General features: G+C 42.3%; 1 protein-coding gene across 1 annotated transcript; it reads right to left on the bottom strand.

Moving 5' to 3' along the window:
• Positions 1-7,636: 7,636 nt before the first annotated feature.
• myom3 (myomesin 3) lies at positions 7,637-111,590 on the bottom strand. Its single transcript, XM_080211194.1, has 36 exons — positions 111,469-111,590; positions 103,960-104,104; positions 100,519-100,669; positions 97,565-97,722; positions 96,524-96,616; positions 94,534-94,622; positions 87,102-87,146; positions 83,563-83,703; positions 80,922-81,083; positions 72,193-72,334; positions 70,756-70,955; positions 66,227-66,277; positions 65,156-65,283; positions 59,101-59,284; positions 56,678-56,852; positions 55,579-55,700; positions 51,132-51,316; positions 49,899-50,025; positions 49,132-49,310; positions 45,328-45,442; positions 43,869-44,025; positions 41,902-42,008; positions 41,775-41,819; positions 39,019-39,155; positions 36,948-37,092; positions 32,781-32,840; positions 30,220-30,287; positions 29,974-30,084; positions 28,764-28,851; positions 23,767-23,805; positions 17,794-17,899; positions 15,752-15,915; positions 15,600-15,636; positions 13,441-13,463; positions 11,715-11,770; positions 7,637-8,706 (listed from the first exon to the last, which is right to left on the bottom strand). Exons 2-36 carry the CDS (start codon positions 104,067-104,069, stop codon positions 8,452-8,454), a joined length of 4,155 nt encoding a protein of 1,384 aa, XP_080067320.1. The 5' UTR covers positions 104,070-104,104; positions 111,469-111,590; the 3' UTR covers positions 7,637-8,451.
• Between the last annotated feature and the right edge of the window lie 3,862 nt (positions 111,591-115,452).

The following is a 115,452-nucleotide window of genomic DNA, read 5'->3' as shown; positions in this document are numbered from 1 at the left end:
ATGTAGTCAAAATGAATTAATTGTTACCAGGCCAAACACACAATGCAGCCAAGTTTGTTTAATAGGAACATAGGAGTTGGGAGCAGGAGTAGGTCATTTAACCTTTCGAACCTGATCTACTATTCAATAAGATTGTAGCTGATCTGGCTGTGGTCTCAACTTTGCTTTGCTGTATGTCCCCTATAACCCTTGATCCCTTGTCTATTAAAAATCTGTCTAACTCTCCGTCCATGCTGATGCTATAGTTAAGAAAGCCCACCAATGTCTCTACTTTCCCAGGAAGCTTAGGAAATTTGGCATGTCTGCTGCAACTCTCACCAACTTTCACAGGTGTGGAGATGCCGGCGTTGGACTGGGGTAGGCACAGTAAGGAGTCGCACAACACCAGGTTAAAATCCAACAGGTTTATTTGGTAGCACAAGCTTTCGGAGCGCTGCCTCTTCATTAGGTGAGTGGAGAGTTCTTCACTCACCTGATGAAGGGACAGTGGTCTGAAAGCTCATACTACCAAATAAACCTGTTTGACTTTAAACTGGTGTTGTGCGACTTCTTACTGCAACTGTCTCAGATGCACTATAGAAAGCTTTCTTTCTGGTTGTTTGACAGCTTGGTACGGCTCCTGCTCTGCCCAAGACTATAAGAAACTACAAAGGGTTATGAATGAGGCCCAGTCCATCACGCAAATCAGCCTCTCATCCATTGACTCTGTCTACACTTCCTGCTGCCTCAGCAAAGCAGCCAGCATAATCAAAAACCCCACTCACCCTGGACATTCTCTCTTCTGCCTTCTTCCGTTGGAAAAAAGATACAAAAGTCTAGGGTCACGTACCAACCATTTCAAGAATGACTTCTTCCCTGCTGCCCTCAGACATTTGAATGGACCTACCTTGCATTAAGCTGATGTTTCTCTGCACCTTAGCTATGACTGTAACACTACACTCTGCACTGTCTCGTTTCCGTCTGTATAAACAGTATGCTTTGTCTGTATAGAGGGCAAGAAACAATACTTTTCACTATATACTAATATATGACAATAATAGAAACGTAGAAACATAGAACAATACAGCACAGGCCCTTCGGCCCTCGATGTTGTGCCGAGCTATGTCCAAACCCAAGATCAAGCTATCCTACTCCCTATCATTCTGGTGTGCTCCATGTGCCTATCCTATGAATAAATCAAATCAAATCAATTTCACACTTGCTCTGATTTGAAAGCCCCCTGGCAGAGGGTAAGGGGGAGCGTACATTCTGACCATAGACCAATGAAGAACTACCCTTAACTTTGCACCATGGCTTCTCGCTTGGGACTGGCACAGTATCTCTCCCCAAGGCATCTAGAAACCACATTCTAAACTTACTGTTCCTTCAACAGCAGAGCAAGGATATGCATTCCCTAAATTCAGCTTCCAGGAGCACCTCTGCTAAACTGACCAATTTACTGAGTCCTATTACTGATTATTCAGTGAACTGTTGTCCCAATAGGCCTTGTCACTTTCTGCTCAGATAGCTTCAAATCCCTGTCTCCTCTTCCTGACTGAAAGCCTCTCCTCTCCTCTCTTGTCTTTTTCTGTGTCACTGAATCACTGTCACCAGACAACAGTTTTCTACTTTATGTTTTTTTGCCAAATCACTGAATCTCTTTTAACTGATCTATTTAATTTCAGGAGTTGTACACATCATTAAAATGTATACACTCAAGATCTCAAAAACCTTTTAGTGAAAAGTCTATCCAGACTCCCAGGCACCAAAGTTCATAAATAAATGAAATCAAAATCATTTTTATCTTTCTTAACACACAGACATATATATAAATATATTTATATACACATGATTTCACAAGTTCATAAGGTATAGAAGCTGAATTAGGCCATTCAGCCCATCGAGTTCGCTCCGCCATTCGATCATGGCCGATATGTTCCTCATTCCCATTTTCCTGCCTTCTCCCTATAACCTTTCAACCCATTACCAATTAAAAATCTGTCTAACTCCTCCTTAAATTTAATCACTGTCCCAGAATCCATCACACTTGGAGTAACAAATTCCACAGATTCACAACTTTTTGGGAAAAGTAGTTTCTCCTCAACTCTATTTTAAGTTTGCTATCTCTTATCCTAAGACTTTGACTTCTCATTCTAGAATGTCCCACAAGAGGAAGCATCTGCTCCATGTCTACTTTATCCATACCTTTCATCATCTTGTATACCTCAATCTGATCTCCCCTTATTCTCTAAATTCCAGACAGCGTAGGCCTAAACTGTTCGATCTCTCTTCAAACACCTTCTCTCTGGAATCAGTCCGGTGAGCCTCCTCTGAATGGCCTCCAATGTCACTACATCTTTCCTCAAATAAGGGGACCAAAACTGTGCATAATACTCCAGGTACGGCCTCACCAATGCTTTGTGTAGTTACAACAATACTTCCTTACCTTTATATTCTATTCCTTTAGCTATACATGCTAACATTCCACTTGTTTTATTTATTATCTGCTGTACCTGCATGCTACTTTTCTGTGACTCAGGAATGAGGACACCCAGATTCCTCTGCACTGTAACACCCCAAAGTTTCTCCCTGTTTAGATAACAAGTCAAATTCCCATTTTTCTGACCAAAATGAACGACCTCACACTTACCCACATTAAACTCCATCTACCACATTTTAGCCCACGCTCCTAACCTATCTATATTCATTTGTAAGGTATATACCTAACCTTTTAAAGTTTTGCTTACCCACCAGCTCTGTGCTTACTGACTAACACTATGATTTAAAAATAGTTCATGTCCCTCCATGGTCTCAGCTCACCATATCTTTGTAACTTCCTCCAGCCACACAATCCTCCAGGAGCTCTACATTCTTTCAAAACTGGCCCTTGGAGCATTGCCCACTCATTTAGTTCCACTATTTATGGTGAAGCCTTCACATATCTAAGCTCTAGGCTCTGAAATTCCCCACCAAGACCCCTCTGCCTTTCCACCACTTTCTCCCAGTTAAATAAAGTATCTCTTTGACTAGGCTTTTGGTCCTCCATCCTGAAGTATCATCATCTTCACCTTAGGGTCAATTTATGTCTGACTAACCTCCTGTGAATGGCTTTGGAATTCTTTCCTAATGAATGCAAATTGTTGGATTGTATTTTTGAATTGAACACAATTAACCTATAAATGGTTCCAACAATAAGACACACATCAAAGAAACCTTCGAAGGCTCATTAATGTGTATTTGGTCCAGAGTTTCTCATAGTTTGAACTGGAATTAACAGAATTGAATCCCAGAGAGTTAATGATGGAAATAAAGTATTTGTAGCTGGAGTATTAAACATTTCTTACAAAGGATCATTTTGTGATGTTTAATATTTATTTTTCAAGGTAAGTACAGAAAGTAGCACTTAATCAATTAGGTTCCTTAACATTGAAGTTCATTTGCTAATGAAGTTGGCAGGCAACAGTAAAAGGCCTTTTACCTGCTACTGGATCCAAGTTTAAGTAAATGGTCTGCTCTGAAAGTCTTTGTTTGCTTTACATCATCTGTATTCTGGGTGAATAACCCTTATGAGTCAAAACCCTACGGTTAAAATGTTGAAAGAAATGGGGTCACCTTCCACTACAGCTAAAGATACAGTCAGTCACTGAAAGCCATGAGTGATTGAACATTGAGTTGATAGTGAAATCTTTATTAAATGTTTGCCTTTAGTCTTTTTAAAAATCTAATTTCCCCTGTTTTTACTTCTTTGGTTTCGTCTTATTCTTCCCTTTGCCCAGGACTGATGCTAACAGAAAGAGTAGGCCTACAGATAGGCTCAACAGAAAACCATGGACAGATTCCTGATTGTCTAAGTCCATTATCCTTCCATTCTAACTCTAATCCCCTTTCTTCCCAGTTTCCAGCCTACACTTAGCATTGACACTCAACGAGAAGCTTCTATCCATTAGCCTTTCGGGGAATTACGTTGCGTAGTGATTACGTTTTGGGACTGACACTTCAGAACATGCAAGTTCAAATCCCACGCTGGAGGAATTTAAATTTTGTTTAAAAACATCTGGAATATAAAAGAGCTTGTATTGACCTGAGCCTTCTCAAGGGCAATAATCCTTGGTCTTGCAGTGACGCCCAGGCCTCATGCACAATTAAAAAAGTAATGGTGACCTGATTGCCATAAAAACCACCTGGTTCACTAATATCCTTGAGTAAAGGAAATCTGCCAGCTATATCTGGTCTGGCCTACATGTGATTCCAAATCCATGATAATGTAATTGACTCTTAACTGCCTTCTGAAATAACCTAGCTATTAATTCACTTGTATTGGGATGGGACATAATTGTTGATGGTCCTTACATCCCATGAATGAATGAAAAAAGAACCATTCAGGTCACTGTCCAGAAGTACATTGATATTCTTGATATTGCAGTAAAGACATACCCGATTGGATAACTTTGGCATTACATCAGTGAAAGTCTGCAACGTCCTTGGTAGGAATTAAATCATCTTTAGTCTGTTCAATTTTCCCTTGGCAATAAAATATTTTCAGTGGAAGTTCACTGTTCACATTCCTGTTCTGATTCACTCAAGCTTGCAAATTTACAATCATATTTTCTACTCAACAAAACTCCTTTTGTATGTTTTAAATCTAAAATATTTAGCGCTGCCTTTTAGTGCAACACTCTGCTGAAGTGCTTTTTGAAGCATTTGAGGATTTAAATCCTTATAGCCTGCGAGGGCTGTTGGATTAAAGGTTTGGTAATGTGCCAGGATAAAATTTATGGGTCTGTTCTCTGAAAGGCTGGGCTAGTCGGCCAACATAGATCTCCATAATTCAGATTATTGTTGATTTATGAAGCATGCGACATTTAATAACTGGGGCAAGAAACTAAACAAATGTTATTCCTGCAATAGAATTGTCGTGTTTTACTCAAACATGGATTTAAATTAACTTTGGACATTGTGCCTTGAATCAACACTCTTAAATTTTTGAGTTAAGGCAATAAACACAAAAAGGTGCATCTGAATCTGAGTGTGCCGTGCATTCTTTAACATAACTTATGTGACTGATCTGATTTTTCATTCATTTTCTTGTGGGTTTAGCTGAAGGTTATTGCTGCAACGAGGGAGACAGTTGACACTCCCCCATCGTGTGTTCAGTCACATGGGGTGTGTGGGGGGGGGGTGGTGTGCTGCTGCTCACCACCATTCCATCTTTATTGACTTCCAAATGAACTGGGGTTCCCATTACAGGCAGGGTGGGATTTCAAAGCTGCCATCACGTGATTGTAATGCTCAGTCAGAGAGAATCCTGCACAAGCTGGAACTCGATTGCTTGAGACATTGGCCAGAAGTATTAACATTTTATAAAGGCCAGAACTCCTGAGTTAGAAGGAATGGAGCACTCTGCCAGCCCCACAGGATATTGATGCCCCCCCTTCCCTTCCCCCCACCACTCCACCCCCCCATCCCCCAAATGCCTTTGCAATAAAACCACATTCCCCAATTCCCTCTGCAACAACCCAGTCACAATTGCCCAGACTTTCTTCCCATCGACTACAGGGGGGTCTCTGCCCCAGAGCCTCTCTCCCTGCCCACTGGACAGTTAGTTTTTATTCGTTCAGGGGTAATGGGCTTCATTGGCTGGACCAATATTTATTGTCCATCCCTAATTGCCCTTGAACTGAGTGGCTTGTTTGGACATTTCAGAGGCCATTTAAGAGTCAACCACATTGCTGTGGGTCTGGAGTCACATGTAGGCCTTCTGTCTGTCACATTCTCCCTGTGTCTGTATGGGTTTCCTCTGGGTGCTCCAGTTTCCTCCTACAGTCCAAAGGTGTGCAGGTCAGGTGGATTGGCCCATGCTAAATTGCCCCTTACAGGGTTGGGCCTGTGGATATTGTGGTTGGATGGACTGCAGATTTGGTTTTCTGCACTGTAGGCGTTCTATGATTCTAGGCCAGACCAGGCAGGGACAGCAGATTTCCTTCCCTAAAGGTAGGAGCTGGACTCCAGTCATTAAGATCAGTTGTACCCTATGTCCTCAGATTTCCCAGGGGCAGGGAGTAGGGAGAAGGGATGAGCACAATGATGTGGGGGGCACTTACTTTGCGACTCCTGCACACTGTGCCCCTCCAACAATAGACAATGAAAGAAACTTTACTCTAAAATATCTGGAAAATTACAGATATAATTTCTCTTTTAATTAGCAATCAGCAATGTCAAAAATAAGCGCAGGAAGATTCTGTGAACACATCATTAGATGGGTACTTAACACAATCTTATTAATAATATGTCATTAGTAACAGAGCAGAAATCATCTCCAACTTTATGACTGTGATTTATAACAAATCAGCAATAATCATAGCTGAATAATGACAAATTAAATCACTGCTGTACTAAAACCTCTTCATTCATAAAATGAGTCAGTAGCAGAAATTGGGAGTGCTGTAATTATGGTACAAAGTCACTATTGGATTATATCTCTAATTATACAATATCTATCTTTAAATTGTCCAATAAATATCTTGTGTGATTTGGCTATTTCTAGATGTTTGAAGTTGAATACTTGTCCAGAGAGAAAGGTCTTTGTTTAAAATTTGTTTGCAAATGAGAGTGTGGCTGTCTTTAACCACTGAACAGCCACAAGGTTTCATTCCGTATTAAGTTGTGCCCATCACTGTGATCTTTAACATTGTTCGTAATTTGAAGATTTTTAATGCTTTCATCATGTTTAATGCGAGTTATTTAATGAGTTATTGAAGGATTCTAGTGTTGCAGAATGAAGTACATTCTGTGCGGTTTCCACCTTCAGTATTTATACCAGGGTTGGACAGAACTTCCTCCTTTCTGGCCAGCAATGAGCCTCAGCCCTCAGCTCTGATCAATACCAGGCACTACATTAATGTAATCTTGTTCCAGTCCCCAAGTCAGTGCTCTCTACAGATTGATGACATGGGGTCATTGTGTTTAGGCCCATGCACATTAGGAATTGGATTGAAACCATTCAAACATCTTTGCTGCTGGAATCGAGCTGGTAGCTGACAAAGGAAAGTTTCACCCCATCAAGTATTCTAACCTAGATCCCAGAGACAAAGTTTTGTGTATAACCCACCCTGTCAATATTTGTGATACTTATAATTTATGTAGCACACAATGTATTCCCTATTTTGAATGCCATAAATTTAGATAATAGAGATGAGCTGGCTTGTTGAAAGAAACAAATACAGCAGTTAATGCAAGCTTAGACAGGCCACAAACATTTAAACTTGAGGTACATTAGAGACAAGGTCAGTAATCTCCCAACTTAGCACCCACACTCAGCATTTCCACCAAGGTTTCCCGACTTGTAACTGAGAGCAAAGATTGTGGCCCATTCCCAGCTCTTGAGTTTGGGAACACTGTTCCACTCTTGCTCCATTCTCTGCTTCTTTCTTTGGCTGTAATATTGCCCCTCCATTGTCACTTCACTTTCACAATAACACATACAGGAGGAACTAGGAGAAAATTCCAACAAGTACTTAAGCAGCATGTGATCCTTTCCATCAGATTCACTTTTCTGAGCTTTGGCCAAGTGATTCATAGTCTTCAGGTTGTAAAGATGAAGTGATAGTTTGGATAAAAGGGGAGGGCAGATAGGAGTGTATAAATTTTTAACAACATGAACTACTCAAGAAGGCAGCTCACCACTACCTTCTGAAGGGCAATTGAATTTGGGTAATAAATGCTGGACTAGCCAGTGACAGCCACATTCTTCTAATATTTTTCAAGTCTTTCAATTCAAAATTCCTATTTGGCACAGTTCCCCCTCGCCTCTCCAATCCTCACTGAATCGCTCTGTGTCTTCTCTCTTCTGCAATATATCCAATTGTGCTTTGCACCAGGTTCTATGATTTCCCTCAATACCTTTTACTCCAGGGTTATATTGTTATGCCCCAGATCCCTGTGCTTCCTCCTAATTTCCTAGATTTTCCTAATTGTTATCTCCTATCACCTTCTTTAAGATGCAGATTTCCATTTCCTCTTCGAAATGATTATTATTTCACTCAGAGTGTGGCAGCACTGTGGCACAGTGGTTGGCATGGGTTCAATTCCCAGCACACGGTCTGTGTGGAGTTTGTACATTCTCCCCATGCCTGTGTGGGTTTCCTTTGGGGACTGTAGTTTTCTCCCACAGTGTGAAAAACATGTTGGTTAGCTGCATTAACCCAAACAGGCGCCGGGCTGTGGTGACTAGGGGAATTTCACAATAACTTTATTGCAGCGTTAATGTAAGCCTTACTTGGATCTAGTAAATAAAATTAACTTAACAGAGGCTGAGCTGTAAATTTCCATACTGCTTTTAAACTAAAGTACGATTAGCGCCACTAACTACAAAATTGTTTCTGGAACTCCGAATATTTCACAAAACAAAGGTTTGCTCATGAACTTTTTCTCCACAGTGTAAACCCTGGGTGCGGAGGCTGTTCCACTGAGAAATTATTTTTTCTCTGACTCTTCTCCATGTTTATAGACACCAACTGTTATAGTAGCTGTTTCTGAACCATATTTGTTCTTTACAAACACACTATATCTTCCAGAATCTTCTGAATTGAGCTGTTGGATGCTGAAACTAACAGCAGTCTTGTCTACAACGATCTGATAATGTTCGTCAGAAGTGAGTTCTCTTTCATTCTTTAGCCAGGATACCTCTGGAATGGGATCTCCGGAAATGGTACAAGCCAAGCACAGGCTCTGTTGAAGACAACAAAATATTAATTTTACTTTTTGGCTGCCTGTAGCATAATTCAATTGTACATCAGTTTTTGTTACCAGAAAGAGAGTCATAGAGTCATAGAGATGTTTACAGGCCCTTCGGCCCAACTTGTCCATGCTGCTGTTTTTTAAACCCCAAAGCTACTCCCAATTGCCTGCTTTTGACCCATATCCCTCTATACCTATCTTATCCATGTAACTTTCTAAAAGCTTCTTAAAAGACAAAATTGTACCGCTTCTACTACTACCTCTGCCAGTTTGTTCCATTCACCGCCCTCTATATAAAACAATTGCCCCTCTGGACACTTTTGTATCTCTCTCCTCTCAGCTTAAACCTATGCCCTCTAGTTTTAGGCTTCCCTACCTTTGGGAAAAGATATTGACTATCTAGCTGATCCAAGCCCGTCATTATTTTATAGACCTCTATACAATCATCCCTCAGCCTCCTACAGTCCGGAGAAAAAAGTCCCAGTCTAGCCAGCTTCTCCTTATAATTCAAACCATCAAGTCCCGGTAGCATCCTAGTAAATCTTTTCTGCACTCTTTCTAGTTTAATAAAATCCTTTCTATAATAGGGTGACCAGAACTGTACACAGTACACAAGTTTGGGATTATTTTAGTCATCACCTTGTTTAAGGTTTTGTCACATCGCAGTCGGTATTTTATCTGTGAACTCAAGTCAATCATGAACGAAGGATTGCTTTTTTTTAATTCATTTGTTAGACATGGGCATCGCTGGCTGGCATTTATTGCCCATCCTTAGTTGCCCAAAGGCAGTTGAGAGTCAACCACATTGCTGTGGCTCCAGAGTCACATGTAAGCCAGACCAGGTAAAGGTGGCAGATTTCCTTCCCTAAAGGGCATTATTGAACCAGATGGGTTTTTCTAACAATTTGACAATGGTTTCATGGTCATCAGTACATTCGTAATTCCAAATATTTTTTATTGAATTCAAATTCCACCATTTGCCATGGGCGGGATTTGAACCCAGGTCCCCAGAACATTAGCTGAGTTTCTGAATTAATGGTCTAGCGATAATACCACTGGGCCATCACCTCCCCATGAGAGATTTACAATCTATTTACCCAAATATAGGTGACCCGGTTGCGCTGGCAGATAAATGACAGCAATTGTGTCATTTGATAATGAGGGTTCTGTGCCTCTGGTATTCTGGGTTTATGGAATAATTTAAACAATGAAAGGGCTGCCTTGGCCTGTGCAGTTTTGTGTTTGCTATTGTATTGCATAAATAAAAGAATTATTTAAAAACAAAATGTCAATTGTTTGTTGTTGGACCTTGGGGACAATTCTAAAGCTTCTGGCCAAGTTGCTGCTATTCTTTGCATAGTTCACCTTAAATATACAAAATAAGCTGGCCCCTAAAAATCACTGGGCCCCCTGTTATGATGCACTCAGATCATGTTAAAGTGGAAAATCCAGAGTTTAACTGTAGGTAAACAGTTTACAAAGACAGGCTGGAAAGTTTGTTACAATCACTGTACAGGTTAGTAGAATATCAGTAAAATTAGATAGCGATCCAGGAAGCAGAAACGCAAACTGCATTCAAACCATCCCCCCGCTGTCCACTCCAAATTCCTCTACTCCAATCAAACGTGGTTAGAGAGAAAACAATCTGGAATTTTATTTCACTTTTGAAGGTGGGAGTGGGCACTGTTTGCCTGGGGTCTCCTCTGTTCAAATATCATTGTGATGGTGCTGCTGGAATGACATCACCTCCTGGGATTCCCACTCACTCTGTCTTTCTCATCCTCTCATTGGATCAAGCCCAGGATGGGTGCAGTGCCTTTTCTTGTCAGCTTGGGTTTTGTTTGTCTCTTTTGTGGGGATCATTATTTGGACTTTGGAGCAAGCAAGGAATGGATTGGGGTTTGCCCAGTCCACTCTGAGCATTGGCTTTGTAACTTTAAGACTGGAGTAAAAATCTTTTTTTAAAATCTGGCAGTTGACAATGTACAGCGTGATTTTACCAGCCGTTCATGCCCAGCTACCACTGCAAGCAAGGATGAAGAATTTGGTGCTCAGTCGATTCCCTGTTCACTGCAGCAGGAGCAGAAAATCCCACTGGCCTGAACAGCTGGGAGATTTCGCCTCTAATTTAAAGACCCAAATCTGGCAAAATTGGGACCAGTTGTAATTTCAGAGGAACTGGCTGTCACTGGGGATGAGTAGATTGGAATTTGATGCTATTAATTTGAAACTGTTGAGAAAACTTTTGGCTAACATAGGTAACAAAATCACCCTTGGGAAATTGCAGTGTGCACAGCCTTGCCTCTGAAACAAGGACACAAACATGGAGCGGTTAGACATTTTGCTCACCTCCTGAGGCTACGACAGTATTTCTCAGAATTAACAGATCACCAGCAAAACCAAATCTACAAACTCTTTAGACACAACTGTGTCACCAAGACAATAGCCATCTAACTTGCCAGCCAATCAGATGCATGGACCAAATGAGACAGAAATGATACAATTCCAGTCTCACTGCATATTTTTACCCAACATCAAGATTGGAAAAGGTGCTGGGTACTACGTTGATTGGAGATCTGTGTAGCAATTTCCATTCCTGTAGCTGCCACTGTTCCCCTGATCTGTACTCCAGTGTTAAATAAATACTAACACTAATGAAGATTATGCATTCTAATAATTAGTGAATAATGTGTTAAATTGATTACTTTTAATCAATAATCAATGCATCAGCATTTACAGTCGTGAAAATGGAGTGATTAGTTTGAAACACAAGCATAGAAAATATCTCAAAACATGTCTTTAAATACATACAATGGAATGACAGTTTTTGATAACAACTACAAATTAAAGTAACATTAATTGACAATAGATACTGCACTAAAATAATGTAATAATGCTTAATAAATTTTAAAAAAAGCATTAAAAATAGTGGCTGTGATAAACAGTACAAAATACTCCATGAATTCTGACCCTTATGAATTAATGTTTTCATTCTTTACCTTGCCTTCCATGATGTTAACAACATCAGGTAGACCCTTGACCACTTTAGCTCTGTCTGAAGGAAAAGTAATAAAATATTATGTTGGTTGTCTGACAGGGTGGACTGTATTAAAATGCTATTGTACACACTTAACTCTTGAAACATGAGCCACTTTGTGATGCCAATATCATGTTATTGAAAAGTGCAGAAATCTTAGGTGAATGGCTCTTTCCATCAGATATCTGCCCATGTGTAAAACAGCAGACAGAGGAAGGGTGCATACTTGTTTCATTCCTCCTCTCAGTCCTGTCATTAGAGTAAGAAGTGAGATTAATGGGGGGGGAGACTAATGGGAGAAGTATTACCAACCAGATTCATCCAGCCCCACAAAGTGAGGGGCCTGCATAATCAAGAATAAATCTTGTATAACTGCGCGACCTGGGCCCTGTAATGCTTTTTCCTAGAAGTTCCAAGTAGAGTGGAAGTCTGTTCTTTGATTCAAGTGACAAGCAAGGTATTGCTTCAAAAGGACACCCCGGGAGAGAAATGGAGGCTTGAGCAATGAAATAGACAAATAGGCAGAGGTTCCACCCATCTCCATGCCTGATGCATCAGCACCATTGGAATGTTCACATCTCAATTTGGATACTCCCCATTGGGACAACCCATTGAAATGAAAGCTTCCGTGTCATTGAGCGAAACTATGATTACAAAGCTTAGTCTGTACTAAACTAAAGGGCAATTTTAACTTCTTTCATCTAGAAGAAAGAAGTAAAAACTCTAGCACGCAATTATAGTTTGGTTCACTTCTTAATGCTTTCAGGGAGCTGACGCAACCAGGAACTTAAAGTAAAAATAATGCACCCAGATGTAATGTTAGCTACTGAGTGAGGTGATGCCCCACCTGTCTGAACACAATACCCCTAAAATTAAATGTAAAATTCACCCTCTCAGTGAAACAGGGGTGCACCCTTGATTCAGGATCTTCCTATCCACAAATCCCAATTAACCCATGACTACCTGACAGATTCTGAGCCATTTATGATAGGGCCAAAGCCAGCAAGTTACCTCTAATTGCCCGTTTTGTGTAGGTGGCTTACAAGTGGAAAGGTTATGAGGACTGACCCTCTCACTGCAGCTCCTGAACCTTCTGCCCAGGAGTTAACATTCTCCCTTACGTGTTGTATGGCGAGAGGCTTCCAATGATTTGTACAGTACATTTCATTGCTCCTTAAGAACGAAACAATTGTTTAGTTGTTCCTCCTAAACTGCAGCTATGCCAACCTTGACATTGTTCCTTGTTAAACGCAAAACATATTAAAATATCTCCTACTCTAACATTCCTTCTCAGATCCTGAGAATCGTACAAATCCTCAGCTCCCTCACTCACCAGCTGCATTTACAAATGTTGAGGGTCCACAGCTTGACTTATCACTAAGTGACCTCCTTTGCTCTATCTTCTACACTTGTCGATATTTGTACGAGGGAAATCAATAGCCCTGCCTCTCTCGGGCATGTTGTAACCTTTGACCTCTCCACCCCCAGCTCATGACCTCGGATTTTTAAACCCCGCGAGCTCAGGGTAGTTAATATTCACTGGGAGAAAGAAGCTCGAGCGGAAACAACATAAAATAGTGAGAATCATGCAACAGCAATTAGCTCAGAGAAGGAAAATTTCATTTTGAACTTGCTTTGTGATAGAAAATGATTTTAAATCTACACTTTATTTGGTCAAAGTAACTTACTTCTTTCTGCAAACGCTTCCTGCCTGAAAAAATAAATGCAACAAAATCAGGAGACTCTTAACGACTCATTATTGTACACACAGATGTGGTAAGGAAAGGAACAATCAGTAATATCAAGTCACAGGCCTCAGCTGTGGTTCAGTTGGCAGCATTCAAATCTCAGAGTCAGCAGGTTATGGGTTCACATCCCACTCCTGAGATGTGAGCACAAAATATATGTTAACTCTCCGAATACATTGCTGGGGGAGTACTGCACTGTTGGAGGCTTTGGCCTTTGGGTACAATGTTAAGCCAAAGCCCTGTCTGCTCTCTGTGAGAGACCCCAAAGCTGCCTTCTTGAAACAGAGCAGGGGAGTTTTCTCCAGTGTCTTGGCCAATATTTATTTCACTTTAATATCACTAAAATAGATTGTGGCAGTTCGCTGTGCGCAAATTAGATGCTGCTTTTTCCACATTGCAATAGTGATCCCCGCTCAGAAAGGACAGTAGGACTAGGGGGCACAGCCTCAAGATAAAGGGGGGGCGGTTTAGAACAGAGTTGAGGAGGAACTTCTTCACTCAAAGGGTGGTGAATCTCTGGAATTCTCTGCCCGTTGAAGTGGTGGAGGCTGCCTCGCTAAATATTTTTGAGATGCGGGTTGATGGGTTTTTGATAAGAGAGGGGATTAAGGGTTATGGGGAGAGGGCGGGAATGTGGAACTGAGCCACGACAGATCAGCCATGATCTTATTGAATGGCGGGGCAGGCTCGAAGGGCTAGATGGCCTACTCCTGCTCCTATTTCTTATGTTCTTATGTTCTTATGACACTTTAAAAAAAACTTTAATAACCATAAAGTGCTTTGGGACATTCTCAAGTTGTGAAAGATGCTATAGAAATCCAAGCCCTTTAACACAGAATAGGTACTCTTATTGCCTTGTGTTTCAAATCGATGGCATGGGACATAAATATCAAATCTTTATTAAAGACTATCGGCCAGAATTTTTCAGCCGTTAATGCCTCTGTGAGCAAGGACAGGGAATTTGGCACTCAGTCAAACCTCAGTTCACTGCAGAGGGATCAAATATCCTCATGGTTTGAATGTTTGGAAAATTCCACCCATCATGTATTGTAATCCAGGAGAAGTTAGTGACTTGATGAATTGTGTTCTTAGAAATCCTTTGTTTCAAAGCCATGGTCTAGAAATTCAGACTGTACATTGCATGTTTTACCAGCAGAAAGCTTGTGGCAGGTGGTATGTACCAGTGTCATTACCCATTATATTGGGAAAGGCTCTTGTAAAAATGTCCCAGGTGACTGAAAATAGATGTCCTGGTGGGAAACAGGGGGCTTAGTATTCTTTAAATTGCCCTTTATAAAATTTGCTCACAAGGCAATAGGGATTGTGCAGGCTGTAATCCAGTAGTCTCAGGACCGTGCCAAAAAAACGGAGCTGTCGGAGGTTATCAGCAGAAAGATTTATTTTGTTCTACTTTTCGGCACAGTGGTTAGCACGGCTCTCAGCACCAGTGACCTAAGTTCAATTCTGGCCTTGGGTGACTGTGCAGAGTTTGTATACTCTCTCCATGTCTGTGTGGGTTTACTTTGGGTGCTCTGGTTTCCTCCCACGGTCCAAAGATGTGTAGGATTGGCCATGCTAAATTGCTCCTTAGTGTCCCAAGATGTGAGGTAAGATGGATTAGCCATGCTAAATGTGTGGGGTTACGGGGATAGAGAGGGGGAGACGGCCTGGGTAAGATACTCTGTCTGAGAGTTGGTGCAGACTTGATGAACCAAGTGGCCTCCTTGTGCACTGTACGGATTCTACAATTCTAATGCAGATCCAGGCAATATAAAGGTTTAGTTACTGTGGTATGAATAATGGGTTTTAAGATACATTGATTGCATTGACTATATATGCAGTAATATTCAGGTAACCTTACATTCATACATGGAATGATTTATTCGAACTTCATTATATTTGTATTGTAAAAATAAATACCTTAGAAATACACGCAGGTGGACCTGTATCATTTACTAGACAAGATCAGAATGTTGTTGTCTACCAACTACATGCAATGGGGAGAAGATTGGATTATATTGAGAAGCCATTGCCCCCCCATAGTGGGAATTACTATACAGTCCAAATACATGAAATTAAATTGATCAAAGTAAACCTACTTCAATCTTTGATATTCAGCTATTGCTTCATTAAAAACTGGAAAAAAAATCCAAAAATAATATCAGCATTTATATATTGAATAATAAAGGCAGAATTTGTCTAAGGAATTTTAAAGGAATTTTGGAATGTAATTAAAAGCACAATTTCTTACCTTGTTGTGTTAATGTAAGGACCCGTTTATGTGTCTGTTTACCGTCAAACATTTCCAAGGTATATTTCCCCTTGTCTGTTTCAGTTGGGTTGGAGATCTGCAGCCAAACCTGTTCATCATCACATCCCATCCTCCGTCTTTCTTGAGACTCCAGGCTTTTCTCACTAAAAAGATTGACTGCTTTTTAGTTGTTCCTAAAGAATTTCATAATCTTAAATTAATTTGAAATGATGGCGAGCCTCTCATTACTGCGAAAATAGCGGAAGAGGCTGGAAATCGAAAGCCCTGCCTCCAAACACTGCACCCACTGATTTTGCAGAGTTGGGGTGTTGGGAGGGTGAGGGGTTAAGATCTGTGAATGTGCATTTTGTGGAGGCAGCAGCCCATATAAATCATCGTCTGCCTCTGTCCGTCTAATTTTGGTGATCCAGGTGTGTGAAACACGTGTGCAGGTTACGCCTGGTAAGAGTAGGTTTGAACTTGGTGGAGACCATGGAGAGATGGGGTATCACTTTGGATATGTTCTCACGACACCTTTGGAGGAGATGGTTTCCTTGGAGAGAGGTCAGGTGCCCTCTGCACGAGGACATGTGTCTCTTTGGAGAGGGAAGTTATTCATTAGCATTGTTAAATGTAGGTATGAATGTGTGTAAAGAAAACATGAACTCATTAACTATCAAGCCCATTGGAACTGTTAAAATGTCAAAATGAAATATCATAAACAACTGTCAAAATATCAAAATGAACAATAAAATGCAACATCAAGCCTGCCCTTTTAATCTTCAAAATATAATGTCGGGAGAGTTTGAAAATCATTGCTTGCTGTTTTACCTTGTTAATATAACCCTGAGAGCTACCATTGTTGAATTAGTGCTGCATGACTGATTTTATAACCTTTTATTATCACAGTAGGATGACTTTGATTTCACAGTTTGATTAACAGCGCCAAGTGATTATAGATCTTTTGAAGTGGGACTATGAAATCCAATGTTTGTGTTTACAAGGGATCATTGCACTTGAATGATAATATTTGTTTTATAAAGAACTAAGAACATGAAAGAAATAATTGTGGCTATACAGATATAATTGAAGGAATATAAGTGTAATGGATGGGTTTTTATGATGAGACATTTCTTAAATGGAGTCTGCAATAGACATTTACAACTTAATTTTATTTAATCATTCACCACATGGTAGAAATTGGGTGAGTTTGCATGGTAGGCAGAAGACCAAGGTGACCATGTGATGTTGAGGGCATGAATTGGCATGGGCTGGTGCCAAGTTGATATAGAGGCTATACAGGGGCTGGATAGAGTGGCATAAGTTGGCATGGAGAGTGTGGAGGTGCAGAACATGGCGCAGAAGGAAAAACATGTAAAATAAGGATTCTGGTCTGAACTGGTCTTTTATACTTTAAAATGGAACACCAGTAAAATGGGGAAACAAGAATACTGGCCCAAACTGCTTTTACCCTCAGGGGACGTGTCATGGCCTAACATGGAGAGTGTGTGGGCTGTAAGGGGTGGGGTCAGTTTTCTTTTATTGCTTTTTAGATCCAGTACCAAAGCACTGAGACAAGTCTTCGCCTACCCCGGTCCTAGACCCTGTCCAGGGTTGGGGACCCAGCTTCCAGAGAGACCTTCCCACCACCACAGAATGATGATCCCAACTTCCAGGGCACTTTCTCCTGGACCGGGTTTGCGGAGCCGGGAAATGCTGCATTCCTGACTCAGGAGCGAAAATTGAGGTTGCTAAGTTTCAATGCAGCAAAGCTGAGCGGTGGCACAATTTAGTGTAAGAGAGTCAGGGGTTCACAAGGCAGAAATCAGGTACCTGTATTCAGTGAACTGATATTTATATTGATTATCTCACTCTGTACTCAGCACAAAAAAACATATCCAACATTCTGCTGAAATCCTTCTATATTTCACATCGACAAATCATTTTTGACCAAACAGCCATAACCAGCTGATAATGTTTAACCTTCTAATTTTCAAACATTTTTTATTGTTTCTTCAATCTATTTAAGGCATTTCACTTACTTTAAATACCAAGTTTTTTTTATATACTCCATGTTGCACTTTGTTAACGAATAAAGCTTTATTCCATCGGCTGTGGCCTGTACTTTTAGTTCAGAAGCAGAACCGCCTGTGGGATAGTAGAAAGTGTCATTAAACAAAACTTTGATGGAGTGTAGCAGAGGGAAATCTCAGTGCAACTGGGACCATCAGGTTGTAACAGATATCTAAGTATAGTAAACAAATCAGCAGTAAAATAGTATTTCAGCTTCTTTGACACGGTTTCATTAGCCTGAATTTTGGGGTAATAATACCACATCAATCTTCTGAAACTGAGTCTGCACGTGTGCATAAAGGCAAAAACCCAATATGAAGAAATCACTGAAGTGATGAAATCTTGCCCTTACGTGCTACTGGGAATTCTTCTGTAGAGCAATAGAATTTTAAAGCAAAGAAGTTATGTTAAACATGAGAACAAGGAGCAGAAGTAGGCCATGATCAGTCATTATTGTATTGACTGATGGAGCAGGATCAATGGGCCGAATGGTTTCTTCTTGCTCCTTTTTATTATGTTCTTACATTCAGACAAGATGAATTTAAGGCGAATATTGATGAACACGAGGGAAAACAGATAGAAAGAAGTGAAAAAGGTGAGAGAGTTCATGTGGAGTATGACCTGCAGTTCAGACCTATTGTATTGGTGTATTGGTGTGACCCTATGTAGAATGTAAATGGCCTGTACCAAACAAATTCACCAAGAGAAGCAGGGCATACAGTTTGATCCAGGTCTGAAATGATTTGTATATTATCATAGTGGTTCTCTGCAACAGGTTAACATGATGTTGTGTTACAGTAAGAAGTCTCACAACACCAGATTAAATTCCAACAGGTTTATTTGGTACCTGTTGGACTTTAAGCTGGTGTTGTAAGACTACTCACTGTGCCCACCCCATTCAGCGCTAAACAGATGTATATATATTCTGAAAGACTTTGAAGAAGTAGAAGATGCTGTGGATAGTGGGGAACCAGTGGATGTTCCATACTTAAGGCTTACAGAAGGTATTTGATAAGGTGTTATGTTAAAGGTTATTGCTGAAACTAAAGGCTCATGGTGCAGCGGCTAATATATTGGCTTAGATAAAGATCAGCTGGCTAACAGAAGACTGAGGGTAAGCATAAATAGGTCTTTTTTGAGTTGGCAGGATGTGATGACTGGTTTAAAGTTTATTTATTAGTGTCTGAAGTAGGCTTACATTAACACTGCAATGAAGTTAGTAGGAAAATCCTCTGATCACCACACTCTGGCACCTATTTGGGTACACTGAGGAAGAATTTAGCATGGCAAATGCACCTAACCACCATGTCTTTTGGACTGTGGGAGGAAATTGGAGCACCTGAAGGAAACCCACACAGACGTGGAGAGAACATGCAGATTCCACACAGACAGTGACCCAAGCTGGGAACTGACCCAAGCCTGTGAGGCAGAAGTGCTAACCACTGTGCCACCATGCCATAGAGATCAGTGCCGAAGCTTCAATATTTAACAAATAATATAAATACTTTGGGTGAAGGAACCAATGAGCTGATTGCAAAAGTTGCTGTTGATACAAAGATAGAAACATCGAAACTAGAAGCAGGAGTAGGCCATTTGGCCCTTCGAGCCTGCTCCACCATTCATTTTGATCATGGCTGATCATCAACTTCAATATTCTGATGCCTCTTCCCCCTCTATATCCTTTGATTCCTTTACTTCCAAGAGCGATATTTAATATTTTCTTGAAATCACATATGTAGGAAAGTAAGTTGTGAAAGGGACATAAGAAGACTATGATAAGATATAGACAGGTTAGGTAAGTGAACAAAGATCTGGCAAATGGAATATATTGTGGCAAGAAGAATAAAAGAGGAGTTTATTATCTAAATGGTGAGAGATTGCAGAATTCTGAGATGCTGAGGGATCTGGGTATCCTAGGGCATGAATTGGAAAAGGTTACTATGCAGATGCAAGATGAAATTGCGAAAGAAATTGACTATCAGGGTCGGGTGATATGCTTTAGTTGTAAAGACCACATCTGTAGTACTGTGCACAGTATCAGTCTCCTTATTCAAGGAAGGATGTAAATATATTGGAAGCAATTCAGAGAAGGATTAATATCTGTAATGGACCGGTTGTTTTATGAAGAAAGGTTAGACTGGCTAAATTCACATCCTCTGGAGTTTAGAAGGGTAAGGGGTGACTTGATTGAAACATCAAAGTTCCTGAGGGGCGTTGACAGGCTGGATGTGGAGAGGACGTTTCCACTTGTGGCAAAACCTAGAACTAGGGGTCATTGTTTAAAAATAAGTGGCTGCACATTTAAAATAGAGACGAGGAGAATTTTTTTTCCTCTAGAGAGTTGAGAAAGAGAAACTCTCTTTCTCAAAAAGCAGCGGAAGCAGAGTCTTTGAATACTTTTAAGGCAGAGCGAGATAGATTCTTGATAAACAAGAGGGTGAAAGGTTAATGGGGATAGAAGGAATGTGGAGTTGAAGTTATGGTCAGGTCAGCCATGATCTTATTGAATGGTGGAGCAGGCTCAAGGGGCCAAATGGCCTACTCCTGCTCCTAACTCATGTGTTTGCCTGACTTCTGATAGCTGAATCATAACTGGCCTTGCAATATTACAACTTTGTCATCTAAAAATATCCTTCAAACTACCTTGAAACAAAATGGTTTAAAGGTAGCAAGATTGTTTGGATTATTCATAGGCAGCCAGGAGTTCTGCCATTTTCTGTATCAGATAACTAATTCGCTTTTCACAGCAGCAGAGTTGCCAGAGTTAATGTCAGAAACGTGTGATGTTTGCTTCATGAGTTAGCGTTTAGTAATATCATCACACAACAGGAAACAATGTGCTACAAATGGGCTTTGTTCTGGAATTGAATCATTTTCATTCAGCAAAGAAATTTAATCTGAATAAGTTGGCTAACCGGATGAACAAGGCTTCAGGTTCGAAGCGGAGACATGCATTGCTTTCATCTCAGGTCTATACTGAATTATCTATGGTTCCCAACCCTCCAGAATAATTCTGGAGACTCCAAGGATTAAAGTTTAATCTCCTGAACATAGCTGCAAGCAACCTGAGAGAAAAGTAACAGGGGCATTAAACAAAATATATTCAAGGCTTTATTCTTTTTTGTTCTGTGGTTATTGTGAGCAATAGGTAAAGATGTTGTTAACACATATATTTGTAGAGCATAGAGAAATAGCTTGAAGTCAAATAGATTGGATATTGTTAGGCATATTGATAACCCACTTTATGGAAACAACTGTGAGTTTAGTCACAAACATAGGACATAAGGTTCGATGCTGCTAACACAGCAATAATTAGGGATAATAAAAAGACTGCCTGTAATGTAGAGATAACATCAGAGATGTGATGTGCAGTGAAGCATACACCACATCCTGCAGGAATGTAAGAGGCCCACGTTATAAAAAGCAAATGGTCTGCAAGATGTGTTGTTTATACAACTAAGCATAAAAGGGGGAAGGGGTCACTGAGATGGTTGGGACAGCAGTGATTAAGTTGGCAAAGGATTGATTACCGCCAATCTGAACTGGACATGTAACAGTATTGGATAAGATGGATGAGTTTGCTAATGCACTCTTGTGATAACAGGAGACATTGTTAGATGGGATAGGAACTTAGGGCACCTCGAGCCAATAGGAGAATGTCAACACATAGATGGGACAGGGACCACCAATTAGGAGAGAACATCACGTTGCAAAGCCATTACAATGCTTGTAAAAAAGGTATAAAATGTGCTGTAAATCTATGTGAGGTGTGCCTATTTCGCTAGACACCCGGTCTTGCAAGAACGTCAAATAAAATCTTGCTCCTTCAGAACTTGACTTGACTAAATTGTTTAACTGTGAGCTGTGTTTCTCACAGTTATTACAGTATTGAAGACTCTTTGGTCGGGTGAGGTAATTAAAGACAAGGGGTGTGTAATAATACCTTCAGGCTACATTTAATTAGAGTTGGCATCCTTGGAATTGGCTGATCTTTACTGGTGTGAGGTCAGATTAGGGAGAAGGCGGCTAAGTGGAGATTAGATAGAGACATTCAAAGTCATGAGAGGGCTGTACAGAGTAGATCGGGAGAAACTGTTCCCACTCACAAAGGGATCAGGAATGAGAGGGAACAAACTTAAAGTGATTTGCAAAGGAAGCAAATGTAATGTGAGAGAAACTTTCACCCAGCGAGTGGTTTGGGTCTGGAATCCGCTGCCTGCTGGAGGCAGATTCAATGGAGGCATTCAAGAGGACATTGGATGATTATTTGAAGAGAAAAAATATGCAGGGATACGGGGAGAACGTAGAGGAATGGCACTAAGTCATGATGCTCATTTGGAGAGCTGGTGCAGACATGATGGGCCAAATGGCCTCTTTCTGCACAGTAACAATTTTGTGATTTGGTGATTCTGTCTAGCTGTTGAGTTGCTACAATCGGCCTCAGTGTTCTTGGGTTAGAGAGAGAGAGGAACCTGCTTCTGAATTTCATTCAGTATCAGAGAGAACAGAACCAGGCTTCACTAGAAATTGCGCCCTCCAGAAATGTGTGAGATATACTTGATACCCCTCCAACCCATTTCAATACCAGGAGAAACTTTCATTGTGGGCATCCCAGCGGAAAAGAACATTGTGCCAATCGACTGTTCTAATCTGTATCCTTCACATAGAATTTTGTATCTATTTGATTTTGACATATAGAAACAGTGAGCTGCAGGTCTAAAGAAGCCAGCAGCTGTGGCTGAAACATTAATTATTCCATAACTAAGATTCTTTGACAGAATTCTAACCACTCAGTGATTCAAAAGCACCAAATCAATGCACGCACAGGTGTGTGTGTGTGTGTGTGTGTGTGTGTGTGTGTGTGTGTGTGTGTGTGTGTGTGTGTGTGTGTGTGTGTACAATGACTGAAATATCTCGACCAAACAGCAGAACATTTAAATTGAAGAATCAACTTCTCGCCAGAAGAAGTTAACTATAATAGAATCAATTCACCACACTACAACACTTCATCATCTGCTCCTCACCACATAGGGACCCAATCATAGAACCTTTTATTTACAATTAGTCTCAATGTTTACTTCTAACCTATATGAACGTAGATGCATCAGTTTTCCCATTTTTCCTTACCTTTTTGGTAATTAATAAACTTACTCCATCTTAACTCTAGGAAACCTGGTTAAATTGGCTCCTTCTAAACATAGCTATTGGGTTTGGAAGAAGCATCTAAGGCAAAGGGAACTTGTTAGATTAAACCTTGTTGCAGAGGGTGAGTTGAATAAAAATGTGGAGTCTGTCATCCCTCCTCACCTGGGTTTGTAACTATTTAGAACATAGAACCCTACAGGTTCTATTTGGGAATATCCCAGCCTGATGGTGAGAAATCGCGGAGTCTTGCCTGGATCAACAACTTCTGGGAAACCTCACCTGGGGCTGTTGAATAACTTTACACCTGGAATTTCTAAGAGGGTTCTCTCACCGTAACCTCAGCTGGGGACATGTACAGTAAGAAGTCTCACAGCACCAGGTTAAAGTCCAACAGATTAATTTGGAATCATCAGCTTTTGGAGTGCTGCTCATTTTCCTGATGAGGGAGCAGCGCTCCAAAAGCTCGTGATTCCAAATAAACCTATTGGTCTTTAACGTGGCGTTGTGAGGCTTTTTACTGTGCCCACCCCAGTCCAACACCGGCATCTCCACACATCGGGGATATGTAGACACCTAAAGTGATAATGGAGATGACTTTGATGATGTTCCACAATGACCTGTTGAAAGATGGGAGATTGGAAAACTCCCACAGACCCACTGCCCCAATGTTAAACACTATAAAACTGAACAAGGTTAATTACGTTTACACTACTTTTGAAGGCTGTGGATATTTTAAAGCTTCTGTGCAATAGCCATTTAAGCAGGAAACGAATGTATCACTGTATCAATCTACTCACCAGCAACCCTGCAGATTTCCTTGAGAATATCTTCAAATGCTGCAACAATATAATCACACAATGAAAACAAAGCAATAAATCAGCTGGTCTGATCATCACAGCAGATTAGAATACAGCACATTCCATCATATTTATACCACTCTGGGGATAAGGTTATATAAACAATAATGCTGATAGTTTCAAAAGGAATTCATTCTTAAATGTTGCCTGTACTCATCGGAATTTTTCTGAGAACTGTCAGTGGAATTATTAATGCTTTTTCCACAACTCCTATTTTCCAAAGTGGTCACAACAGTCTACTCTTGACCTACTCCGAGTAACTACTGGTCCCACCCCGAGCCCACTATCATGTCTAAAGCTCAGAAAAATGCTGAAGCATTGTTCCCTCTTTTCCAATCATCCCCTCTTCCTTCAGTCGGTCTACAGTTCACCAAGAATACTGAAACACTCCTGGATTATTCCGTTTGATACTAACTCTGTCATGCTGACCCTTCCTGACCCCTCTGAAGGATCAGCCTCCTCCCCTGTTTCCCTTCACACTAACACCCTGTCAGATTGCCACTGAATGCAGGAATCCTGCTGCTATTGATAGTTTCTGCTCTCGGGCTCACTTTCAGTGTATCCAGGGTTCCTCCTCTGCATTATTTATTCAACCTTGGATGAAATTCTTGCTGGGCATGAGGTCACATTTTGTTTGTAAGCTAATGTCACAATTTTAAAAAGCAAGAGTTAAAGTTTATTTATTAGTCACAAGTAAGGCTTACATTAACACCGCAATGAAGTTACTGTGTGCAATTTGCCTAGACGCTATACTCCGGCACCTGTCAGGTCAATGCACCTAATCAGCCTGTCTTTCAGACTGTGGGAGGAGCATCTGGAGGAAACCCATGCAGACACAGGGAGAATGTGCAAACTCCAAACAGACAGTAACCCAAGCCGGGAATCAAATCTGGGTCCCCGGGAGGCAGCAATGCTAACTACTGTGCCACTGTGGCACCCACAATTCTACACTTACATCAGCACCCTCCACTCTGTCCCTCCCAGCTGGCCTGTCATCATATTGTGGATAAACCAGAACTTCTTGTAGTTTGAAATTAACAAAATTGAAACTATTCTGCTGAGTAAATTCACGGTTTCGTACTTTCTGATCCCATTCCCTTTCCTGAACTTCAGCAGACTTCATGTGCACAGGATCGGTGTCCAGTTTGACCTGGAAGTGAATGGCACAGCTGATCTTATCACTAAGAACTGAATCATTAGAAAAACTGTTCTTCCCCATCCTATCTTATCTGCCCTGGTGCTGAGATTGTCTTTCTTACTAATTGCCTAAACACCATCCTCAATAAACGCCAACTGATCCAAAGTCCCATTATCACGACCCTATACTTTTAAAACTAATCTTATTCATTCAGGGATGAAGGCACTCACAGGCAAGGCTAGCATTTATTGCCTATCCGAACTGAACTTGAGCTGCCTTCTGAATACATCTGAGATCCCACCCTGCAGGCTTCAATAAACCTCTCACCCCTTCTTTGTGAGTGGAATCGGCTGCCGTCGGTGGTGGTAGAGGCGAACTCGCTGGGGTCTTTTAAACGACTTCTGGATGAGTATATGGGATCTAATGGGATTGGGAGTTACAGATAGTAACTGGTAGGTATAGATGTGATCGGCGCAACTTGTGGGCTGTTTGTGCTGTAGTGTTCTATGTTCTGTGTTGATCTTTATTGTCTCCACATTGAACTGAAAATTCAAGTCTTTGTCTCCAAACCTGCCTCACCCACACTTATAGTCGCTTTGATCAATGTTTACAATCATTTTAATACTTTTACAATCTCTTTGCTTTCTCTCTGCTCCAGTATCAGTGGAAGGCCCATCCTCAATGTGACTCATTTGGGGAGTGTTTTCTCTTTGTGATGCAGAACGATGCCAACAGCACCAGTTCAATTCCCATACCAGCTGGAGGTTACTTGTGAAGGCCCTGCCTTCTCAGCATTGCCCCTCACCCGAGGTGTGATGATCCTCAGGTTTGGTGACCACCAGTCAGCTCTCGAGTTGTGGTGGTGTGCTGTGAGAGCAGGGGTGGGGATTACTTGAACTGCAGGGTTTTTAAGATAAAAAACAGCCACCTTTTCATTGATTTTTTAGCAACAGGAATCAGGCATCCAAACCCAATAAGATGGTGTCACCATTCAAAAAACTGCGAGGATCTAAAGTTACCATTCAGTTGCAGCTCCATTGCAACTATTGCTGCCTCAAACCTTGCAACCCTTGCAACCCCCAAAATATTGTCTCACAATCCCACTGGAGATTACAACCTACAGAACTGAAAGTCCTGCTGCAGCAATTTGCCTTGGCTCCTTTGAAGGATGAGGGGGGATCTTACAGAGACTTACAAGATAATGAAGGGGATAGATAGGGTAGAGGTAGAGAGATTCTTTCCACTTGGAAAGGAAACCAGAACTAGAGGGCACAGCCTCAAAATAAGGGAGGGTGTAGTTTAGAACGGAGTTGAGGAGGAACTTCTTCACTCAAAGGGTGGTGAATCTCTGGAATTCTCTGCCCGTTGAAGTGGTGGAGGCTACCTTGCTGAATATATTTAAGTCACGGGTAGATAGATTTCTGATAGACAAGGGAATTAAGGGTTATGGGGAGAAAGCGGGAAAGTGGAACTGATCCACTTCAGATCAGCCATGTTCTTATTGAATGGCGGGGCAGGCTCAAAGGGCTAGATGGCCTACTCCTGCTCCTATTTCTTATGTTCTTATGTTCCCAAACCCACAACCTCTACCATGTATAAAGACAAACACAGTAGAAACAGCATCCTTTGCAAGTTTCCCTCCAAGCCACATATCTTGACTTGGAAATATATCACTGTTCTTTTACTATCACTGTGTCCGAACCCTATAACTCCCACCCTAACAGCAGTGTGGGTGAACCTACTCCTCATGGACTGGTGGAACTCAGCACCAGCTTTTCAGGGACAATTAAGATTAAGCAATAAATGCTGATGTTGCCAATGACACCAACATCCCATGAATGAATAAAAAAACACATTTGAGCATTACACACGTTACCATTGCTTTTATCTCTGCAGTCATAGTGATGCAGAAATAAATGGAATGACAAATGAAATGTTGAACTTTAAAAAAGACTTGAATTTTTTTTTAAATAGACACAAACTCTGAATGTGGTTGAGAATGTACAGTTAGCCACTGACAGGGACGGCTGCATGGAACCCCTCCCTGTTTCCAGACAAGATACTTCTAAAAGTATCCAAAGGTGGACTACCATCTTTAGTAAAGATAAAGGGACATTAATAGCTATTTCATCTCAAAAGATCCAGCATGTAATGCCCTAGTGGACTAGTGGATTCTGGTTTCCACTTGGAATATACAAAAAATGGGTTAAATACTGGTTGAAAATACTGCCCAGTGTCTGTGTCTACTCCGTGAGGATAAGCAGCTGTAAGTTTCACTCTGTATGATGAAGTAACAGAGGCAGACAGCGGCTGCAATTTTTTGCTGGTATATCTGAAATCTCTCTTTGCGACCGAAGAAGTCAGTCCAGCCAACAAAATAATCACAGCCATAAAGAGAACCCAAATTTCTCTGCCAAACCACAGAGCGCTGGAATCAAAGAACCAACTATTCACCTGCTGAAGTCAACTGTACTGGAACCTCAAAACTGACTATCCACATATTAAAGTCAAATCTACTGGAATCAAATCATAATGCCCGCAGGCTTCATCATCTGCTCCTCAGAGCCAAGGACTACTTCCTTTATATAAAATAAATGAAAGGCCATATTCCCAGATGACCTTTGAGGGGGAGAGCTGACTGGTGGTGATTTAACCCAAGGGTCACCACACCTCAGGCAAAGGGCAGGGATGAGAAGACGGAGCCTTCATGAATAACCTCAGCCAGTATGAGAATTGAACCCACAATGCTGGCGTCACTCTGCATCACAAACCAACTGTCAAGCCAACTGAGCTAAACGATTGCCCGTGGTCCTGTAGGGGTCGATTGTTAATATGGAGACCAGCACCAAAAAAACACAGAAGCATTTACCCCTAGTTACTTTAATTCACCAAATGCCTATTACCATAGGCATGGGTTTATGCCGGTCCATTGGTTTGTATTGTGGACTACAGCCAATAATGGGAGAAATGCAGACCAGTTGTGTAGAATTTTGGGCTCCTTAGTTCAGGAATGATCTAAATGCATTGGAAGGAATTCAGAGAAGGTTTACTGGATTAGTACCTGGAATGGATGGGTTGTCTTACAAAGGAAAGGTTAGACTGTCTAGATTTCAAACACTAAAGCTCAGAAGAATAAGAGGTGATTGAAAGATATAAGATCCTGAGGGTATTGACTGGGTCAACGATGAGAGGATGTTTCCTTATGGAAGAATCTCGAACTAGGGTCGCTGCTTTAAAATAAGGGATCCTCTATTTAAGACAGAGATGAGGAAATTACTTTCTCTCAAAAGGTGATGGACGCAGAGTCTTCAAATATTTTTAAGGCAGAGCTAGATAGATTCTTGATAAGCAAGGGGGTGGAAGGTTAACAGGGGTGGGCAGGAATGTGGGGTTGAGGTTACAGTCAGGTCAGCCATGCTCTTATTGAATGGCAAAGCAGCTTCGAGGGGCCGAGTGGCCTTCTCCTGCTTCTAATTCATTTCTTCATATGTTTATATCAGTTGTCTGTGTTAAAACACAAAGCAATAATGAGTTGATGGCCGGATTCTCCAGCTGTTCACGCCCCACTGCTGTTGCAAATGAGGATGGAGAATTTGCTCTCAGCAAATCTCCATTCACTGCAGCGGGACTGGAGAATCCTGCCGGCATGAACAGAAAAAACTTCAGCCAATGTTTTAATTCTTTCATAGGATTTGATGTCATTGGCAAGACCAGCATTAGCTGCTCACCCCTAGTTGCCTTTGAGAAGGTGGTACTTTGTCGCCAAAAACTTAAGAATTTTAATTACAAAACTTTATACCTTGGTTGAGCATCTCAAAAACACTAGAATCTTGCCCCCTTTCATCCGTCACTGCTGCTTTGTAAACTCCTTCATCCTTCTTAGACACCTGGAGAGAAAAAAAATCTGTAAAAATCAAAAAAAGTGCAATGGGAGAAACACTCTGGGATTTTCCTCCTTGGAATGGGATACTAATGGGATTTCTGCTTGCTTCTGTGGATCTGCCCCAATCTGTATGCATTTTCCAGGGTAAGTTTCATTCTGAAGACTTGGTCATTCCTGGTAGGATTACTACCAACGACAATGGAAAATCTCGGTGGTGCAGTACTGGGAATATTCCTGCAGCCCTTGACGATAATAAGAAATCTCACAACACCAGGTTAAAGTCCAACAGGTTTATGTGGAATCACAAGCTATTGGAGCGCTGCTCCTTCCTCAGGAGAGCAGCCAGTGCTCAGGAAGGAGCAGTACTCTGAAAGCTCGTGATTCCACATAAACCTGTTGGACTTTAACCTGGTGTTGTGAGATTTCTTACCATACCCACCCCAGTCCAAGGCTGACATCTCCACACTGTAGCACCTGAAGAGGTAGTAAGAGGCCTCAGAAGGTCAGGAGAGGCTGGGTGAAAGGTGAGGAGGCTGCCACAGGGCAGTCTGTGACTCCTGGGATCTTTCTTCAGCTGCCAAGTGGGAGCCCAGAGACAGTTAATGTCATTATGAAATGTCATCCATCTGAAACTTTAACTGTTTTCTGCTCCACAGATGCTACCAGACCCACTGAACATTTCTTTCATTTTCTGTTTCTATTTTTGGTACAGTATTTTCCATTTCTGTATTAGAATTGAGGAGGTGAAAATATCTTGAATAAAACTTACAAAGATTTTTCTATATTGGCACAGAGCTGGGCAACTGCTTCTACTTTCTCAGTATTAACGTTCATTGGAACATGTTTTTATCGCATCATTAGACAAGTCACTGGGACAAAGACAAACAGTTGTATATTGATACCAAATCTAATGAAATATCCAAGGGCTTTGGAGCCGGGACTCCAGAAAAACAAATCTGCATTACCTGGTGGCTTTAACTCCTCCCTAAAACATGTGTATAATTTCACATGTTTTAAACGGAAACTATGAGCTGGACTGTTGGGTAGGGAGCATAAAGCAAAATGTTTTAGCTTTCTGATAGATCCCACCCAGGAATGGGCACCAGTAAAACAACACGATCATTACCTTGGAGATTAAAAGGGAACTGATACCACTCTCTGAATCATATGTAGCATCCGTCATTTGTTTGCCATCTTTGCACCATTCAATACTGGTCTGGGTCTTTGTATTTGACACCTGTTTAATGAACACAGTAACATCAATAGAAATGTAGACCTCACACCAGCAGTTCTCACTAAATAATTTTAAGTGACACTAAAACCAATTACATTTATGTTGTACACAATTTCTTCGCATGGAACACATTCCTACCTTACAAGTGAGAAGGAGATTACATTCTTCTGTTACTTCCCAGTGCAAATACTTGTCAAAATAAGGCCCTGAAAATTTTGGTTGAATAAGTCATGAATATTAATTGCAACAACAACTGAATTATTAAAAGTGTTTTGAAGTGTAAAAGTTTCACTTTGGAATAACAAATACTTAACCTAAAAATGGGTGGGTTTGGTTCAGGAGGGAGGTTAAAAAGCTAAAAATCTGAAACAGGAGCCCAACGTTAAGATGTTTTAACCAGAGGTGAGATGACAGGCAGGTGACTTACCTGCTTGAAGGCAGTAGGTTTGCCACTTAAGTATTTTAACAAGGCTGCATACCTTCAGTAACATCAAGTTATTTTTAACCATAGTTCAAGACCAGCCTTTAGAAGCCTAAGGCATGAAAGGAGATGAGCGGGGTAATCGCCTTTACAGCATTGCTCACGGACTAGAAGGAGCAGGAGTATCTCCTATCCTGTGAACCCCACTGACTGTTCCCTGTTTGTGCCCCCTCTGTGATTGGATTACTCTTGATCTCTATTTACCCCACCTCTGCAATGCCTCGCAAAACTGCCACCTGCCGTTATTAATTCACACCCTCCCCACAATTAGAAACCTCCACCAAGCCCCCTCCCTCCCAGCCTTCCTCCATGATCTGCCACCCCTTCACCAGAGTGAGGCCAATTTTGATTGCCTGAGGACAGACAAAGTATGTAGCATGAGCCTCAAACAATGGAATGGTCATTTATTTATGTATATAGTAAGCTCAACTGTATGGGCGCAAGATGGCACAGTGATTAGTACTGTTGTCTCACAGCGCCAGGGACCTGGGTTCAATTCCAGTCTTGGGTGACTGTGTGGAGTTTGTATGTTAGAACAAAGAACAAAGTGTCAGCATGGGTTTCCTCTGGGTGCTCCAGTTTCCTCCCACAGTCCAGAGATGTGTAGGCTAGGTGGGCTGGCCATGGTAAATGTATGGGGTTACATGGATAGTGTGGAACAGTGGGTCTGGGTAAGTGCTCTTTCAGACAGTCAGTGCAAACTCAATGGGCTGAATGGCTTCCTTTTCCACTGCAGGGAATCAATGGTTCTAACTGCCTGTTTCAGGTGTGGGGACTGCGGACGAATTTATTTATCAGTATCAGGGCGCGGTCAGAGAATTTCGGCCAATATGCTTTTTTTAATCTATTCATGAAATGTCTTGAGATGTTCCTTTAAGTGAAAGGCATTGCTATAATTGTGATCAATAAAATGAAATATTAATCTCCAATGCAAAATACTGAAAAAGCAACTAATATGAAACCTAACCCCTTAAATCCCGAGAATGAGAAAGTGTCAGACCACAAACTGAATCTTCTATAAATGTGATTGGAAGAGAGAAATCAAATGCATACATTAAGCTAAAGAATTGTCAGGTATGTTTAAAGTAGGGTCCATGTAGGTTTTTCTAAATGGGGAAAGGCTTCAGAAATCTGAAGCACAAAGGGAGTTGGGAGTCCTGGTTCAGGACTCTCAAAATTTATGTGCAGGTTCAGTCGGCAGTTAGGAAGGTAAGTTCCATGTTAGCATTCATTTCTAGATGGCTAGAATACAAGAGCAGGGATGTACAGCTGAGGCTGTGTAAGGCTCTGGTCAGACCCCATTTGGAATAGTGTGAACAGTTTTGGGCCCTATACCTCAGAAAGGATGTGCTGGCCTTGGAGGGGCCCCAGAGGAGGTTCACAGGAATGATTCCAGATATAAAGGGTTTGTTATATGAGGAGCAGTTGAGGAGTCTGTGTCTATACTCATTAGAGTTTAGAAGGATGAAGGGGGATCTAATTGAAACTGACAGAATACTGGGAGAGACTAGAACTCGGGGGTACAGCCTCGGAGTGAAGGAACACTCCTTTAAATTTAGATGAGGTGGAATTTCTTCAACCAGAGGGTGGTGAATCTGTGGAACCCATTGCCATAGAGGGCTGTGGAGGCTGGGTCATTAAGTGTCTTTAAGACCGAGATAGATTGGTTGTTGATCAATAAGGGGATCTAGGGTTTGGGGAGAAGGCATGATTGAATGGCAGGCCAGACCCGATGGGCTGGATCTTATGATCTTACAATCTAACAAATTTGTACCTATGCTACCTAAAGGGAGGTTGGGGATCAGAAGTTTGTAATCCTCCTGGGTTTCATTTTATTCCTTTATTGCAAAGCAGGAAATGCTCCAACATATAACTAATTTCATGCTGAGTATCAAATATGATTTTGTAAATTTCTTATTTTGTAAACTCTTTGTGGTTCTTTTGCCAAACGTTGGGAAAATTGAGGAGGAACTAATGGGAGAAAACATTCTTCATTTGGGTGATTTAATTTGAATAAAAATAATCATTCTTCTGCAAAGTAAGACTGGCTACACCGTGAACAGCTCCCATTGTGTAAATATAACTGTAACAAGGAAAGAGTTGTAACATAAAACTGTAAATTAGTAACAAAATCAGGAGGCCAATGACCTTGTGTTAAGGCCCTTCACCTGCAATGTAACTACACAGATAATGTCAGTGACATTTTAGACTTTGTTACCTTGTTTTCTCTTCCATTCATTCCTTTGGAAATTATATTCTGATAAAACATCTCGGAACTCTGAAAAATATCAGACACAGCATTTTAAAATGTTTTAGGTTCCATTTCAGTTTCTTTTAATTGACAAAAAAGAACAATTTTTTGTTAGAGGGAGAATTCCTGCCTCAGATAGTTCAAATCCCATGGGGACTGGAGATAAAGCTTTGTATTCTGACTGACACCCACGGGGATATGAGAGTTTGGTGGGGTTGTATGGGACCACTCATCATGTAGGATGTGGGAGTCTATCACACCTTCCTGCCAATGCAGTAGTATCTAATAAAGATGATTATTTGGAGCAGTTTGCCAGACTGTCCTTGGAGAACAGTGAAGTAATGAAAGCATTCCCGGGCTGGTTGACAGAGAACGTGCTCACAATTCACTATAAAACAAATCACCTCTCAATAATTCCTCAATGCAAAGCAGATTTTCTGTTGCATGACTGGCTGGCAAAGTTGATAGATTTTTAAGATGCAAACTGTTCACTGAGATAGAGTTTAAGAACATAAGAACATAAGAAATAGGAGCAGGAGTAGGCCATCCAGCCCTTCGAGCCTGCCCCGCCATTCAATAAGATCATGGCTGATCTGTCGTGGCTCAGTTCCACTTTCCCGCCCTCTCCCCATAACCCTTAATCCCCTCTCTTATCAAAAACCCATCAACCCGCGTCTTAAAAATATTTAGCGAGGTAGCCTCCACCACTTCAACGGGCAGAGAATTCCAGAGATTCACCACCCTTTGAGTGAAGAAGTTCCTCCTCAACTCCGTTCTAAACCGCTCCCCTTTTATCTTGAGGCTGTGCCCCCTAGTCCTACTGTCCTTTCTGAGCGGGAAGAGTCTCTCCACCTCTATCCTATCCATCCCATTCATCATCTTATACGTCTCAATGAGATCTCCCCTCATTCTTCTAAACTCTAACGAGTACAAGCCTAGTTTATTCAGCCTCTCCTCATAGCTCAACCCCCTCAACTCCGGTATCAGCCTAGTAAACCTCCTCTGCACTCCCTCCAAGGCCAAAATATCTTTGCGCAGGTGCGGCGCCCAAAACTGCACACAGTACTCCAGCTGCGGCCTCACCAGTGCCCTATACAGCTGCAGCAAGACCTCCCTACTTTTATATTCAATCCCCCTCGCTATGAAGGCCAGCATCCCATTCGCCTTCCTGACCACCTGCTGCACCTGCAAGCTGGGTTTTTGCGACTCATGCACAAGGACCCCGAGGTCCCTCTGCACCGTCGCCTGCTGCAGTTTTTCGCCCCGTAAGTAATAGTTTTCAACATCAAAACATCAATATCAAATCCCAGTTCCACCTGTCCGATCTCAACTTGAATATTGACATTGCTTCTGCCTCAGCCACTGATCCTTGAAGTGATGAATCCTTGGCTTGAGGAGGTTTCTCTCAGCCCCTCTTTAATTGATGATTTAATCTGTGATCCTTCCTTCATGATCCCCCAATCACTGGAGTCAATCTGTTCCTATCCACCAGATCCCTTACTTATACATTTTAAACACTTTGTTCAATTTCCTGTAGTTGTTCCTTTTCTTGTTGAAATCTGCCCCAATCTGATCTGGCTGTTTTAGTCTTTGCACCTCTCCCCTTTCTAGTTGGAATTTAAACTATAATTACCATGTTGTGATCACTCTCCCCAAGGGGCTCACAGAGATTTAACTTACCCCGATCCATTTTATTACTCATATTCCAAACTTGAGATTGGAACATATAAGAAGTTAGTAGAATGTATTTCATGTATTTTTTGTTATTTATTTTTTATGAGATGTGGATATCAATGACAGTATTTATTGCCCAATCACTGATTGCTCTTGAACTGAGTGAAATAACTCCTCAGAGGCTTGTCCCCCTTCACCAGATTCCCTTTATTTACAAACTCGATTCCATTCCCAACTCTGTTTCAGGTACAAAGTCAGAATCCGGAGTGTTAGCAGGTGGTCAGGAAGGTGAATGGGATGCTGGCCTTCATAGCGAGGGGGATTGAATATAAAAGTAGGGAGGTCTTGCTGCAGCTGTATAGGGCACTGGTGAGGCCGCAGCTGGAGTACTGTGTGCAGTTTTGGGCGCCGCACCTGCGCAAAGATATTTTGGCCTTGGAGGGAGTGCAGAGGAGGTTTACTAGGCTGATACCGGAGTTGAGGGGGTTGAGCTATGAGGAGAGCAGGAAGTGTGGACTCAATCAGGAAGATCATACTTCAAGAAGCAAACCTCATGGGGGTTGTTGAAGTCATTATACTGAAGGCAGATAAATATCAATCACATCTGGAGTCACATGCAGACCAGACAATGTAAGGATGGCAGATTTCCTTCTCTAATAGACACTAGTGAATGAGATGGGTCTTTACAACAATCAATCAATCAAAGAATGGCACAGTGGTACAGTGGTTAGCACTGCTGTCTCACCGCACCAAGGACCCGTGTTCAATTCCCAGGATAGGTCCCTGCCTGTGAAGGGTTTGCACCTTCTCCCCATGTCTGCATGGGTTTCCTCTGGCTGCTCTGGTTTCCTCCCACAGTCCAAAGATGTGCTGGTTAAATGCACTGGTCATGCTTAATTCTCCCTCAGTGTAGCTAAATGTGATGACTAGGGGGTTTTCACAGTAACTTCATTACAGTGTGAATGTAAGCCTACTTGTGATTAACAAATAAACTTGAACTGATAGTTGACATTGTCACCATTACTGAGACTAGCTTTGTATTCCAGATTTTACTGGTAAATTGTCCCTAAATTAGACCTCCCTTAATCTGGCGTACACATCATTCTCTGAATTTGCACAACTTTATTGTGGAGTCCAAGAGGCGTAGACAAAGGTCGTAGGTAGGAGAAGGATTGGAATAAGGCGCTTACTGAATGTTAAAATGGGCGGTGCAGGCTTGTTGGGCCAAAGGGCCTGTTTCCTGCGCTGTGTTGTTCTTTGTTCTTTAAACTTAAATACCATCAGAGCTGCTGGGATGGGATTTGAACCCATGTCCCCAGAGCATTAGATGGGGGTCTCTGGATTACTAGCCCAGTGACATTATCACTGGGTAGTCCACTCCCTCCCCCTGTTGTACTTTGCTCTGTAGATTCCAAATACCAGATAAATGGTTCATGCTCATAAACAGGAAACAATCCTTTTCCAGCATTTGTCAAGTTAAAAATAAAGTTTAAAAAGTTTTTTTTAGTTTTCTATCAACAACTTGCAATTATAGAGTCTTTAATGGGGAAAACATCTGATACAGAGTGCTTCATTCAAGAAATTAATGATCTCTAATGGGGAGAATTAAAGGACTTGACGAAAGACACATTTTGAGGAGATTTGTAACGATGGGAGACTCAGTTTAGGGAATGAGTTCCACAATGCAGGGAAAATTTATAAGATTCCAGAGTCGGGAAGTTGAGGGTGTGAGCTGGGCACAGAAATTGAAAAGAATTCAAAAGTTGGGACGTGGGACCCTTCGGGGGAACTTAAAAACCTGAATTTTATTCAGTGCTTTGGGGCAAGGGTCCCAGTGAAAATAAATGAGAAAATGGGAATGATAGGCAGGTTGGACTATCACTGGGCATGTGGGTGATGAAGCTTTCAATCATCTGAAGCAGTTTGTAGAATATTGAGGAAATGAGCTTGGAGGTAATAAGGACAAAGCTGAGGTTTGCAACAACAGTGAAGCCAAAGAGGATGAAGAAATGTTACGGAGGTTTTTAGAGGAATGGGATATGAGAATTGAAATATGGTACATACCTGGTCTCCTCCCACAGTCCAAAGGTGTGTGGGTTAGGTGCACTGGCCATGCTAAATTGCCCTTTAGTGTCCCAGGATGTGTATATTAGAGGGATTAACAGGGTAAATATGTGGAATTACGGGGATAGGCCTGGGTGGGATTATTGTTAGTGCAGACTTGATGGGCCAAATGGCCTCCTTCTGCACTGTACGGATTCTATGATTCTAATTGAAGATCAGTTCAAAATTAAATCAGAGGATTTATTGGATTCAGCGTGTGGGGGTCAATGGAATTTGGGATTACAGCCTGAAATTAAATTCCATCATTTGTTGGATCAAAGACTTCATTATCTTTCATGAACGTAAAAGTGCCAGTATAATTCAAGAATAAATGAAAGAAAATAGACATTAACTTACTGTCAGCAATCAGCACCAATGTGAACTGACCCTTCGCTTTCCCATCCTGCAGCTGGGCTGTGTAGGAACCTTCATCATTTTCAGAGAAGTTTGGAATGATCATTTCTATAATCCCATTGGCCTTATCAAAATTAATCTTGTGACTCTGTTTGGAAAAGAGTGCATTTTTGTTACTTCATTTTAAAACTCCAACCTTTCATTCCCTCTCTTTATTTCTTTTTACCCAATGTAATTTACACTTCCCTTTCAGCCTCTGCACTGCTTATTTCACAATTCCTCGCCTCGTGTTAGTTGTTTAAGTGGGTATATAATTGTTTGTTATTTGATCCCGCGATCTGTTGTCCTCTTTTCTTTATCGTGACACCATCAGCTCACACTTGCCACGTAAAAAATGTATAACTGAAACAAAAATGTATAGCTTTGTCTGCGGATGTCCTGTTACCTCGAATTATAGTCCATTCATATAAAGGTCAATATTATTACTCAAGTCTGGCTTTGATACAAGACACAATGATAGCAATTGGACTCAAAATTTGATTTAGATTAATAGAACTGACTGAAACTCAATGATCTCTGCCAAGTGCATTATGTTTGCTCCCAGCTACTAATCAGTTTCAATAGAATTAAATTTCAGCTGGAAGCAAGTCATAAACCAAAGAAGAAGGTTCCAGAAACCAGGAAATGGGACTGAAGTAACTTCCAGGAAGACAGTGATGTCAAGGAACAAGGACAGGAATTGAAAACATGTCTTGTCCAGTGAAGTTACAGGGCAGATGAAAAGACTCTGAATTAAGGAAGTAGAGCTGTAAGAAGCAGACATAAAGCTAAAGAGGTTTGCAAGGTGTCAGAGAATCTGAGGAGACCACTAAAAGTTGGTGACTCCTTACTATGAGTCTATGACACAGGGGCGTTCCATCGCCATAGCTGGGCATTTGAGAGATTGCACGGAAGGTGAAACTTGACTGTGATCCAGGGGACAGGAACATCAGAAGGAGAAATTGTCACTTTGGATCCTTGGTGAAGACATCCGAGGAAAGATTCCAGGGCATGTTCTTCAAGGGCTGAGACCAGTTGGCTCACAGTGTGACAAGCATGTGGGGGAAATTGATGAGAAAACTGTAGGGGTTGTTTTGAGGTTACAGAGTGTGATGTATCTGACAACCATTTGTGGTTTACATGGGCTGTGTACTTACTGTGAACATTAAGATATAAGATAGGTTTTATAACTTGTGCTTTTCTTATGAATCTGTATATATCTGTAACAGTATAGTTGGAGTGAAGGAGTTGTGTAATATAGTTCTTTCCTTGTTTAATAAATATGTTGCTCCAGCCCTACAATCCAACAAGATGTCTCCATTTCTCCTATTGTCATGACAACAGATCATGGCCTTGAATTACTAACAGACATATCAAACTTTTAAATAAGATTTGTGTTTTTAAAAAGGACAAACATCTCAAAGATAGCTAAAAAGGTAAATGCTGAGAATGTAATTCAGTGACTATCAGGATTCTTGTGTGGATTATACTCAGTCCTGTGAGAGACTATGGAATGTTGCGCCTGGTGGTGTCAAGGGACTTCAGAGAGAAAGACACACTTCAAAGGAGGAGATGCAATGCAAAACCGGCACTAAAATCTCCTGTGGAGATAATGAAGGCTGATTACAGAAGATAGGAGTGTAGGGGAGGGAGGGATAAATTGTATCAATGTTCTTTCCATAACTCTCCTGTTTAGTGCCTTAAACATTTTATTATATTAGACACACATATAAATACATGTTGTTGGTGTTAGTACTCGGAACACATCTCCATGGAGAGAACTCTTACTTACAGAAATAATTGTTAGACAATTGTTTGAAAGTGATCAAACAATTAATGAATGAAGAGTTGACAATTTAGGAGAATGGAAGATGTTGTTAGGTATATTGTAATAAAATACTTAAATGAATTAGTGACATCTGAAGAGTGGGTTTGCTTTAACTAAAAATACCATTTAACCAAACAAATAAAAAGCCAGGGGAAAATGGAGTGCCAAATAAAATATTTTAAATTGTAACTATGAAATAAACGTTACCGGAGTGCTTGAAACTTCTTTCTCATTGAAGATGAATCGTAAATGTGCAGCTGGAGATAAACTCTCGACCTGCAACCAGAGGCGAACACCATCCTTCCCAAGATGCTCAACAGCCCAATTAGACTTCACGTTAATTACTGAAAATAACACAAACCAATTGAACTGTTGACAGTTTTTTAAAATTTAAATCATATATAAATGACAAATCCACTGTACCTTGGCTGGCAACAATAATACTTCTGATACCTTCAAAATTCTTGGGGTTACCATTGACCAGAACCTGATCTGGACCAGTCTTATAAATACTGTGGCTACGAGAACAGGTTGGAGGCTAGGGATGCTGTGACGAGAAACTCACCACCTGATTGCCCAAAGCCTGTCCACCGTCTACAAGTCAGGAGTGTGGTGGAATACTCCGCACATGCCTGGAAGAGTGCAGCTCCAACAGCACTCAAGAAGCTCAATACCATCCAGGACAAAGCAGCCCACTTGATTGCTACCCCTTTCACAAACACTTAATCCCGCCACCACCATCACATGGTGGCGGCAATGTATATAATCTACACGGTGCACTGAAGGAACTCACCAAAGTTCCTTAGACAGCATCTTCCAAATCCATGACCATTACCATTTAGAAGGACAAGGTTAGCAGACACCTGGGAACACCACCAGATGGAGGTTCACCTCCAAGTCACTTACCATCCTGACTTGGACATATATCTACTGTTCCTTCACTGTTGCTGGGTCAAAAACCTGGACTACCCTTCGTAACAGCATGGTGGATGTACCTACACCACCAGGACTGCAGTGATTCAAGAATGCAGCTCACCACTATCTTCTCGAGGGAAACTAGGGATGGGCAATAAGTGATGGTATGGCTAGCCTATACCCACATCCCATAAATGAATTTTAAAAAGTGCATTGTAGTTCCATTAATTTTTGCGTAACTATATTTATTTCTAGTAGATTTCTGATGATGTTGTTCATACTTCATGAGAGGGGCACACCATTTATTATTTTGCAAGTTAGATGGATTTATATTGAAGTCAGTCTGTTTTTTTAGCTAACAAAGTATAGGAATATCCTAAATAATCAGAGCTTGAGGGCAATCAGCCTTTAATTACTGGTTGATAATGAAAGTTTGGGGATTTCAAGCTGCCTGGAAATTTCCAGCTCTACGTCAGAAAACAAAACGGATTCTCTCCCTTCTCATGAACACATTTGATCCTCGAGATCAAATTGAGATATACAAGATGATAAAAGGTATGGATAAAGTAGACATGGAGTGGATGCTTCCTCTTGTGGGACATTGTAGGATGAGAGTTCACAGTCTTAGGGCTTTGGTTAGGCTGCATTTGGAGTATTGTGTACAATTCCGGTCACCACACTACCGGAAGGATGTTGATGCATTGGAAAGGGTGCAGAAGAGATTTACCAGGATGTTGTCTGGTTTGGAGGATATGGACTATGAAGAAAGATTGAAGAAACTTGGATTGTTTTCATTGGAGCGTCAGAGGATGAGGGGGGAACTGATAGAGGTTTATAAGATTATGACAGGCTTGGATAGAATGGATAGTCAGAGTCTTTTTCCCAGGGTCAAAGAGTCAATTACTTGAGAGCATAGGTTGAAAGTGAGAGGGGGAAAGTTTAAAAGAGATATGAGAGGCAAATTTTTCACACAGAGGGTGGTAAATGCCTGGAATGCACTGCTGGAGGAGGTGGTGGAAGCAGATTCTATAACAATGTTCAACGTATCTGGATAGATACATGAATAATCAGGCAATAGACGGATATGGACCACGTAGAGGCAAAAAATATTAGATTAGAGAGGCAGATGTGTTGCCACAGATTTGTTGGGTCAAAGGGCCTGTTCCTGTGCTGTATTGTTCTTTGTTCTTCACTTAATGTAAGATCTCTGCATGGTAAAACAAAGGGAAGCCAGGATTGTTAACCTAAGATTTATGCTCAAATTCAAATTTTTGCACTGGATAAAAGCAAATTACTGCAGATGCTGGAATTTGAAACCAAAAGATAAAATGCTGGAAAATCTCAGCAGGTCTGGCAGCATCTGTAAGGAGAGAAAAGAGCTGCGTTTCGAGTCCAGACGACCCTTTGTCAAATTTTTGCACTTTATCCTGCTGTAGATTTTCAACCTTTCTTATTAAAGCTTTTTCTCAAAGAAAGATTTGCCTTTGACTACAGGACATTCCGAAGCAGTTTACAGCCATTGGCGTACTTTGAAGTGTAGTCACTGTTGTAATGTCAGGAATTTGGCAGCCAATTTGCAAACAGCAAGATCCCATAATGTGATAATGATGAGATAGTTTGTTCTTATGGTCTTAATTGAGGGATGAATATTGGCTCAGCCCTGGGGAATAACTCTCCTGTTCTTCTTTGGAATAGAACCATGGAATATTTTATGTCCACCTAAGAGAGCAGACAAGGCCTCAATTTAACATTTCAGCCAAACCTCCAACAATGCAGCACTCCCTCTGTACTGCCTGCACAGATCAGACGAGAACAATGATCAGCAAAGTTAATAACAAGAAGCCTTAGCTCTGGTTGGCTGGATGGTTGGAGTATGGTGTTGATGATGTAGGTTCAATCTCCGTAGCAGCTGAGATCATTCTTGGGCCTACTTCACCCTGCTCCTTACAGATATTAGCCATGAACTGCACCCCTCAAACAACAGGATGTTACGAGGAGAGATATCATCATCATGTTTCAACAGTAAAATAACAGCAGGAAACACTTACCTGGGTTTCTTTTTTGATGGCTCAGTTTCTTTAAATTCTGCAGCTCTGAAAAAAGAAGTTTTAACTTTAACCTTAAAAGTAACAAGAGGACTAAGTTACTTTTATAAGATTGGAGCTAACCGTTTACCTTCATCTGTTAGAGTATGACTGGCTGAAACACCATCAGTCCCGAGTACTACGACAGAGTAAGTTCCCAAATCCTCTTCTGAAGGGTCAACGAAGAACAGTTTAGATCTGGAAAAATGAGATTCATGGTCAACATAGACAGCTCTTCATTTTACCCCAGAATTATTACATTTTCTAATCTGTACTTGACATAAGAGATGGACATTGTAGAACGGATGCCCCTGTGTAATTAGACAGAGGCAGAGAAATGCCTAAAGTAAGTTATATAATCCCTTCAGTGCCAAAGCAGCCATTCAGCCCATCAAGTCTGCAATAACTTTTTGACAGAGCCTCCTCAGGCCCTATCCCTATTACCTCATGTATTTATCCCTCTAATCCCCCTAACCCACATATCTTGGGGCACTCATGACCAATCCATCTAACCTGCACATTGTTGGACTGTGGAAGGAAACTGGAGCACACAGACACGGGGAGAACATGCAGACTTTGCACAGACAGTGACCCAAGGTCAGAACTGAACCCGGGTTCCTTGTGCTCAAAGCAAGCATTTGATTTGCAGTAAATTAATAAATGAATCTTTGGATTCAGAATGAATGTGGGAGGGTGGAGGAAGATTCCTCCTGGTTATTGTCTGTTACTGACATTGGAAGCAGCGATGGAATATTTTCCATATTGACTTTTTCCAGTTAAGTAGTCAAGATTTTTTAAACAAAATATCTGATTTGTTAGAATCAGAAATCCCAGCAAATCTTTCTGTTATATTTATGCAGTCACTAATACATTGCAATCAGAAAAAAAAACTTCCCTTTAGGCTAAAGTACAGGACATTAAACCACTGTAACTCCAGGCTCAAGGACTATTAACTTGCTCAACTGAATCTCCAAAAAGGGACACTAACATTTAATTATTCAGTATTTAGCAACAATCACGTCTACTCAGTAGCTATTCCCCAGATGATTCATTTAACTGGCCAATCTCTGTAAGTAGGACGCAGAGTTTATTTTGTAAATAACTGTGTAGTTTCTCTTTGAAACAGGGCATATTTCTCACAAATGCAGTAACCTTTGAAAATAGAAATTTTAATCAACTTCACTCTCTGGATTGCTTTATTTGACAGGGTAAGTGAATGGATCTGAGACACCTCCAGCATTCAGGGATTGTTACCGAGTTCTTCAGACAGCGCTGGATAATCATTTTAAAAGATATTTCCCAGTTATTTCCTCATGTCATTTTTTTCTTTGCATGTGCTAAAGATTTTCTAAGGCAACTGAAAAGATTCACACAGAAGATAAATCAGGAAGTAGAATATAAATGATTGTAAACATGAAGATAGATGAATAAATGAAACTGCAAATGACAATAAAACAATTCAAAACTGAATAATTCCTTCTCAGTTTGCCAGAATTTGTGATCAACTCTTAGATCATTGAAATGGCGAAATTGAATTTTCTAATACTACAATCATAGAAGAGAATCCCTACAATGCAGAAGGAGGCCATTTGGCCCATCAAGCCTGCACCTACAACAATCCCACCCAGGCCCTATCCCCGTAACCCCACGTATTTACCCTGCTAATCCCCCTGACACGAAGGGGCAATTCAGCATGGTCAGTCCACCTAACCTGCATCTAATCTTTGGACTGTGGGAGGAAACCAGAACTCCCGGAAGAAACCCACAGAGAAATGGGGAGAACGTGCAAACTCCAAACAGACAGTGACCCAAGCTGGGAATCGAACCCGGGTCCCTGGTGCTGTGAAGCAGCAGTGCTAACCACTTTGCCGCCATGCCACCCATGTGCCAATGGATGTAACTTAGCACACAATCTAACAGCCATCAACACTGGATCTGAGGCCAAGACAGACTGGGAGTAACCACGGCAACAAAGTTACTGCAATGCTGATCATGACCCTGTTTTATTGCTCAATGCTCATTCTCAGACTGAAGTTTCAGAATGTTCCCGATCCTTACATGTCTTCATCTGTTTCAATCTTCACCCTCTCAGGGTTTGTAATTTCTTGGTAATCTTTAGACCAAATAAACTTTGGAGCATCGGTAGCCTCAGGGTTCTTCAATGCCAGGAAAATATTCCCATCATCATCCACACCAACCTCTATCTCTGTGGTACCTGTGGAAAGTAACGCACCTCATATCAGCTTTATATACAATTTATTTACTAGTTTAACAATAGCGAATAGACCGGGCTGGATTCTCCTGACCTGCCGCTGTGACCTGTTATCTGCTGATGGCAGGGGTGGTTCACCATTGCTTGCTGACAGGATCTTCCTGCACTGGCAGGACAGGTGAGCCATGCAAAACACCATGGACAGCGGTTGGACCAGAAGATCCCACCAGCAGCCAATGGTGAGTCATCATTGCCTCCAGAAAACACGCTATTAGGTGTGAGGAGACGGCTGGAGATTTCCTCCCAAGCTATCACAAAATGATTTATAATTTAGTCTGATATAATCTCTATTAATGTTAGCCTCTTTCCAGTTACTAATTAATTAGATCACATTGGTACAGTCTTTCAGTTAAGTGGGATGAAAGTACCCGTTATTTTGTATTGAATACACAGAGGTTACAATTCTCATGGGCTGGGAACCTCCTCGGAGCGGCAATCAGCAGCAGAATGACTTGCCTGCGCTTGATACGGAAAGCAGCTGTCTCATCCCATCTTCCTGACTCCGGCTGGGAGAGACTGAAGAAGCAAAACAGCCCTCCACCACCCCCCTCAACTCCGATGGTGAAGGTATAAGGAGGGGAGTAAAGGAGGGGAGTGAAGGAGAGCACCCCTCCTTTTATGACACTGGTTGCTGTAAAGCAGGTGAGTTTGAAAATCCCAATGAAAATGAGGTGAGTTTCTAAGATCAGTGGATGGGATGTGGGAGTGATGGCCAGAATTGGGGTTGGAAGGACAGGGGAGACCCTGGAGGGTTTGAAAAGAAGGATGAGAATTTTAAAATCAGGATGTTGCCTGACCAGGAGCCAGTGTAGGACAGCAAGAACGAGGGTGACAGGGAAACGAGGGTGACAGGGAAATGGGATTTCTTGCAACTCAAGGAGCAGACTTTCTGATGACCTCACATTTCTGGAGAGTCGAATGTGCTTAATGTCTTGTTTAAAGACATTCTCCACTCAAAGATCCATTCTGTTTCTTGTGCTTAAGGTTCAAGAGTGGGATTTGATCCCCAACTTTCTAATGATCAGAGTCAATAGTGCTACCAGCTGAGCCACTAACCCTGAAATCGCTGGTTATTTAACCCTTTACACAAGATTACAGTTCTGAGGAATCTGTATTAGCTGAGATTCCAACCCTCCTGTTGTCTCCGTCCTCCATTTCCTGCCACTGTGATAGTGACAACCCAGTACATTCTTGATTCAGTTATTGGTGTAAACCTCAACAGAGATGTGCACTAAGACACCATACCTGGTCTGGTTTCTGTTCGAACGGGGTCGGAGGGCAGTGATGATGGACCAGTTCCAGCTGAATTTAATGCAAATACTCGGAAACAGTAGGTTTTGCCTTCTTCCAAGTGAGATACCTGACAACATTGAACAAAAACAGCTTGGTCACACAAATGTCATTAACTCCACTGCTGGAAAGGTACTAGCACCTACTCATGTGTAAAGCCTTTCCTACTCCCTCAATATTTGGCATCTAGTAGCATTGTTAATTCAAACTTAGGAAAGTTTCACCCGTCACCCTCAGCATGAAAGCAACCAATTGTCACCTTTTCCCAGGAAATAAACTGGAACACGCTGCAAATCACAACTGAACATCCGTGTGACTTGAATGATACTTGGACGCTAAGAGTTATTCTATAGGGAGAAATTAAACAAAGTAAATCTGTATTCACTGGAATTTAGACTGTTATGGGGTGATATGATCAAAGTTTTGAAGATATTAAGGGCAGTAGATAAGATGGATTAGAGTCATCGAGGTTTACAATATGGAAACAGGCCCTTTGGCCCCAATTTGTCCATGCTATCTTTTTTTTAAAACCCGCATTTGGACCATATCCCTCTATACCCATCTTACCCATGTAACTGTATAAATGCTTTTTAAAAGATAAAATTGTATCCACCTTTACTACTACCTCTAACAGCTTGGTCCACTCACTATCCTTGGTGTGAAAAAATTGCCCCTCTGGACACTTGTATCTCTCCCCTCTCACCATAAACCTATACCCTCTAGTTTTAGACTTCCCTAACTTTGGGAAAAAATATTGATTATTTAGCTGATCTATGCCCCTCATTACTTTATAGACCTCTACGAGATCACCCCTTAGCCTCCTACAGTCTGGAGAAAAAAGTCCCAGTCTATCCAGCGTCTCTTTATAACTCAATCCATCAAGTCCCGGTAGCATCCTAGTAAATCTCTTCTGCACTCTTTCTAGTTTAATGATATCCTTTCTATAATAGGGTGACCAGAACTGCACACAGTATTCCAAGTGTAGGCTTACCAATGTTTTATACAACTTCAATTATCCTTTCCTTCTCCCCTCTGTACTCTGTGAACAGTATGCTTTGTCTGTATAGCATGCAAGAAACAATACTTTCCACTGTATCCTAATACATGTGACAATAATAAATCAAATCAAATCAAATCAATATATTCCTTGCTGCACAGATCACAAAATTCCCCGGAAGTCTATCATTCACCCCATATAAAAACTCAGTCAATCAGATAGGTAGTAAATCAGGAGGGAAAATGTATAAAGTGAGTCCATTTGTTATATTTCTGAAATCCCATCATCAACAGAAGAACTGGTTTCACTATCTGTCAAATTTCATGATTTGATAAATAGCATAGAGGCAATCGGCTTCCAGAGCAAAAATGAAGAAGGATATTTCATTGCAACATCAGAAATGTCAGTATGCAGATAAACCAGTTCTGGATATCTTTGAACTGAATCATTGAAATTCTGAACCAGTCACAAGGCTTGTCTTTATTACTAATTTTAAACTTAAGGGAACAGATGCAAATAAATATGTTACATATATAAGTTAGGTTCCAGTAATGTTCTAGCAAGATAATATCTTTTCCCTTTCCTGTATTTGCCTGTAAATGTTAATCCCTGTTCAGATTTGCATAGGAGGTGGGGGGAACATGTTTTGTAAGTAGGTCATATCTTCCCTCGGGTTCTCCTCCTGGGTTAGTCTCCTTCTTAACACACACACTGCCCCAAGCAGCAATAATCCAATTAGCTGTGACTCCCAGATGTTAGCCAGTTCCATCCTTCCAGCTGTTAACCTTCCTCCCAGCTGTGAACCATCTGACCCAAATCTAATCCATAGCCCAAATTCTCTCTGCCGTTTGAAAAGGCTGCATAGATTCAGTGAAAGGGGATTCATCACAATCAGCTGTATCGGGAGAGTAAGATACTGGCCAGGGTTCTCCCACCTCGCCCACTGCTGGGGTTATCCAGTCCCGCTGCTGTGAAAGGAGATTCTCACTGGCAGGATAATGGGGTTTCTGAAACCGGAAAATTTCAGCTACTGTTTAAATATTGTAGCTGCTGCACAACCCAAAGTCTCAGAGGTTAGTAATGAACAAAGATAAAAGGAGTTTGTGCCAAACTTGCGATGGTTAGAATTTTGAAGAAGCTTTCTAATATTCCACTGTCTAATCTCATGGCAACATTGGATCAGGAGGAGACCATTTAGCCCTTTGAGATTGTTCCTCCTCCATTCAATGAGATGATGGCTAATTCACAGCCTAACTTCATGAATCCAAGCTTCATTATGCATGTTTGGCTAATAGCCCAGATAACCATTAGAGTACTAAAGCAACTGAACCACAGAGAAAAATAAAACATTGTTTGATTGATAGCTCAAGCTCTGATCTCTGCTGTCAATTTCATAATGTTCGTTTATACAAGTTTAAGTGTTTTCGATCTTTGTGATTTTTATTATCGATATTTTAAAGGGTCTGAATGATTGACACTTCTATTAGATTGCAGCAAAATAACATTTTTTTAACACAGCAGAAAGTTTGTAATTAATTACTTCTTTAAAAGTTTTTTTTTAATATATCCTACTGTCACTACACTTAATTGGTTCTAAACAGTGCCCAGTGGGTCAACGGGCAGGAAGCACCATAGCTTGGCATGAGGGGACCTTTTGAATTGACCTCTTAAAAGAACCCCTCATGCAGACTCAGGTTCACATCATCTCTGAACTGCTGTGAACCACGACTCTTCAGAAAACTGGCCTGATTCCATGAAGAATGCAGAGGAGTGACAGATACCCATTTCCGCAAAGCAGCTGGTTAGTTCAGGAGTGCTAGGCGTGGGCTCGACAGGGAGAAGCCTGCATCCTTTAAAGACACTCCTGAAAATCAGACAACTAGGAATGTGGTTGGGAATCCTGGAATCAGGACCCACCCGCCCTTTTTAAAGAACAAAGAACAAAATCAGCCCGGGAAACAGGCCCTTCGGCCCAACGAGCCCGCGCCGCCATCTCAACACCACCAGTCCACCTCTCTACCCATGACCCCTGTCTAATGTTTTATGGCCATCCAGGTTGAGGGAAACTGATTTAGGGACAATTTATTCCTGCCAATCAGCCTAACAGCACATCTTTGGGGTGTGGGAGGAAACCAGAGCACCCGGAGAAAACCCACGCAAGCACCGGGAGAATGCGCAAACTCCCACAGACACTGGCCCAAATCCATGTGTCTGCACAGCAATCAGCGATAGTCACTGAGCTGTCGTCTTGCCCAGTATCTGGTCCAGTTTAGACACACACTAACGACATGAAGCACTAGGCCAATCACGAACAACCAAGAGCAGCCCCAGTACGACCCATCGCGTGTATGCCCCTCGTTGGACACGAGGTGGACCGACTTAATCACAACAGTGAAAATCGAGGCCTTTGTGTCTAATATCACGTGAGATGATCTGTTATATTTTTTCTCCCTTAGGTAGGGACATATTCAGCACAACTTTGTGGGCTGAAGGGTCTATATTGTGCTGCAGTTTTTCTATGTTTTCCGCTTGGGAATCTACTTGACTTTTCCCCGCCTCCCTCCACAATGACATGGCTGATATTATGACTTCCCACATGGGAATTGACTGGAAGCCTGTATCCTAACCACCTGTGGAGGAATTATGTCTGAAATCTGACTAATGTTGTTGAGTCCCTCAAGTAGAATGTGCCACAAGACACATCACTAGCTAGCTGGGTGTACAGAAGAAAAGTCCCTGCTTTCAAAAGCTGATTTACAAACCCTCATGTGTGCTTCAAGTATCGGCTTGTCAGTTAAGGATTTCCAGTCTTCCAAATCAGTTTCACACATCTCAACGATATACCCGGTCACAGGCTCTCTCCCTGTGTACAATGGAGGTTCCCATAAAAGCAACAAAGAGGTGCTGCGAACCTCAAGAAATCTCACATCGAAAGGTGGCCCTACGGGAACAAGTCGAAAAATTATTTTGAACTTTATTATGCAAATTATCAGTTTCAGACAAAGTCAAAGGACACAAAAAGGGAAAAGTGTATCACATGCCAGAGTAAGAAGCTCGTTCCGTTTGTTAACACATTTTGATCAACAACATCATTCATTTTTGTTTATAGATGCTCAAAATCAATAAGATAATGATGTCACATGGAACAATACAGGTTAATTCAAATGTCAAAATGCACTGAGGAGTATTACAGAGTAAAGTGAAGATGCATTGAATCATGTTGCATCTGGAATAAAATACGGTTGTATTTCCATATCCTCACATGCTTCTTGGTGTGAAATATTGAAGTATTTGCAGGTAGTTTAACAGTCTGACAAGCTAGGTCTTAAACACTCCTTCCATAGCTGTAAATAATATTAGCTGATATGGCAGTTAGTGCTTTGTGGCGAGGGTATTTCACAGGCTCCCACAACCACCATACATTCTGTTAGAGCCAATGCAAAATCAGGAGCGAAAGCTCCACTCTCTAATTTGATGATTATTGTGTTAGCACCAAATTTGTCTGAAACATGAGGAGGCAACAATTCACCAGGCTGTGACATTGTCCATTCTTCACATTTAAATTGATCGCTGGCTTCAGATGGTTGTCCCACACCAGCCCAGTTCATTGCAAAGGCACGGAATTGATACAAAGAGCCTTCTGTTAAGTTTTGGACCTTCGAAGGAAAGAATAGCAAATGCAAATCACTATTCTGGGGAGAAATCCAACAGAGTACTCTGGACTGACGAGTTTCCAAACTAGAGTCTTTCTATTTTGCTTTCAAATAGCTATTATCACTCTTCAGTTTTAATCAAGCAGGGGAAGAAGAAAAAGATTTGAAAGAACCATTCCTTTATTTAATCTTTGCACATGTCTCCATCATTTCACTGCTAATTTCATCATTCTGGTATAAAGGCCACATAATGAAGGATTCTCCCAGTATCATGTTAGAAGCTCATGTCAACTTTCTCTCCATCTTGTTTGGAAACAATCTGTCCTAAACTTTGCCAGATGTATCAGCAGAGTTTCAAAACACAGTGGGTGGGATCTTATAGCCTCACCCAAGTGAGACTGGAAATTTCCTCCCGTGATCAATGGACATTCCCATTGGCCGCCCCTCGCCCGCCCTGATTTCATGGTGGTCAGTAGAATTTCGGTGAGTATGTTTCTCTGTGCAAACCAACATTTTGTCAATTCATGGGCATTGGTGGCTGGGCAGGATTTATTACCCATCCCTAATTGCCCTTGAACCCGAAGGGTATTTAAGAGTCAACCATAACCAGGTAAGGACGGCAGATTTCCTTTCCTAAAGGACATTAGTGAACCAGATGGGTTTTTAATGACAATCAACAATGGTTTCACGGTCATCACTCGACTTTTAATTCCAGACTTTTATTGAATTCAAATTTCACCATCTGCTGTGGTGGAATTCGAAACCAGGTCCCAGAACATTCCCATGGCTTCCTAGATTACTAGTACAGTAACAATACCACTGCACCAATGCCTCCCATCCTTTAATGAGGAACAAATCAAATGCATTTGAATGCTTAAGGTGCATAGTTGGTACATTTTCCTGGAATTTTTTGTGCACAACTACTTCTATTCTCATTGATGTGGCACTTTATATTCATCTGTTCTTTTGTTTTCATCTATTTATTAAAGTCACCATCTGGAGAAACTGGACAGAAGGAGCAAGATGACAGCTTGCATTTATTTCATTATGGCAAAACTAATTATAAAAGTATAACATAAATTGAGTCTAAACTTGGAATCTTAACTTACCTTGTAAATCTTTGCTTTTATAAGTTTAACATTAACTTCATGCCAGTCAGCTTCTACATCACAGTAATCCAGGAAATAGCCCAAAATTTCTGCTCCAACAGGGTATTTTGGTTCCTTCCATCCGATAACAATTTCATTCTTCCCAGAGTTCAGTTGCGTCAGGCCATAAGGAGCGGAGGGAAGAGCTTTACAGGAAAACACATGCATAAGGTCAGGGTATACGAAAGATTATTGCTCCATCCAATCTGACTCCTCAGTAGCTTAGCAATTCGAACTGACCACGTGTTTCTCTTCAAGGTAGTTGTTCGATTCCATCTTGCAACAATCTGAGCTAACTGTCTCTAAAACTTCCATTGGTTAATTGTTCCAAAATCTAATCTCCCTCTCAGTAACATATCGATTTATTATGTTCCACCTGAATCTATCCTTTATAGTTTGTATCTTGTCCCCTTCTCTTGCTATTCTGTATAAAATCAAATATTCTTGACATGTATATCTGAGTATATTAGCGCATAATATTTTCTCTCCACCTTCTTTCTAATGAAGTATCCCGTTAATGGTGGATCCACTCTAATATATTTCATTATTTAGTTGCCCAGTAGTTCTGTAACTCATTGTCTGTCTTTTCCCAATCATATGATGAGAAGGAAAAGAGAGGCTTTTAGCAGGTACGGGGGGAGCAAATAAGTGGAGGTGCTGGTGGAGTACAAAAAGTGCAGGGTGGAGCTTAAGAAAGCAATTAGGAAAACAAAGAGGGAATATGAGAAGGCTCAGGCTGGTAAAAATAGGGAAAATCTCAAGACATTCTATAAGTATATACATGGGAAGAGGATAACGAGGCGATGAGTAGGGTCCATTAGGGACAAAGGTGGCCATCTGTGGTTCCACCCAGAGGACATTGGTAGAGCGTTGATTGAATATTTCACATCTGTCTTCACCCATGAGCATGAAGATGATGATATGGAATTCAGGGAGAGAGGCTGTGAGATTCTTGAGCAACTTGACATAGGCAAAGGCAAGGTATTGGAGGTATTGGCAGTAATCTCCAGATCTGGATGAATTGTGTTCCAGGCTGCTGTAGGAGGCAAGGGAGGAGATTGCAGGGGCTCTTCCCAAATTTTTAATTCCTCTCTCGCCATGGAGCAGGTGTCAGGGGATTGGAGAACAGCTAATGAGGTTCAAATAATCAATAAACAAAAGAGAAAATGCTGGAAAATCTAAGTAAGCCTGGCAGCAGCTGTAAGGAGAGAAAAGAGTTTCAAGTCCAGGTGACCCTTTGTCAAAGCTGTGGTTCCACTATTTCACAAGGGTTGTGGAGATAAGCCAGGAAACTACAGCCTCGTGTCAGTGGTAGTGAAACTAGTGGAGAAAATTCTGAAGGAGAGCATTTATCTCCATTTGGAGAAGCAAAGTTTGATCAGGGATAGACAGAATGGCTTTGTCAGAGGGAGGACATATCTAACCAATTTGATGGAATTTTTTGAGGAGGTGACGAGATGTATAGTTGAGGATAGTGCAATTGATGTAGTTTATATGGATTTCAGCAAAGCCTTTGACAAGGTCCCACATGAGAGACTTATAAAGAAGACAAATACAAAGAACAAAGAACAAAGAACAAAGAACAACCCAGCACGGGAAACAGGCCCTTCGGCCCAACGAGCCCGCGCCGCCGCATCACCCTACACCTATTCTACCCTGCATGTCTACGAATGGGACCCTACTCAGTCAGATTCAGGGAAGAAATAGTGTCAATTTGGTAAAAACCAATTAGCCTAAGAGCACATCTTTGGGGCGTGGGAGGAAACCGGAGTGCCCAGAGGAAACCCACGCAACCACAGGGAGAATGCGCAAACTCCCACAGACACAGGCCCAAATCCATGTATCTGCACAGCTAGCAGTGCTAGTCACTGAGCTGTTGCGGCGCCCGTCTACCGGTCCAGGATCAAGCACACACACCGACATGAAGTACTAGGCCACTCCTGGACTTCCAAGAGCAGCCCACGCACGACCCGCCGTGTGCATGCCCCTCGCTTGACACAAGGTGGACCTCCACCTGTGGAATAAAGACAAAAAATATTAATCATACAGTCTGCCCTTCCAGTGTCTCCCGAGGTTTAACCCTATTTAATAGCCCCTACCATATCCCTCCATTCTCGTTTCACTCATGTGCCTATCTAACTGCATCTTAAACGAGTCCAACGTTCCTGCCTCCACCACCCTACTCGGTAGCGCATTCCAGACCCCTACAACTCTCTGCGTAAAGAACCTTCTTCTCACCTCCAAATTATACCTCCCCCCCCTCACCCTTAAATGATGACCTCTCGTGTTCGTACCCAGTCTAGGGAGCAGTCTCTCACTATTAACTCTATCTATTCCCTTCAGTATCTTATATACCTCTATCATGTCCCCTCTCAATCTCCGTCTTTCCAAGGAGAATAGCCCCAGTTTCTTCAATCTCTCCTCGTAACCCAGTCCCCCCATGCCAGGCAACATCCTGGTAAACCTCCTCTGCACCCTTTCCAGAGACTCCACGTCCTTCCGGTAGTAATGCACACGCAATACAAGATAATGTGATAAAGTGGATTCAAAATTGTCTCAGTTATCGGACATGATGTGGGTATGCCGGCGTTGGACTGGCGTAAACACAGTAAAAAGTCTGACAACACCAGGTTTTAGTCCAACCTATTTATTTGATAATATACTCACAAGCTTTCGGGGTTAGTTCACCTGACGAAGGGACTAACCCCGAAAGCTTGTGAGTATATTATCAAATAAATAGATTGGACTAAAACCTGGTGTTGTCAGACTTTTTACTCAGTTATCGGAGACAGAGGTTGATGACAGAAAGCTGCTTTAGTGACTAGAAGCCAGTGTCCAGTGGCGTACCACAGGGAAACTTGCTGGATCCCCTATTATTCATCATTTACATAAATGACATAAGTGACCACGTGGGGAGTAGGATTTGTAAGTTGGCAGATGACACAAAGATTGGCCGGATGTTAACAGTGAGATCGATTGCCTTGGGCTACAGGGAGATATAGATGGGATGGTCAAAGGGGCAGATAAGTGGCAGATGGAATTTAACCCTGAAAAGTGTGAGGTGATACACTTTGGAAGAAGCAATTTGACAAGGGAGTATTCAATGAATGGCAGGGTAGTAGGAAGTTCTGAGGAACAAAGGAACCTTGGCATGTTTTTCCATAGATCTCTGAAGGTAGAAGGGCATGTTAGTGGAGTGATGAGAAAGGCATATGGGACTTTATCAATCAAGGCATATATTACAAAAGCAAGGAAGTCATGCTGGAGTTGTATAGAACTTTGGTGAGGCCTGAGTACTGTGTGCAGTTCAGGTAGGCTGAACTCTCCCTACAAGGTGATAGGCTATTGTTATGCCAGACATTTGGACAGTCCTGGACTTCTGATGTTTCCACACTCGCCGGACGAGATTTTCCCAGTGGATGTCATCCCACAACTTAAAGCTGGTAGCCCAGTCTCCACTTATTATCTGCAGCCAGGTTTGAAAACAATAATGACAACAAACAAGACTCTTCAATGTTAAATAGTTACATGATCCCTGAGCACATTTCCTCTTGTGGCTCACTTGGAACGGTTCATTGCCTTAAAGGTACTATAAGTTGTTGCTGTAGCAGGTTTCAGGCTCTATACCTGCTGATTCAGAGGGTGAGAACACTGGCACTAAACGAAAGGCTCACTCCAACAATGGGACTTTGAGAGGGATAGTTAAAATATTAACAGTGGCTTGTTTCTCCCACTGGTATGGTCCAAGCTAGAGATATTGATCTGTTCCCATTTTCTCTACACTAATGGAGTTTGTGATGAACACATCCAGACTTCACTCTCACTCTTGGTGATCCATTAGTGAAATCATCCCAAACAGGAAGAAATATTGTGAATTCAGCCCAGGGAAAGAAAATAATGAAAGTTGATGGGAGAGCTGGATAAGCCTACTGGAAATTATGAAGGACATTTCTGTTGTACAATAGCTCATCTTTTGCTTAAACCAAATGAGTATCTTAAAATGTAAATATTAAATAGCATCAATATCTCCATCCATTATCCCTTACAACCCTCAAAGTCTTAAACATCATAAAATATTTTCCATTTTATTGTCTACCCCCTTAACATACTTCATGGATTCTACAAGACAAGTCACTTTGCTAACTGAACTCTGGATTTGAAGTTTTGAAAGACACTGATTTCTTTTGTACTTTCTTATAGAGACTGAAGAAATTTGTCCCATTTGGCAACACAATCTATTTATAGAATTCTGCACGACATAGTTTAAAAACTTTGGGACTTGAATGTGTAAATTGCTGTTCCATATTTGGAAATGTACAGCTGAATGTTCTATAATGACTGAAATTTGACTAACACAAATAATCCTCTGGCAATCAATTATTTTCCAAAGTTGGTAATAAACACTCACAGATGGCATTGTTCACCACGATGGGGGTTGATTCCACGGAATAGTCACTGAGTCCTGCTGGATTGACAGATTTCACTCGAAATACATATTTCTTTCCAGGAATGAGGCCATGGACTGCAAAACTAGCACATGGAAACAGATATGATTGTCATGAATTAACTCTGTATTTGAGTGATGCAGTCACTGTTGTAACTCTTTGGCTCACCCATTTCTCCCTTTACTTTCACTTCTCTGCATTACCTCAACTAAGCTTCCATTCTTCATGTGGGAGTCTAGAGAATCGTTGTCAGTCTTTGGTCAATGGGTAACCACTGAAGTTAAGGCTGACCTGTGAACACCACAGTTGGGGTTCACAGCAGAGTCTCTGTAATCGGTGACCAGCAACAAGCCCCTGATTGACATCGTTCCTCCTCCCAGCCCAAAAAGGTCAATGCGCAATTGTGGAATTCCAATAAAAGTTCCACAGGAGATTAGTTAATGGGGAACAGGCCAGGAACTGAACCTGGTCCCGTCCATTCTCTATTTCAGTCACTGATTTCATTTCTGCCTATTTCTTTTAATGAAAGAAACAGAGTGTTGGGATATCACCGGGTACCTGACAGAATAGCTTCACCTCAATGGAACAAGGAAATTAACATACAACTGAAACGAACACTAATCCCTGAAGCAGCTTTAGTGAATGAGTGTACACTTTGATGTATTCTCTGAGATGTGAAGCACTAATTGGTTCATTGGGAGATCACAAAAGGCTTGGTCTAGAAGATTTCCTCTCCTTTATTTAGGGAAAAATTACAAAATATGCAGAGATGTGAGAAAAATCAGGTATTAAATATATGTATCTGCTGGATGAGCACTTGGCACATCATAACATTCAAGGCCAGGGCCAAATGCTGGAAAATGGGATTAGATGGAAGTTCAGGTGTTTCTTATGTGTCAGTGCAGACCCGACGGGCCGAAAGGCCTCTTCTACATTATGATTGTATATTTTTACATGGCACTGCTAATGAAAATTCTTTCTAAATAGTCATTTTTCAGGTACGATCAACTGTCCTACAATATTCACCGATGTTTCATTCTGGTAAGATGGCCACCCTCTCACCTCTTTGAACTGATAGGTTTATTGTTGCAGGTTTCCCAGTTGTTTGTCCCAGCCTCACAAACATAAACATAGAAACCGAGGAGCTCGGTTTCATCTTCAGGCCCTTTCCACAGGACAATCACCGAGGTCCGTGTGTTTCTCACGGGTACAATGTCGTGTGGCGGAGAAGGTGCAGCTGGAGAAGAGAAAGATAATTCACACGGTCATCAAGTCATTCATACTTCACCAAGAGGCAATGTTTCAAAGGGTGAAGACACTTAAAGGACAATGACCACATGTGAACACAATTTTCCTTTTCCTAAAGCTATCGATATTTCTGTAAATTGCTCAATAATAATTTATAATAAATTTGCAAGAGGTTTGATTATATAAAATTTTATCTAAATAAAATTTTGATAATTGAGGCTAACAAATGCTTACATCAGGATTATGTTTGGATGAAAGATTGGTGAAATTAATGGACAATAATCCAGACTATTTACAACCAGTGGGGTGGCACGGTAGCCCAGTGGTTAGCACTGCTGCTTCACAGCTCCAGGGTCCTGGGTTCGATTCCCGGTTCGGGTCACTATGTGGAGTTTGCACATTCTCCTCGTGTCTGCATGGGTTTCCTCTGGGTACTCCAGTTTCCTCCCACAGTCCAAGATGTGCGGGTTAGGTTGATTGTCCATGCTAAGAAATTGCCCCTTAGTGTCCAGTGCAGGTTAGAGGGATTAGTGGGTATGATATGGGGGTAGGTCCTGGGTGGGATTGTGTTCGGCGCAGACTCGATGGGCCGAAGGGCCTCTTTCTGCACTGTAGGGTTCTATGATTCAGTTTACATTAGATTTGTGCTGGGATCAAAGATGTGTTTACCTGGCATTGTCCACAAAGTGAATAAACTAAGTAAAGAGTTTATTAATCTGTTAGGTTAACCAGCCCAAAGACGGGCATGTTAGTTGGGTTGGCCATGCTAAATTGCCCGAGTGTCCCAAGATGTGTAGTTGGATTTGATTTGATTTTTTTATTGCCATGTATTAACATACCATAAAAAGTATTGTTTCTTGCGTGCTATACAGACAAAGCACACTGTTCATAGACAAGGAAACGAGACAGTGCAGAATGTAGTGTTACAGTCATAGCTAGGGTGTAGAGAAAGATCAACTTAATGTGAGATAAGTTCATTCAAAAGTCTGACAGCAGCAGGGAAGAAGAAGGATGGATTAGGTATGGAAAATGTGTGAGGTTACAGGGATAGGGCCTAGATGATCTGGAGGAGGGAACCGAGTGTAGGGTGTCGAAATTTGCTGATGACACCAAGATTGGGGGAAAGGCAAATTGTGCGGAGGGTGTGGAGAGTCTGCAGAAGGATCTAGATAGGCTGGGCGAATGGGCCAGGAAATGGCAAATGGAATTTAATGTTGGCAAGTGTGAGGTGGTCCACTTTGGTAGGAATAATGGTAGGAAGGATTATTACTTACGTGGCGAAAAACTGCAGCAGGCGACGGTGCAGAGGGACCTCGGGGTCCTTGTGCATGAGTCGCAAAAACCCAGCTTGCAGGTGCAGCAGGTGGTCAGGAAGGCGAATGGGATGCTGGCCTTCATAGCGAGGGGGATTGAATATAAAAGTAGGGAGGTCTTGCTGCGGCTGTATAGGGCATTGGTGAGGCCGCAGCTGGAGTACTGTGTGCAGTTTTGGGCGCCGCACCTGCGCAAAGATATTTTGGCCTTGGAGGGAGTGCAGAGGAGGTTTACTAGGCTGATACCGGAGTTGAGGGGATTGAGCTATGAGGAGAGGCTGAATAAACTAGGCTTGTACTCGTTAGAGTTTAGAAGAATGAGGGGAGATCTCATTGAGACGTATAAGATGATGAATGGGATGGATACGATAGAGGTGGAGAGACTCTTCCGGCTCAAAAAAGACAGTAGGACTAGGGGGCACAGCCTCAAGATAAAGGGGGGGGCGGTTTAGAATGGAGTTGAGGAGGAACTTCTTCACTCAAAGGGTGGTGAATCTCTGGAATTCTCTGCCCGTTGAAGTGGTGGAGGCTGCCTCGCTAAATATTTTTAAGACGCGGGTTGATGGGTTTTTGATAAGAGAGGGGATTAAGGGTTATGGGGAGAGGGCGGGAAAGTGGAACTGAGCCACGACAGATCAGCCATGATCTTATTGAATGGCGGGGCAGGCTCGAAGGGCTAGATGGCCTACTCCTGCTCCGATTACTTATGTTCTTAAGATACTCTGTCAGAGAGTCAGTGCACACTCGATAGGCCAATTGGATTCTGTGACTCTATGTTACCACTGGACTACATGTGCAGGAGAAGTTCTATATTATATTTATGTCTGAGAGTAATATGTTAAACTTTCATCCCTGGATTGCAGTTGGATCAGGTCTATATGCACCTGGATTGGATTGAATCTTGTTACAGTTGTATGATTTTACCTGTGGTTTGTCCAAGTGAAGTGGCTGCAGAAGGCTGAGATGGTTGGCTGATCCCATATTTATTGGCAGCTCGGACTCGGAAGCAATATAACTTGTTTTTCAATAAGTTAGTGACAGCAAATCTTGGGCAGTTCACAGGAACCTCAAGGTTTGCTCTTTGCCAACTGCTGCTTCCAGCTACTGACTGAAAGGAAAGAAATATCGGTTAAATGTGAATTTAGAGACCGATGTTTATATATAAACGAAAGATTTATGACTTTATTTGAAGGTCACTGAGTGAAGGATGCTTATTTATAGACTTTGCTTTAAATTACACTAATTAACATTTCCAAACACCTGTCACATTAAAATACACAAAACTGTGATCAGTTGATTAAAATTCGTTATTTATTTCCTTTTTATTTAAAAAAAGTTAGATTGACCCACTTTGGTGGCATAGTGGTTAGCACTGCTGCCTTACAGCTCCAGGGACCTGGGTTTGATTCCCAGCTCGAGTCACTGTCTGCGTGGAGTTTGCACATTCTCACCGTGTCTGCATGGGTTTCCTTCAGGTGCTCCAGTTTCCTCCCACAGTCCAAAGATGTGCAGGTTAGGTGGATTGGCCATGCTAAAATTGCCCTTCAATGTCAGGGGGATTAGCGAGGGTAAATGCATGGGGTTATGAGGATAGGGCCTGGGTGGGATTGTGGTCAGTGCAAACTCAATGGGCCAAATGGCCTCCTTCTGCACTGGAGGATTCTATGATTCTATGAAATGAGAAATATTAAATTTACAGGAAGTTAGCTCAAATGGGCCCAGTGAAGATTAGACAAGCTGTTTAGGTTTGTAAATCTCTCCAATCTTTTCTCCTGAATCTCTAATTAGACCAGTGTTGAAAACCTCTGACCCTGCCCACAGCTGGGATTCTCCGGTGCCACTCCTGAGCACCAAATTCCCCATTCCCACTGGTGATGGGGCAGGCCCGGGCGAGATCAGAGAACCCCCAGGGAGAGCAGACACATTTCTGTCTTCGGTCTTTTGAAAGGATGTCAGGCTTGAATCCTGAGTCAGGAAACAAGGTTGCAGTATTCATATTGGGAATGGATCCCCCGCACAGCCCAAAGGTGTCGGAATTCATAGTCTAGAGGATGTCCACAAAACGGGAGAATCTTGTGAAGTGTAGGTATTATATAATGCATTGACAGCCTTGGTCCCCTTACCCAGAAAAGGATATTGTAACGTTTGAGGAAGTCCAAAAGAGATTCAGCAGGCTAATCCCTATCGAGAGAGACTAAATAGTCTGGGTCTGTATTCCTTGGAGTTTAGAAGAGTGAGGTGTGAGCTTATTCAAACATATCAGATTCTGAGGGGGCTCGACAGGGCAGATAGTGAGATAATTTTACCAGTGGGAGAATCTTGAACAAGGGGCGAGAAAGCTACGAGATAAAGGGCCGGTCAAATAAAACTGAGGTGCGTAGAAATTTCTTCTCACAGAGCGTGGTGAATCTCTGGAATTCTCTGCTCCAAAACGTGGTGGAGGCTGGATCATTCGAAGTTTTTAAAGTGGAGGTGGGTAAATATTTGATAGATTGAGGAATAGAGGGGCTGTGGGGAAATGACACAGGAAAGGAGTTGAAGTCGGCAAAGATCAGCCATGATTGTAGTGAATGGCAGGGCAGGCTTGAAGGGCCTGGTGGCTACTCCTGCTTCTATTTCATAGAATCATAGAAACCCAGTACGAGAAAGGCCATTCGGCCCATCGAGTCTGCACCGACCACAATCCCACCTTGGCTCTATCCCCATATCCCTACATATTTACCCTGCTAATCCCTCATAGAATAGAGATCATAGGTCATAGATCTAACCCATACATCTCAGGACACTAAGGACAACCTAACCCGCACATCTTTAGACTGTGGGAGGAAACCGGAGGAAACCCACACAGACACGAGGAGAACATGCAAACTCCACACAGACAGTGACCCAAGCCGGGAATCGAACCCAGGTCCCTGGAGCCGTGAGACAGCAGTGCTGACCGCTGTGTTACTGTACTACCCGGTTCTTGTGTACTTGTGTGAACGTATTATAAATGCTGACAATTTTGTCAGTCAACCTGTTGTGCCAAATTGTTGAAAAAGAGTCGGCAAACAGGAGAAAGACATAAAGGCGGCTGCGGGGAGAGGGAATGAAGGATATGTGAACTGAATGAACTGAGAAGTTAACTGATTGTGTGGAGCATAAATATCAACATAGTGTAGGTGGGTCAAATGGAATGTTTCCATGTTGTCATGTCAATGTAAGCCGATGTAATGAAGGTCACCAGTGTAAATAATTCACACCCTGTCTGGTATATTACTTGACCAGGTAACAGGAAGAAGAGACAGCAAGCTGCATTAGTAAATACAGAACTCAGTCCTTGTTAGTTCTGTGCCTGAAGACAGATTCCCCCCACATCACAATGACCCTCTATCACAGGTCATGGAAGGAGACAGGCCACAAATCCAGGCGGAATAGGAATCGAACAACTTGCTGTTTTTTAAATTTGTTCCTGGATGTGGGGGTTGCTGGCTGGGCCAGCATTTAATGCCCATCCCCAATTACCCGTCATTTCAGAGGACAGGCAAGATTCATCAACATTTCTGTGGGTTTGAGTCACATGTAGGCCAGACAAGGTAAGGACAGCAGATTTCCTCCTCTAAAGGACATTGATGAACCAGGTAGATTTTTATGACAACCGACAATGGTTTCATGGTGATCTTCTAATTCCAGATTTGGAATTCCAGAATTTTTTTTTGAATTCCAGAATTCCAAACATGTGCGGGTTAGGTTGATTGGCCATGCTAAAATTACCCCTCAGTATCCTGAGACGCGTAGGTTAGAGGGATTAGTGGGTAAATATGTAGGGATATGGGGGTAGGGCCTGGGTGGGATTGTAGTCAGTGCAGACTCGATGGGCCAAATGGCCTCTTTCTGCTCTGTAGGGATTCTGTGATTCTATGAATTTTTGTTACTGAATTCAAATTTCAATATCTGCTGTGGTGGGATTCAAACCTGGGTCCCCGGAGCATTACCCTGGGTGTCTGGATTGCTAGCCCAGTGACAATACCACCACCCACTGCTTCCCATGTTGCATCAATCTGATCCACGTCTGATATCTAGTTAACTGAACCTATTGGAGTCTGAATAGTTTTCCATGCATGTTTTAATTTGGAACTATGAATAGAGATGGTAAGGACTCTGATTTTCCTTCCATCACATGGCTGACCAGGAATCTCTCCTGCTCTTACTGCCTCCCTGGCATACATTGGGAGGGTTTTGTTGGGACGAGGGAGCGAGCTATCTTGGATCTGGTGCTATGTAATGAGGCGGGTAGAATTAGGGACCTTGCGGTGAAGGATCCTCTTGGACAGAGTGATCATTGTATGGTGGAGTTTCTGTTGCAGATGGAGGAGGAGAAAGTGGGTTCCCGGACACGCGTCCTTTGTTTGAATAGAGGGGAATATGGTAGGATGAGAGAAGAATTGGCGAATGTGGACTGGGAGAGCGCGTTGGAGGGAGGGTCTGTTGAGGAGCAGTGGAGGATCTTTAAGGAGATCTTTCTTGGTGCTCAACAGAAATTTATTCCAATGGTCAAAAAGGATAGTAGGAGGAGAGGTAATAAGCCGTGGATAACGAAGGAGGTGAAGGAAAGTGTTAAACTAAAAGCGGAGGAATTTAGAGTAGCTAAGAGTAGTGGGCGAGAAGAGGATTGGGAGAGGTTTAAATGTCAACAAAGATTGACAAAGAAGTTGATAAGGAAGGGTAGGAGAAACTATGAAGCTGGGCTAGCGCTTAATATAAAAAAGGATAGCAAGAGTTTTTATAAATATATAAAAAGGAAGAGGCTGGCTAGGGTGAATGTTGGTCCTTTAGAGGATGAGAAAGGGGACCTAGTGGTAGGGGATGGGGATATGGCTAAGGTATTGAATAACTTTTTTGTTTCTGTCTTCACGGAGGAGGACGTGAATAATTTGCCGGGTGTTAGCGATGGAAAGGTGGTAGGACTGGAGGGTCTTAATGACATTACTGTTACTAGAAAGGCGGTGCTCGACAGACTGGAGGGGCTGATTGTGGACAAGTCCCCAGGACCGGATGGAATGCATCCGAGGGTTCTGAAAGAAATGGCGGAGTTGATAGTGGATGCCTTGGTGGTTATTTTCCAAACGTCGCTGGATTCCGGGGAAGTGCCGGATGATTGGAAAACGGTTAATGTTACGCCGTTGTTTAAGAAGGGTGCCAGGCAAAAGGCGGGGAATTATAGGCCGGTTAGTTTAACGTCTGTAAAATGTTAGAATCTGTCATTAAGGAGGAAATTGCGAGGCATCTTGAAGGGAATTGCTTGATAGAGCAGACGCAGCACGGTTTCATTAAAGGGAAGTCGTGTCTGACAAACTTACTGGAGTTCTATGAGGATGTGTCTAGGGCGGTGGATAGAGGAGAGCCGGTGGATGTGGTCTTTCTAGATTTTCAGAAGGCGTTTGACAAAGTGCCTCACAAGAGGTTATTGCAGAAGGTCGAGGGACATGGAGTTAGGGGTAGGGTGTTAGCGTGGATAGAGGATTGGTTGTCAAATAGGAGGCAGAGAGTGGGGGTCAACGGGTGCTATTCGGATTGGCGGATGGTGACTAGCGGAGTGCCCCAGGGGTTGGTGCTGGGGCCTCAGCTTTTTACCATTTATATAGATGATCTGGAGGAGGGAACCGAGTGTAGAGTGTCGAAATTTGCTGATGACACCAAGATTGGGGGAACGGCAAATTGTGCGGAGGGTGTGGAGAGTCTGCAGAAGGATCTAGATAGGCTGGGCGAATGGGCCAGGAAATGGCAAATGGAATTTAATGTTGGCAAGTGTGAGGTGGTCCACTTTGGTAGGAAGAATGGTAGGAAGGACTATTACTTACGGGGCGAAAAACTGCAGCAGGCGACGGTGCAGAGGGACCTCGGGGTCCTTGTGCATGAGTCGCAAAAACCCAGCTTGCAGGTGCAGCAGGTGGTCAGGAAGGCGAATGGGATGCTGGCCTTCATAGCGAAGGGGATTGAATATAAAAGTAGGGAGGTCTTGCTGCAGCTGTATAGGGCATTGGTGAGGCCGCAACTGGAGTACTGTGTGCAGTTTTGGGCGCCGCACCTGCGCAAAGATATTTTGGCCTTGGAGGGAGTGCAGAGGAGGTTTACTAGGCTGATACCGGAGTTGAGGGGGTTGAGCTATGAGGAGAGGCTGAATAAACTAGGCTTGTACTCGTTAGAGTTTAGAAGAATGAGAGGAGATCTCATTGAGACGTATAAGATGATGAATGGGATGGATAGGATAGAGGTGGAAAGACTCTTCCCGCTCAAAAAAGACAATAGGACTAGGGGGCACAGCCTCAAGATAAAAGGGGGGCGGTTTAGAACGGAGTTGAGGAGGAACTTCTTCACTCAAAGGGTGGTGAATCTCTGGAATTCTCTGCCCGAAGTGGTGGAGGCTGCCTCGCTAAATATTTTTAAGACGCGGGTTGATGGGTTTTTGATAGGAGAGGGGATTAAGGGTTATGGGGAGAGGGCGGGAAAGTGGAACTGAGCAGCAACAGATCAGCCATGATCTTATTGAATGGCGGGGCAGGCTCGAAGGGCTGGATGGCCTACTCCTGCTCCTATTTCTTATGTTCTTATGTTCTTATGTTTTGTCCACGTTATGAACACACCTTCCATCAAATCCTGCAGTGAATCTGGATCTTCTGACTCAGCTCGCCACATGACCTCCCAGAGCCCATCTCACCCTGTGGGTATTTTGATGCAGTTTTAGATGAATAAATACAGTTTGGTTACTGGAAGTTCCGAATTAGATGTAGTGGATGACCCTCCAGTCACAATGTGGAGGTTGTTAACTGCGCTTTCTTTGTTCTAACCCTTTCTTTTCGTCAGCAGCAGAATTGTAATTTATTAAATACGTCAGGCCCCAAAACTACTATAATCAAATCAGTTTGATCAAAATCTTTTTGTGGCACATTTCTCCAACTCGGCCTCTGTATTACATTACGATTATTTTCACACGTTTTACCTTTTCCACGTAGTACGTCAGTGGTTCTCTGCCACGGGGACAGGGTTCATTCCAGCAGAGGGCAGCATAGGTGTGTCCAATCCCAGTAACACGAACATTGGTTGGAGGCAGTGGGACGCGGATCTCCCCTGGAACAGAGAATGTTTCACTCATCCAGAATTTACACTCCAATCTGCAAAGCTACAAAACTCACAAAGACGAGCAAACTTGCCTGTGATTTTACAAGGCCACAGGAAGCCTGCTGATCAATTTAATTTATTTATTAGTGTCATAAGTAGGCTGCCATTAACAGTGTGGGAATTACTGTGGAAATCACTGAGCGGCCACACTCCAGCTCCTGTTCGGGTACATTGAGAGAGAATTTAGCATGGTCAATGCATCCTAACCAGCACGTCTTTCAGACTGTGGGAGAAAACCGGAGCACCCGGAGGAAACCCGTGCAGACACAGGAGAACACGCAAACTCCACACACACAGTGACCCAAGGTCAGGGAATCGAACCCGGGTCCCTGGCACTGTATGGCAGCAGTGCTAACCACTGTGCCACCATACGGCCAATGCTGAGAGGCAGTACCTGTAATCAGGTAGGATAGTACTTTTACCAGCAACGTGCGAGGTCGTGGGCCCCTAGCCCACTGAGCCCTTTAAGATTTTGGGATCAAATGGTAATCTGATAGATGTCCCAGCCTGATCTTTATAAAGAAAGATTTGAATTTTTATATCCTTGCCTTTCAAGATTCAAGAACAACCCAAAATACTTTACAGCCAATGAATTACTTTTTAACCAGAGTCATTGTCACAGATATAGGAAACCTGCACAGCAAGCTCCCACAAACTGCACTCTGATAATGATAAGGAGATAGCCTGTTCTTTGTGATGCTCTTCCAAATAGTGTAATGGGGTCTTTAGCATCCACCCAAGAGGGTAGTCAGGGTCTCAGTTTAATATTCCATCCAACAGATGATGCCATTGGTTTGATGGAATCGGACAGGATTTACAAATCTAGCCGTTCATATTGATACCTGGGTAATGAACGTGAACAGATTCCTTTGATTCAGATATTCCAATTTACCTTCAAGCTCATCTTTAGTGACCACAATCTTGCCTTTATCGGTCTGGATATCTGTAATAATGAAATGAAAATTAAGAACTTGCATTTTCATTTTTACGTGAATTGAAAATCAGCAGCAAATGATCACAGAGAGCTGTCAATCACCAAAGCAGACAACAACCTGCGCACAAACTTTAATTTCAAACTGAGATTATCTATTAATACTTTCAAAAAGATGTGCAAGCATTTTCTGACAGTGTATGCATTCTGACATTAACATTTGTATTTTAAGAACATCTCTGGCCATTTTTTTATTGTTAAAAATATATTTTATTTGTAAAATAGCTGAAGGAATATTATAAACATTTCGAAATGGCAATCACAGAATGTGCAGTGATATTCAAGTTTCCGATTTAGATCGTGTTGTAGTCTGAGATGCTTCAATACATAAGAACATAAGAACATAAGAAATAGGAGCAGGAGTAGGCCATCTAGCCCTTCGAGCCTGCCCCGCCACTCAATAAGATCATGGCTGATCTGTCGTGGCTCAGTTCCACATTCCCGCCCTCTCCCCATAACCCTTAATCCCCTCTCTTATCAAAAACCCATCAACCCGCGTCTTAAAAATATTTAGCGAGGCAGCCTCCACCACTTCAACGGGCAGAGAATTCCAGAGATTCACCACCCTTTGAGTGAAGAAGTTCCTCCTCAACTCCATTCTAAACCGCCCCCCCTTTATCTTGAGGCTGTGACCCCTAGTCCTACTGTCTTTTTTGAGCGGGAAGAGTCTCTCCACCTCTATCCTATCCATCCCATTCATCATCTTAAAGGTCTCAATGAGATCTCCCCTCATTCTTCTAAACTCTAACGAGTACAAGCCTAGTTTATTCAGCCTCTCCTCATAGCTCAACAATCAATGGAACATTAGGGGCAGCAGCTATAGTAGCACAATGGAGAAGATTGCTGTCTCAAACCTTTCAGCCACAAGGTGGGAATGGGAATTGTATAGAATCCCCTTTGGCTGTGTGACTCTTATTGAATATATATGGTGAATATTACATGTATTACAATTTTATTGAAGTACCTCAGAGTGCAACTTGATCTATATAGACAACTTAAACACCTTTGCACTTTTTGTAATGATAATATATAGTAATTTGTTTTTAAAATTACTCCATTCTTAAAGTTCTAAAGCCAATGCACAGAGTGGACTAGGCAAGCCCGAATCCATCTCCTTGCTTGCTCCAAAAATCCAATTTAAGGTCTCCACAAGAGAGGCAAACAAGATCCAAACTGACAAGAAAAGACACTGCACCCCATCCTGGGCTGGATCTGACGCTTGATCTTACCCAAGAGGCTGAGAAGTGATATGTAATAGTTTTTTAAGGTTAAATTTTTATTCCGTTCTTAGTTACAAAGCCAATGCTCAGAGTGGACTGGCTTGCTCCAAAAACCAAATTCCAATTGAATCCAATTCAAGATCCTCACAAGAGAGACAAACAAGACCCAAGCTGACAAAATAAAGCATTGCACCCCATCCTGGGCTTGATCTGACACTCGGCCAAAAGGCCAAGAGGTGATACATGGTAGTAAACAAACGTCAGCTCTAGTTAAACACTTCATTCTTGAGCAATTACCCCTCTGTCTGAGTATTCTTTACTCTCTAGTTGGGCTGATTGCAGTGTCATATTGTTTCCCACTTCAGATGTTAACATAAATTAATCATTCATTAACCGCAAATTTTACAAACTCCCGGCACAAAACAGAATTAACGTTTGGAACACCCTTAAGCTCACGTCGTGCTCAACACATTAATTGCCAAAATGCAATCTTGTCTTCAACACTCTGCAGCAGGAGGTACAAATCCTTCAAATCCACCCTCTTTCCTTTGTAAAGTCTCCTTGGTACCTCCCATTCCATCAAATTTATTACATAAATAAGACGGAGGTTAAAACTTTACACGTGACTTCTGAAATTTCAGTTCATCTTTTACTCATTATTTCTTATTTTAAAAAGGCAATTGGCACGCCAAAGATCACAGCAATATATCCCTCACAGATGGGATTGCTGTTCTTTCCCGATAATGTAACTGAGACTGATTAAATTGAACTCAAGCTGAGGGCTTGAATTATAATTTGTCTCTGAGCCTTTCCATGGGGAAGTTAATGTTTCGGTATTATCACTGCCACACTCAACTCAATCATTCTGATTCTTACAAGCAATAAATGATCAACATGGCCATACAAGCACAAACCACATTAACAACAATAATGCATTTAAATAGAATCTTTAACGGTGTAAAATGACTCACATAGTTTCATGGAGGCATAATCAAACAAAGGCAGACGCCGAGACAAAGAACAGGATTTAGGGAGGATAAGAGATTGGTTTAGAGGAGAGCTGAGATCAGGAAAGATAAATGGAAAGACAGAGAGTTAAAGAAGAGAATTTCAGAATGCAGAATCAAGACAGATGAAAGAACGGCTACCAACGATGAAACGAGGAGATGTACAAAAGGTCAGAATCTGAAGGACAGTGAGTTCGTGGCTATGGAACTAAAGGAGGTTTCAGAGAGGTGAGACTAGTTAGAGATTTAAATATGTGGATGAGATAGCAACTGTCAATTCAGCCTGGGTTAGGTTTATCATATTCCCACTGTCCCTGCTATTGACGTCCTTCCCCTTGTTTCCTCCCCTGAAGACTCAGATTGATGTTTAGCTCCATGGATTTGGAGAGGAGAGCAGTGAGGGAATATTATCTCATTGGAACTACAGAGGGTGAGGTTGAACTCCCCAGGCCACGATACTACTGAGAGAGGACCTGGAAAATGAAACACATTTCCTTCTAGCAATTGTAGGATCCCTACAGTGCAGCAGGAGGTCATTTGGCCCATCGAGTCTGCTCTGACTCAACATCTTACCAAGGCTCAACCCACTTGCCGCCACCCTCTCCCCGCTCCCCCACCTTATTCCTGTAGCCTTGTGCATTTACCATGGTTAATCTACCTAACCTATACACCTGTGAACACTAAGGGACAATTTAGCACAGCTAATGTACCTAACCCGCACATCTTTGGACTGTGGGAGGAAACCGGAGCAGCCAGAGAAAACTCACACGGACACAGGGAGAATGTGCAAACTTCATACATTCTGTCACCCAAGGCCAGAAGCAAATGTGGGTCCCTGGTGCTGTGAAGCAGCAGTGCTAACCACTGTGTCACTGTGTCGCCCAATGGCTGAATTCCATTCGAACAGGGAAGGATTGGAGCTTCCCTTTCTTGGCTGGATGTCGAGGGCTTTCTCAGCACCTGGGAGGGCTGTGTTTTAGCCATCACTTCCTCAAGGTATTGACTATGTCCCATAGTCATCGTGTCTATTCCACAATCTGATTTCAATCTCAGTGCCTGAGGGGATAGTGTCTCAGGGCCACACATCTGATTAGTCGCTTCCTGGAAACAACCGAGGAAAAATCCTTTTATCCATTTGAGAGATGTGGGTGTCACAGGCTAGGCCAGTATTTATTGCCCATCCCTAATTGCCCTTGAGAATTGAGCTGTCTTCTTGAACTGTTGCAGTTTATATGGTGTACGTACACCCACAGTGCTGTTAGGGAGTGTATTCACAGAATTTGAGCGAGTGACAGTGACATATTTCCAATTTAGGATGGTGAGTGACTTGGAGGGGAACTTGCAAGTGATGGTGTTCCCATTGTCTGCTGCACAATGCTCCCAAGTAAATCTGTTGGACTTTAACCTATTGTTGTTTTACTGTGTCCACCCCAGCCCAACGCTGGCATCTCCACATCTTGTCCTTCGAGTCAGTGGAGGGTGTAGGTTTGGAACGCTAGTTTATAGCCAGTTGTAGGTCAGTAATATTTAGGTTAAAGGCAGGAATGACAACCACATGTGGATTGTGGGGTTAGAAAGTGAAATAAAAATAAACATTAGCATTTCGATACACATTGCAACCCAGTCATAATATTTTAATGTGGTGAATGTCACATGAGTGCGCCAATCTAGGATTGCTCAACTTCTGCTCTGCCCAAACCCACAAGGAACAACAAAAGCTCATGAATGTGGCCCAGTCCATCATGCAAACTAGCCTCCCACCTATTAACTCAGTCTACACGTCCCGCTGCCTCGGCAAAGCAGCCGGCATAATTAAGGACCCCAAGCACCCCGGACATTCTCTCTTCCACTTTCTTCCTTCAAGAAAAAGATATAGAAGTCTGAGGTCACGTACCAACTGACTCAAGAACAGCTTCTTCCCTGCTGCTGTCAGACTTTTCAATGGACTTACCTCGCACTAAGTTGATCTTTCTCTACAACCTAGCTGTGACTGTAACACTATATTCTGCACTCTGTCGCTTCCTTTTCTATGAATGGTATGTTTTGTCTGTATAGCACCCAAGAAATGATACTTTTTACTGTATGTTAATACATGTGACAATAATAAATAAATCAAATCAAAATCTTAAGGTCTCCATTTCTAACCAAGCATTCAAACAGAGTTGATTAAAATGAAAGTTTTGCTTTCACAGGTGACACATACTTATTATTCTGTCTCCCTCTGTAGGATCGGTGGTGGTGACGGGTTCAGAGACCCGAGATGGTCGGCTGGTTCCTGCGGCATTAGCTGCTCGAACACGGAATTGGTAAGTCCGGTTTTCAGAAAGACCCACAACAGGAAACTTGCACAATTTCTCAGCAACACCATTGCATTGAATCCATTTGTTACTTCCCACTTCACATCTAAAATCATATATCAGAAAACATTTAAGTTTTAACCAAAAAACACACAAGTAAATCTCCACGACAGCTTCATGTTCAGACAAATTACTGACATCTGATAAAAAAGTTTATTCAAAAATTAAATGGGGAATTTTGTCATTTATATTGTGATTAATTTGAAAGATGATATAATTTATTGTGTGTATTTTTCCCAATCAGGTAAAATAGGGAGAACAAATGGGACAGTTTCTTAGTTTCACACACAGAAAAGGGCGACACAGTGGCACAGTGGTTGGCCTCACAGCCAGAGACCCAGGTTCGATTCCAGCCTTGGATGGAACAAAGATCAAAGCAAATTACAGCACAGGAACAGGGCCTTCAGCCCTCCAAGCCTGCACTGACCATGCTGCCCAACTGAACTAAAACCCCCTACCCTTCTGGGGATCATATCCCTCTATACCCATCCTATCCATGTTTTTGTCAAGATGTCCCTTAAAAGTTTGCAAGTTCTTTCCTTGTCTGTGGATTTTTCCTTGTCTGGGTGTTCTGCTTTTCTCCCACACTCCAAAGATGTGCAGGGTTAGGTGGATTGGCCATACTAAATTCCCTGCATAGTTTCAGGGGTTACGGGGATAGAACCTGGGTGGGATCGTTGTTGGTGCAGGTCTGATAGGGCCGGTGGCCTCTTTCTGCACTGTAGGGATTCTATGAAAGCCTCAGTCTTGAATAAGAAAAAATGCCGTGAGTTTTAAAACAGCCAAGTGCAAACTTTCCAATACTATCCTTCTATCCATGTCATTCATGTGAGTGAGATAGGGAGATACCGGCAATGCCAGGCTCTGATAAGCTTCATACTGCAATTTCCCAATCCTAACAAAATACAAAGACTGCCACATTTGATGCGTTGCAAATAATTTTGGAGCCAAAATAGATTTTGGTCCAATAACTTACTGGAAAAATATATTTGCATCACTAAAACCTCTCACTCATTGCCAACTTTAGACATCAGCAAACCCTATCACTGTAAGGACTCTAATAGGTGACTGGTAAATGCTGCCAGTTAGTCAATGATCTGGAACAACAGGCACAGCTCTGTATTGGCAGCTGCTTGCTATGATTGGCAGCAGAATCTTTTGACTGGTTGGAATTAAGCAATCATTGAGAGTCTTTCCTGACGGGGATTAGCAAAGGCCATTCTCACTGCCGTTTGATGAATATTTTTCAGGAGAGCAGATAGACACAAATTCTCGTTACCAACCTGTCAATGAAATAACCAGTGACTGGGCTCTTTCCATCAGCACTCGGTGGTTTCCAGGTAATAAACACGTAATCTTTGTTAACATCTTTACATTCCACATCCAGTGGTGAACCTGGAGCCCCTGCCTCTGCAGCTGGAGCATCTGTAAGAGACAGAGAGTGGCATTGTGTGTTAATTAATAGATAAAGAACAGAAATTATTTCTTTGAACATCTCTGTACAAAGATGTGCAGGTTAGGTGGATTGGCCATGCTAAATTGCCCCTTAGTGTGAGGGGGATAGCTAGGGTAAATGAATGAGGTTATGGGGATAGGGCCTTGATGGGATTGTGGTCGGTGCCTCAATGGGTCAGATGGCCTTCTTCTGAGCCGCAGGATTCAATGGATTCTATAATCTTGTAGGGACTTTGAGGTGATGTACATGATTATATTTCTATAAATGCCTCCTAGATCCCAAATATAGCTATAGAGGAAGAAGAATATTTGGTCCACCTAACTATTGCTTCCATGCAGTGCATTCGTCATCTCATCACAACATTCAACTATCTCACAAACACACACAAGAACACAAGCAATAGGAGCAGTAGACCACTCAGCCCATCGAGCTGTTCCACCATTCAATCCAATCATGGCTGATTTTGGGCTTCAACTCCATTTTCCTGCCTGTTCCCTTTATCCCTTAATTCCCTGAGTGACCAAAAATCTCTCTATCTCATTCCTATTCAACAATGGAACATCCACAACCCTCTGGGATAGAGAATTCCAAAGATTTGTAACCCTTTGAGTGAAGTAATTCCAATCTCAGTCCAAAATGATTAGTGTTCTTATCCTGAGACTGTGCAATCTCCTGTGTTCTAGATACCCCAATTGGTGGAACCAATCTCTCAGTGTCTCCCCTGCCAAACCCCCTCAGAATGTTGAAGGTTTCAATTAAATTGCTTCTCATTCTTCAAAATTCCAGGGAATAAGAGTCCAGGTTACTCAGCCCCTCCACATAGGACAGCCCTCTCATCCCAGGGACCAATCTGGTCAATCTCCCCTGGACAATCCGCTATGAAAGTCTAACATTTCTTTACTGTGGAGAACGGAACTGTGCATCATATTCCAGATGTGGTCTCACCAAGATCCTGAACAACTACAGCAAGATTTCTTTATCCTTATACTTCAGTTCCCTTGCAATGAAGGCCAATGTACCATTTGCCTTCCTAATTGCTTGCTGCACCTGAATGCTAACTTTCTGTATTCATTGTGCAAACGCACTCATGTCTCTTTGAACATCAACACTCACAAGTTTCTCAACCTGTAAATAATATTCTTTTTTTATATACCAACAACCAAAGTGAATAACTTTACACTTCCCCACATTATTCTCCATCTGCCATCTTGTTGCCAACTCACCCAACCTGTCTGCATCTCTTTGCAGCCTCTCTGTGTCCTCCCCACAGCTTACCTTCCCAGCTAGTTTATAGATTGTAAATAGCTGAGGCCCCAGCACAGATTCTTGTGATACTCCACTATTCATTGTCTGCCAACTTGAGAAAATCCTGTTTATGCCCATTCTCTATTTTCAGTCCAATCCTCTACGCATTCCCCAACTGGAAATCCAGGTGTACAACATCTACCTCACTGGCCCCACATTCAAAAAATTAATACACTTGTTGAACAGATTTCCCCTTAGTAAAACCATGTTGATTTGTCCTGAACTATGCTAAATACCTCAAGTTGTAAATGGAAGCCCATTCTAACATATCAATCAAGGTTTGTGCGAAGAACTGAAAATTTGTATCACTAATAACAATGTTCAGCATTAAATATTTCTACTCTTGTTAATAACAGGCACTTCCTCACACATCTCCTTTCTCCTCATAACCCAGTTCACTGGTGTCAGGGATCACGCCATCAACTTTCTCACCATTGTTTCCAAAATATTCCCCTACGTTTTTGTGATTAAAATTAAATTTAATATTGAAGGTGTGTCCTGGTTAGAGAACACTGCAGAATCAGCTTCGGTTTGTTTCATTACTGATCTGTCAGGGTCATTATCTAACCTAATGTCATTATGAGATACTAATCAATTTCTCCACTAAGTATTCATTTCTAGATAACTGTAAATTTCATCAGTCACAGTTTAGCAAATGTTGTTTGCAATTTCCTGGAGTTCTTTGTCTGCTTTGTTGGATATAACTGCTCTCCCCCAATGCCACATTGCAGCATAAATATACTACTAATATCAATACTAATAATTTGTCAACAAATTACTGTGTATTTCTGAAGTCACCTTACGTATCAGAAACAACAAAGACTTCATCAAATCTCTCCATTGAGTATACTGTCCAACCTGGGGATGTAATACCAAATTTGGGGTGTCGGAGCTCCAAGGAAATGTGGTGGGAACATCATTTCTAAATGTACTATTTATTATGCTGTCTTCCTGGGTATAAATCATTTGAGTTCCCAAACATCAGTAAAACTGTGGCTTTTCAGTGAAAATATTAATGTCAGTCAGCATTTTAGTTCAAAATATATGGTATTTTGAAACATTAATCTTTAACGTAGCTGAATTTCATTATGCAATGCTTAAATTATTTAATTTAAGCCTATTAAAAACATGAATTACAGTAAACTTTCCTTACTCTGACTGGGGGTGGTATATCGAGAGGTCACTTAGCTTATAACTTACAACAGGGCACAATTTCAAAAGTTGAAGATGAAGCCAGACTTGGAAGTGTTGTGAACTGTGAGGAGGAAAGGGAGAGACTTCAGGAGGATTTCGGCAGGCTGGTGGAATGTGTGGACACGTGGCAGATGAAATTAAATGTAGAGGAGTGTGATTGAGGAGATAGGAAATAAAGGGACAATTCTAAAGGAAATGCAGGAGGAGAGCGTCCTGGGTGTGCCTGTGCATAAATCATTGAAGGTGACAGGGCAGGCTGAGAACGCAGTGAATAAATTATACTGAACCCTGAGTTTTGTAAACGCGGGCACTGAGCACAAGATCAAGTAAGCTATGAATCTTCATCAAACACTGGAACAGCCTCAGTGGGAAGGATGTCGGGGTTTTAGAAAGGCTGCAGGAAAGATTTATGAGAATGGTTCCGAGGATGAGAGACTTATCTGGATAGATTGGTGAAGCTGGGGCTGTTCTCCTTGGAAAAGGGAAGGTTGGGAAAAGATTTGTCAGACATGTTCAAAACCATGTGCGGTCTGGATAGAGTAAATGGGGAGAATCTGTTCCCAATGACAGCGCGTTGAGAAATGTTGGTGATTAACAAAAGAACCAGAGGTGACACGAGGAAAACTTTATTTATGCAGCAAATGGTTTTGATCTGGAAAACACTGTGTGAGTGTGTGGTGGAGATTCAATTGCAGTTTTTAAAAGGGTACTGGATAATTATCTGATTTTACTGAGATGCAGGGGAATAGATAGAGGAGTAGAATCAGCTCAGTCGCTGTTGCAGAGAACTGACACAGAGACAGTTTGCTGAATGACTTCCTTGTGTGCTGTAACCATTCTATGACTCTCGTGGGTGTATGTATGTGTTGGTGTGTGGTGGTAAAGGTGAATGGGACACCTGAGACTGTGAGTCAGGCAGAGAAACTATCACATTCTTGCTGTATCTCTCTCTCACACACACACACACACACACACACACACACACACACACACACACACACACACACACACACACACACACACACACACACACACACACACACACACACACACAGTTTCTCACACACACACACACACTCAATTTCAGAATCTCTTTGCTTTAAGCTTCTGGCATGTTTTTCTTTTCTCAAGACCTTACTGGAAGTATTGCTAAATCACTCTATCTAGATTGGTATCTCCTCTGCGATTTGCATCAGTTCACTTCAACCTGAATGAGATTTCACACAATTCCAATTTGGGTAAGAACCTGGAATCGAATCCCAAAATACTGACCAGCCACTCATCAACATTGCCATTGACTTAATGAAAGAGCTGTGGAGATCTATACGCCACATTATCGCGTACAATTAGACAGAAAGCACATTAGCCTAACTGGAATAGATTGCAGACAGGAGCTTTAAAAATAACCCCAACTGTACCAGAAAACACAAAGCAGCAAGATTCCATCAATCTGCACATATAATAAACAATAAATGTACTGTGTTAAATTGTGTTTACACAACATCTTTAACCTAATGAAACATCCAGCGTGCTTCACTGGAGAATTATAAAACAAGGGATGTTACCAAGCCACAAAGACAATATTAGTTCAGATGACTAAAAGCTTGGGTAAAGACAGGTCTTTAAAGAAGGAAAACAAGGCAGAGAGATGTCGTGAGGGAATATGAGAGGTTAGGGCTTAGACCAGTGAAGGTGCAGCTCCCAATAGGAGAACAAGTATGGTTGGAAATACACAAGAGGCCAGAATTAGAGGAGTGCAGGTGGGATTGAAGGTTAAGAGGGAGATGGGGGAGGGGGGTATGGAGAAATTTGAAAATGAGGATGAGAATTTTAAAAATTAGGACATTGCTTGACTAGGAGTGAATGTAGGTGAATGAATGCAGAAGTGATAGGGGAATCGGACTTGCTATGAGTTAAAACATGGCAGCAGAGTTTGGATGATCTCCAGTTTACAGAGAATGTGGCAAACTAGCCAAGAACACTCACACTGGGATTAAATATCTCACAACACCAGGTTAAAGTCCAACAGGTTTATTTGGTTGCAAAAGCCACTAGCTTTTGGCGCACTGCTCCTTCATCAGGTAAGTAGGGGTTCTGTTCACAAACAGGGCATATAAAGACACAAACTCAATTTACAAAATAATGGTTGGAATGCGATCTTTACAGGTAATCAAGTCTTAATGTGAGTGGAGAGAGCGATATGCGCGGGTTAAAGTGGTGTGTTTTGTCTCCAGACAAGACAATTAGTGAGATTTTGCAAGCCCAGACCTCCTCAGAAGACAAACATCGGACATGGCGGACAGAATACCCTTCATCGTCCAGTACTTCCCCGGAGCGGAGAAGTTACAACATCTTCTCCGGAGTCTTCAACATGACATTGATGAAGATGAACATCTCGACAAGGCCATCCCCACACCCCCACTTCTTGCCTTCAAATATTTGCACAACCACAAACAGACCATTATTCGCAGCAAACTACCCAGCCTTCAGGAGAGCAGTGACCACAACACCACACAACCCTGCCACAGCAACCTCTGCAAGACATGCCGGATCATCGACACGGATACCAACATCTCATGTGAGAACATCCACCAGGTACACGGTATGTACTCTTGCAACTCGGCCAACGTTGTCTACCTGATATGCTGCAGGTAAGGATGTCCCTAGGTATGGTACGCTGGGGAGGTGCTACGACAATGGATGAATGAACACTGCTCGACAATCACCAGGCAAGAGTGTTCTCTTCCTATTGGGGAACACTTCAGCGGTCACAGGCGTTCGGCATCTGATCTTCGGGTAAGCGTTCTCCAAGGCGGCCTTCACAACACACGACAGCGCAGAGTCACTGAGCAGAGACTGACAGCCAAGTTCCGCACACATGAGGATGGCCTCAACCGGGATCTTGGGTTCATGTCACACTATTTGTAACCCCCATGACTTGCCTGGGCTTGTAAAATCTCACTAACTATCTTGTCTGGAGACAATATACATCTCTTTAACCTGTGCTTAACCCTCTCTCCACTCACATTGTTTGCACCTTTAAGACTTGATTACTTGTGAAGACTCGCATTCCAACCATTATTTTGTAAATTGAGTTTGTGTCTTTATATACCCTGTTTGTGAACACAACTCCCACTTACCTGATGAAGGAGCAGTGCTCTAAAAGCTGGTGGCTTGTGCTACCAAATAAACCTGTTGAACTTTAACCTGGTGTGAGACTTACTGTGTTTACCCCAGTGCAACGCTGGACATCACCACATCAAATATGACACCAAGGTTGGAAACAGACTGGCTTAATCTCAGACTGTTTGCAGGGAGAGGGATGGAGTTGGTGTTTGAGGAACAGCGTTTGGAGCAGGGACCAAGATCAATCTTCCCAAAACTGAATTGGAGAAAGTTCCTGATCATCCAATACTGCTTGTTTGATGAGCACTCTGATAATTTAGTGACAGTGGGGTGTCAAGAAAGGCAGTGGTGAGTTCAAACTGGATGCTCTGAAACCCCATGCCGTGCTTTTCGGTGATGTTGCCAACGAGATGCACGTAGATGAGAAACAGGAGGGCCCAAGGGTTGGTCCTTGGAGGACAACAGATGTAAAAGTGGTTTTCTGGCTACAGTTAGAAAGATAATAATAGAACCACATGAACGCTCTCCCACTGGATAACAGAGGAGACCCATTGGAGGAGGACGGTGCGACCAGCCAAGTCAAAGGCTGAAGGCAGGCCGAGAACGATGAGGAGAGAAGGGAAACTGATAGACGGGAACACCACCACCTGCAAGTTTCCTTCCAGGTTGCTCACCATCTGACCTGGAACTATATCACTGTTCCTTCACTGATTCAGGATCAAATAATGGGACTTCCTTCCTAACATACAAACATATAAACTAGGAGCTGGAAGTAGGCCATTTGGCCCCTCGGTCCTGCTCCACCATTCAATAAGATCATAGTTGATATGTTTGTGTTGGGTTTGACATTCCTAATCTATCCCTGAAAACCATTAATTCCTTAAAAAAACAAGAATCTATCTACCCTTGCCTTAAAAATATTCAGTGATCTACTTGCACTGTCTTTTGAGGCAGAGAGTTCCAAAGATACACAAAGGAGGCATGGTGGCACAGAGGTTACCACCGCTGCCCCACAGCGCGAGGGACCCGGGTTCAATTCTAGCCTTGGGTGATTACTTGTGCGGAGTTTATACATTCTCCCTGTGTCTGCGTGAGTTTCCTCCAGGTATTCCGGTTTCCTCCCACAGTCCAAAGATGTGCAAGTTAGGTTGTTTGGCCATGCTAAATTGCCCCTTAGTGTCAGGGAGGTTAGTAGAGAAAATACATGGAGTTACGGGGATAGAACCTAGGTGGAAGTTTTATTGGTACAGGCTCGATGGGCTGGATGGCCTCCTTCTGCACTGTAAGGGCCTATGATTCTATGAACCCTCTGGAATAAAAAGTCCCCATTTCTGTCCTAAAAGGGCAACCCCTAATTTTAAAGCTGTGGCCCCTAGTTCTGGAGGCACCGCAAGGGGATCATGTACATAAGAACATAAGAACATAAGAAATAGGAGCAGGAGTAGGCCATCTAGCCCTTCGAGCCTGCCCCGCCATTCAATAAGATCATGGCTGATCTGTCGTGGCTCAGTTCCACTTTCCCGCCCTCTCCCCATAACCCTTAATCCCCTCTCTTATCAAAAACCCATCAACCCGCGTCTTAAAAATATTTAGCGAGGCAGCCTCCACCACTTCAACGGGCAGAGAATTCCAGAGATTCACCACCCTTTGAGTGAAGAAGTTCCTCCTCAACTCCGTTCTAAACCGCCCCCCCTTTATCTTGAGGCTGTGCCCCCTAGTCCTACTGTCTTTTTTGAGCGGGAAGAGTCTCTCCACCTCTATCCTATCCATCCCATTCATCATCTTATACGTCTCAATGAGATCTCCCCTCATTCTTCTAAACTCTAACGAGTCCACCTTGCCAAGACTGTTCAGGATTTTATATACTTCAATCAAGTCACCCTTCACTCTTCTAAACACTTGTTCTAGACCCAGCCTTTCCAACATTTCCTCATAAGACAACCCACTCATTCCAGTAACTATCTCTGAACCACCTCCAAAGTGTTTACATCCTTCCTTAAAGGAGACTAAAACTGAACACAATATTCGAGATATGCTCTCACCAATGCCCTGTATAACTGAAAGAGAACACCTTGGGTGGGATATTTTGGCCACGCACGTCCCAAGACCAGGAATTTCCACCCAAGGTTAACTGATCTTTAAATAGTTTACCGAATTCTTTGTCCCGCCTGTTACAATTCCCATGTGGGCAAGGCCAGAAAATCTCATCCCTTTCCTTTTATGTTCAATTCCTCTCATTATAAAGGGAAGCATTCCATTGGTCTTGATCACATGGGATATTGCATACAAACGTATTGGACTCATTTACAGGAACACTAAATCCCTCTGTACCTTGGCATTCTGTGATCGTTCTCCATTCAAGCAACACTTGGCCTTTTTATTCTTTCTAACAAAATGAACAATTTCACATTATGCTCCATCTGCCAGATTATTGCCCACTGGCTCAACCTATCTATATTCACCTGCAAACTCCAAACTAACAGCACTGTGGGTGTACCTACACCACATAGACTGCAGTGGTTCAACTCACCACCACCGTGTCGAGGGCAAATAGGGATGTGCGAGAAACGCTGGCCTTGCCAGTGACACCCTGTGAATAAATACATTTTACAAAGTCACATGGGACATAATTTGTGACTTTGATAAGATACTGTGGGCGGGATGGACACCTGATTGGAAGGATTCAAACACGGAATTCTGGAAATCATGGGAATGGGTTTGGGAGGCGACAACACATTTGAGGATTTTGGAGAGGGAAGGGAGATTGGAGACGGGACAGAAGTTTGCAAGGATGGATAGATCAAGGGCTGGTTTTCTGAGAGGGATGATGACAGCAGATTTATAGGAGTGAGGGAAAACGCACAGGATAGAGTTCCGTCTTTAAAAGAAATGAGTATGAAGCTGCAACAAATTGCTGTACTCGCGTCATACCTTTAACAAAGACATATCCACTGTGTTCCTTGTAACCAGTCTGTGTGAAAAGGCACATGGTATAGAGACCCTCATCTTCCTTATGGATGTGAGGGAGAGTCAGTTTGGTAGATTTATCAGAGCATTCAATCTTTAACCACTTGGATTCCGTCAGCAAAATACCTGAAAGTACAGTAAATATTTAAAGCAGCAATCTTAGTCACAAACATATCCACAGACAACAATAAGCCTTAACATTAATGTTTATGTTTTTAACTTAATTATTTTTCTGTTTTCCTTTTTCCCTTTAAAAGGTTATTTATTACATCTCACCGTAATGTAGACGTTTGCTGGAGAACCTAAACCTGTTATTTCTCTTCTTCAGATGAGAGGATCCTGGTGTGATTCAAATACAAAATCTCTCTCTGATGATCGAATTGAAAGGCCGGTGTTTCCTCATCACAGTTAGCTCAGTTGTGAGTAAGTATGACCGACAATATCTAGAACATGAAGTTTACTCACGTGATATAATGTATATAATGTATGTTAGGGTTTGGGGTGCGTACTGCCCCTTTAAGAGTGTGGGTCAGATGACCCCTGGGGGGGAACTCGCTCCTCCCAGTGTGGGACCCAGGTTTGTGCAGTCTGGGTGAGATCTGAATGTGGAACAGACACACCTATAATAAACAGCTCCCACTGTTCCAGTTACCCAGCCTACCTCATGATTCATCATACACCAGTAGGTGAATACATAATAACTCATGTTCTTACTTTTATTTTATTTCTAACTTTTTAAGTTGATAACATTCCACCTCTGTCACAATGTCAGCAAATGAATTTCTTTCTGTTTTCACCCATTGTCAATATTAAACACTAACTTATCAAGTATAACGTGAGTTAAATACATGGTAACTATTCGTTGTAAAGTCCAGCAAAATAATGCTACCCTGAGATGGACAGGTCTACTATCCCACTGACACCTTTTCATTCCCCAAACTAATTACTCTTTTGATGTTTATCAAATAGCTCCTTTTCATGCCAGATAATAGGTGGTTTTAGAAACAGAAAATGCTGGAAACACTCAGCAGGTCAGTCTGTTGAGGGGGGAAAACAGAACGAATCTTACAGGTCCATGATGTTTCATCATGGACATTATTTCCTTTCTGGACGCACGCTTACAAAATTTAAGAGTGCCCAAGTTATTTTCACAAATGATTCTTGAAGAGGGAGGGAAAAACCTACAATCTCACGACCATGCACGGGTTCTCAGCCGAGGTCAGAAAGGTGAAAGGTCACAGTTTAATCCAATCTTCATTAAAGCTTCTCTAAAAATTTCAGTATTGTGTTTATTGAATTTGTATTTAATGTTCAATGATTAATAGCAGCGTAGATAACATTGAATTGAATGTAGGTGGTGACATAATGAGCTGTCAATTCCAAACTTTGGATTGTGGAGGCATCAGTGGGGGGTAGAGGGTGCCGGGGGGTCAGGGGGTTTGCTGGGGGAGGGGCCCAGAATCCCAGAATCCCCTTTCAAAGTTCCCGGTAAGGTTTGCACACCAATTACTCAGAAGTGCGAACTTCCCCTGGACAACTGTCCTGCACTGGCAACAATCTGAAAATGTGATTAAAATCACAAACTTTGGATGTTTCTAACTGTGTTAGACCAATAGTTACCCACAAAACATTCAAAGAATGAAAAGATCTTCTCATTTCTGGGTAACTATTGTACTGATCTACAACATTCTCCCATGGGACTGCCTCACCCCACTGACCCCCCCCCCACCGCCCCAGGAGATTCCTATACTCTCCTGACCTCCCCCCTCCCCCCCACCCCCCCACCATAGGCCTCCCCCTACTAAACATTCCCCTCCCCCACCAGGCTCACAGGACTGCCCCTCACTCCCAAGGAAATATAACCCCCTCGCTGGTAGAGAATCCCCAACCCATGGGATTTCACCCCCCCCCACCCCCCCCCCAGCTCCACCCCAAAGGGATTTCACTCTCCACCCCAGCCAGGCCCAAAGCTCACCCCCACCCTTCCCACACCCAATCTGTTACACACCCACCAGGATTCAACTGGACCTGACCGAACACACCCACCCCTTCCATTCCAACACCCAACATCCTTCCCCCACCCAGAGGTCCGGCACCCTTTCCTCCACCATGATCGGCGCAGGCTTGGAGGGCTAAAGGGCCTGTTCCTGTCCTGTTATTTGCTCTTTGTTCTTGTTCTATAAATACCAACAGAAAGCTGGATTGTTTCTGATTTGTAAATCTGTATCATGGTGGTTGTGCTCCAATGAGGGATAAAGTGTAACCTTATATCATTTTAATTTATAATGTTCATATCATAACTTATGGAGCAGAGAAGAGACCATTCTGCCCATTGTCCCTGTGCAGGCACCTGATTAACTTTAGAGATTGTACGTTAATTATAAAGTCAATAAATTTTGAAAGTTGCAAAAGACCATCCCTATCTCAGTAAGCAATGGACTTGTCTTGTTTTTAAATTTTTAATGCCAACATGATTAAGGCTTCTAGGTATTTAGTATATCTAAATCTCCGGGAACAGCTGAATAGAACATGCTCCGTTACAGTAAATCATCTCCACAGCGGTTAGAATTGGATAGTAAAAAATTTGATTTCAAAGAAGACGAACCATCTCTCAGCCAGCAGCAACTTCCCAGGTTGCTTGTCAATGGTGATGTAAAGGTGCAGCTCAGGGTGAGAGATTCACCCTCTTTACCAAAAGAAGGTTCAAACCCACTAACAATGTCAACATCCGGCTCAGGCTGAATGGCTGAGGACAGAAACACAGTGATTAATTTCAATTAAGGTCACACATAAGTTAGCCGTAAAAGTTACAGACTCATAGAACATGATAATGCTGAAATAGGCCCTTCAGCCCATCAAAATTGAGATTAGGAAAAGATATTTCCTCAGTTTGGTGAGTCAAAGATGAAAGGGCCATAGATTCGTATACTGCAGAAGAGGCCCTTCAGCCCATTGAATCCACACCGATACATTAGAAACATCTGAACTCCTACCTAATCCCATCTGCCAGCACTTGGCTCACAGCCCTGAGTGTTGTGATGTGTCAGTTGCTCATCCAGGTACTTTTTAAAGGATATGAGGCATCTCAGCTCTACCAACCTCCCAGGCAGCACATTTCAGTCCATCACCACCCTCTGGGTAAAAATGTTTTTCCTCACATCCTCCTAAACTGCCTGCCCCTCACCTTGAATCCATATCCCCTTGTGACTGACACTTCAACTAAGGGAATAGCTACTCCTTATCCACTCTGTCCATGTCTCTCATAATCTTGGACACCCCGATCAGGTCACCCCTCAGTCTTCTCTGCTCCAATGAAAACAATCCAAGCCTGCACAACCACTCTACATAACTTGAATGTTTCATCCCAGGCAGCATCCTAGTGAATCTCCTCTGCACCCCCTCCAGTGTGATCACATCCTTCCTATAATGTGGCAACTAGAACTGCACACAATACTCCAGCTGTGGTCTCAACAAAGATCAATGCAGCTCCAACATGACCTCCCTGCTCTTGTAATCTACGTTCAGGTAGACAATGTTGGCCGAGTTGCAAGAGCATTTACCATGTACCTGGTGGACGGTATTCTCACGTGTGATGATGGTATCCATGTCGATGATCCGGCATGTCTTGCAGAGGTTGCTGTGGCAGGGCTGTGTGGTATTGTGGTCACTGTTCTCCTGAAGGCTGGGTAGTTTGCTGCAAACAATGGTCTGTTTGAGGTTGTGTGGTTGTCTGAAAGCAAGAAGTGGGGGTGTGGGGATAGCCCTGGCGAGATGTTCGTCTTCATCAATGATATGTTGAAGACTCCGGAAGGATGTCCCGAAGCATGGTACATTGGGGAGACCATGCAGACGCTACGACAACGGATGAATGAACATCGCTCGACAGTCACCAGGCAAGACTGTTCCCTTCCTATTGGTGAACACTTCAGTGGTCACGGGCATTCAGCCTCTGACCTTCGGGTAAGCATTCTCCAAAGCGGCCTTCACGACACACGACAGCGCAGAGTCGCTGAACAGAGACTGATAGCCAAGTTCCGCACACGTGAGGACGGTCTCAACAGGGGTCTTGGGTTCATGTCGCACTATCTGTAACCCCCGTGACTTGCCTGGGTTTGCAAAACCTCACTTACTGTACTGTCTGGAGACAATACACATCTCTTTAAACTGTGATCAGTGCTCCTTCCACTCACATTATCAGCCACTTCAGGTCTTGAACAGCAGTTTAGGTGTAAGGATTCGCATTCTAATCAGTAATCTCTAAACTGTCTGTGCTTTATATGCTCTGTCTGAGGCCAGAACTCTCCATTCACCTGACGAAGGGGCTAACCCGAAAGCTTGCGAGTATATTATCAAATAAATAGGTTGGACTAAAACCTGGTGTTGTCAGACTTTTTACTGTGTTCACGCCAGTCCAACGCCGGCATACCCACATCGTGACTTGTAATCTACGTCACAATTGATAAAGGCACGTGTGCAAAATGCCTTTTTCACCATCCAACTAATATGCCCCTCCACTTTCAGAGATCTGTGAACAAACAAGCCAAGGTCCCTTTGTTCCACAGAACTTCCTGGTGTCAGGCTGTTCATTGAATACTTCCTTCTCAAATTACTTCTTCCAAAGTTGATAATCTGCCATTTATCTGCCCATTTGTCCATTCCGTCTATATCTTCTTGCAGCTCGAAACACTCCACTTCACTGTTAACCACCTGTCCAATCTTTTTGTCATCGACAAACTTTCTAATCCTACGCTCCACACAGTCATCTATGTCATTTATATAAATGACGAACAATAGGGGGCCCAGCACTGATCCCTGTGGTACACCACTGGACACTGGCCTACATTCACTAAGGCAGCCGTCTGTCAACACCCTGTGTCTCCTACCGCTAAGCCAATTATGAATTTACCTTATCAGATCACCCAGTGTCCGATGAGCATTTGCCTTCTTAATAAGTCTCCCATGTGGGACAATGCACCGACTCTCTGACAGAGTATCTTACACACGCCCTCTCTCCCTCACATTTCCCATGGCTAATCCATCTAACCTACACATCTTGAGACACTGAGGGGCAATTTTTTTTACCATGGCCAATCCACTTAACCTGCACATCTTTGGACTGTGGGAGGGAACTGAAGCACCCAGAGGAAACCCATGCAGATAGAGGAAGAACGTGCAAACCCTACACAGTCACCCAAGGCCAGAATCGAACCTGGGTCCCTGGCGCTGGGAAGCAGCAGTGCCAACAATGCCTCCCCAAGCATAGGACATATGAATTAAATTACCTTTCAATGATTAGATAAACCAACAAACTGAAAATGCTGGGCTAACACAGTTAAGAAAGAAAGAACTAGTATAAGTGGACTAACTGTCTATGTGACTACAAAAACCAGTCAATGGGGAAGGTGAGAGAAAAATAAATGAATTAATTTAAAAATGTTGCACAATGTTAATTTATCTGACAAGAATTTGCAATAACATATAAATTGCCTTTTGTACTTTAGTCTGTGATTATATAACACAAAGCATGCTGAGCGATCAGAACAAAACAAATTCAAACTGAATCATAATAGTCCTGGCTTCCAGTATCATAGTAATGGCCATTGCTGAAAGAGTTAACTATGGTTAATTTTTTTTTATCCATTCGTGGGACATGGGTGTTGCTGGCTGGCCAACATTTATTGCCCATTCCTAGTTGCTCTTGAGCTGAGTGGCCAGATAGGCTATTTCAGAGGGTAATTAAGAGTAAACCACATTGCTGTGGCTCTGGGGTCACATGTAGGCCAGACTGGGTAAGGATGGCAGATTTCCTTCCCTAAAGGACATGAGTGAACCAGATGGGATTTTCTAACAATTGACAATGGCTTCATGGTCATCATAAATTCTTAATTCCAGTTTCTTTTCATTATTGAATTCAAATTCCACCATTTGTGGTGGAATTCCACGATTTGTGATCGGCGCAACTCGTGGGCCGAAGGGCCTGTTTGTGCTGTAGTGTTCTATGTTCTATGTTCTATTTGCAGTGGTGGGGATTGAAGCCAGGTCCCCAGAACATTAGCTGAGTTTCTGGATTAATAGTTTGGTGATAATGCCACTAGGCTATCGCCTCCCCGCCTCTGAAGGGAAGAAAATCCATAGGTTACTTACATTCCAGCTTGAGAGAGTCACCTCCTGAATCTGAGCCTTGCTGCCCTGTGAATGATCAAAAACACACAAGTTGAAGGATTTTTGGTAAATATGTAGATATCGACCCTGAACCGGCTGCCAAAATAATGGGGAGGCGAACGGCTCAATATTAACTATGTACAAATATCACAGGTGTTTTCATTTGGAAATCAGAAAGTTGCTGTTTGAGTTTTGTCTTTTCACCAATAGCTTTGCTTAATGAGAATTCACTGACTGGCTCCTCACTGAATTGCATTGAACAGTGTAAATATCCCTGTATTTGCACAGTAGATTTGAACTAACTCACAAAAGAAAGTTAAGTTAAGGAATTTCAAGTCTAACCCTTGTAACAATATGATAATTGTTAATTATTGCAAGTCAACCTCTCTGGCACTGAAAATTAACAATTGTTAATGTACAATCTTATTCCTTCAGATTTTAATTATTAGTAAGGATTTTTAAAACGTTTTAAATTAAATAAATCTTTTTATGTTTTCTTTATATTTTATCTCCTTTACTCCAGTCTTTCCTTCCCTCTTTATTTCTCTTTCCTGATTTGATATTAATTCACCCACTGTAATTTATAATTCCTTCACAGTCCGAACATTTTTGGTTTCACAGTCCTTCAGTTTGATTCGTTAAGGAGAGTAACAATCCCTGGTCTCATTCACTCAGATCCAAGAGGCCCTGAAGATTGTGCCATTCTGTTTCAATCTGGCATTTCCAACAACTTATCAAGCAAAAATATGAGAGCAATTAAATAGACAAGGGCAAGTCAAACATGTGGGTGTAATGATCGCTGGACTTTATAAGATATTTATGTTTTAAACTGTTTCTTCTAATTTAAGATAAAATAGAATGGCCAGGAATGGAGGGGGGAGAAGGGGATGGTGTAAAGTTATACTGAGCTTTGCCCAGAAAAAGCCCCAGGTTATTTCATTGCTGTGCGAAGGAGCAGACAACTCGCCTTAAGAACATAAGAAATAGGAGCAGGAGTCGGCCATCTAGCTCTTCGAGCCTGCCCCACCATTCAGTAAGATCATGGCTGATCTGAAGTGGCTCAGTTCCACTTTCCCGCTTTCTCCCCATAACCCTTAATTCCCTTGCCTACCAAAAACCTACCTACCCGTGACTTAAATATATTTAGCGAGGTAGCCTCCACCACTTCAACGGGCAGAGAATTCCAGAGATTCACCACCCTTTGAGTGAAGAAGTTCCTCCTCAACTCTATTCTAAACTGCCCCCCCCCTTATCTTGAGGCTGTGCCCTCTAGTCCTGCTGTCCTTTCTGAGTGGGAAGAATCTCTCTACCTCTACCCTATCCATCCCCTTCATTAACTTATACGTCTCTATAAGATCCCCCCTCATCCTTCTAAACTCCAACGAGTACAGACCCAGTCTATTCAGCCTCTCTTCATAGTTCAACCCCCTCATCTCCGGTACCAGCCTAGTGAACCTCCTCTGCACTCCCTCCAAGGCCAAAATACCCTTGCAAAAGTGCGGCGACCAAAACTGCACACAGTACTCCAGCTGCGGCCTCACCAGTGCCCTGTACAGTTGCAGCAAGACCTCCCTACTTTTATATTCTATCCCCCTTGCTATAAAGGCCAGCATCCCATTTGCCTTCTTGATCACCTGCTGCACCTGCAGACTGGGTTTTTGCGACTCATGCACAAGGACCCCCAGGTCCCTCTACACCGTAGCATGCTGCAGCTTTTCGCCCTTTAAATAGTAATCCCTCCTACTATTATTCCTGCCAAAGTGGATAACCTCACACTTGCTAACATTGTACTCCATCTGCCAGGTCCTCGCCCACTCGCTCAGCCTATCCAGATCCCTCTGCAGACTTTCCACACCCTCCGCACAATTTGCTTTTCCACTCATCTTCGTGTTATCAGCAAATTTCGTCACCCTACACTCAGCCCCCTCCTCCAGATCATCTATATAAATGGTAAATAGTTGAGGCCCCAGCACCGATCCCTGCGGCACTCCACTAGTCACCAACCGCCAATCAGAATAGCACCCATTGATACCAACCATACTTTGCTATGTGCAAATGCACAGAGTCATTCTGGGTAAAAGATTTTGGGGGAAGAAGATCCTAACAGATACTGCTATGCCAAATAGAAGAATAGGAGTGCTTTTGGAGATAAAAACCATGCAGGATGCTGGTAAGGATGGAACCCATCTTCAAAAAAACAAAGTTGGTGAAGAGTGAAAGACCAAGAATCGCCAGAGGGGACGTTGCAATGTGAAAGGTTTGAGTGAAGGAGAGCTTTGTTTAAAAAGACACTGGAAGATTGACCTTGATGAAGCAGAGAGAAGACAGATATGAGGAATTGAACTTTAAACTCAAGGCTGCTGTAATGTTTAAACATGATGTTTTCAGTTGTATTAAGAAGTTAAGGGGATAACATTTCTGCAGTTTAGCATATTAGTCACTTGCTAATTATTGTTCAGTTGATGGATTTTGTGGCTGTTATTGACACCTACCCTGGACCAATGTTTCCATCCTTTACTATTCTTACTCTGTTTGCTTTTAGTTCCATGATATCTTTGTAATTTAAAACCTTCCTGTAAACCAACTCTGTCCTTCCCTTCTTTCTCCACCCACTCCCATACCCTCACTCCCCATACACAGACACATACACACACACGTACACACACATACACACACACACACACATATACACGTACACGCATGCGTGCACACACACACACATATACACATATATACACACACGCACACACATATATACACACACACACACATATATACACACACACACACATATATACACACACACACACATATACACACACACACACACATATACACGTACACGCATGCGCACACACACACACACACACATACACACACACACACATATACACACACACACACACAGACACACACACACACACAGACACACACACACACACACACACACACATTCATAGCATAAAACCCATCATATTTTCCTCGGATCAGTTCCATTAAAAAATGATATTTGCACTCAAATCCTTAACTCTGTTTTTGTCTCCAAAGATCCTGCCAAATCTGCTGATTTTTCTCGTAGTTTTTGTTTTTATTTCAGATCGCCAGCATCTTCAGTATTTTGCTTTTATATTATTGTTGATTTTAGATGATTTGTTACAGTAACACTCTTAAAATGCAAAATTTTGTTAAATCACTAGAAAGATTATGACCACCTGACAGGAGTGATTTGACGTTACGCCAGCCTTGAGTTTAAAGTTCATGTCTGTGCCAGGTTGTCTTCTCTCTGCTTCATCAAGGTAAATCTTCAGCATCTTTTTTAATAAAGTCCTCCTTCACTCAAACCTTGAATTTAGCCAATCAATTTGAATCAGGAACTTAGATACCAAAAACCTATTAAATTTAAATCTAATGGTTTTGACAACTTCGGACCAATTCTATTGTGGGAAATATTGATATGTCATCACGGGTATAAAAGAAGGGGGCAGTGGGACAAAGAACATAAGAACATAAGAAATAGGAGCAGGAGTAGGCCATCTAGCCCCTCGAGCCTGCCCCGCCATTCAATAAGATCATGGCTGATCTGTCGTGGCTCAATTCCACATTCCCGCCCTCTCCCCATAACCCTTAATCCCCTCGCTTATCAAAAACCCATCAACCCGCGTCTTAAAAGTATTTATCGAGGCAGCCTCCACCACTTCAATGGGCAGAGAATTCCAGAGATTCACCACCCTTTGAGTGAAGAAGTTCCTCCTCAACTCCGTTCTAAACCGCCCCCCCCTTTATCTTGAGGCTGTGCCCCCTAGTCCTACTGTCCTTTTTGAGCGGGAAGAACCTCTCCACCTCTATCCTATCCATCCCATTCATCATCTTATACGTCTCAATGAGATCTCCCCTCATTCTTCTAAACTCTAACGAGTACAAGCCCAGTTTATTCAGCCTCTCCTCATAGCTCAACCCCCTCAACTCCGGCATCAGTCTAGTAAACCTCCTCTGCACTCCCTCCAAGGCCAAAACGTCCTTGTGCAAGTGCAGCGACCAAAACTGCACACAGTACTCCAGCTGCGGCTTCACCAATGCCCTATACAGCTGCAGCAAGACCTCCCTACTTTTATATTCAATCCCCCTCGCTATGAAGGCCAGCATCCCATTCGCCTTCCTGACCACCTGCTGCACCTGCAAGCTGGGTTTTTGCAACTCATGCACAAATAACCACCACCCTCCAGAATTAACAGCTCACAGCTCTCAACTCTCTCTCAGATGGTACTGTTTTACCCTGATAGTTACTCTGAAAGAGTTAGAAGGAAAAAAATCCCTTCTAACTCCAGAGGAACTATCTAACCTCCAAGTCCCTCCTGGTCTGGTTCCCTCACTCTGAGCCCAATCACCTCTCCAGCTCCAATCTGACTCCCTCCCTCCCCCCAAGCTCTATGACTCCAATCCCCTACCTCAATCCGATTCCCTTCTAACCCTCCCTCCCAGTCCAACATCCACACTCCCCCAACTGCTCCACCTCCCAAGCCACTTCCCAGTGCTCCCTTGTCCCTTTCAGCGTCCGCTCTACGGCAGCTATTACTGTAAGAAGGGGTGTTATTTACCTCTTTGTGCCCCAATTATTCTGCACTGACTTTGCCTGGGGCGTGCTGCAAGGCTGGGTGAAACAGGAGCTGTGCAATTACAGCGAGGGTAAGTGTGTCGAGAGTGGCAATCTGACAAAGATTGTCACTTGGCAGAAGGTACAGGCCATACTATTCATTTACTGAGTGCAGCAAAGTCTAGGAAGATATCAGCAGCAGTTCAAACACGGGAGAGAAAGCTGCAGAAATGCAAAATATTTTATATCTAAAATATTGTTTTTGGTTTCACTTCTCTAGTTTTGTTTTCAATGTTCTGCCTTTTCACTATAGCGTGTGGGATGTACATCATACACAGTTAGTAATTTCTGTACTCTGAGGAAATAGTTCTGCAAGAGGCAGAATCACACCAGAAAACAAAACCACAATAAATTCACAAGTGACTGCACGGTGCTTCAAAATACTGGAACATTAGGTGGAGAATTGCCAATTTCCCTGGGGTAAAATCTACTGTTTTCATCAAGGAAGTTTCAAGAAATCAGGGATCTTTGGGGAGAGTTCCTCTGGAGCTGAGACAAGATTGGACAAGAAGTTTTAGCTGAAAGATTGAGTGAGTATTGTTGCAAAGTTGGGGAGGGCAATTGTAGATTGAGAGGTAAGAAGTAGAATTTGGTCTTTGTAAAATTGTAAAATTATAAACTGCAAGTACACAGAGAGCCCAAACTGAAATATTTGAGTTGAAAGGCCAAGCAGCAGTTTTACCAAGACAACAAGCTTTTGAATTTTCTTGAATTTAGCCAATCTATTTGAATCAGGTGCTTAGATACCAAAAACTTATTAAATTTAAATATAATGGTTTTGACAACTGAGAACCAATCCTATTGTAGGAAATATTGATATGTCATCATGGGTATAAAAGAAGGGGGCAGTGGGACAAACAGGTAGAGCAACTGTCACCTGTCAGAGCTAACAGTTCTCTGCTCTCTCTTGTGAGAGAGAGAATCACTGGCTCTCATAGCTTCATCTCTTTCTTAGGGAAATCACCATCTTGATAGCCAATGTACCAAAGAAGAAAGAAGTTCCAGGCAGAAGAATCAACAGAGAAAGCCCAGAATATTCCAGAAGACACAAAACCTGGTTGTAATTTAGGAAGTGACTAAATTCTATTTTGTTAATGAGCAGGAATTGTATTTGTTTGAACAGCATTCCATTAGAATCTTGTTTTATTTGGGAGTGGTTAACAGTTAAAAGAGATTTATTCACTGTTAATTTGCTCACTGTTAGTGCGATAAATAAATTGTGTGTTGATTTTAGAGTGAGTGTCAGGGATTTATTTTTATTTAATGACTAGAAGTTGCTGAAGAGCAGGTCACACCACTTACTTGTTACAGACTACAGGACGAGGTATTCCTCTTTGGCTGTTTCAGTGTTAGTTCTCAGAGGGGAGGGGGGAATCAACCTCCTCTATTACAGTATTGTAAATCTGAAGAGGGCAACTACCAATCTTTGGTGCCGATTCTACGTTGGTATATCTGACAGTAATACCAGTTCAGCTCAGAATTGGCAAAAACAAGAAAGCTTCTCATAAAGGGTCTCGAATAATTTTGTCTTTATGTCGGGGCAGTATGAATTGGGCCAGTGCAGAATCATTTGTTTTGGTTGTAAACCATGCAGCAACCTGTGGAGCTCTCCATCCAGAACAATTCCACTCACAGGGTGATACTGAGGTCTGTAGCCTGCATTTTCCCAACCTGTTCATATTGGGCTGGGAGACGGAAAGATTGGAAAAACAAAGTGGGAAGGTGTTGGCTAACATGCCCCACATCTCCCTGTTACCGAATTAATTTTCCAAAAGTAGAAGAGATGGCAGGTGTGCTGCCCACTGAGAACCCAACTGAACCATGTAAATGTCCAGGCAAGGTGGTGCCCTCCCTGCCTCTGCAGACACTTCCCCAGGTTAAGGGGTCTGCTGCCATATTGGGGACCATTCAATGAAACCTACTGGCAGTCGGCTTTGGTGGAGGGAGGAGGAGAGGAGGGAAGACATCATGTTTGGGTAACCCGTAGCCTATGGAAGGGGTCCATGAGAACAATGGCTGCTGGCGTGGCCATGATCCTATATTCCCTGATCACCCATCCACCCTGATCACTTAACTGCCAAGGCCTCAGCTCCCTCACTCACTCACCAGCCTATGAGGGTGCCCAGCCTCAGATTGGCCAGCATGGCTGCTGAAGGACTGACCCTCCGATTGGTCCAGCAGCTTTTGGGGGTAGGCCGGTTTCCTTGATAGGGTTGGCAGCTCTGACGGTGGCCATTTAATTGGTTGCCATTGGGAATATGCCTCGCGTGTCTTGTAACTGGGATTGCCTCTTGCTCTCAGCCCTCGTGGTGGGACCTCAGCCATCCCATGTTCGCAACTGAACGTGAAGGTACAGCATTCTGCTGCACCAATCCCCCTCTTTGATAAAGCCAACAAGTAATTTAACATCAGCCACCCAGCATCCATCCACAGCAGAAACTGAACAACATTGTGAGAGATGGAAACAAAATCACAGACAAAGGGGAACTGCTGAGGCGTACCGAGTTCTTACTGGTCACGCAAGTTTCTGATAAACAACAGCTAAAAATCTAACAGACCGAGGACCGCAAATTCATATCATTTGACTTGGGACAATTTGAAAGTTTATTTTTCCAAAAACTTGAGTAAAAATCTAGACAAATTACTGTTAGGTGAATGGATAGTCTGTCAGATTCCATTCCCTCATTACTCCGAAAGATCTTTAGATTTTGCCACTGAGTTAAAATTGCTGAAACTGCTCATTGACAAACAGGCGAGACTTACTGTTCACAATGACTGTAGTGTAAGATGATGCTTCCCCATGAGCATTGGTAGCTACTGCAGAGTATTCACCAGAGTCCTCTGGGCTGCATCTGGTAAGAAAATAGGTCAGTTTATTTGTAGTTCACACTGCTTATTGGCTTCTAAATGGACTATTAATTATTGTCAGAATCTAACAACTTGCTGAGGTATTCTGTTTGTTTATAACATCTGTCCATTCGAATAAACTCATTGTAAATTCTTACAAGACTGGGCATCAAAAAGCTGGTCCAATCAGAGATCATTTGAAAATCATTACCTAAAAATTCCAGGAACTCTGCTGCACCTCTGGAAGTTCATTGGTTGCAAGATTTTTCCTCCTGGTACCCCCTCAACCTGATCCTGTCCCAAATCCTACACAAAGCCCGTGAAAAGTCACTGGGATAAATACTTGTGTTGGTAATGGCACAATCAGGAATCCCGTCTCATGGAGCGAGGAGGTTTTCAGGGTCACACTTCACTAATCTGGTTTAATTCTTCATTGCTGTCTCATTCAGATTGTGGAGTCTAGGTGCTGTAAGTAGCAAATGATCAGTTCACATTTCCAGCAACTCTGTCTGAAGTTGGAAGTTCTGCTCCATTAAATTCTGTGCTCACTGATCTGAGACCCATTACCGTTGGGATGTTTCCACTAGTAGGAGAGATGGAACTCAAGAGCACAACCCCAGAGTGAAGGAACGCTACACTAAAGAGATGAGGAGGAATCTCTTCAACCAGAGAGTGGTGAATCTGTGGCCAGGTCATTGAATGTCTTTAAGACAGAGATGGATAGGTTCTTGATTAATAAGGGGATCAGGGTTATTGGGGGAAAGGCAGGAGAATGTGTTTGAGAATCATATCAGTCATGATTGAATGGTGGGGTAGACGCGATGGGTCGAATGGCTTAAATATGCTCCTATACCTTATGGTCTTATGGTCTAAAACAATTAAAAACTATGATGTGGAGATGCTGGTGTTGGATTGGGGTGGGCACAGTAAGAAGTCTCACAACAGCTGGTTAAAGTCCAACAGGTTTATTTGGTATCACGAGCTTTCGGAACACTGATGAAGGAGCAGACTCCGAAAACTCATGATACCAAATAAACCTGCTGGACTTTAACCAGTTAAAAACGATGGTATAGTTTTTTTCTTCTTCACCATCCCAAAGCAGTTATCCATAGCATGAACATGTCCTACTTTATGTTTCCATTGGATCATATGTCAAAGGCATTGTTACAAATCATAGCTCACTTTGTGCTTTAACAAACACTCAAGGATAGAAATCACTCTGTGTTCTATTTTTAATTGGGAAATATATTCAAATGCAATTTCTGCATTTGCTATCACAACAAAGATTACAGCCTCACTCATCCCCACCAAGGTCAACAGGCCTTCCCATTATAGAATCCCTACAATGCAGAAGGAGGCCATTCGGCCCATTGAGCCTGCACCGACAACAATCCTGCCCAAGTCCTATCCCTGTAATCCCACATATTTGCCCTGCTAGTCCCCCGGTACTAAGGGGCAATTGAGTATGGCCAATCCACCTAACCTGCACATTGTTGGAGTGTGGGAGGAAACTGGAGGAAACCCATGCAGACACGGTTAGAATGTGCAAACTGTTAACAGACAGTCACCCGAAGCCGGAATTGAACCTGGGTCCCTGGCACGGTGAGGCAATAGTGCCAACCACTGTGCTGCCCATTGTCCACTCCTCGACTACTCTGATTCCCATTGTGGGCGAGGCGATAAAATTCTGGCGTTGGTGATTGTAAATATATTATACTGCAGATAATTCTAAATGAAAACAGTGAATATTCTGTTCCAGGGTGAGGGTCATTAAGAAAGCTGACAATTAAAATATAAAGGTCCGTCATCATTATTCTTCATCATTTTTTATTAGTTTTATATATATATAGTTGTATGCAAAATAAGCAATAATTACCATAGATTCTCAAAAACAAAGATATCTTACCTACGAATCTCAAGAATCTGTAAACCAATTTTATTCTCAATTATGTATTTGCCGGGAACATTTTCTGGTTGAATCAAAGCTCCATCCTTGTACCTGAAGGAATGATGATCGATTTATTAAAATCCATACACAGGAACTCTGTGAAGCAAAGCTTTACTTTTGGCAAAATGTAACAATGCAACATTTGTTAACAATGAGAAACTCATTGTCTCCTTAAATTCAATATAAAGGGAATGTATGACATCCTGCTAGTTCTGTCCAGCGGTTGGTTGATGTGACTTGGTTGTCATGGGGAAAGGGGGCCCAGGTCAAGTCCTATCGATATCCACAGGCCAGGTTTAACACCTGAGAACAAAAGGAAGAGCAGGTGGCTTTGCAAAGGATAGGCATAGTGTGCAGGGTTCTCCAATCCCGGCCATGCCCACCCTGCTACTGGTTGGAATGGAGAATTGGGGGGGAGGGTGAGTCTGTCAGCATACCTGTTTGTGAATAGAACTGTCACTCACCTGATGAAGGAGCAGTGCTCCAAAAGCTAGTGGCTTGTGCTACCAAAAAAACCTGTTGGACTTTAACCTGGTGTTATGAGACTTCTTACTGTGTTTACCCCAGTCCAACGCCGGCATCTCCACATCATGTCCTTCTGTAGCAGCCACAGCCTACTCAGTGGTGCTGCTGAGCATGAATTAGCAGCCTCTGACTCCCTGCCCAGTGTGTGTGTGCGGGAAATACTCAGCAGGTCAGGTGGCATCTGTGCAAAGAGAAACGAGTTAATCTTTCTCATGGGAAAGGTCACAGTCCAAAAACATGAACTCCACAGATGCTGCCAGACCTACTGATTATTTCTAGAATTTTCCATTATATTAAAATCAAGAAGAGAATCTGTTTGTCGAGTTATGTAATGCTGACTCTTTCTAAGCATTCCATCATCCACCCAGAGTATTCTCAGATAATGTCTCTTATATTTAATATTAATAGCAATCAGATTATATTCCAGAGCTCTTGGATTTTGTGAGATTGCAATGTTGTTTTAACTTTTTGTACCATTTGACCTGAGGAGAAGGTGCTCCTTGGATAACGCAGGAAAGACTAACACTCATCTTCTCCCAGACTGTGTGGTGTCTCAGTCCAAGGACAAAATCAGGCGCATGTGCAGCAAGCTCTGTAGCCAATTGTCTATCCTCTTCTGCTCTCCTCTCCGCCTGAAACAACATAACTATTGTCAACACGATTTACTTAGGCCTTGAGATTAGACTGTGCAAAATGTACGTAGGAATAGACAACATATTTATGTGTAGGACTTTTATCCGCTAACTTTAAATGCTAACACGTTTCACATAAAATAATTCTACCTCCATTGAAATAGAGGAAGACATACACACGTGCAATGTCAGTTTGGGGACATGCATTCAGTTCTCACTTCAAGTTGTGTATCTCAAAATCACAACTTTGGCCAAAATTTTCCATCCTCCGGTGGTGCTAAAAGTGAATGGAATTTTGGGCGGAACGCCAAATTTTCCGTTCTCACTCGCAGCGAGTCCCGTCACATACAAAACTGGAGAATGCCGCTCTTTAAGTGAAACTCTGGTTCCAATGGGAATCAATGTCAAAATTGTAATTAAGTTCTTCCTTATCAGAAGAAGATATTAAAACATTATATCCTCTAAGTTGAAATATTTTACACTCTGAAATTCCTATATTGATAAATGAAATAATTTTAAAAATAAAATGAGTTTAAAAAAACTCAGGCTGGATCCTACTTCCTGAACCCCCACTCTCTAATCCTGCTGATTAATGCAGATTCTCCACACACCTCTCTGACCGGGCACGCACAGTGGTTAGCACTGCTGCCTCACAGCTCCTGGGAGCTGGGTTCGATTCCTGGCTCAGGTCACTGTTTGTGCGGAATCCGCATAGTCTCCCCATGTCAGTGTGAGTTTCCTCCGGGTGCTCCAGTTTCCTCCCACAGATTAAAGATGTGAGGGTTAGGTGCATTGGCCATGCTAAATTCTCCTTCAGTGTACCCGAACAGACGCCAGAGTGTGGTGACTAGGGGATTTTCGCAGTAACTTCATTACGTTGTTAATGTAAGCCTACATGTGACACTAAATAAATTTTATTTTACTTTGCCCTTCCTGACCCAGCTGAACCCACTCCCTGACCCATCCTTTTGCCTCTGTCTTCCCTCTCCTGGACCCGAGTTCCTGACTGAGGATCCATATCCAATCCAAAACTAGAGCTTTGATGTGGGTGTGAGTCCTGATGATGAGGACATCCCAGGCTGGGGCTTTTACAATCTATGTGTTTTTTAAAAAGTAGCCCTGACTCAGAGCTTTTCCCCCTGTTCCCTCACTGGAAGTGGCATTAAAAAGAACGTGGATTATAACTTCCCCAGATCGGCACCTCTGCATCATCAGGACTCGAACCCATAACTGTGGAACTCCAACTTTGGACCAGATCTGGATCTTCAATGGGAATCCAAGTCCAGGATAGGGAGGAGGCAAGAAAGTGAGTCAGAGAGTGGGAGGTTTAGCTGGAGGGTGTTCAGGGAGTAGGGGAGGCCACAACTCAGGGAGGGGAGAGGTCACAACTCGGGGGTCGGTGTGGGGGGGGTGGAGATTATAGGGAGCAAGGGAAGCCCCTCCAAAATGTTGCTAAATGGGTCACATGGGGAACAGCATTAAAACTCACTGGGAGATTGCAGAGCCCACTAGCTTGCCAACGTCAAAATGAAACAAAGTTAACATGGCATTGTGAAATGAGGACACTCTGTAGCCAGACTAGAACAAGGGATTTTCTGATTTTTTTTCAGGGTCCAGGAAATCTAGAATTTTACAAAATCTGAATATAAGGACCTTGAATTTCCTGAGTGATTGGATGAAGTGGCAACCAATTTAGACAGAAATCATTAGAGGAGGACCTGCCCTATTAGTTATCTATCCAATTCTGTGATACATTAGAGTTTGGTGTGGGAGTTGAGGTAGTCAGTGTTCATAACTGCAATCTGATATCTGACTGGCGGGTTTTACCAATCTCTACAGTTCTCAGCAGTCCTACCTCAGGCCTTCTATAGGCCAACAAAAGACAATTGCTAGTGATTCGAAGTGCTGACAACGTTTCCTTACTGAAACTGTAAGAAAAGTGTACTTATAAAGAAGAAGACATTTTTCTCCAGTGAGATTTTTTAAAGTTCATTTATTAGTCTCAAGTAGGTTTACATTAACACTGCAATGAAGTTACTGTGAAAATCCCCTAGTTGCCACACTTCGGCGCCTGTTCGGGTTCACTGAGAGAGAATTTAGCATAGCCAATGCACCCAACCAGCACGTCTTTAGGACTGTGGGAGGAAACTGGAGCACACGGAGGAAACCCACAGAGACATGGGGAGAACATGCGGACTCTGCACAGACAGTGATGCAAGGTAGGAATCGAACCTGGGTCCCTGGCACTGTGAGGCTGCAGTGCTAACTACTGTATCACTGTGCAAAACCAGGCTTCACTGCTGCAAACTCAAACTGCTGGTCATTCCTGCCGACCCTTACCCTCTCTAAAAGACATGCAGCCATGCTGTATGAGCCTGGAGTCCGGGGTCACTGCATCTGTGTGGACTCTCAATAATGTGTCTGAGCATTGTATGTCCCAGAGCACTGGAAATTCCACTCTATCATTGGGGCAATACTTGAGCTTTGTAGAACACATTGCATACTCAGTGTAGAACTTGTGACATGTGCTGTAACTCAAGGCCTCAGAGGAGATAGTTCATCTGAAAACAGCTGAAACATAAAGAACATTGTTTATCCTTGTTCTTTGGATAATTCCTGACCCTCACCATCCATCTGACTCCATTCTCTTATACTGAATCATAAAGGAATTAAAATGATGAATGTACCATAATGTATATATATTGAATTGTACCATAACTCAATCATTGTCCATGAATATAACTCAAATTCTATCCCATGCCTGTGCACCAGTATCCTGGCAGTTATCTCTGTTACCTTTTCATGTATAGCTTTGTGATCAGCCTTTGTTAACAACAGTTTCTGAGATTTGTAGTAGTTTTCATCTACTTTTTTCATATCGTTTCCAAATAAGACTTGTTTTAATGGTTCCTTTCCTCTTCTTCCATACTGTCTGCTTTTTTCAGGCCTGTACAAAGAACGTTCTAGAATCACTTTTTTTTGTTCTTACAAGAAATGGAAACAAATTAATTAACAACTCAATTCCCTTCACCCTAGGGTCTTGCTAAAGGCCTAAAATCCAATGCTTTGGCCAAAAGTTTGATCTCGCCCCTTCAGACTCTCCCTCGCTATGGCTCAGTGTATATTATCCAATGTGATATGCCCTGGGGTAACTTTCCACATTAAAGGTGCTATATAAATGCAAGTTTTTGTTGCTGGTCCACCGTTGTTCTGGGCAATGTGGAATTATCGTTGTTCATTCATGGGACGTGGGTGTCACTGATTAGACCAGTATTCATTTCCCATCCCCAGTTGCCTTTGGGACGGTGGTGAGGAGTGGCCTGCTGGCATACAATGAGTGGCTTGCCCAGGCAATTCAGGGAACAGTTAGAGTCAACTGCACTGCCATACTGTATGAAATCAGCTATTCTGACTGCACAGAGAGGCCCAGCATGTAACAGAATCCCTTCTACTGAACAGCTGTAGACGGGGGAAATCTCGGCAGCGCCACCTTGGCAATGGCAGGAAACAAAATCAAAGGGATTCAGAGACTCAGTTGTCTCGATGCTGGTGACACCAGCTTGTTTTTTATATGATGATCAGAGGATAAGAGGCAGTGTGGTTAGTGGGAACGATAAGGCCGGTGTCTCGGATTGAGTCACAGGAAAACCAGCTTGAGGTTCCAATTGTTTTGTGCGACTTGGTGTCAAATTCAGCTTCACACTGTTACTGTGCAATGCCTCAGGATGTTTCAACAAATTAAAGCTGGTATATAAGCACAAGTTGTTGTTAAAAGCCAGAGGATATGTGTACAAATTAGTTAACTTTGTACTGACACAAAGCAGTGAACTCGACGGAGGAGAATTTATAGCAAAGACATTCCAATGAGTCATAAAATCCACAGAGAAAGATGATACATTGCTAATAATTTAAAGCATGGCATAGATCCAATTTTAGCTACAGAATAAAACATATTTTAGATTCATTAGAGATTAGTAGACAGACCAAGCACATAGAAATAGATAATAAGTACCTTGAAATGACAGCTGAAGAAATGAGACAGCTGCTCAGTCTATCCGTGGGCTTCCCTAATGCAACTGCAATTTAGGTTTGCTGGAAATCCTAATGTGTTAAATTAATCAAGTAACATTTTTTGCTAAATTACCTCTTTCCAACACCCTTGCTACAACCAATACTGTGGTGCTCCCAAAGCTTTTGATTATTTTAATAAGTAATCTCCCTCTCTTTGGCTCAGTCTTGTCTTCTCAGGTGCCTGGAGAGTTTTTCTACTTCAAAGGCACTACTTCAATACAAGTTTTTGTCATTTTATTGTTGCAATTGGCACTGGATTTTTTTTCATTCATGGGACTCTTGAAACAAAGGCGCCACTGCTATAACAGTATGTCACTGCTCTGCTATACACTGCTGACAGGATAGGCACAGCTGACAGGATAGGCACAGCTGACAGGATAGGCACAGCTGACATAGCAGAAAATCTCTAGAGAGAGAAAGACAGACTATTTGCAATGTGCTAATTCTACAATCAAACTATCTCTAGAGGATGATATACTTCTGAGTGAATCCAGCGTGTGAGATATCAACCCATGCTTATAAATCAGAATACATTCCATTCTGGAGTCACTTTACATTAAAAATCCAATATCCACGAACCATTTGCGTCACAGCATAAAAGCAAACCAGAACTTAGGATCAAATTCAACTGAAGGAAGTTTCCTTAAGAAAGTATATTATGGGTTTGTAAGAATGATTCATTTTGTAGGGACAATATACTCTCCCATTGTATTTCTTGACTCAGTTAAAAATCAAGTTTGCACAAAGTGAAATGTTAAGGTCATTACATCTTTGAACAAAATACTGGGGGTAACTTTACCTGAACGACCACAGATAGAAAGTGACAATGCCAAACCAACAGAAAATGATCTTATTGAATGGCGGGGCAGGCTCGAGGGGCTAGATGGCCTACTCCTGCTCCTATTTCTTACGTTCTTAAAATAAAAGAGAAATTCAAGAAAAAGAACAAGTGGATTATTTACAGATTCCATTCACACCTTGAAATGAAATTAAGGAGAGGGCATTGAAATAAGACCATCATTGTTACTGTAATAGCATTTCATAGCAGATAAAGCAAGAAATAACATTAGATCTAATTTTGCATTGGATTTAATAGTGAGGCTAATTGTGCTTGCTGTTATTAACATGAACGCCAAACAATAACTTCCGCCCATCACTTATTAAATGTGAATCAGGATGTTTGTGCCCAGGATTCCCTACAAAAGCGATACAGGAATGATAATTCACCATTGATATACATAAAATTGCTTTTCCTAGATGTTACACACACACACACACGCACATGCACACATAATATATATACTTTTTATTCATTCATGGGACGTGGGTGTCACTGACTGGGTCAGCATTCATTGCCCATCCCCAAAGGCATTTAAGAGTCAATCACTTTGCTGTGAGCACATGTAGGCCAGACCAATAAGGACGGCAGATTTCCTTCCCTAAAGGACATTAGTGAACCAGATGGGTTTTTACAACAATCGAAAATAATTTCATGGTCATCAGTAAAACTTTCAATTCCAGATTTTAATTGAATTCAAATTTCACCAACTGCCGTGTGGGATTCCAACTGGGTCCCCCAAAGCATTATGCTGAGTCTCTGGATTACTAGTCCGGTGACAATATCACTACATCACCGCCTCCCTGAGCTCATAAGAAAATGTTGAAACTTCTTCATTCCAGTGCAAATAATTTTTTATCAGACTAAGTTGTAACTATTACCAAACTGGAGAGTTAACTTTACTAAGTGTGGAGTTTCATGCCTTCAGATTTAAATTATTGCTGAGATTTAAAAAACAAAATATGTAATTCATTTTTACTTTTTATTTCTACTCCTGTTAGTTCTCTGCCTTAATTCCATTTTTTTTTTGTTCTCTTTGTTTTGATTTTTGTACCTGATTAACATTGAGTTACATATTCAAGTTGATAATTCCTGGTGCAGAGATTTTTTTGCACCATTATAAGAAGACAATAAAATATCACAATTATAACATCTTATGGATAAAATATGCAAAACAGTTTTTAAGCAAAAAATAGTAGCTAACATCATTACTCAAGCTCTGTTAAATGATGCCACAGTAACTAAAACTTTGAGACTTAACCAACATGTCAGTATGAATGATTAAAGCGAAGGTTGCACAAACTCACAATCTCTAACCATTGGCTCACCTCAGAACCTGAGTTAAAGTCTTCCTCTCTGCTGGTCTTTCCTTCACACGAGATGAATGGTCAAAGTGCTCAGGCTTACTTTGATAATGATGCAGAAATCTAGTTGCCATGTTCCTTTCTAGAACACAAACAGTTGGACTTTTACCTGTTGGATAAGCACACTTCATCATAAGTTACTCTGGAGTTGGTCAGTAGCAGATGAGTAGGAAGTGGGTTTACACCTGGGATTCTCCACGGGGTAAGATTTCAATCTTTACCATGATGGGCAGGGGCTAAATCAATTCACACAGGGAGTGATAAATAAACCTCAGGCGACCATTTTCCAGACGTCGCTGGATTCCGGGGAAGTGCCGGAAGATTGGAAAACGGCTAATGTTACGCCATTGTTTAAGAAGGGTGCCAGGCAAAAGGCGGGGAATTATAGGCCTGTTAGTTTAACGTCTGTTGTAGGTAAAATGTTAGAATCCGTCATCAAGGAGGAAATAGTGAGGCATCTTGAGGGGAATTGCTTGATAGAGCAGACGCAGCACGGTTTCGTTAAAGGGAAGTCGTGTCTGACAAATTTACTGGAGTTCTATGAGGATGTGTCTAGGGCGGTGGATAGAGGAGAGCCGGTGGATGTGGTCTTTCTTGATCTTCAGAAGGCGTTTGACAAGGTACCTCACAAGAGGTTATTGCAGAAGGTCAGGGGGCATGGAGTTGGGGGTAGGGTGTTAGCGTGGATAGAGGACTGGTTGTCAAATAGGAGGCAGAGAGTGGGGGTCAATGGGTGCTATTCGGATTGGTGGATGGTGACTAGTGGAGTGCCCCAGGGGTCGGTGCTGGGGCCTCAGCTATTTACCATTTATATAGATGATCTGGAGGAGGGAACCGAGTGTAGGGTGTCGAAATTTGCTGATGACACCAAGATTGGTGGAAAGGCAAATTGTGCGGAGGGTGGGGAGAGTCTACAGAAGGATCTAGATAGGCTGGGTGAATGGGCCAGGAAATGGCAAATGGAATTTAATGTTGGCAAGTGCAAGGTGGTCCACTTTGGTAGGAATAATGGTAGGAAGGATTATTACTTACGTGGAGAAAAACTGCAGCAGGCGACGGTGCAGAGGGACCTCGGGGTCCTTGTGCATGAGTCGCAAAAACCCAGCTTGCAGGTGCAGCAGGTGGTCAGGAAGGCGAATGGGATACTGGCCTTCATCGCGAGGGGGATTGAATATAAAAGTAGGGAGGTCTTGCTGCGGCTGTATAGGGCATTGGTGAGGCCGCAGCTGGAGTACTGTGTGCAGTTTTGGGCGCCGTACTTACGCAAGGATATTTTGGCCTTGGAAGGAGTGCAGAGGAGGTTTACTAGGCTGATGCCGGAGTTGAGGGGGTTGAGCTATGAGGAGAGGCTGAATAAATTAGGCTTGTACTCGTTAGAGTTTAGAAGAATGAGGGGAGATCTCATTGAGACGTATAAGATGATGAATGGGATGGATAGGATAGAGGTGGAGAGACTCTTCCCGCTCAGAAAGGGTAGCAGGACTAGGGGGCACAGCCTCAAGATAAAGGGGGGGCAGTTTAGAACGGAGTTGAGGAGGAACTTCTTCACTCAAAGGGTGGTGAATCTCTGGAATTCTCTGCCCGTTGAAGTGGTGGAGGCTGCCTCGCTAAATATTTTTAAGACGCGGGTTGATGGGTTTTTGATAAGAGAGGGGATTAAGGGTTATGGGGAGAGGGCGGGAATGTGAAACTGAGCCACGACAGATCAGCCATGATCTTATTGAATGGCGGGGCAGGCTCGAAGGGCTAGTTGGCCTACTCCTGCTCCTATTTCTTATGTTCTTATGACCCTTATGATTGTCACAACAGCCAGGACAATAAGAATTCAGAATGACACCACCCTCGCAGCAAGAAAATGTTTACTATGGGGAAGCTTAAACAAAAGACCCTAAGAAAAATGGCTGGATTGGGAAAATTTAAAAAATGGAATTATTCAGAGGATGTTTACTTTTTAAGAATGGGAAATGTTATTGCCCAACATTGTTTTGAGACACACGTTTATGAGACATGAGTCATGAGACATGCCCGAACAAATCTCCTATAAGGTGTGACATAGAAGCCAAGTGAAACTAGAATTGTAATGTGTGCTATGGAATTAAACTCCAGTCACTCCGTAAGTGAGCTTAGCAAAGTCAAAAACAGTCAGTAAAACAATAAAAGTGACAGAATTTTGGTGTCACTTCCAATTGCTTTCACACAATATTTAAAAGACATTATATTGTAATAATACTGATGAATTTTAAAAGATTGAACCAATCCATTGTTCAGCCCCTTTGCTTTGAGCAGAGTTGATATAATTCATTAATATTCTTCAGTCACACCTGGAAAACGAGACCTGGAATTTCTATTCAGGTCATTTCTTTGCAATTTGTGCATGAAGGTTTGTCATATTTATTCCTCAATTTTGGGGCAACATTTGATACCCATTCCTAATTGCCTTTGATGAGCTGCCTTTTTGAACCACTGCAGTCCCTGTTATGTAGGTACAGCCACAGTGCTGTAAGGGAGGGAGTTCCAGGATTCTCACCCAGGGACAGTGAAGGAACGGCCGACATATTCCCAAGTCAGAATGATGAGTGAATTGGAGGGAAAGTTGCAGGTAGTGGTGTTCCCAAGTATCTGTTTTCACTGTTTTCCTGGGTAATAGAAGTTGCATTCTTGGAAGGTGATGTTGAAAGACACTTGGTGAGTTGCTGGAGTGCATTTTGTAGATGATGCACCCTGATGACACTGTGTCAGTGGTGGAGGGAGTGAATGTTTAAAATTGTAGATGGTGTCAGGAGTACAATGATTGAACTGATTGTGACAATCGACCAATATTCACTGTCTGGGTTCATGCTCAAAGAACATTCCTCGCACACATTTGGTAAAGTTGGTGGATAACAGCGACATATTCACCGGAAGATGGTTCAGTTTGCTTTAGGTGACCTCAGTTAGATGGACTGCTATCATTAGGCTTAAGATCTCTGAGCTATTGACAGTCAAAATAACCATAGTTCCTGCTCCTGATTATTTTCAGTTCCTAGAATCCCTGCAGTGCAGAAGGAGGCCATTTGGCCCATTGAGTCTGCACTGACTACAATCCCACCCAGGCTCTATTCCCGTAGCCCTACTTATTTATCTGCTACTCCCCAACACTAGGATCAATTTAGCATGGCCAATCAATCTAACTCGCACATCTTTGGACTGTGGGAGGAAACCGGAGCGCCTGGAGGAAACCCACGCAAACACAGGGAGGATGTGCAAACGCCACACAGACAGTAACCCGAGGCCAGAGTTGAACCTGGGTCCCTGGCGCTGTGAGGCAGCAGTGCTAACCACTGTGCCACCATGTCGCCCACATTTTGCATTCAGTAGCATGACAGGACTAGAATTCGCTTTGTTATAAAAGTAAGGTGTAGATATAATATTATGTAGGAAAAGGTCAGAAACACTTTTGCGCTTTTGCAGTTTTCTTGCAATTGAATGAGAGAGTCTGGATTAAAAAAAACCATAAAACATTTACCTCAAAACTCAGTTGGTGTTGAAGGTATTTGGGTATTTTAGCTTTCATTTTACAGAAAATAGATTTTTATTTGATAAGGAGGTTAAATTTAGTCCATTATGCACTTGGGTTCTATAGACTGCAATGGAAGCGATCTGGGAATTTTGGGGTTTGCTGTTAGGAAGTCTTAAACATTTTATCTCTAAGTGACAAAAACTGTAGTATAGCTTTAAGAAAGTTATATCTCAGACTCATTTGCACGTTTGGTCTCCAGCGAGTCTAGCTTAGCAGTAAACAAAGTTCAATGCTGATTGGTGAGGAAGGTAGCCTGAAGGCTGGATGTTTCAAAGCCTCCAGTCAAAAGGTACAAATTGCTGTTTAGCATTTAGAAGCAGAAGCCTAATCTACAAAACTAATTGGCTGGGAGAATGTTCTGAGGTCTAGGTGTTCCAAGAACCTCCAATAAGAGATGCAAATGAAGGGTAGATTATTGTGGGGAAGCTTAGAGAACTTTATTGGTCAAGAGTTGCAAAATCATTAGTTGTGTTGATCCAGGTACAGATACCATGGTTAAATGTTGCAAAAATACTGACAAAAAGGGTATGAAGATAAGGATGCATCACTGAGAACCTTACAACAAAAGCAGAAAGTGCTGGAAAATCTTAGCAGTTCTGACAGCATCTGTGGTAAGAGAATAGAGCCAACATTTTGAGTCAGGATAAGCCTTTGTCAGAGCTAAAAACAAAGAAAATAGTACAAGATTTATACTGTGAGGGTGAGTGAGGTGATAGGGACGGCATAGACACAAAGACAAAGGGAATGTAAATGGTGATGATAAAGGATAGGAATGATGCTAAGAGCATCCATTGAGAGATTGGAATGTGTGAATAGCAGAACAAAGGTGCAGAGTATAGCAATGTGACAGATGGCCCTGGTGGGGGGGGGTGGGGGGTAAGGGGGGGGGGGGTAGTGCGAGACGAGATGGAAAACAAAATTTTAGAAGAGGGAAAATAAGAATAAGAATACAAAATAATAAAAATGGGTTATTAAGATCAAAAGAAGAAATAAAATGGAATAAAATAAATGGAAATGGGGTGAAGGTAGAGGGGAGAGTTCAGGCTCTGAAGTTGTTGAACTCAATGTTCAGTCCAGAAGGTTATAAAGTGCCCAATCAGAAGGTGAGCTACTGTTCCTCCAGTTTGCATTGGAGTTCGCTAGAACATTGCAAAAGGCTAAGGACGGACATGTGGACAGGAGACCAGGGTGATGTGGTGAAGTGGCGAGCGACAGGAAGGTCTGGGTCCTGCTTGCAGACAGACCAGAAGTGTTCAGCAAAGTGGTCACCCAGCCTGCACTTGGTCTCGCCAGTGTAGAGTAAACCACATTGGGAGCAGTGAATGCAGTAGACCAGATTGGAGGAGGTGCCTGTGAAATGCTGCTTCATCCGAGAAGAGTGTTTGGGAACTGGGATTGTGGGCAAGGAGGAGGTGAAAGCATTGCCTGGGAAGGTGCCATGGGCAGGGGGGGGTGAGGTGACTGAGGAGTGGACCAGGATGTCCCAGAGAGAGCGGTTCCTGCGGAATGCTGACAGGAGGAGTGAGGAGAAGATGCGTTGATGGTGGCATCATGCTGGAGTTGGCGGAAATGGTGGAGAATGATCTTTTGAATGCAGAGGCTGGTGGGGTGAAAAGTGAGGACAAAGCGGACCCTATCCTGGTTCTGGGAGGGAGGGGAGAGGGTGAGAGCAGTGGCCCGGGGGATGGGCTGTTTTGCTTTCAGATTCCAGCAGACGCAATATTTAACTGAGAACTTTGCACTTGCCAAAGGTCAGCATTTGTCACAAGACACCTGCTTCAAGAGGGGTGGTGGGGGGTGGCATTTGTCAATGAGGAGAAAGAATTTTGAGTAGGGGAATTAAATACTTATGTAGGACATTTCCAGTCGACAGGTCTGTTACAGGTCGAGGAGTTACTGTAAACACCTAGCATTGGACTCAGTGGTTAGAGTAACTGTCACAGGGTGAAGATTACCAGAAGAATCCAGTATCAGCAATCAGTGGATCCAGTTTAGACAAGGTTTATTGGGATGTGAGTATCACTGGCAGGGCCAGGATTTGTTGCCCATCCCTAATTGCCCGTGAACTGAGTGGCTTAACAGCCCATTTCAGAGGGTAGTTAAGAGTCAACCACATTGTGTCTGGAGCCAGACCAGGTAAGGACGGCAGATTTCCTTTCTTAAAGGGCATTAGGGAAGCAGATGGGTTTTTATAACAATCAGTGACTGTCTTATGGTCACCGCTGGATCCAGATCATTTAATTAATTGAATTTAAACTTTCATTAGTTGCTATGGTGGGATTTGAAACCATGTCCACAGAGCAATAGTCTGGGATTCTGGACTAGGTCAATGATATTAGCGCAATACCACGATCTCCTACTAAGATAATTAAATGATTGCCTTAAGAGTGAATAGAAGGCACTTTACTATTAGTTAAAATCTAGGAGAAAACTGTAGTCTTTGTTAGAAAGGTTTTTCCACCAAAGAGGAAGAGAAAGTGAGAAAGGGAAAGAATATTCAATAACAAGCAGCTGTGAACTGTGTAGCTTCAGCAGTTAAGGTGGAGTGGAAGTTAGTTCCAGCAGTTAAGGTGGACTGGGAGGTTGAACATTGCTAAAGGGTCCAATACAGTTGAAGTCTTAAATCTGCAAAGGATTTTTAAAAAAATGTATTTTAGAGTTAAGTTGTCCGGGTAAAATCTTGAAGGATGCAATGAGGCAAGAAATCAGGTTCAAGGATCCCAGAAGAGAAGATGGTGAAGTTCCAAGATCCACAGGAAAGACAGGCCCATGTGTTGAACTTGTGTACGCTGCCCTACTTTGACTGAAATATCAATCTTTATTGGCCAATAAGCCATGTTGGTTTGCATTCTAAATAAGAAATAATCCTTTTTTAATTCTTGTCAAGGAAAAACATGGCTTTTCCTTGAAAAGAATTTTCTTACTTTAATTTAGTATAAAGTCCAAATCCTTCAATGTAAAATCCTTGAGTTATAGACATCAAACTCTGGTCTCTGTGTAACTCACCAGTCCCTTGACCCTTCTCTAATCCACAACCCCAACTCCACTTTCCTATCTAATCCTCATTTCCCTTGCTTGGCCCCAGGTTTGAAGTTACTCAGTGAATGTACATCCTCTCTGGGTAGAGAATTTCCACAGCTCAAAAACCCGAGTGAAGAAATTTCTCCCTATCTCTGTCTGAAATGGCCAACCCCTTATCCTAAGACAAGGCTAGTTCTGGACTCTCCAGCTGGTGGGAAGCAGCCTCTCAACAGTCACATTATCAAATCCTCTCCGAATCTTGCATATTTCAGTGAAATCATCATTCATTCTTGTAAACTCCACAGATTGCAGCCCCAATTTACTCAATTTTAACTATTTGTGCAATTGAAAAGACTCCGAGACTGTTGAAATCTTGTCCAATTTCTCCACATCGGACTCTTCTCTCAGCCTAGAATTCAGACTCATTAACCATTGCTATACCCCCCTCTAAGGCAAATATGTTTCCTTAGATACAGAGACCAAAACTGGACACTGAATACCAAATAACTCAATAAATTTCCTCGGGGAATAAAATATAACTTTGGTGAACGGGAGCAGGACAGTTTCCAAATACATAGCCCACCAGATTTTCCTTTCCTAGTTAAAGCCACCCTCTTTTCCACAGCAACAATCTCACTCTTGAATACAATGACGTAAAACACTGAACATTGATTCTGTTTAAATTGCAGAAAGAGTTGAATTGTTTACCAAGATGTTCAATTTCAATATTAATGCTGCATTAATGGAGAAACAGCCATATCTCTGCCACTATCCTAGGGATTACATGTACTGTGGCTGGAAGACATTATCCAATTAGAGCACAAGTCTGATTTTAATTCTGTTAAGTAGCCACTGGTGGTGTTGGAGCTGCATTTCAAAAATTAAGTACTCACCAACGTGAAGGCTGATGTTAAAATCTGATAATCCAGATCCAGAAGCTGTGATGAATAAATGGAACTGTTCAACCTAGAGGAGAACTAAAGGACAAAAGTTAGCAGCCGCTTCCCCGCTGACAACAGAAATAATGACTAGCAGGGGAGGAATATGTTGCTGTTGCCCACATTGACCTTTGAAGTGTGTTATATATAGCAGCTTCATTATTCACCTGAATAAATATAGAAAATATGTCGATTGTTCTCATGTTCATTAAGTTGTGTGTGGACACATGTATTGCATCAAATCTATACAGGGTCTACACAATGTCAATTCCTTGTGTAAAGTGTTTGCTGTAAATCCAGTGCTTATTTCTTTGTGATATGTACGTCCCTGTGTCATTTTGCTAAAACCAACGTAAACCTGTCACAGTGAAATACACACGCAGACAGGCTTGTGTGTCTGGTGCCTGCAACAAATCATCAGAGGCATCTTACTCTCAATTGTGATAAACAGCATGCAGAGATTTCAATCTGTAAATTTAACTTTTCAAACTGAAAATCATCCGTCTCGTGGAAGCGGATATGACAGTGACAAATATATGAATAAGATGGGAATAGAGTCCCCGGAAGAGTAGGGGGTTTTACTAGGGGGCAGCATGGTTGGTGCAGGATTGGAGGGCTGAAGGGCCTGTTCCTGTGCTGGAATTTTCTTTGTTCTTTGTTCAAACTGAAAATCATCCATCTCCAGGGTTTTAACTGAAGGAAATGTGTCAGTCATTCAGATCTTTCTGTTCTCTACATCCTTGCTATGACTGTAACACTACATTCTGCACACTCTCCTTTACTTCTCTATCAACGGTGTGTTTTGTCTATATAGCACGCATGAAACAATACTTTTCACTGTATGATAAAACATGTGACAATAATAAATCAAATCAAATCAAATTAAACAATTACTTTAAAATTCTCATGTTGCCAAAACAAATGCAGAATTTAAATGAACTCTCCCATTAACTGGACTGAACTATGTTGAGATTCACACTGAGACTCCAGTGCAGCGCTACGGAAGTGCTGCAGTGTCAGAGGTGCCACCTTCCAGATGAGACTTTAAACCAAAGTCCTGTCTGCCCCCTCATGTGGATGTAAAGATTTCATCACACAGCTTTGAAACAGAGCAGGGGAGTTATCCATTGTGTCCTGATCAATATTTGTCCCTCACTCAACACCAAATTCAGGTTGTCTGGTCATCATCACTCTGCTGTTTGTGGGATCTTGCCATGTGCAAATTGGCTACCTTGTTTTTAACATTACAACAGTGACTACACTTTTGTGGTACTGCATTGACGACAAAATAATTTGGGATATCTGAAGTGTTGAAAGATGCTATATAAATGGAAGTCTTTCTTTTTGATGTGAGTGTATGAGCCCTTTTGTAACTTTTCAATAAAATAAATTCAATTGAACAACATCCTCAGCAATCTGCAGTGCAAGAAGTTTGCATTTCGTTACCAATATCCCCTTTGTAAAATAATTCCTTAATTGGAAACAAAATCAAATGTTTGCAGTTACTTAAGAATTTGTACATTTTAATTCAGAGAGAGTTTGCATTCATTTTCTGCTCACTTTTCCACAAGGCCACTTGGTTCCTCTATTGGTTGAATGTTGGCCTCTGTCTTAGCCAGAATTTAATTGTGTGAATTACATCCCCATACTGATGGAATATTCCACCTAAAGCAACATTACATTCAGAAAATCCTGCAGTAAATTTGACAAGTGTCAAAAAGAGAAAGTTCAAGGGGGTGAGAAATTGCTAGACATGTAAACAATTTATGTACATGTAGAAACTAATAAATAACTGTTGTAAATTTTCAAGCCTGTGACCTTTACCAGCTAATAGAACAAGGACAAAAAGCAAATGGGATCACTGCCCCCTGAAAACTCCCTCTAAGTCATGCACCATCCCAATTTGGAAATATGTAATAAATTTGTCACTGTTATTGGGTCAAAATCCAGGAATTTCCTCCACAATAGCACTGTGGGTGTACCTACACCACATGGACAATAGCAGCTCAACACAACGCCTCTTCACCACCTTCTCAAGGGCAGTTTGAATGGGCAATAAATATTAACCTCGCCAATGATGCCAACATCCCAAAATGAACCGAGGTGATGCTGCTGAGCATTCAGGAAAGTTTATCAATTCTTGTTGCTATTTTTGTAACTGGCCAGTATTAGACAGGTTGATGGTATAGTAAGGACCCAAATCAGTTTTAATGTTACCTATTGCTACAGCAAGAACACGGATCAGATTACTGTTTATTGTACGAATTGACAAAACGGCCTAAGATCACCACATTTGGTCTTGAAAAATGCTCAGCCTGCCTTAGATTACCCTGGAAAGGTAAACGTGTCTCAGAAATCTGAGCGATAGGTGAAGCTGGCCATTGCATGCTGCTACTATGCAGCAGAAAAACCGGTTAATTTGCCACTGCCAGGATGCTGCCGTCAAGCCAAAAAGATGTTCTGCTGATTGCATCACTGAATAGTGTGCTATTGAATTTCAGGGTGGGCGTGATGCCTGGTATGTAGGCTGTATGTCCTAATGACTGGTGGATCACATCAAACAACACATCACTCTGACTGTTTGCTACAGGCAGAGTACTGACTGTACTCAACCAGCCCGTGCTTGCAAAACCCAACGCCTGGCATCCAACATTAGGTGTAATTCTGCGATTGAATAACACATACTAAACAAAAACAGAAAATTCTAGAATATCTCAGCAGATCTGACAGCATCTGTGAGGAGAGAATAGAGTCAATGTTTTGAATCTATATGAGACTTTGTCTCAGAGTGTAATTGTAGAACACCAGGAGGAAAATGGAAAGCAAGAAGAGACAAACAGAAATTCTGTCAGAGAAAAGACCGGCACGTTTTCTGGGAAGGCATTCCTGGAAGAGAAATGGCAGTGAGTTCAACATAAAGATAAAAATAAAATACTGCAGATGCTGGAATTTGGAACAAAAACAGAAAATTCTAGAAAATCTCAGCAGGTCTGACAGCAACTGTGAGGAGAGAATAGAGCCAATGTTTCAAGTCTAGATGACCCTTTGTCAGATTTGCTCAACATTCCTGAGTGTGCTAAGCAGTACATTTAAAATCAATTTAAGATTTAAGGAACCAATTTAAGAATTTAGGCACACTGAAAGTGACATATATTCACACACAGGGTTCTGCCCTTTGCAGACAGAACAGGTCTACATTTCACATCTTTTTCAACTAAACAAAAGCTTAGGGAACAGTCATTCCCCATTATATTCCCCAGGGCAATCCCTTGCCCAATCAGAGTCCACTCCAACCAATCACCACATTTTTCTCATGCATTTAAATTGTTGTTCCCCTGTTACCATTGGTAATTTCTGGCTAGATGGCCTGGTGAGTGCAAGATGAAAAACTTTGACAGCATAGCTCTTTTTTTTCAGCACTATCCTCATGAGGGGAAAATAGATAACTGAAGCTAGATCTCCCTGGACGATTAAAGAAATTGAGATTAAAATATGTCACTTCTCTGTGTTAAATTGCAACTGCTACATGTTTGCCCACTTCACAAGTCCAAACCCTCCTGAACACCTTTTCTGTTTATATTTCATTTGTATGAATTTGTAGTTTTTTTTTGGAAACACAGGTTTGGCTTCATCCAGAGGAAAACAGTAGGGAGGAAACAAAATTTGACTTCTTCTGGAATTAAAACAGGAAGATGCAAAAGCAATATTTTAAAAATGTATTTTCCATTTTTCTCATTGAGGTATCTTCTTTTCTACATTTCTTTGAACTTTGAAGCTATGTCCTGTATACTAACGTTCAAGATAAATATGTATCATAAAAGAGCAGTTGTCCCAATACCATCTCCTGGGGACAACACAACGTACCTCGGTACAAGCCCACTGACTCCCACAGCTTCTTGGCTACAGCTCTTCACACCCCACATCCCGTACGGATTCCAT

The sequence above is a fragment of the Carcharhinus amblyrhynchos genome, chromosome 24, assembly GCF_965287045.1.
Source record: "Carcharhinus amblyrhynchos chromosome 24, sCarAmb.v2.hapA, whole genome shotgun sequence".
Lineage (NCBI taxonomy): Eukaryota > Metazoa > Chordata > Chondrichthyes > Carcharhiniformes > Carcharhinidae > Carcharhinus > Carcharhinus amblyrhynchos.
This window is presented reverse-complemented; position numbering and strand designations above follow the sequence as displayed.

Excerpts from the sequence above, each read along its gene's own strand:
- myom3 (XM_080211194.1), bottom strand. The coding sequence starts at position 104,069 with ATGGCAACTAGATTTCTGCATCATTATCAAAGTAAGCCTGAGCACTTT. Across the intron at positions 72,335-80,921 it reads TGGATATGTCTTTGTTAAAG|ATGCTCCAGCTGCAGAGGCA; the intron begins GTATGACGCGAG and ends TGTCTCTTACAG. Across the intron at positions 11,771-13,440 it reads GGAAGCGTTTGCAGAAAGAA|ACAGAGCTAAAGTGGTCAAG; the intron begins GTAAGTTACTTT and ends CTTTTCCTTCAG.